General features: G+C 38.3%; 1 protein-coding gene across 1 annotated transcript; it reads left to right on the plus strand.

The window, feature by feature from the left end:
* The first annotated feature begins 58,564 nt into the window (after window positions 1-58,564).
* ACTR3 (actin related protein 3) lies at window positions 58,565-118,183 on the plus strand. Its single transcript, XM_032411843.1, has 12 exons — window positions 58,565-58,916; window positions 83,783-83,838; window positions 87,381-87,505; window positions 90,070-90,180; window positions 93,338-93,433; window positions 95,126-95,233; window positions 100,030-100,173; window positions 101,940-102,113; window positions 111,245-111,337; window positions 111,540-111,665; window positions 115,554-115,637; window positions 116,956-118,183. Exons 1-12 carry the CDS (start codon window positions 58,873-58,875, stop codon window positions 117,049-117,051), a joined length of 1,257 nt encoding a protein of 418 aa, XP_032267734.1. The 5' UTR covers window positions 58,565-58,872; the 3' UTR covers window positions 117,052-118,183.
* The last annotated feature ends 25,996 nt before the right edge of the window (window positions 118,184-144,179 follow it).

Raw genomic sequence — 144,179 nt, forward strand, 5'->3', positions numbered from 1 at the left:
CTAGCAAAACATGTTGGTAAGTGTGGCCTCTATCTCCATGGACAGTGTAGCTGAATAGCTTTTTTAGCAGGGAAGTGGCATGATTGGATTTGTTTCTGGAGGTCACTCTGATTGCTATGTTGACTATGGATTGGGAGAGATAAAGTCTGAAGATAAGAGATGGAAAGACTGGGGCAGAGGTTATGTAGATACCTGGGTAAGAGATTATAGTCATGCGCAAAGAATGAATCATGGAACACTACATCAAAAACTAATGATGTAATGTGTGGTGATTAACATAACATAATAATAAAAAAAAGAAAGAGATTATGGTCACTTGAGATTGTGTATTGGCTGTGGAAGGCACAGATGGGCAGATCTGAGAAAGTTTAAAAGGTAGAATTGACAGGATTTGGTGACAGACATGACATAGCCAGAACAGGAAAGAGAGGAATTTAGCGTGACACTGAGATTGCTTGGGTCTCTGGCTTGGACACTAGGTTGATGGTGGGATCATTTACTAAAACAAGGAACCCTGGAGGAAGAGCAGGCTTGGAGGTTAAGCCCTTGAATTCAGTTTGGGGGTGCGTTCATTTGAGGTGTATAGAGGACACTGTCAGTGACCTACTCGTGTCCCCTTAGCCTACCATTGAAGTGGTCTGCATATAGTTCCTCAACGTGAAGACAGCCTCTGCATCTTTCTGCCTGAGGTCATTCTTTGGCCACTTGAGTTAGCTTGGCTGCAGGACATATGCAGTCAGGTGTGAAATTCCAGGGAGAAGTCCCAGGAGTGACCATCAACAGTGAGGGATGGGAACTGATGAATGAATAGCTCAGCTTTCCTGTCCCTCTATGCATCAGGTCTGAGGTGTCTTCCAACCAGTGTCTCAGAGGGTCCCCAAGGAGACTGAGCCCCAATGGCCAACAGTGATAACCTGCTCATTAATACACTGCCTGTTGGGTCTCCTCCTTTCTCTGTCTTACTTCCCACTCCCTTAGAAGGCCTCCTGGGGTCACCTCCTTCCAAAATAAACTACTTGCACCCAAATCAGAGTGTCAGAGCCTAAGATAAGGGTGACTGTGAAACCACCACGTGCAGTTTCCCAAGGGCAAAATGGATGTGAAGGTCTAGAGCTCAGGAGCAAATGTTGTATGGGAGGCACACATTTGGGTGTCATCCGTATATGCTTTCTCATTGAAGTTTCAGATGTAGATGATTTTCAAAAGAGTATGTAGAAGAGGAGGAGGGTCTATCATAACAAATACCATTTAGGGAACAGCCAGCAAAACTGTTGGCCTCAGTAAGACTGGAAAGGAACAGCCAGAGGGGTGGGAGGAGAAGCAGCAGAATTTGGGACCACAGAAGTCAAACGTGGGTGTGAGTATCTCAGGACAATGGAGTTCTCAGGGGTCTATAAGAGACAAGCCAAAAAATGGTCACTGGACTTAGCTGCTGGGAGGTAACTGTTGACATGGGGGATACAATTTCAGTAGAACATGGAGGCAAAGTCAAGCATCATAGATTAAGTCATGAATGAGAAGTAAGAAAGTCCCAGCAGAGAACGCAGAAACCCTTTCAAGAAATTAAGCTATGAAAGGAGAGAGAACAGTGGAGCAGTTGTTCGAGATAGGTACAGAGAAGAGGAGGGGTTCTTTCTGCACAGCATCTTCAAATTCTTCCCGGACCTCCTCTTCTTCCTCCCTCCTCCACTTGAAGGAATTTTTGCTATTACGTGGGGCTCACCAGAGAATCCAGGACCATCGTCATATCTTAAAGTCAACTCATCAGAAACCTTAATCCTGTCTGCAACCTTAATTCCCCTTTGCCATGTACCCTAATACATTCATGGGTTCTGGGGACTTAAGAATTCTTTTTACATTCACAGCTCCATCTTAATATTGTGTTATCATTGTGTTGTGTCAAATTCTTCTAGGACTCACCTTTGCAATTTGTGTGATATTCTTGTACATAATACATTGTTGCATGATAATATACATTTGTCCTGAAAGCCATGGTGATGATTTTTATTTTTTATTCATAATTTATGTAAGAAACATAAAACTTAAACTTTCAAGCCAAATAGTAAATATATTACGGGGCAGAAAATAAATATTCATGGGACTTTTCCCCCAGTCTTCCTAAAATCAACAAAAGAACAGCTGAAAGATTAGGAGGAAGCAATAAATATTAAACACCAATGGAAGCAGTAGCTATCTAAAGGCTCCCAGAGCATGCAGTTGGTCTTTACTAATGGTTCTTCTCCAGACCAAGCCCAGCTCCTGAAGTTCTTTACTGGCACTACCCCATAAATTTTTAATGAGCCCTATTCCACTCTGATCTGGGAGGGAAGGGAGAGGAAAGGCAGGGAAGCAGAGATACGGGTGTCATGAACGTGCACAAGGACCCTGGAGTATGAAAAGGATGACTTCACCCACCCACCCAAGCAGCCACTAGTGTAAGGTGTCCACCTCCCACGGGGGGCACAACCCAGGCAGCAAGGCTGATCTGTGTGGGAAGAGATGTTACTTGAGGGCTGCTGAAGCCCCCAGCCTGGAGTACACTTCTTAGATCATCAGTTTCTAAGAAGTCAAAGTCACTAACATCTCCATGATGATTAGCTCACTGGATTGACTGGCAGATCAGCAAAGGCCATAAGGGAATGGGACACCAGCCAGGCAGGGAAGCAGGGGGAGTTGCCCTGGGAATGTTGTAGGTCACCCTAAGTAGAGTAAAGGAACTGAGCACCAAAAGGGATTTAAACGCCTTCCCAGGACCTCCCACCCCTCATGTTCACACACATGAAAATGATTTAGCATATGAAAATGGCTCACACCCCCTGAATATGCATTAAGCATCAGACTTAGTTCTAAGCGCATTACATGTATTTTCCCATTTAATCTTCTCACAGTTCAAGGAGTCTCTCTTAGTGCCTACAAGTAACAGGATCTAAGGCCACAGAATTTCAGTTACTAACTTAAAGTCCCATGGCTGATACATTTTAGAGTTAGGATTCAAATTCAAGACTTCTGACTCGAGAGAGCCCTCGCTTCAACCAAGAAGTTCCTTCTACAGCCTTCTCTTCAGGATCATTTCTTCCCCCATGGAAGGATAATTCAAACCATCAGCCCTTCTTGCCTGATACAAGTGGCTTTTTCTAGAGTTATTTGGGATGAAGTCTGACATAAGTGTGTGAAATAAGTAGGCCATGAAAGAATACCAGGGGAAATAAAAGAATGATAGGCAAGTATTTTGCTTTATCTACATCTCCAAGAAGATAGTTAATTTTTGATTGTTTGGGTGAGATGTGGGGACAATGTATAATAGTTCCTATCAACACATACTTACTTAGTATCATCACCAGGAACAAAAGATGGCCCTTGGTATTCATACTTTGTCTTCAAGAAGGCTTGTTTAACTTGATTTTCCTTGCAAAGCCGCTCTGGGGAAAGGAACCTGTGCTAGAATTGCTTTACTAAATCTGACACTCTCTGAGAATCCCTAGTTCTTTACCTGCATTGTGTCATCCTCGTATCAGCACCTAGGGTGTGCTGTGACACTGAATTGTGAAAGGGTATTACTGGGTGTGTTGTAACCATCCACCAGTGTCTGCTTAGCTGGCTCATTCACAGGAGAGGATAATTACTGGATGCAGCCACTGTGCTTCTGTAAACATAGGGCTGGAATGACTCCCTAACTCTTTCTGAGAGTCATGGAGAGGGTCAGGGTTATCATGTGGAAAGAGGACAGGACTATTATGGCCACAAAATCAAATCACCAGCAAAACCTCATTGACCTTTGGTACAGAAGGAAAATTTAAATTAAAAAATTATGAACTCTACTTTGGGACTATGCTCTTGCAAGAGCCCCCACACTTTAGAGTGTTTTTGTTTTCCAACATTTTAAAACTCTATTTAAGAAATGATTATACAGTAAAATATTTTATTTTTTTTCTTTTGATGTAAAGTTTTATGAATTTTATTTAACACATGTATAGATTTGTCCCACTACCACCATGATCCAAATAGAGAACAACTACATCATCCCCTGTAACTCCAACCTGTTATCCCTTTAGAGTCATTCATGCCTTGCCCTTGAAAACCACTGATCTGTTCTTCCTCCCTACAGTGGTATTTTTGAGAATGTCATGTAAATGGAATCTTACAGCATGTAACCTATTGAGACTGGCTTCTTTCGATTAGTACCATGTCTTTATGACTCATCCAAGTTCTTGTATGTATCAATACTTCCATTTTTATTGCTGAGTAGTATTCCATGGTATGGATGTGTCATCACCATTAAATTCTTGAAAGTTAATTTATTTTTTAATTGGGGTTTAATTCACATCCCAATAAAAAGCCACTTTAAGTTTTGCAAAAAAGAAGAAATGGGTTGTATGATAATCCTTGCCCCATACAAAGATAACCTTTAAGCTGGAAACAAATTTTTGAACATGCCATGTTTGTCCGACTTTCTCTGGTTTCCTGCTCCATTGTTCCTCTGCATTTGGGGGAAAAAAAGTACACTATTTCTATATTTGGAGTATTGTTCAGTACAAGATCCTTCTCCATCTGCTTGCACTCATGTTATTAACAAATGTTCACTCCTTTCAACTGATTTCAGATTGGCTCTCCAACACTCTAAATTGTCCTTTCTCTTTGATTTTTTGGATAGGTAATGCCTGAATATTGCACAAAACACAAAAGCACAAAATGGCATACCAACATCAATAAGTCTATCTCATTCTCTATCTCCGAACAATGTAGTCTCTCTGCAGCCAACAATTTTCTCAACTTTCTGAAGCATTATTGCAGAGCTTTTCTATGCATTTATAAATACATGCATGTATAAATATATTTAAAAATCTGTATATAAACACATGTAGAAGTATACAAATATATGTTTTATACACACATAATAGAAATAGAAGCATATAAAATCAATGCACATACATGCATACACTCATACATTTTCCCCACATGCAGGGGGCAGATTCTGCCCAATTTTCTAAACTTTATTCTCTCAATTTCCCTTCTCTTGAACTTCTTTCCAAAAAGTACATTTAGAACAGTCTATTATGTTCATTTTATTCTGTGGTATGAATATATCATAATTTGCGTAAGCATTCCATTACTGATAGGCATGTATGCTGTTTTTGAACTTTCCTCTTATAATTAATACCTACAATGAATATACCTCTTTATCTGAATCATTTCACACATATGGAACCATCTATGTAGGCTAATTATTTAGAAGTGGAATTTCTGGGTCAAAGGGTACATCCATTTCTGCGTTTGAAGGGTATTGCCAAATTATCCTTCAGAGAAGTCACATCAATTTATATGCTATTAGCAATGGATCACAGTGTTTCTACGTTACCTATATTTATTAACTAATTATTTTAACATAATTTCAGACTAATGAATATTTGATTCTCAATTATCAGAAAATTAGTATTAGTAGTTCTTGATCTTTCTTTGTTTTCATGACATTAACACTTTTGAGGAGTCTGAGCCAGGTATTTTGAAGAATGTCCTTCAATTTGGGATTATCTTTTCTTTACAACAAAGAAATAATTGCAAATAATGTCAGGCAAATAACAAGGAAAACTTTACAGGTATAAAAAAATAAGCAGGGGTGCCTGGGTGGCTCAGATGGTTAAGCGTCTGCCTTCGGCTCAGATCATGATCCTAGAGTCCCGGGATCGAGCCCTACATCGGGCTCCTGGCTCAGCGGGGAGCCTGCTTCTGCCTCTCGCCCTGTTCATGCACTCTCTCTCTCTCTGTATTTCTGTGTCTCAAATGAATTAAAAAAAAAATCTTTAAAAAAATAAGCAAAATAAATTTTAAAAACATAGTAAGAATACCTACCACAGTTTGGGTTTTTTGTCTTTTTTGACTACTCACCATATTTTGAACAATTACTACATGCCACATATTGCGTTAGGCACTGTGCCTAGTGATGATATCTAACATTTATTACATGCCAAATTTGTGCCACGCAAAGCCCTAATTGCCTCATATGCATTATTTCATCTATTCCTCAAAATAATGCTTCAAAAAATAATATAATCCACCCTGGATTATATTAGTCTTTATACCACACAGTCATAAAATATAATTTGTAAATTTTTTTTAATGGAGTAAGGGGCTCATGAGGACCAAAGGGCCTTAGGTCTCTGAAAGTCATAAAGCAGCCCTTGCCATAATCATCCCCACTTAACAGATGAAAATGAGGCTCAATAAAGTTAGGAAATAAAACTTGCCACACAGCGAGGAAGTGGCGGAGGTGATTTTTGGATATAAATCTGTGAAATTCCACCAATAACCCTTTTAATTGCCACATTATACACTATATAACATTGCATGGCAAGAAGCTCATGTGAAGTTAAGAAAACAAGTTTGTCATACATTAATCAGTTAGAAAATATTTCAAGGAAAGAATACAATTAAATGCCTAAATGCAGGGGAAGATCCAGATTACGTGGGACCCAAGGTTTTTACAACTTGGAGAATCTTCTTTAAGAGAAAAATACAAAATTCTAAATAAAAATTAGGTGCACAGTCCTGTAAGGGGCTGTCCAAGTAGGGGGCCTTCAAATGTAAGCTTTAATTAGCTTCACGGTAAATCACCTCACCCAAATGCCCTTGGGCCTAAAGAAGGCCAGAGGAGGAAGGAATCCGTGTAAGGCAGGTGTATCAGCAAAGTTTGAAGGAGGCAATGGGGCTTTGAAGAATGGCTCTCATCTGATCACCCTGTGTGCAATGCCTGGGGGGCAAGTATGAGCATAATCTGTTCAGGAGAGGGTAGAGAACTCCACCTGACTGAAACCCACGGCTATGGGGTTCAACTATGCCAGGAAGAGGGCAAGCATTGGGTTTGCTGATGAAAGTTGTTCCTGCTTTAAATGCCAGGATGGAAAGGCCACTGGGGATCTTTGTGTGCCCCTGGGTCTTATGTCATTACATAATGAAAAGCAACACCAGGATGAGGAATCTGGCTCCAGGGGCAGGTTTCTCAGGAGAGGTGGAAAGAGGCAAAGAGATCTAACTGAAGGGCTAATCTGGCTGTGTTTTAGCGAGCACCTGATAAATTATGGTTGGTAAGGAGGAGGTAAGAAAAAAAAAAAAAAACAGAAAAGGAAAGAGTCAGAGTCAAAAAGGATGAATCAAGTCGCTATGAAGAATAGAGGTGAACAAGAGTCAGCGATAATTTTTATAATCCGAGCTTGGGTAGTGGAAGGAATAGTTGTGGGATTCTCAGAAATTTAGAGGCTGGTTAGATTTGGCTCTAGAAAAGTTAAATACTACAACAGCAACAGCAACAATGATGATTGCGAACAACTGGGCTATATCCACCACCAGAGGAAGTTGAGCCCTTGGGACTGGGAAGCATCCTGAACACAGCCTGACCGGGCTCTGCTGTCATCATTATTAGCTTTTGCAGGGTTTTCCTTACACCAGCTCCCCTTCTGATCAACACATTCTTTCTCAATTATGTTAACAGCTTTAAGAACTTTGCAGCCAGGTCTCCCTCTTCCTGCTGACTAGGAAGCATTTTGCCTTTAACATGGCTGTTGTTAAACACTGCTATGGGATTCGTTGTAATTTAACTCGGAGTTTCAGTCTGTCCTGCCACCTCTGCAGGTAAGTGGTCAAGAGGGCTAGTTACAACAAAAATAGAAAGAGAACGGGTTTCAGAGGAAATTACAGTTATAAAATAATGAAAAGGATATGGAATTAGCAAGAGGGTGGAGTCTTCCAAGAATTCAGAAAATATTTACTGCATGCCTCTTACATGTCAGGCTCTGTGCTTGGATCATAAGTCATTACTATGAAAGAGATGCAAGTCCTGCCCCCAAAGGTATCTGACTTTTTAAGGACAGGTGTTTCAAGTGAGAGGTCGGGCAGAGGATTAAGAACAGCAGATTCTGGAGGGGGCGGGGTGGGGGGGAAGCAGGATGATGAATTTAGTTTTAACCATGTTAAACTTGGTATTCTCAAAATGTAAAGGGGAAATGTCCTGTACACAACTAGAAACATGGGAATGGAATTCGGGAGAGAAGCCAGGGCAGGGGATATAAATTCTAGAGTATACCAACCAGCACAAAGTTAATGCCTGAAGCAGGCATGCGGCACGAGAGTGTTGTTGTCAAGTATGTCCATCAGATTTGTTTGGTTAATTGTATTATCTACACAATAAAGAGACATCTTTATCCATATGACTATTTTGACTGCATAGAATCGATTTTTGAGAGAAGTTTGTTAAAAATCTCTCATTATGATTGTGGATTTATCAAAATCACACGTTGGCTATGTGGACAATAGTCTATAAGGAACATGAATAGAAATAGTTGGAAGGCTGGTTCAGGTGAGAAATTGTGGTAACCTGGCCTAAGATGGTAAGAATGTGGAGAGAAAGGAAAAGAGAGAAATTAATACTGATCCCTAGGTTTCCTGCTTGGATAACTGGATGGCTGGAAGTACCATTCACATACATGGATACACATGTATCCATACATGCATGTCATTGACCAGCATTTTTCTTTCAGCAAATTACATAACTCTCTAGACTCAGTTATCATATTTATAAAATTAGGTATATTGGGGCACCTGGGTGGCTCAGTCGGTTAAGTGTCTGCCTTCAGCTCAGGTCATGATCTCAGGGTCCTGGGATCCAGCCCAGCGTCGTGGTAGGGCTCCCTGCTTGGCGGGGAGTCGGCTTCTCCCTCTCCCACTGCAGCTAGCTCCCCCTGCTTGTGCGCTCTATTGTTCTCTCTGTCAAATAAATAATTTTTTTAAAAAATTGGGTATAATAATAATAGATTGTATTTCATCAGGTTATTATGATGGTAAAAAGAGTTAATGTATGTAAAGTACTTAGCACAATATCTAAATAACTGTTCAATAAAAGCTTTTACTATCACCAACTGGGATATGGTTAAAGAAGGGAAGGTTTAGGTTTGAGGTGGGATATCAAGATTTCCTATTAAGGCTCATGTTGTTTGAGTTGTTTTGTAAGTTATCTTTCAATAAAGAGGGTTGGAGTGTTCTTGGCAAATACTGCTTAGGGATGAAAGAGGATAGAAGTAAAAGAAAAAAAAAAAAAAGACCTCTGGAAGGTCAAAGGCAACTTTCAGGAGGTGGCAGAATCAAGGGAATATTTTCTTAAGATAGGGAGAGTAGATCATGGTTTCAGCCAGAGAATAGGGAAGCATTTCAGAGGGAGAAGGACTGTCTACATGTACTTTCCTGTTTATTTTTGTTGTACAGTGTTACAGTGCATTGTTGTCTGGCTTGGCTCTGGGTAAGGAGGCCAGTCATCCCCCAAGGGTTGCTGAAGAGCAGAGTTCTGGAAAAAATGACTGCAATTAACAGAGCAACATTTACTTACAGAACAACATTAACTTACCTTGTGTGTGATTTATCATATGATTAGTAAGCAGATTACTCTAGTGACAGGTTGTAAGGAAAGCTGTATTAAACTTTTGGTGCAGCAAGGAAAAGTGATTAACCTGACAAAGATTCATGAGCACATATGTTTCCAGCTTTGAGCTACTGTGTGGAATGAAACCTGAAATTATAAATTCCATAGTATGCACTGCCTTGGCAGATTTTAGTGTGAGATTATGCATGACTACACCTCTCCCACAGGTTTGCACAGGCTTAGGAATTTTTTTATTAAGGTTGTTATGCAATACGCATCTTAGCAAGGGCATACAAATGTGTGGAAAGAATATTCTCAGGCATATTAATCTTGATTCATAATTATGTGTCCCCCTTCACTGCGTTAGTGAATTATATTTTCTCTTCTGTTTTCTTAAGGAGGAGAACATTGGTTTAAGCTTATTGTAATTGGAGCCATCTTTCATAAACCAGTTTTTGATCTATCACAAATAAATGATAAGCTAGATTCAATTATGAAGCCATTAACACACTTCACATGAATAGAAAATGAGAACAAGTTCTGTAGGAAGATAGGAGATTTAACATGCACCTTGACTTTCTCACCTTCCTAAAACCCCACTAACACAACCAGTGAAGGGATTATTTTAAGGCTTAAACTCCATGAATGGAGAGAACTGGAGAAGAGATCCTTTTGGAAGCCGGGAAGCAGATGAATATGGAGTGATAGAATGAACAGAGCTAAGAAACTGAATTTAATCATGCAACAGAGAAAACTAACAACAAATCTGATTGATAGACTATCCAAAGATCTAGAACTAACAATAGGGGATGAAAGGAATGTATGCAGATTAGCTTCAGAGACAGAACAGGCCCCATCTGTCTTTCTCTGCTCTGAGCCCAAACATGGGAAGCTAGACCTTCACCCTTCCAGCAGGACACTGAAAAAGCCTTCTCCGGGAAACACAGCTAGCCCATGAGGAAAGACATGACATTGGAAAGATACTGACATTGGAAGTTTCCTCATTCAACAAACCCACCCTGATGCTCCTATAGTAAATCTCATATCAGACCAGCGCCCCCTATCATATCCTCAGACCTTCCAGCTGGTGTTTTTGCATCTCTCTTAAATATTATCAGGTACAAAAACTGTGAGATGTCCAAGGAACGCCTTTAACCTAGAAGCTAGAAAATAAAGAGAGAAAAGGGTTTTGGGGGGAAAAAAATCAAATAGGTATCAAAAACCTCACAAAGAGAAGCTACCATAACTCTGAAACAAGAAAGGAATTCTACCCCAAAATAAACAAATAGGTAAATAAATGGAATGTTCCAAAAACATAAGGAAGGCCTTAGAAATTAACTATGAGGAGAAATGAAAATTTTCAATAGAAAGATTGGAATATAAAGCTGAGGAATTTTACCAGAAAAAAAAGAACAGGAGATGGAAAATGGGAGATAAAAACTAAGACAATTAGGAAATTGATGAAGGAAGATTGGCATTAAAAAAAAAAAAAAAAAGCCAGAAAGAGAAAATGGAGAGGAGATAGTTAATGATCTGAGTTTCCAGACTGAAACATTCACCAAGTAAAAACAGATCAGTCTAGTGTAACGTTTTCAAATATTGAATGTGAAGAGAAGACCCTGCGCTACTATGAAGAGGAAAGAAAGTATCCAGATCATATACATAGGATGAGCAATTTGTGAGAATAAAAATGTTTCTAAAAACTTCAGTAAAGGCTATTGTTCTGTAGTCATGGTAACAAGTAGCCATTAAAACTGGTTTTAAACTCATTTAATGATGGAAGTCCCCTCTCTCTAGTAAACATGCCTTTGCCAGCCAATGAATCAGATGAATCCTTCACTTATGACCTTTGACCACTCAGGGATGGATTCGCTCCAGCAAACACACCCAAGGAAGTGTGAGAATCACTACAAATGATAGCAACCCATTTTGATGCCTTCAAAGTCCACCAGTCCCTGAACTTCATGCTTCCCCCAAATCCTAGACAAGTTTGTCAGTCGGCTCTGCTTGCAGAGACTGTGCCAGCTAGCGTAGCTCTTCCCTACTACAGTGAGCAGGAACATTAGCTTTGTCCTTTTATTTCAGATATTGAGTCTCATCAGCCTTTGACATAGATTGAATTTTAACTTCTGAACAGGAGCATTGGAAGCTATAAAGAGGAGAGCCTGGGTGGCTCAGTCAGTTTGGTTTTGGTTCAGGCCATGGTCTTGCATTCATGGAATCGAGCCCCACATTGGGCTCTGCGCTCATCGCAGAGTCTGCTTCAGATTCTCTCTTCCTCTGCTCCTTCCCCAGCTCATGCCTCTCTCTCTCAAATAAATAAATGAATAATCTTTAAAAAAAAAAGAGAAAGCTACAAAGCAATGAATAATGGCTTTGAAAATATGAGGAAAATAATTAATAACCTAGAATGATCTATCATTTAAATACAAGAATTTTTAAAAGGGCATGCAAGATCTTTTTTTAAAACTTATTTTATTAAATTCAATTAGTTCACATATAGTGTATCATTAGTTTCAGATGTAGAGTTCAGTTATTCATCCATTGCATGTAACACCCTGTGCTCACTACATCACGTGCCCTCCTTAATGTCCATCACCCAGTTACCCCATCCCCCCACCCACTTCCTCTCCTGCAACCCTCAGTTTGTTTCCTATAGTTAAGAGTCTCTTATAGTTTGTCTCCCTCTCTGATTTCATCTTATTTTACTTTTCCCTCCCTTCCCCTATAATCCTCTGTTTTGTTTCTTAAATTCTACATAAAAGTGAAACCATATAATTGTCTTTCTCTGATTGACTTATTTCACTCAGCATAATACCCTCCAGTTCCATTGACATCAATGTAAATGGTAAGATTTCATCCTTTTTGATGGCTGAGTAATATTCCATTATGTATATGCACACCACATCTTCTTTATCCATTCATCTGTTGATAGACATCTGGGCTCTTTCCATAGTTTGGCTATTATGGACATTGCTGCCATAAACATTGGGGTGCAGGTGCCCCTTCAGATCACTACATTTGTATCCTTTGGGTAAATACCTAGTAGTGCAATTGCTGTGTCATAGGGTAGCTCTATTTTCAACTTTCTGAGGAATCTCCATAATGTTTTCCAGAGTGGCTGCACCAACTTGCATTCCCACCAACAGTGTAAGAGGGTTCCCCTTTCTCCGCATCCTCGTCAACATTTGTTGTTTCCTGACTTGTTAATTTTAGCCATTCTGACCAGTGTGAGGTGGTATCTCACTGTGTTTTTGATTAGTATTTCCCTGATTCTGAGTGATGTTGAGCATTTTTTTCATGTGTCTTTTGGCCATTTGTATGTCTTCTTTGGAGAAATGTCTGTTCATGTCTTCTCCCCATTTCTTGACTCGATTTTTTGTTTTTTGGGTGTTGAGTTTGATAAGTTCTTTACAGATCTTGGATATTTGCCCTCTATCTGGTAAGACATTTGCAAATATCTTCTCCCATTCTGTTGGTTGTCTTTTGGTTTTGTCGACTGCTTCCTTTGCTGTGCAAAAGCTTTTTATCTTGATGAAGTCCCAATAGTTCATTTTTGCTTTTAATTCCCTTGCCTCTGGAGACGTGTCTAGCAAGAAGTTGCACAGCCAAGGTTGGAGAGGTTGCTGCCTGTGTTCTCCTCCAGGATTTGATGGATTCTTGTCTCACATTAGGTCTTTCATCCATTTTGAATTTATTTTTGTGTATGGTGTAAGGAAATGGTCCAGTTTCATTCTTCTGCATGTTGCTGACCAGTTTTCCCAACACCATTTTTTGAAGAGACTTTTTTCCATTGGATATTCTTTCCTGCTTTGTCAAAGATTAGTTGACCATAGAGTTGAGGGTCCATTTCTGGGTTCTTTCTTCTGTTGCATTGATCTATGTGTCAGTTTTTGTGCTAGTACCATACTGTCTTGATGATGACCGCTTTGTAATAGAGCTTGAAGTCCATAATTGTGATGCCACCACCTTTGGTTTTCTTTTTCAACATTCCTGTGGCTATTCGAGGTCTTTTCTGGTTCCGTACAAATTTTAGGATTATTTGCTCCAGCTCTGTGAAAAATGTCAGTGGTATTTTGATAGGGATTGCATCGAATGTATAGATTGCTCTGGGTAGCAAAGACATTTTAACAATATTTTTTCTTCCAATCCATGAACATGGAATGTTTTTCCATTTCTTTGTGTCTCCCTCAATTTCTTTCATATTTGTTCTATAGGTTTCAGAATACAGATCCTTTACCTCTTTGGTTAGGTTTATCCCTAGGTATCTTATGATTTTTGGTGCAATTTTAAATGGAATAAATTCCTTAATTCCTCTTTCTTCTGTCTCATTGTTAGTGTATAGAATGCAACTGACTTCTGTGCATTGATTTTATATCCTGCCACATTGCTGAATTCCTGTATGAGATCTTGCAATTTTTTAGTGAAGTCTTTTGGGTTTTCCACATCAAGTATCCTGTCGTCTACAAAGAGTGACAGTTTGACTTCTTTGCTGCCAATTTGGATGACTTTTATTTCTTTTTGTTCTCTGACTGCTGAGGCTAGGACTTCCAGTAGTATGTTGAACAACAGTGGTGAGTGTGTACATCGAATTGTGTTCCTGACCTTAGGGGAAAAGCTCTCAGTTTTTCCCCATTGAGAATGATATTCACTGTGGGCTTTTCGTAGATGGTTTTTATGATATTGAGGTATGTCCTCTCTATTCCTACACTGTGGAGAGTTTTAATCAAGAGAGGATGCCATATTTTGTCAAATGCTTTGTCTGCATCAATTGAGAGGATCATATGGTTCTTATCTTTTCTTTTATTAATGTGATGTATCATGTTGATTGATTTGCAGATGTTGAAGCACACTTGCAGCCCAGGAATAAATCCCACTTGGTCGTGGTGAATAATCCTTTTAATGTACTGTTGGATCCTATTGGCTAGTATCTTGGTGAGAATTTTGGCGTCCATGTTCATCAGAGATATTGGTCTCTAATTCTCCTTTTTGTTGGGTTCTTTGTCTGGTTTAGATCAAGGTAATGCTGGCCCCATAGAAAAAGTTTGGAAGTTTTCCTTCCTTTTCTATTTTTTGAAACAGCTTCAGAAGAATAGGTATTAATTCTTTGAATGTTTGGTAGAATTCTCCTGGGAAGCCATCAGGCCTGGACTCTTATGTGTTGAGAGGTTTTTGATTACTGCTTTAATTTCCTTGCTGTAAGTTATGGGTCTGTTCAGGTTTTCTATTTCTTCCTATTAATTTTGGGAATTTATATGTTTTATTAATTTATTTTTGGTAATTTATATGTTTCTAGGAATGCATCCTAGATGCATTGGTAATTTATTTTTGGTAATTTAATTAATTTTTGGTAATTTATATGTTTTGGTAATTTATATGTTTCTAGGAATTTTTGGTAATTTATATGTTTCTGGTAATTTTTGGTAATTTTTGGTATTTTATATGTTTCTAGGAATGCATCCATTTCTTCCAGATTGCCTAATTCGTTGGCATATAGTTACTTATAATATGTTCTTATAATTGTTTGTATTTCTTTGGTGTTGGTTGTGATCTCTCCTCTTTCATTCATGATTTTATTTATATGGGTCTTCTCTCTTTTCTTTGTGATAATTCTGGCTAGGAGTTTATAAACCTTATTAATTCTTTCAAAGAACCAGCTCCTAGTTTCATTCCTACTGTTCTTTTGGTTTCTATTTCACAGATTTCTGCTCTAAATTTTATTATTTCTAATCTTTCTTTATTTCTCTACTCCTGCAGGGTTTAGGTTTTATTTGCTATTCTTTTTCCAGCTCCTTTAGGTGTAAGGTTAGCTCGTGTATTTGAGACTTTTCTTGTTTCTTGATAAATGCTGGTATTGCCATATACTTCCCTCTTAAGACTACCTTTGCTGCATCCCAAAGGTTCTGAACTATTGTGTTTTCATTTTCATTTGCTTCCATGAATTTTTTTTAATTCTTCTTTAATTTCCTGGTTGACTGATTCATTCTTTAGTAGGATGCTCTTTAACCTCCAAGTATTTGAGTTTCTTCCAATTTTTCTCTTAGAATTGAGTCCATGTTTCAAAACATTGTGGTCTGAGAATATGCAGGGAATAATCCCAATATTTTGGTACTGGTTGAGACCTGATTTGTGACCCAGTATGTGATCTATTCTGGAGAATGTTCCATGTGCGCTCGAGAAGAATGTGTATTCTGTTGCTTTAGGATGAAATGCTCTGAATATATCTGTGAGGTCCATCTGCTCCAGTGTGTCATTCAAAGTCCTTGTTTCTTGGTTGATCTTCTGCTTAGATGATCTGTCCATTGCAGTGAGGTGGGTATTAAAGTCCCCTATTTTATTGTATTATTACCAATGTGTTTCTTTAATTTTGTTATCAATTGGTTTGTATAATTGTCTGCTCCCAAGTTAGGGGCATAAATATTTACAATTGTTAGATCTTCTTGTTGGATAGACCCTTTAAGTATGATATAGTGTCCCTTTTCATCTCTCATTACAGTCTTTGGTTTACAATCTAATTTGTCTGGTATAAGGATTGCTACCCCAGTTTTCCTTTGATGTCCATTAGCATGATAAATGGTTTTTCACCCCCTCACTTTCAATCTGGGGGTGTCTTTGGGTCTAAAATGAGTCTCTTGTAGACAGCATATTGATGGGTCTTACTTTTTTATCCAATCTGATAGCCTGTGTCTTTTGATAGGAGCATTTAGCCCATTTACATTCAGAATAACTATTGAAAGATAGGAATTTAGTGCCATTGTATTACCTGTAAAGTCACTGTTTCTGTAGACTGTCTCTGTTCCTTTCCGGTCTATGCTACTTTTGGGCTCTCTCTTTGCTTAAACAATCCCCTTTAATATTCTTGTAGGTTGGGTTTAGGGATCACAAATTCTCTTAGTTTCTGTTTGTTCTGGAAGCTTTTTATCTCTCCTTCCATTCTGAATGACAGCTTGCTGGATAAAGTATTTTTCTCATTTATCATCTTGAATGTATCATGCCAGTCCTTTCTGGCCTGCTAGGTCTCTGTGGACAGGTCTGCTGCCAACCTTATGTCTCTATACTTGTAGGTTAAGGACCTCTTGTCTCGAGCTGCTTACAGGATTTTCTCTTTATCTCTGAAATTTGCAAACTTCACTGTTATATGTTGGGGTGTTGATCTATTTTTATTGATTTTGAGGGGGGTTCTCTGTGCCTCCTGGACTTGAAAGCTTGTTTCTTTCCCCAGATTAGGGAATTTCTCAGCTATAATTTGTTCAAATAAACCTTCTATTCCTCTCTATTCCTCTCTCTCTTTCTTCATCTTCCAGGACCCCTATTACTATAATATTATTGCCCTGTATGGTATCACTGATTTCTTAAAGCCTCCCCTTGTGGTCCAGTAGTTGTTTTTCTCTTTTTCTCAGCTTCCTTACTTTCCATCATTTTGTCTTTATCACTCTCTCTTCTGCCTTGTTTGCCCTAGCAGTTAGAGCTTTCATTTTTGACTGCATGTCAGTAATAGCATTTTTAATTTCAGCCTGATTAGACTTTAATTCTTTTTATTTCTGCACTAAGGGATTCTCTAGTGTCTTTTATGCTTTTTTCAACCCCAGCTACTCTCTTTATAGTCATTGTTTTGAATTCTAGTTCCAACATTTTACTTATATCCATATGGATTATATCTATGGCAGAGAGTATTTCCTCTGGTTCTTTCCTTTTTTGTGAATTTCTCCTTCTAGTCCTTTTGTCCAGAAAAGAAAGGAGGAAAGAAAGAGAAAGAAAAAAAAAAGGCAGCAAAAACAGCAATAATATCAACAACAACAACAACAACAAAAACTTTAGCAAGTGTTTCTTGTATATGCTGTGTACATTCTGCTGTTGTGTTTTGGCTGCTCTTTCCCACTGGTTCTTCCTTCTACAGAGTTCCTCCTTGCTTGTAGTGGGGAGTGTCTGTTCCTTTAAGTAGGTATGCTTTGATTTGTTTGTGAAGTTAAGCCAGAAGCTGATGTTTTGGAGCTTTCTTTAATCAGTAGACTTGGTATATGCTGGGGTTTGTGTTGGTCTTCTGAGGGAGAGGCCTGCTGTGCTGGCTCACGAGCTAACTTGGGCATGCAAGATCTTAAACAATTTACTTCTCATATACCCTTTCTGTGGAAGTCACTGAAAGAAACCAACCAAGAGGAAGATGTGGGTTACTGGAAATAGGAAATCCAATTTAGAGGAAAAAAGCAAAAGACAATGATGAAGATGGTAAAGAGTCCAGGATGTTAATTATAATCCTGAGCAAACCAGTCCACACTGCAGATTGTACCAGTTATCTAGTACTTCATAACCAATCAACCCAACATGTAGTGGCTGAAGACAACCATCTTTGCTCACATTTTGCTGGGCAGTTCTTCTTACTGATCTTAGCTAGGTTGACTTATGCATCTGTGGTTAGTTGGCAGTTCAGCTGGAATTGATTGGTTCCAGATGGCCGTCCTCACATGTCTGACAGCTGACTGGGTGTTGGCTAGGGCCATCAGGGTGCATGGGCTATATTTCTCTCCTCTTCAATCGGGTGAGTCTTGCTCTTCACATGGCAGGAGGGTTCTAAGAGCCCAAAGCACAAGGACTTTTCAAACCTCTACTGTGTCACATTTGCTAACATTTCATTGGCCCAAGCAAATCTCATGGTCAAGTCAGAATCAAAGTGGAAATTGTACTCAGAATTATATAGAGCAAGGGAGCATGGATATAAGAAAGGGAATCTTTGTTGACCATTTTTGTTAGCAATCTACCACTGAGCTTAGCAAAAGATTCCAGGAGAAAATTCTTTAAGATGACAAAATTGGCAAAATGTTCTCAATGTGTCTGAACATGCTGAGAGAAGATTTAGACAATTGTCAAGGAGTTTGATGTTCAACTTATGAGAATCATAAAGATAACTAAGCAAGGGGGAAAAATAACAGGATATCTGAGGATATCAGAACATTGTTCAGCAAATAAAAATAACCATAGTTTGCAACAGACTTACTGGTAATTAGTGTTTAGTCATATGCCAGTCAACACTGAATATTGAACTAACCAAAATTACAGATTGACCATATTAGGAGAAAAAAATGGGGTGCAAAAAGTGGGTATAGATAGTGGGGCAGGAAAGATTAAAGAGTGGAGCCCTTCTCTCTGGTCCTCTTCCTGAAGGAAAATCAAGACATCATATTTACAACTAGAGAGTCCAGAAGTAATAATGCAAGAATGCTACCTACAGAAATGGGTACTAATACCAAAACAATCAGGTAAAAGAGGAGAAGCTGCTGCCTCTGGGAAGGAGGAAATGATAAGTGGGGGGAGGAGGACCTGCTGTGTTTCACAATCAGCTGTACAGAAATATTTGTATTCAACATGTGCATGTTAACTTAAATACAAATAAAAAAAGAAGAGACAGAAAATAAAATGATCAATGTCTTTAATACAGAATGATATGTAGTAGTCTCTAATATCAAGTGACAAAATGCAAGATGCAGAATAACTTGTATATTAAACAATTATTTATGTTTTAAAAATGGAGTGGCAGGGGCGCCTGGGTGGCTCAGTCGTTAAGCGTCTGCCTTCGGCTCGGGTCGTGATCCCAGGGTCCTGGGATTGAGCCCCGCATCGGGCTCTCTGCTCAGCGGGGAGCCTGCTTCTCCCTCTCCCACTCTGCCTGCTTGTGTTCCCTCTCTCGCTGTCTCTCTTTGTCAAATAAATAAATAAAATCTTTAATAAATAAATAAATAAATAAATAAAAATGGAGTGGCAGATATAAATATATATTTTGTGTGTGTCTATAATAATTCATCAGCAAGCTCTGTTGAGTCTACGTTCAAAATAAATCCCAATTCCAGCCATATCTCTCCCTGCATCGCTCTCATCCTTCAGAAAGCCATCATGTCATGCCTCTGCTAGGTTAGCAGCCTCTCATTGCTTGACTGGCCTCCCTGCTTCCATCCTTAGGTCTTGTCTCCACACAGCAGCCCAAGGAATCCAGTTAAAGGAGAAGTTAAATCACATAATCCCCTTGTTCAAAACCTTTAAAGTATTTTTTCAATCTGCCAAATAAAACCAGACTCCTCACCAGAGCTCCACAGCCTCATATGATCTGGTTCTGACCTCAGTTTTTCTTGTTCTACTTCATTCTTCCCTCAGAGTCTTTGCAACTCATAGCCCCTCTGCCTAGAGTGCTTTTCTCAGATACTGTGAGGCTGGCTTCTCACTCAGATCCGTGCTCAAATGTCATCTCCCCAGAGAGACCTTTCCTAGTTCCTCTCTCTGTACCCTCCCTCCCTACACACCACCTACCTATCATTGTCTATCACCCCACCCTCATTCATTTTTCTTCATAGCACTTAGCACCACTTGACATTTAATTATATATTTAATATTTAGTTGTTTATTAGCTATCTCTCCTAACAGAATGTAATTAGTGTCCCATGAAGAACCCTACAATCTATAGTCCCATGACAGAAGCCATATTTGTCTGTTTTGTTTATTGCCTTTATCCCCCAAGCACCTAGAACAGGGTCTAGTGCATAGCAGCTATTAATACATTTCTCTTGAATAAATTAATAAACAAAAATACACACACATACACACATACACACATACACACAAACCAACTATTTATAGTGGCTGCTTTGGGGAAGGAAATTGGGAACTTGGGTGTCAGGCATGAGAGAGCAAGAGAGACTTACTTTTCACTTCTCTATGTCCCACGACCTTCAAACTCCTCCAGCAGCCAGAGTCCGGGCAGTGGTCTCCATGGTACCACACACCACGGTGCACTAGGGTGAAAAGGGGAAAGGTGAGAACATTTATTTAGATTTACTTTATTCTTAAAAGAAAGAAGACATTATTCACATTGAATTCATAGATTTTTGAGTACGTGTAAATTATTTATAAATTACATTCTGAATTGCATGTTCAATATTTTTTTTTACTGACAAGGATATAAAATCAATAGAGTTTTGGTCTGTAAATTTGGTCACAAACTGACACGTTTGATTTGTCTCACACTGTTTTAAAATTGTTTGAATCAACATTCAAGTCCAAAATTTTCACCTAAGATTGCAGATATCTGGGGTTTTTTGAGACATCAGAGTTGCTCTCAATACCAGTTCTATGATTCATAGAGCCATGTGAGCACAGCCCTGTTTAGAAGGTATGTAATCCTGTGCACCATGGTTTTCTCCAATGGCTTTCTGTGGGTTCTCATGTTTAGCTCACCTCACTTCCTGCAGGCATTTCAGTTTACGACCCTTTTCTGACTGTTTCTCAACCTCAGCCAAATAATTTGTACCTCATAGCTCAGAAGATTGAGTTTAGAACTATCCCTGTCTCTGCACTGCACTTACTCATTCAATCCTGTTGAGCAAGAGTAATAGGGGACAGAACAGATGTTGACACAACCATGATTAATTGGAGAGTGTGAATCATAGTCCTGCAGTTGTGTCCTGGCTGAGAGCAGGCTGAGAACCACTGTTCTGCAATTTTGTGCCTTGATATCCTGATTATATGGAGTCCTTCTTTGTTATATTTGTATTTACAGCCTCATAGAAACTTCTTGTAAGGAGTGCTTTGTGTATAGCACTTCTCAGTTCCTTGGAGTAGTGAGTATCGAGATTTAATAGAGACTTGTTGGTTAAATGATTAACATAAAAAAGCATGGATACACTTGAAACTAATATAACATTCTATGTTAATTATACCTCAATTAAAAAAAAAAAGCATGTTTACTGCCAGTACTTATATCACCATCGTTTGTATAGCTAAATATATGGAGATAGTAAAAGACATGCACACACACACACACACACACACATATGTTCCTTTAGTAAAAGCAAGAAGAATGTCTTGATCATTTTTCTTTCCCTCTAGTGCCTAGGGAAGTGGCTTTGCTATAACAGGTGCACTATAATAACTGGATGAATAGATGAATAAATGAGTGAATAAAGTCCATGATATCCACCCAGATAATAATCATAGATACTATTTATTAAGCATTATCTGTGGACTGGCCACTGAGCTAAGTCCTTAATGTCATTTTCTCATTTAATCCTCACAATAATTATATACGGGCAGTGTTTTTTTTTTTTTCTTTTACTTTTACAAACAAGGAAATAAGACTTTGAAAAGTGAAATAAGTAGTCCACAACCACACAACTACTAAATGGCAGACCCAGATTCAAACCCAGGACTTCCCAAGGCTAGTAGTCTTTACTAAGAAAAACCAAAAACAAACCAACCAAACAAAAAACCCTCTGGATGAGAAGATGTTGAAATTTATCCAATATTTACATCCACTGGCTTAGTTGTCATGAAAAATAAGCTATAAAATCAGCATATTCTGCAAGAAGAGAACAGAAGTTAAGGATGTCTTTAGCCAAATTAATAGGGAGGGAAGAAAATTAATAGGGCATTCAGAATAAAACCCAGGACAGGTTTAAGTACATGGCCAATAGAAGTTACAACATTCACATTTTAAAAACTTGATCGGAAGTTAGAAATGACCTTGAAAAATAGTAGACAGTTGGAAATTACCTGTTATAAAAAGGGGAAGGGCGCCTGGGTGGCTCAGTTGGTTAAGCGACTGCCTTCGGCTCAGGTCATGATCCTGGAGTCCCTGGATCGAGTCCCGCATCGGGCTCCCTGCTCGGCAGGGGGTCTGCTTCTCCCTCTGACCCTAACCCCTCTCATGCTCTCTGTCTCTCATTCTCTCTCTCTCAAATAAATAAATAAAATCTTTAAAAAAATAAAAAATAAAAAAAAAAAATAAAAAGGGGAAGTTGCTCCCTGGGCCCAACTTCTATTTATTGTAGATAAAAAGTAGTGAGCAGACCAATTAAAAAAAAATACAAGATCAAAACTCCAGTTTCATTCATCCAACAGGAGCACTTCCTACATGACTAAGGGACTGCTGGGCAAAAGAGACATCAACAGGTTGCAGGCTTAGGCTCCACTCCCAAGGAATTCATCATCCGCTAGAGGAGTTGAGGAGTTTACACATGAGAGAAAGAGACGACTAGGTCAAGTGAGACCCAACCTGGGTGGTCCTGCCAGGAAATCAGAAAATTTTGGACTGATGGCTGTTAAATGCAGAACTTTGGGGCAGCAAAGGGTTAAGAGACCCCTCTCAGGGGCACCTGGGTGGCTCAGCCCTTTAAGCATCTGCCTTCAGCTCAGGTCGTGATCTCAGGATCCTGGGCTCAGGTCATGATCTTAAGGTCCTGGGATTGAGCCTGACATCAGGCTCCCCGCTCCACCAGGAGCCTGCTTCTTCCTCTCCCTCTTCCTGCCGCTCCCCCTGCTTGTGCTTTCTCTATCTCTCTCAAATAAATAAATAAAATCTTTAAAGAGAGAGAGAGAGAGAGACCACCCTCAGCCCAGTCTGCATACAATAGCACACACCACTGAGAGAGAGATGTTGTAACTGGAGTCCTTAAGATAAAAGACTTAAATAAATTAATCAGAATTGTTCTGAACATGATGATAAGGGGCACAGATGGCAGAGGGTGAGGCAACAGTTGAATAAGAAGAGCTAAACATATTTCTCCAGTAGAAGATGGGTTCAAAGCAATTTGTTTAATGAAAAGGAAAATATGTTAATTAGATGGAAAGCTGAGGGCCTGGTGTGTGTGTGTGTGTGTGTGTGTGTGTGACTATAAGTAAAAAATCCAAGAAGAACCCCTAAGCTGGTTGGCAGACCATTCATGGGGTGATGTGAGGGAGATTTTTAGTTTACTTTTAAATTTTTTCTACTTTTTTCCCTATTTGAACAAATAATACATGAACATATTTTCCCTTCCACAATTATAAAAGTTATAGGTCAAAATAAAGTCCCCTTTGGCCACATCTCAACTGTACCACATCCAAATCTCAATACCTCCTCAAATGATTTTTTCTGAAATGTGAGGTAAGACACATGTAGTATTTGAGCATGAGCCCCCAAAAAAGAGGGGGTTGGGGTAGCTTGCAGTAATAATAACACTAACTCCCCTTTAGTAAGCAGGTGCTGTGCTACTGTCTACATATAAATTATTAGCCCATTCAGCAAATGTTTTTTTGTGAACTCCCATGTGCCAAGAACTAGGAATACAACAGTGACCTCAAATAGTTTGGAAAGCTTGGCCTATTTTTCTCCGCATACTGTTAAGAAAAGCAAGACTCCGAGAGATGAAGGCACTCCCCCAAGGTTACTGCAGAGAGAAGTGGCAGTGCTGGGATTCAAACCTGGTCTACGTGTCTTCAAAGACTAGCATTCCTTCCTCCACTATTCCCCAGTTGTTTCCAAACCTTTCATTTTAAAAGCAGAAGTCTTTTTTAATGCAAATAAAATGGTCACCTCACAGCTCAATACAGGAAAAAAAAAAAGTTAAAGTAGAAGCACTTTGGTTTCCTTTCGGTGGCCTGCTTGTAAAAATAAGTGTGTTCTCAGCAAGAGGACCAGATGGAATTGCTTAAGGAGTAAAAACTCACAGGACCAAGTGTCCTGTTGTGAAAGAGCTTCAGGGACAACTAGCAAATGTTAATGTTGTTGGAGAGCATTAGGGCTAGTGAATTACAAACCTGAAGATGGCTGGGAATGGCAGATTCCTGTCTGTCTCCCAGTACACGTGACCCTGCATTGCTGATCCTAAACTCACTGGGATTCTGAGATCTGGTATTGTTAAAAGTTCCCCTTGGTGACTGGTGCTCACCCAATCAATCTTCCACCCGTTGTCCCAATCTGGAAATATTTGACTAGACCTGTACAATAGGGCCACTGTTTGGGATGCCGAGCATTTGTGGATTATCATCCTGAATGCCTTGTTCCCCTCCTTCTGCTTTGATTTTTCATTTCTACCTACCCCTCAGTCATGAGCCACATAATCCTTTCTAGAATGATGTAGGTCCAGTATTCCTTGCTTGGTCTAATATTTGCTTCCTAGTTACTGCTCTAATTTCTCATTCTTGTTGGTGAGTTAAAATGCTCTTCCAGATAGTGCCAAGCTCATTTGATTCAGCACCTCGGCTTCTCTTTCTGATGCTGTGTCCTGGAAAATCCCATATCCCCCTCCCTCTGCCCTACCAATTCCCCCAGGTCAATCCTGGCTTCATGGATTGGACCCAGGACACCATTCCTTATTATGGTGATCAGTTTTACCATTTCCCCTCTGAGCAATCATCCAATATTTGCTTCTTTCTTTTTTTTTTTTAAGATTTTATTTATTTGAAAGAGAGAATGAGAGAGAACATGAGCGGGGGACTAGAGGGAGAAGCAGGCCCCCTGCTGAGCAGGGAGCCTGATGCTGGACTCAATCATGACCTGAGCGGAAGGCAGAGGCTTAACCGACTAAGCCACCCAGGTGCTCTATCTGCTTATTTCTACTCATGGAAAGTTCCCTTCTTCACTAAAGAGCCTGTCCTTTGTTGGAGAGTAACAATGTCTTTAAGAAAAGATTCCTCTAAATCTTTGGCTAAAACTAGCTACTCTGTAGTTTCTGCCTATTTGTTCTCCCCTCCAGAACAGCGTTTCTCAGTGTGGCCCCCAGACCCAACTGGTAACTTGTTAGGAACGCAAATCCACAGGCCCCGCTACCGACCTGCTAAACAGAAACTCTGGGGAGGGGGCTCAGAAATCTATATTTTAATAAGCCTTCAGGTGATTCCGATGTACTCAAATTTGAGAACCACTGCATTAGAAAGCAAGACTCTTGGACCAACTTTCCTGGACACATTTAGCTTGATTTAGAGTTTTTAGTTTCATTGATACTACAACGTGTTGGTCCAACTCCCAAAAGACACTTCACTCTTACCAGTATAGTTTATCTCTTGGGCAAAGGGCATACCATTTGTTGTAGGTTTTTTTTGAGGGGTGGAAACAAATCTTATTTTTTTTTTTATTTCTAGCTATGCCTAGGGATAAAGGGTTCTTTAGGCTAAGTTTGATAAACACTGGTCAGTTACAGAAAATAGTCAATATGTTTCTAGCATAAACACGGAACATTAGTTCTTGATACTTAGTGTGTCCTGTAAATATTTAACTGACAGATGGTTTTGAAAACGTATGAGAGATGTGACGGTTAGTTGTGGTCAACATCAAGCTTGGTTAATCAAGAAGACTTTATGAAGGACATGAAAATGATGTTGGACGTGGACAGAACAAATGCAATTTTACAGGCAGAAATAGGGATAAGCACAATGTTGCAGGCAGAAGTCAAGCTAATAAAAGTGGCCTCATACACTGGTTTCAGTGGTTTGGGAATCCAAATGCCTGGAATTCTACAGTTCTGTCACTTACCAGCTGTGTGACTATGCTTTGCATCTGTAATCTGGAGTGTCACAGTGGTGGGCAGCATCTAAGACGGCCTCGAGATTTCTGCCCTGTGGTGTGCATGCCCTTCCCCTGCAAGTATTGGGTGGCACCAGTGAATATGATGAAATATCACTCCTGTGAGTAGATTATTAATCAGTTGCCTTAGAGTTAATCAAAGAGAGATAATCCTAGGTGAGCCTGACCTATCAGCTTTTAGAAGAAGGTAAAGCCTCAGAGAGACTCTCCTACTGCCATGGAAGAAATCAAACAACTCACGAGAAGAGAAGCCACATGGCAAGAATCTGAGGGTGGCCACTTGGAGCTGAAAGTAGTCCCCTGCTGGGAGCTAGCAAGAAAACCAGGACCTTGGTCACCTTGCTGCAAGGAATGAACTCTGCCAAAAACCAGTGAACTTGGAAAAGGACCAGAGCCCCAGATGAGTTCACAGCCCCAGCGGACACCTTGTTTAAGCCTGTGAGACCCGCAACAGAGGACCCAGCTAACTTGTACCTGGACTGCTGACCCACAGAAACTGTGAGAGAATAAATTAATGTCGTTTTAAGCCACTAGGTTTGTGATGACTTGTTACAGAATATTAGCAATAGAAAACCAATATACTATCTCAGAGGGTTGGAATGAAAAGATGCTTCTAGGGGCACCCCCAGTACCTCAGCGTCTGCCTTTGGCTCAGAGTCCTGGGATTGAGCCCCACATCGGGCTCCCCACTCTGCAGGAAGCCTGCTTCCCCCTCTCCCACTCCCCCTGCTTGTGTTCCCTCTCTTGCTGTGTCTCTCTGTCAAATAAATAAATAAAATCTTAAAAAAAAAAAAGATGCTTCTAAAGTATTTATCATAGTGCTTAACATTTAGTAAATGCTTAATAAACTTAAAAACATTAGAAATGATTTTGGATGACCAGATTTGAGAAAGAAAGGCCACAAGGAGCAAGGGTTCTGTTGGGAAAGAAGTTACATGTTGCTTGCAGAGGGAGCATGGTTAGTGAGGCAGATGTGGCCTGATGGGAAAAGGCCTCAAGCCCTCTGGTCTTTGGGGGCCATTTGCTGGGAGGGGAAGTGAGGCACCAGTAGAACAAGACTCCGGTGAGATAGAAACTGAGGATCTCTGAGAGGCCACACTCACTGGGCCATCTAGAAGGATGACATCTTATACATGTGTCATTGTTCCAACTGTGTGCCCTGTCAGTGAAGGGATTCTTGAGCACTTGAGCACTGAGACAGCATTTCTTTCTCAACACCCACCCCCCTCAGTGCTGTTCCTTTAGCAATGCTTTCTTCCTGTTTCACTAACAAAAGCCTGACTTGCAACTTGGGTATGTCCTTTGTTCCATACTCACCTTGCCAGTCAAATGGACCCCCATCACCCACCCTCTGACCACAGTCTTATTAAGGACCTCGTCCTGAACTGACCCCATCCAGACCTTACCAGTAATCTCAGTTGTTTTTGACCCCTATAGAATCAGCCTCAACCATGTTTCATCGCTGTCCTGTCCCACCTGATGGGGTTCTGGCTAATTTGGGCAAACAGGGCCCCTTCTCAAAGAAAACATATTTTTAGTTGACTGAAAATAATTAATTAATGACAAGCTTTAAGGTGGTTTGAATTTAGAAGAATCTAAAGTGGGAGAACATTGACTAAAATTGTCAAATTTACTTATTGAGAACAAATGACATGCAAAGTACTGGCCCTGATATCATGGTGATTCAGAGAGTGAGAGGTATGGTTCATCCTCATTTACCCTATTTAGGAAATAAAACATAAGAAATTACCAACACAAATCATACCTAATAACTTAATATGGCAAAACAAGAGATGTTACAAGAGAGCTCATGACTGATTACCAGATGGATGGTAGGGATAATAACTTCCACACAAGTTCTAGAAGGACCGTGTCACTGTGGGCTTTGGGGATCAGAAAACATCATGGAGGAGGAGAAAAATGTCGATCTGTATTTTAAAGAATAGGCACTGTTAAGGGCTGAATTATGTCCCCCCTCCCCCAAATTTTCATATGCTGAAGTGCTAACCCTCCAGTACCTCAGAATATTATAGTATTTGAAGATGGGGTCTTTAAAAGGGTAATTTCCAAATGAGGTCATTAGGGTGGGCCATAATCCCATATAACTGTTGTCCCTATAAAAAAAGGAAATTAGAACATAGACACACAGAGGGGAAGACCATGTGAGGACACAGGGAGAAGGAGGTCATCTACAAACCAGGGAGAGGTCTCAGAAGTTACCAATCTTATTATTGGATTTCTAACCCCCAGAACTATGAGAAAATAAATTTCTGTTGTTCAAGTCACCCAGTCATGGTACTTTATTATAGCAGCTCTAGAAAATTAATGCAGGCAATGTTTGGTATCACTTGCCCTTTGAATGCCAGGGAATTAACTGATTCCATAAGAGAAATAGGAGATAAAGGGGCAATAGAAGAGGCTAGATAAAAACAAGAAGATGAATTTCAGGAAATCGTGGAGATAAAATTAAACGAATAAGAAAAAGTGGACAGTGATTGCCAAGATGAACCTTTGCTGAGGAAAGAGCAGCAAGATTATGTACTCCAGCAGAGATACCTTTGTTTTGAGTCAATGGAGGAGAAAACTTTATGAGCTCAATGACAGAGGCAGGAAGAAGTAGGAGGAAAGGGGTTCCAGGGAAATCCATGGAGGTGAAGCCCAAAGGAGATAAGAAGCCCCATGGAGAGTGCCTAAGCTATTGAAGACAGGAGGATAGAGGAAGAGGAAGTAACATGAGTCCTGAGACTAAAGGAAGTAAAAAATTAAGAATCTAAGGAAGTAAAAGGAGTTCAAAGTAAGCCTAGAGGAGCTAAAAATAAACCATACACATATGGGCCAAGCATTATATAAACCAGAAACAGGTCATTGAAATAACAATAGATCCCTCAAATTTAGAGTTACTGGAGGTCAGAAAGGAAAGAAACAGGGAATAATTTTATTTTTTTAAAGATTTATTTATTTATTTTAGAGAGAGAGAAAGAATGCAAGCAGGTGAAGGGCAGAGGGAAAGAATCCCAAGACTCCGATGCTGAGCACGGAGCCCAATGTGGGGCTCTATCCCAGGACCCTGAGATCATGACCTGAGCTGAACTCAAGAGTCAGACACTTAACCAACTGAGCCACCCAGGTGCCCCCAGGGAATAATTTTAAAATAAGAAACAAAGTAATATAGGAAGAAAGATTGGGTTTGGGCATCTACTTTTTAATCCTTGACTGGATCCTCTGAGTTAAAAATTTCCCCATTTTATACCAAGTTGGAAACCAACCTAAATAATAAAATAACCAATGGAAAAGGGAAATTAATTACTTCCTTCAGATGGAAGGAAGATTCCTTTTTGGCTATGTTGAATAGATTAGATATAATTTACTCAAAGTATAGCTATGGACAAGCGAGTCACTACACAGCTCTTTGGGGGAACCACAAAGCCTGTGACTCCTACTGGGAAGGTAGGCATATTCCATACCACATAACTGATCCAACCCCTGCCTAATCCCTCAACCCCCACTTCTCCCACCTCAGTGTTAGCCCCCAAACAATTTTTAGATGTGTCAAAGGCCTATGAGATGTTTTGGCATAGAACATGTATGCAAAGAGGGATATCATCAGGTCAAGCAGACTGTCTCCTAGAAATTTGATACGGAACTGACAAGTTGCGAATAAGTTGAAGCTTTGCATTATTAGAAAAGGTGAGCAAGCACACTTAATGAACAAGCGAAAACCAGGGTAAGTTGAAATCAAAAGGTATTCACAGGGGAGTTGAGAAATTGGTGAGTAGGAATAGAAATGGAGTGGTGCAGATGGAGGGCTGCTGAGTCACGGTGGTTATGGGATCCCTGAGCTCACCAAGATGACCCAGGTCAGCGACTCTTCCCAGGATGCCTCTAGTGCCTGAATGACTGCCCATATCCATGAGGTCTAACCCCATCGCTTCCCCTGAATTCCTGGGAGGTTCTTAGAGCCCTTACTTCCATGAATATCCTCAAGATACCCCTGCTTCAAGGAAACAGTCAAAAAAACCAAAAGACAACCAACAGAATGGGAGATATTTGCAAATGACATATCAAATAAAGGGCTAGTATCCAAAATCTATAAAGAACTTATCAAACTCAACACCCAAAGAACAAATGATCCAATCAAGAAATGGGCAGAAGACATGAACAGACATTTTTCCAACGAAGACATCCAAATGGCCAAAAGACACATGAAAAAGTGCTCAACATCACTCAGCATCAGGGAAATCCAAATCAAAACCTCAATGAGATACCACCTCACACCAGTCAGAATGGCTAAAATTAACAAGTCAAGAAACGACAGATGTTGGCAGGGATGCAGAGAAAGGGAAACCCTCCTACACTATTGGTGGGAATGCAAGCTGGTTCAGCCACTCTGGAAAACAGTATGGAGGTTCTTCAAAAAGTTGAAAATAGAGTTACCCAATGACCCAGCAATTGCACTCCTGGGTATTTACCCCAAAGATACAAATGTAGTGATCCAAAGGGGTACACGCACCCCAATGTTTATAGCAGCAATGTCCACAATAGCCAAACTATGGAAAGAGCCAAGATGTCCATCAACAGATGAATGGATAAAGAAGATGTGGTATATATACACTGATGTTAATGATGTTACTTTAAAATATTTCTGAAATTTTGAAGGTTATATCACATTACTAAAGCTTAAGGGAAGTAAAAGAAAAAATACTCCCTACATATTGCATGACTATCATTCTAGTTTATGCCCTGGTAGTATTTTTTTCATAGGCATATTTTTTTGAGATATATTTCATGTACCATAAAATTAACTCCTGTAAAGTGTGCAATTCAGTCCTTTTAGTGTATTCGCAAAGACGTGCAACCATCACCACTAAGTCTGAAATATTTTTGTCACCCCACCCTTCTCAAAAGCCCATTAGCAGTTACTCTCTATCCCCATGCCTCCAGCTCTGGGTTCTACTTTCTACCTCTTTTGTGTTTGTCATAGGCATGTTTTAAGCCAGTTGAATTGGAGGCGACTTCCTTATTTCACTTAATAGTTTATCAGAAACAAGCTTTCCATAAATGGATAAATAGTTTTTAAATTTTTGTATAGAGAAACCATTGCTAAAATGTTTGCAGAGGGTACAAATTAAAAGAAAGAAAAGAAACAGAGAAAGAAAAACAAAGGATCATTCTAGGATACCAATTAAAGGATGAAGATGTAAATAATTTATCAGCAAGCAGGCAACATAGCTTAAGAAGTAAATACTAACTTGATCAGATGATTGAAGGGAGGGACATTTTCTTGGGTTCAATGATCTTAACATTGTGCTATCTTCTAAATCAAAGCAGTACAGGTGCACATTTAGAAAAAAATCAATGGTGCTGAAGAGCTTATTGCAAAAGGTCAGAATGCTTTGCAGCTACATCCCAGCCCTACCCCACCCCTTTGCTTTCCACCCAAACCCTAGACCCAGACTTGAGAAGCAACCAAGTTTAACTTTGTAACAATGTTCTTAATTCTTCTGCATGATTGCTTCCCTATCTCTCAGTAATGTGGTCAAATTGCCACTTCTTCATTTATCAGACAGACTTTATCTGTGGGCTTCCTTCCCATTCTGATAGAGGAGTGCTTAGTTCACTTACACCCTCCCCAATATGACTGCCTCACTGTTTTTAATTCCTCTAGTGTAATTATAGGTAATGCATTTACTTTACTTCCTCTTTGTACCTTTCTCAACATATGTAACTTTGTTTCCTGTTCCATTAACTATAACCTACATCTCTCAGCTCTCTATTTTGTATGGGTCCCCTCCTCTTCCAAAATTCTCTTACTGATGTTTTCTGTAACATATCAATAAAGAAGTGTAAATGACCAGCACAATGGAATAAAAAGTTTTAACAATGACATTTTTAAAATTGTGAAATATTTCATGCACGTAGGCAATAATAAAGACTAATGTGGGAACACACCCATAGATAAAGAGAATATAGATCCACTTTTCAGCTTTATCAGATCTTAACATTGTGACATAGTTTCTTCCACTTTTTAAAAAAAGAAAGTGTTACCAATCCATTGAGGGCCCCTATGCTAATGACTGCCCCTATTTCTCTTCCATGTCAGTGTTTATCATTATATCAAAATCTCTCTTGTTAATTCAGTGTGTATCATTCTAATGCATGATTTTATACTTTTGACACATACTTTGGCATCCATACATATTATATACATGTATAGATTGTATATTAACAATGACATTTGCAAAAGAAACATGGAAGCTACTGGGAATTGGGAAGTACGAGTAATTCTAAATTCCCAGATTTTTGGTCAAATCTTATCTCTAAGCAAGCAGAAAGTTCCCAGAGTATGACTCACAAGGGACAAAGTATACCGTAAAAGAGTAAAAAGTAATAATAGCTTGATGACTTAAGGGGAATTATGGGATAGGCCAAAGGAACGAATCAGGAAAGTGATTTTTAATTTTGCACCAATACAGATTTAAGATTGGGCCACCCATTAAAGAAATGAAGGGCTGAGATTAAAGAGGACATTCCCTAGCAGAGTCTCCTCACTGCACACACAGGGTGGGTAGCAAGAGAGTGTCAGAGAACATGAGGCAAGGTTGATCTTTGTGGTGCGTAACAGTATGGATCACACTTCAGAGAAATGAAATTTAAGGAAGGGCCAGAGATCTGTGTACTGACCCCATTTTCAGCTTACGCAAAAGAAGCCATCCAGTAGAGCTAGAATGTGTAACAGAAGAAGCCTACCATCTAGCCTTTGAACATTGAGCACATGCCAGAGAAGCAGAAGTGACTGTCACAAAAGGAAGTTCAAAGTTAAAAGAAGAGGAGGCAAAGGAAAACTCAATGCCATAAAGATATAAATGTAAGGACATTCGTTTTTCTTTATTACTAAACAGACTTAAAATTGTTACAAGGAATTTTTTTTAAAGATTTATTTATTTATGTTGGGGGGAGGGGCAGAGGGAGAGGGAGAGAGAATCTCAAGCAGACTTCCTGCTGTCTGTTTGGCTGGCGAGGAGTCCAACAAGAGCCTCAGTGCAGGGCTCCACGGGGGGCTCAATCTCAGGGCTCTGAGATCATGACCCTGAGATCATGACCTGAGCCAAAATCAAGAGTCAGATGCTTAACCAACTGAGCCATCCAGGTGCCCCTACAGAGACTTTTTTAAAGCCACCCATAATTGCCATATTACTATACAGTAATCTTTTGTTTCTTCAGATTCCTTCATAATTTTATACAACCCCCTCTACACACACACACACACACACACACACACACACACACACACACACAGTATGTATACAATATTTACCTGGTTTTAATCATAGCATAATATACAATTCAGTATGCCACTATTAAAATTTCATGTTTACATTAACACAGTTTGTTATTAGATTTACTCTTCTTTTTTAACATTTATTTAATATTTAATATTTTATTTTATTCTGTTTTATTTTTTTTAAGTAGGCTCTAGGCCCAGCGTGGGGCTTGAGTTCACGACCCTGAGATTAAGAGTCACATGTTCCAATGACTGAGCCAGCCAGGCACCCCAGCTTAGTTTTTTTAATGTCTGCATCTAGTACCTTTTCAGTTGTCTGTTATAAATATGCTCCTGTAAGCACGGTGGGTATTCTCACCATAAATAGAGGAGGAGATACTAAGAAAAATTAGGAAAGGAGCATTTTTAGAAGGAAAAAGGTAAATGTGGGAGAGTTAGAAGCCAGTTGATTCAGCGGAATTGGGTCCCTGCTTCTTGGACATTAATTGTGTATGTTTTAGCACATATGCAGTTCTGCTTGGGGGTATTTTTAATTTTCTTTTAATTTGAAGATATTTTTAGTGCAGAAAAAAATCCCCACAGATGATAGGAAAACAATGTATCAAAAATTAAAGTTCATCATTTTTTTTTTTAGATAAAGAAATACCCCTGAAAAGTCGAAGTCTCCTTTGGATCCTCTGCAGTCACATGGGTAGCCTCTTAAGGACTCCAAGGAACAACAAGGCAACTTAGTTCAAGACAGTTCACGTAAATGGTGATAAAGGAATGAGGGGTGGGTGTGATCTACGAAGGAAGACTTGTCTTTAATGCGCTGCTGTTTCTAACATAATTGCAACAATACTCTACATTTGTGCAATGCATTAGAGTTTGCAAAGTGCTTTTGTGGCCTATAGAATAGTGAGATGTGAGGTGAGCTTCAACCCAGGCTGCCCCACTCCCCAGGGGTGCATATGGAATGAAGTAGCAGCAGCTACAGAGGGGGCTTCCTGAGCTGCACAGAAAGTAGTCTTCGTCCTTCCTGAGCTGCACAGAAAGTAGTCTTCGTCCTTCCTGAGCTGCACAGAAAGTAGTCTTCGTCCTTCCTGAGCTGCACAGAAAGTAGTCTTTGGTTCTTCCTGAGCTGCACAGAAAGTAGTCTTTGGTCCAGTTAAGGAATATTTATCAGGTCCCACTACTTCAGGCTCTCTTCCTATGAAAATGTGAATGTGAGAAATGCCTTCTCTTTAGATCAGTGTGACTCAGGAACAGCTTTCAACAGGTCAAAGCTGAGAGCTCCAGCAAATCTACTGTTAACAGAAAACACTCTTGGAGCTATCAGGAGAGCAATGCGGGACATAGGGCTTCTCCTCACAATAAAGACAGCAGCGCTTTCCAAAGTGCACACCTATCTGGAAGTTGCAGTGTCTGTGGAGGTGTGAAAGCAGGAACAGAGGCTGCATGCTAAGCCCACAATGCTGAGCTTCTCCAGGTGTTTCTTTTAAGGAATCCTGAGGTATGTTGCTGAATTACAGGCTGTTTGATGCTGACAACAAACATGGTGAAGAAAACACAGAAAAGACAACAAAGATGCAAGTTTTAGAAAGAAAGAGAAAGAGAGAGAGAAAGAGAAAGAGAGAAAGAGAAAGGAAGGAAGGAAGGAAGGAAGAAAAGAGAAAAAGAAAGAAAGAAAGAAAGAAAAAAGAAAGAAAGAAGGTAGGTATTTTGGGGGGATTAGTGTTAATAGGGGTACATGTACATATATATATGCATACTGACTCCAATTTCAACTTATTTAGAAGAAATTACCATTAGTATCTACAATGGAGAAACATAGCTTCAAGCATATTTAAACACTTTTAACATAGGCTAGAGAAACAGAACCAAGAGTCATAAAAGAAAGCACAATATTTCTAATATATCTATGTACAAACACATACATACATATCCATACAAACACACACATGTATATAATGCACACACATACACACATATATATTTATAAAATATAAATTTATGGATAAAGTGAAAAGATCATTAAGAAAAGATACAAGAATTAGGACAGACCAGAAATGTCAGTAAGCTGTAATTTTTCTCGTTTTCACAAAAATAACTGCTGGCTAGAACCAACATGGTGATTCTAATTAGTATCAGGACTACCCTTTGTGTGAGGTGTCCTGTTCCACCCTCTTCCCTCCCCCCATCACAGTTGACTGCTCCCCTCTATGACCCAGAATACTTACACTTTGAGTCTTTCTTAGCATCCATCGCAATCATGATGTGTTGTCCTATGTGCTTCATTTGTCCTCCTCCACTAGGCTTTGAAGTCCTTACGATGAGGGCTGTGTTCCATTCATCTTCATCTCTCTGGCAGCTAGTGCAGTATTTGGCCAATAGACGTACCCTGTGTCCTCACGGAAACCTAGCCACCGTCTGTCTCAGACATCAGTTGTACTGTCGAAGCACCTTCTTCCTACCTTCCAGTCCAGTTCTCCCAGTGTGGCTCTCTTTTTTATGCAGAGAATCAACATCTGTCCTGTTATGTTCACAGGGGCTTTCTTTTACTTTCTTCTATAGGGGAAGAAAGGCCAAGTCTTTGCCACAAAGGCTGATGCTAATTTTTCTTATGTGCTGTTTAAGAAATAATAATAATAATAATAATAAGACTATTAGAGACCTAAGATTAAGTGCTGAAGTGGAAAAGCAGGGAACTTGATCTAGACAGGAGGCAGAGGTCTAGGAGCCCCTCATAGATGAGATTTAGGAAAGGAGAATGGGGGTAGGTCTTTTTTTTTTGTAAGATGTTATTTATTTATTTGAGAGAGAGAGAGAGAGAGAGCACGAGCAGGGTGAGGGGCAGAGAGAGAAGCCGACTCCTCGCTGAGCAGGGATCCCGATGCAGGGCTTGATCCCAGAACTCCTAACTGACTGAGCCACCCAGATGCCCCAGGGGGTAGGTCTTTTAAAGCCAAAACTCTTAAACCTTGTCTGTCCCATATTAACAAATTAAAAGGTTTGAGTCATGTTGTTTGGCTGGTGACATCTGCATTTGTTGTTGTGTAATTACAGGGCTAATTAGGATGGTCTTCTTTGGAATACAGTATGCATTTGGGCTATTTTGGGATTATGGGATGCAGGTGCCTCATGACCTGCCCGAGGGAGATTATGTCATCCACTTGGGTGTCAGCAGATGCCCTGGTTTCGGCAGGCTTGGTGGATTGGTCAGAGTTCAGCAGCACACACAATCACCCTGGGGTTTGAGGGTAGAGTTTCCACCTCTATTTCTGGCAGGGAGATCAAGCCCCAGCCCTTGTCACGTAAACTGTGTGTGACTCAGCACTTCAACAGTCCTTCTATGAGGTAAGGGAGAGGAATGAATATTCATTCAATGTCTATTATGTGGCAGGAACTGTAGTGCACTTAGAAACTTTATAAATGAGGGGCACCTGGGTGGCTCAGTCGGTTAAGTGTCTGCCTTCAGCTCAGGTCATGATCCTGGGGTCCGGGGATCAAGCCCTGCATCGGGATCCCTGCTGGGTGGGGAGCCTGCTTCTCCCTCTCCTTCTGCCTCTGCCTGCCACTCCCCCTGCATGTACTCTCTCTCTCTCTCTCTCTCTCTGTCAAATGAAAAATAAAAAAATCTTAAAAAAAAAAAGAAACTTGGGGCGCCTGGGTGGCTCAGTTGGTTAAGCAACTGCCTTCAACTCAGGTCATGATCCTGGAGTCCCGGGATCTAGTCCCACATCGGGCTCCCTGCTCAGCGGGGAGTCTGCTTCTCCCTCTGACCCCGCCCCCATGCTCTCTCTCTCATTCTCTCTCTCAAATAAATAAATAAAATCTTAAAAAAAAAGAAAGAAACTTTATAAATGGTAGCAAGTTGATATCACCACTTTACGTAGGATGCCATATAGCTATTGAGTGGTAAATCCAGGGTTAAAAGTCGGGTCTAGCCTGGCTTTAAAACTTTGGTTGATAGCCCCTGATGCCCTTTGACTACCTCAAATGGCCGCAGTGGCTCTCACGATACCAATGAAGGGCTGGGCAGTTGACTATAATATTAGGGTCCAGATATTTATCCCATTGTGAACTTTTTCTAGGTCTTCTAGGTTTTGTGTTACTTTGCCAAGTGAAAGACTAGAAATTTAGAGCATAAACAGAACTGACCAGGGGCATAAGAACTCTCTAATCAGATGGAAAGAAAAAGGCAAAACTGAGTGAAAACAAAGAAAGGTTGAGAGTATTTAGGGTATAAGAAATTAATGAATTAACCAGGTCTAATGTTTTATTGTTTTTTTTTTTTAAAGATTTTTTTATTTATTTGACAGAGAGAGACACAGCAAGAGAGGGAACACAAGCACGGGGAGTGCGAGAGGGAGAAGCAGGCTTCCCGTGGAGCAGGGAGCCCGATGCTGGGCTCGATCCCAGGACCCTGGGATCATGGCCTGAGCCGAAGGCAGACGCTTAATGACTGAGCCACCCAGGCACCCCTGTTTTATTGGTTTTGATAGTGGAAAAGCAGTATGTAAAAACACATGATATGGAAAATGCCCTTTATGATAGAATTCGCCAAAATTCCAATGAAGTAAGTCATCTGAAAGTGCTCTAAGAGCATAAAACACCCCACAATTGTGAGAGATCCTTTGTGCAAGGAGAAACCTTTATTTATATATTTTTTAAAGATTTTATTTATTTGAGAGAGAGAGCGTGCAAGTGCATGAGAGAACAAGCACGAGCGGGGTGAAAGGCAGAGGGAGAAGCAGGCTCCCCCTGAGCAGGGAGCCCCACGTGGGGCTCCATCCCAGGACTCAGGGATCATGACCAGAGCCAAAGGCAGATGCTTAACCAACTGAGCCACCCAGGTGCCCCAAGGGGAAACCTTTATCAGAGAAACTTGAAACATCCTTATGTTTGCCTCTCCTTCAAGAACTAGAGCAGGTTTAACAGTTGCTCCTTGATGAAGAAACAGCTCATGCTTCTTTTCTCAGTTTGGCAGGTAGAGAACAAAATTAACCTTGAGGAGAAGAAACTCTCTGGGACTATATGAGGCTCCATTACTGTATTCTGAATTGTGGCCAAGAAGGTTGGGTAGCACTTTTCAAACTATTTTTAGAAAAATACATAACGAGCGCGATAAAGTTGTATAATCTAAATTAAACATTAATGGCATGCCTGGGGACTTTGTACCATGAAAATATTTTTACTTAAAAAAATCAATTTTTATTTTATCTCTTATAAATATTCACTCTCCTTCCACTAAATTTCTTAGTGCCCTATCAAACCCTCCCCTGACACTTCTCATTCTTTTCCTCTCCAATCTTAACATCTCTCACCGTACTTAGGAGAAACGGTTTTTTTGCTGTTCCTTCTCTGATTCTTTGAGGTGTCTGATCAAATACTTTTCTGAGTCTGAGTGCACATTGTGCCTTCTTCTTTTTATTCTACCCTTCTCCTTGTTCCTTTATTCCTATCCCTACCTCCTTAGAACTTCAAGTTCCCACTACAATTTCAAATATAGTATATTTTGCTGTTCCTTCTACAAGAGAGTTTAAATGCCTCTAATTACACCGTTTTCCCCATTCTTCCTCTCTTTTGCAATTTAGATGAAGCCTAGCAGTACCATTTACTTGATTCTGTTCTCTGATTTGTCATGTCATGTTGATGGATTTCATTTTACATGAGTCTTGCTTAAATGGTGTCCCAGCACCCCATCTGTGTCTGAAAGAACTGCTTCACAGGCAAAGCAAAAGGGCCACAGAGCTGTAGCCACAATGGGCTTTCCTATTCAAACAGTGCCAGGTTGCTATTCAACTCTTGGTTGGAAAATAAGTTTCAGTTTCATTTGCCTGAAAAGATCCCTTCTATTTAGTCAGATTGGCAAGGTCTTGTTTTAATCTGGACATGGTCACAAATGAAAATTACTATAACTATATTTCCATGGGTCTAGACTAGTATTCTTGAAATAAAGTGGGGTCTGTGCAACTTCCTTGGACAATTCTTGGACATCCTCATTCATTCCTTCCTTCCTTCCTTCCTTCATTTATTTAGAGAGTGAGCCAGGGGGAGGGGCAGAAGGCAAGGGAGAGAGAGAATCTTGAGTAGGCTCCATGCCCAGCACAGAGCCCAGTGCAGGGCTTGATCTCAGGACTGAGATCACAACCTGAGCTGAAATCAAGAGTTGGATGCTTAACCGACTGAGCCACCCAGGTGCCCCTTCTCCTTATGCTTGACAACTACCTGAGAAGTTGTGTTGAGAGAAGAATAACACATGTATGTGGCAGGACAGTATTTTGAACATTAACTTACGTTTTCCTCTTTTCCCATCCATTCTTTCCATCTTTCCTGTTAGCCCTATCCCTTCCCTGACACTCACCCTTTAGGCTACTAATTCTTTTTTTTTTTTTTTTAAGATTATTTATTTATTTATTTGACAGAGACAGAGAGAGAGCACAGATAGGCAGAGCGGCAGGCAGAGGGAGAGGGAGAAGCAGGCTCTCTGTGGAGCAGGGAGCCTGCTGCAGGGCTCAATCCCAGCACCCGGGGATCCTGACCTGAGCCGAAGGCAGATGCTTAACGACTGAGCCACCCAGGAGCCCTAGGCTACTAATTCTTTTGCCTTTATTGCGTCAAGAAAAGAATGGAAGCAAACACAGATTTTTGGGTTGTTTTTGTTTCTTGGGTTTTTTTAGTTAGAAAAGTAGACTTTGAAACTCTAAGCAGGAAAGAGTTTGAGTCTGTGAAGGTAGAAGATTAAGCTTTTGAAATTTCAAAGCCAATGCCTTAAAGGACTCAAGGCTTGGACTGTGTATAATATGTCAGAGCCAGACTTTTCTGCCTTTTGAGACTAGCAAGGGTCTGGATCCAGGAGAGCCAGTGAGGAAGCCAGTGGTGGTTTCAGAGATGTACACTTTCTGCCCGAGAGCAGAGGGAACATGAGCCTCCCAGGCTAAGGTAAAAGCAGTGGGATCCCAGAGTTCCGTTCCCCCGCCAATAAGGAGCAGAAAGCAGAAGGAATGACTGGGAGAGCACCAGGGCTCCTGAGCCTGAGGCACCTCCCTAGCACAATTCTAGGGAGTGAGTGGGAAGTGGTGAGAGGAGAAAATCCTGACTTAGCTGATGCCACATCTCTACCACTTGGTGGCATTTAAGGTCACATATAGGAAAAGAAAGTTAAACAGTTCTTGTACATTTATTTTCATGGCCTGAAATTCACACACACTACTCAGTGGGAACAGATCTGAGTTCAGGTCAGGAGTCTCTTGAAGCCCTGTGTGCCACTGGGCAGTTACTCGGCTTTTGGGAACCGTGGGTTCCTCATCATTAAAACGAGGATGTTAATATTAGTTGAATGTAAGCAACAGGCATTTTTGCAGGTCAAAATTGTTAAAAATCAGCAATTTCCTATGATACAACCTAATAACTACTTCACAGACATAAGAAAAAAATTAAATAGAATAATGTTCTAGTACTGTCCCTTGTGTTTAGTAAGTGCTTAATAAATATGTGATTTATAAAAAGATATGTAAATAAAACCCTGTGATCTAATGGTCATAGCGTAATCTGAGCTTAAAATATCTGCTCCATACTACACAGAATATGAAATGCCTATTAGGAGTTCTCTTTCTTCTCCTTCGATCCTCTTGCCCTTCTTCCTCCTCCTCCTCCCCTCCTCCCCCTTCTCCTGTTGCTTCTTCTCCTCCTCTTCCCCCTCCTCCTCCTTTTTCTCCTCTTCCTTCTCCTTCTCCTCCTTCTCTTCTTCTTCCTCCTTTTCCCCTTCCTTCTTCTAAAAGTCTAATTCTTAATCTCTTTCTTCTTTATGCAGTTTAATTTTTTAAAGAGTTAATATGTTTTCATGGTTCAAACACCAAAAGAAATACAGTGAAACATCTCCCATCACATCACCGCCCTCCATCTATCTAGGGTATTATTTCTTGTGTATTTTCCTGATGGTAAACACATGTAAAAAAGTGAGCATTGTTGTGTGTGTTAGAATTCTAAGATAGCTTTAAAAGTATCTGTATTTATATGTATATGAACGTATGTATGTATATACGTACACATGTTTTAGCTGTAGTCCAAGCCTATCATCTAATGAATAAGAAGCTGAGGCCCACAGAAATCCTGCCTTTTTGCCCGAAGTCACTCAGAGAATCAGTAGTAGGGCTCGAACATTAATTATACTTATACACCACTCTACAAGGTCTCACATTACAAATATGAACCTTAAATGTAAATAACCTATTTTGTTAGACAAATAGAGCCTTTTTTTTTCTTTTGACTTATGGGTCATGGAAGCCAGATTAAAGTACCTCACTATTCTTGACTTCCATGTTTGGAAATTCTCCTACTCAATAAAAATTTTTTTGTAACCCCAAAATCAATACCCATGACACTTTCATGCTCATTCCCAGACATGAACAGAGTGGCAAAATTTGAGTTGCTGACTATGCATGTTCCCAGCTAAGGTCCAACAAGGGGATTCTTTGCCTTCTGATTCTGTAAATAAACATCCCTTTTGTGGTCTATCTACTGCTAATTTTTTGCATTTTTGTGCTTTTTGCGGTTGATTTTGCTGTTTAAAATGGCCCCCAAGCAGAGTGCTGATGTGCTGCCGGCTGGTCCTAAGTGCAAGAAATCTGTGATGTGCCTGAAGGAGAAAAGAGTTAGACAAGCTTCATTCAGGCAGGAGTTGCAGTGTTGCTGGCCATGAGTTTAATATTCATGAATCAGCAATGTATATTAAGGAATGTGCCTTTAAACAGAAGCACATATAAAATAAGATTATGTATTTGGTTGACAAAAATATTGTGAGCAGAGCCTCATAGGAACCTAACCCTGTATTTCCCTTAGGAGCAATGGCTCAGTACTTGCTAATTCCATGGTGGCAGAGACTATACAATATAGATCCTGTGACTATTAAGAATCAGCTGTGTATTAGAGCACAACACATAAAGCTTTCCTATCTTACTTTTTAGTTCTTAGTGTCAGTTTAAGTTTTTCTTAAATATGATAGCTGTGCCATCATATCCCACAATTTTGAGCCTAAAAAAGATAAATTTTCTATTGCAGTGCAAACATGGCTTTTAAATGGTAGGGGTAGAGGCATTATAGGAGGGCACAGACTTAAAAGAAAGCCACTGCTGCTTCGAGTGGTTCAAATATCTTGCCAATTTCATAGATCTTGTACCATTTATGAAATAAATAATGTGGCAGTAGCTACCAAGTTTACAGTTCCGTCAGCAGTGTTTATGTTTTTTGTTAGTGTTAAAGAAGTTTACAGTAATCTTCAGTAAGAAATTATGAGTGCATATCATTCTCTCAATAACATGTAATCTAACCTTATTTTGCCAATAATAGAAAATGCAGTTCTTTTATTAATTACAATGAAAACCAAGGGCTGCTTAGCAAGTTTTTACTTATAACCCCAAGTGTTGCTACCATTCACATTACAGTGAGGAATGGGTATATCCTTGTGATTTGATAAAAGGTACATATTTCCAGAAGGGACAGCATATTAAACTTTATTGCTCTCTTATTGCTGCTTCATATCCTTTTGGACTGTTATACTTTATAAATAGACAAAGACAATTCTACTGAATTATACTTCAATATGAATGAGTTTTACCAAATGGGCTCCCGACCTAAATTCTACCAGAAGACTGTGGTGGAAAGAAATGGGTAGGTGGGCATGGGAAGAAAGGTTCAGCAAGAGACAATGAGCTAATCTGTGTAAATGACCAGTTAGAGGTTGAGCTGTGTCCCTCTCAACAAGATTTGCTGAAGTCTTAACCCCTAGTACCTCAGAATGTGACTTTATTTATAGATAGGGTCTGTGCCGAGGTGATTGAGTTAAAATGAGATCATCAGGGTAAGCACTAATCCAAAATGACTGCTGTCCTGACGAGAGAGAAATTGGGGTGGAGAGAGACACACACACACAAGGAGAATGCTAGGAAGAGATCAGGATGATGCTTCTGCAAGCCAAGGAACATGGAAGATCGCCAGCAAACCACCAGAAGTGAGGAGAGAGGCCTGGTACACATTCTTCCCCCCAGCCCTCAGAAGGGAGCCACCCTGCCCACAGCTTGGTCTTGGACTTCCAGCCTCCAGAGCTGTGAGACAGTAAATTTCTGTTGTTTAAGTACATCCACCCCTCCCCCTGGTTTGTGTACTTTGCTACAGCAGTCCCAGGAAACTAACACATGGCCCATCACTCCTTGGAGAATAAAACTAGTCCCTTATGGGGCTTCCAGTTTGGCTTCATCTCAACAAAACCAGAAACAGATTTGCTTGGGAGCTAGACCTGATGAACCGAATCCTGCTCAAGATCATGAAACCACAGCCTCAACCTTGCATGGAGCACAAAATCTGATTTCAAAACCTATCTCAAAGGATGGCTCACCCCCAGGCCCTTTAGGTCACTGACAACTGTCTTAGACTCTCGCATCCAATGAAGCTTGACGGCCTTTGTGTCATGGGAAGTTCAAATTAATGCAGAGAGAGAAAGAGTGTCTGGGAAGAGCTGCAGGGGACTTTAGCAAGGTCTTCATTGTTATTTAACGGTAACAGTGTAAATGCGTCTTGATTCCTACCCTGGGTGCTGATTACTTCTTTCTTTCTTTTGTGCAGGCAACTCTACTTGGAACTATTTCGGGCTCAGAGTGGGCATGATTCTTTGTTCACTCTGCTCCATTCCCCGAGGTTTCCCTATTGATGGGAGATTACTAATGAATGAAGATAAGAACTAAGTCAAAGTGGCTTTAAAAAAATTAAATAACTGTTTCCATTGTGTTATATATTTCAACAACACATTTGTTAGTTATTTTATATCTCTGCTGGACATTTTGGGATGTGAGCCTTGCAGTACCTACATAAATTCTTCTGTGATGATAATTATTTTGTTCTTTGCCTAACCACTTTCCAGGTATTGTGTCCTCAGGGTATGAGATGGGGTCCAACCAGAAATCAGAGCCCAAATGAGGTAGTTCAGTTGAGGGAATTTAACACCAGGAACTAGTTACAAAGGTGTTGGAAGGATTGGAAAACCAAATTGGGGAAGGATGGGCACCCCAGCGAGTAGCCATAGCAGGAAGCCTCTCCTATCCATCCCTAGGGTCAACAGAGTCCTGGAGCCATTGATGCTGGCTGGACCTGGAATGGGAATCATAGAGAGGCAGCCACTGTGGGAGAAGCTCCCTGAATCAGAGAGGAGAAATACCTTGGTTTCTCCTCTTCTTCTGCCAGTGCTCCTACTTCGTCTTTTTATCTTTCATTGTCCTAATTTCTTTGTGGCATAGGCAGTGAGCCTAGCAAATGGAGTTGGCAGGAACCAACTTCCTTCAATATAGCTAGAACAAGAGAAGAGCAAGGATCTAGCACACTCATACCGAAAATGGTAAGTTGAGAAGCATAAAACAACCTCCTGGAGATCAGGGGAAACAGGAAGTTACAGATTTTCACAATAATGAGGCTCTATAAAGTACATTTACACACACTGGGAAATAATAAAGGGTTAATAGGCTTAGAGAGGTACAATTCGGTCTGTAAAAATTTAGTACAAATACCCAGTTTGAAATGTAGGCATTAGAATCCAAAAAATACTTTTTTTTTTTTTTTTAAGATTTTATTTATTCATATGAGAGAGAGAAAGACAGAGAGAGAGTACGAGTAGTGGGGAGAGACAGAGAGAGAGGAAGAAGCAGACTCCCCAGCAAGCTGGGTACCCAACGTGGGGCTTGATCCCAGGACCTGGAGATCATGACCTGAGCTGAAGGTGGATGCCATCCAGGCGCCCCCCAAAAACACTTTTCTTAATTTTTGCTGATATCTTTGCTATTTTAGATTTTTTGGTTATCTGAAGTTAATTCCCACATCTGCTTGGAAATTGCACTTTGAAATTGCTGATATTAACTTGCTTACTTGTCATTGCTTTTTCTCATGACAGTAGATTATAAAGAAAAGTAACTATTTGAGTTTCCTGTCTATTTGAAACTCTGTAAGTAAGATGTTCCTGTTTAGGGGCGCCTGGGTGGCTCAGTCATTAAGCGTCTGCCTTCAGCTCAGGTCATGATCCCGGGGTCCTGGGGTCGAGCCCCATGTCCGGCTCCCTGCTCAGCGGGAGGCCTGCTTCTTCCTCTCCCACTCCCCCTGCTTGTGGTCCCTCTCTCACTGTCTCTCTCTCTGTCAAAAGATAGATAAAATCTGTTCCTGTTTAGTACTCAGTGGGCACTTATCTGCAATAAGGAAGGCAAAAATAATAGGGAATAAACAAAAAAGGAATGATCTAATCAATGAACAGAATGAAAGCATATACTTTCAAGTTAGCCTTACATTTTCTGTCCTATTATTTATTTTGCATGGCAGTGACTCCTTGGGGACTCTTATTTATTTATTTATTATCTTATTTATTCCATGTAGCACCATATGAGAAAAAGATTGATACCTTAAAGTGATCTACTTAAAAATAATCTCTGTAGATCCATATGCACTTAAATTGAATTGAAAATTACTCCTTGTCTTTAATTAATTAGCTTAAAAGTTTCAAAAAGTAATTTTTTTTATTAATCAAGCTCTTTTTGGTAGAATTTAAATATCTGTGGCAGATGCCTGGTTCACTAATTACACATGCATCTTGCAATAATTAATGTTTGGAAGAAAGCACTGTATCTGGCATACTCTTATTCATCATAAAAATGTGCATTTTGGAAAGTAATAAAGGAAGCATGTAAAATTATAGAAACATAAGTTTCTATAACCACACACACACACACACACACACACACACACACACACACACGAGGCCCTAAGACTATACAGATAAAATGAGGCTGCTGTAGCTGTAATTACCTAGGTAATTAATAAAGTTCATTCACCTAGAAACACGAACATCAAGTATGTGCGGACACTAGGGTAGGCTCTGAGAACATACAGTCACATAATCCCTGGCTTCAGTTTATAAACGAGAGAGAAAGCCTAAGTAGCTACTAGAGGGGCTGTGAGAAATGACTACTGGCAGGGACCCCACGTAGCATAAAGAAAGGAGGTATCCCCCGGTGGAGATCATTAGCAAGTTTTCAAACTCAGATCCGAGCCTCTGGATCGTGGACAGCCCAATGCCAAGCCTTGGCTTCCTGCCCGTGCCAAGCTCCAGCCTGGTCTCCCACCTTGAGCTAACATCCCCTTGCTGTACACACAGCTGCGCCTCCTTGCTAGCCTCTTACTTCCAGTTCTCAAGGGCACCCCTCATAAATTAGATTCCACCCCCATCCGCCCACACACACCGCTTCCCACATCAAACAGATCGTTAGGCCCATGCGTTACATTTCTCGGAAATATCTCTGAGTTGTACCTCCTTTGCACCCCCACGGCCTCGGCTGTAGTGTGGGTGCTAGCCATTTCTTAATTTGTTCATTCACAACGATCTCCTATCTGGTCTCTCCATCTCCTGTTTTGACCTGCTGTACTGCAACTTTCCACTGGCAAGGAACTATCTTTCCAAAACATGTTCTCTTTCCCAGTACCCTCTGGAGGATCCCCGTTGTCTACATACAGTAGTTCTCAAACTTGCACGTGTTCCAGAATCACACAGGGAACTTGCTTAAAACACAGATTCTTCCTTAACCCAAACTTCCAGAAGTGGTGCCTGGGCAATCTGTCTTTTTAACAAGCTCTCCAGATGGCTCTTTGCTGTCAGCTGGGTCCTAGTTTGGGAACCAGGGTTTTGGAACTGCAAGATCAGGTCCAAACTTAGCACACGAAGTCATTCACCTTGACCCTGACCCTGTACACAGCTTATACCACAGCCGCAATTCTATCCCGTTTCTTAAACTCCCACAGTTCCTTTAAGCTTTTGTGTCGCTGCACATGTCATTCTCTCCAGAATTGCCTGTCACCTGCTTTACCCTGGCAAGAATGCCCGACACCTTCTTTTTTGAAGCATTGCCTGGTCTCTCAGTGAGTTATGGGTCCTCCTCTGCTTCTAAAGTCCTGTACAAATCCCTTTTCACGGTGTACTTTAACGTTTATTTGTCTGTTTCCCTACCTGCACCTTGACTTCTTCAAGGGGTGAGGCTGCGAATTACTCATCTCTTTAATCTTATGTCCAGCCCTGTTCCTGGTTCGTAACTGGCCCATAAGTAAATGAACGAATGGATAAATGAATGAGCAGAGTTCTAGTTACACTGTGATAAAAATTAGCTATGTATGAGGCCATTACTCTTTATGAACTGAATAATTATATGCCTTCCACTGGAATACGATTAAGTGAAGTTAGCACAAGCTCATCAGCATTAGAGATGAAATGGAAACCAAAATAAACAAATGCTACTGCAAAACCATAATGATTGCTTTCCCAGTGCAAGATTGAGGGAATAATTAAGCATTTAAATTAATATAATGTTTGGCACATGTCTGACATCTTAATTTTTCATTTGCCTTTGTGTTCATTTGTGGACTGACAATATAGACATATACATGCCATACATTTTTTTTTTTTTTTTTGCAAAATAAGTATTTTTCAGTGTATTTCCGTTTTTGTTTTTGTTTTTGTTTTTTTTCTGGTCTTGCAATATCCTCTTCTAGAGGGCTGGTAGTATTTTTTTTTTTTTTTAATGAAAATACTATGAGCCCCCAATGACTAAGCAAGAAATTAGCACTTAATTGCATCAGTTTACAATTAAATTCAGTTACAAATTTAATAGACTTTGTTTTTGCTTGCCTTATATTTATTACTTCTCTTTGGGTAATAAACACTTTTTCCCCTGTGTGACTACCTCTCCTCCACTTCCTATCCACATGCTTCTTTTTGGTGGGGTTGGTAGGGAAGAGGTAGAGTATGTGACCCAGGCTTAGCCAACTAGTCACCAGGAAGGGGCCAGGAAGGACACCCAATCCAAGCCAGCCAATGAGTGTTACTCCCCATTTCTTTGTTGGGGCCATTGAGAAAGATGTACTCTCTGTCCTGCTGTTGATAAACTGTTAGAACATAGGCCATTTTTGCCACTGTGTGAGTAATGCTGCCTGAGAATGAAGCCAACACAGTGGCAGGCAAAGCCTAAATGAAGCAAAGGCAGATTCTGATATTTTTGAGCTTTGCATCCAGAGATGCCTGAACCCATATGCCTCTCGGAATTTACACTTATTTGAAATCCACTCATTCTAAAGAAAAAAATCCCTTTTTATTTTTGAGCTGACTTGAGTTTGGCTTCTCTTATTTACTACCGTTAAGTGTCTTGACCCACTGGAAATTATGCCAAGATTTTATAGCATCATCGAATTTGTTATATTTCACAAGAATTGTTTGGATTTTCTTTCTTTCTTTTTTTTTTTTTTTTTTAAGATTTTATTTATTTATTTGACAGAAGGAGAGAAAGCAGGGGGAGAGGGAGGAGCAGGCTCCCTGCTGAGCAGAGGGCCAGAGATGGGGCTCAATCTCAGGACTCTGGGATCAGAACCCGAGCCGAAGGCAGACACTTAACCAACTGAGCCACCCAGGTGCCCCAATTGTTTAGATTTTTCTATATAGCTTTTATCCTCTATGAATCTCTAGAGATATATTTAAGTAGAGGTACACTCTACTAGTTTGTTGTGAGATCTTAAATAAGTCACTTAATTCTGTGTTCCAGTTCCCTCATTTGCTAAAGTGGGGAGGTATACCAAGCCTCTCATGTAAAATTATTATTCTATGAGAGAAACATCAACTCGATGTTAGAGCAATTGACTACTATTTAAGGATCATAATTCCCTAGGCATAAATGCTGCGGTGGTACATGGTGTATGTCAGGGAGGGTTGGGGTTAGGGGGAGAAAGCACAAGGAGAAAGTTTGATAACTTCATTTTGGATAAACCCCAAACAGTTAAGTAATTTATTATTTTTCAGGTTGTCATTATTAGGTTCTTCTATAATTAGTGGACTTGTTCCAGAAATGTGAGAACTGTCACAGGTTGTCAAATTTACCAAAGGATGAATATAAATGTGTCTGAAAAAATGTATTCACAATTTAGTTTCTTCTCCTCAAACTGGAACCAAATGCAGTTTTAGATTGGAATAAGAAGCCCAGACATTTTTCAAATATGTGTTTTCAAGAGCATTGTAATGACTGAGAGGCAAGCAGAAAAAAAAAGCAATAAATATTTAAAAATCTGAGTTGCTCAAAAACTAGAATCAGTTTTAATAAAATAGCATAATATGTTAAGCTAAATGCAATGTACACATTGGCCACATTGTAATTTTAGAGAACTAAGAACATACTTGTTTTTATCTTTCATTGAAAAAATAATCAAGGTACCATTTCCTGGAACATTTTTTTCTCTAATTGGCAAGCATATATATGTGACCTCCAGTTCATCTACACCTAACAAAAGTCACTGTGACCTACAACGTGTGTATGTTTTCCCTCTCAAATCTATATTTTTTAGTTTTAGGTATTAATACTTAAATTAATGACTTGCTCCTAAGACAAATCGAACTTCCTCTGATTGGGTTATCCTAAAAGCTTTCTATGATTATGTTGTGACATTTGCATTGGAGTTTCAGTCTGGCTAACTTCAGCAATTTTCCTCTTATCTTATTAGACCTTTTTAAATTACAAAATTAATGTGTATTCATTGTAACAAGACAGAAAATACAGAGTTAAAGGAAAAAGTTAATAACCTCCCCCTTCAATCTCATCCCTTTTAGGTTTCCATTGTTTTCTATGCAACCTTCCGTAACGTCTCTATGTTTATACCACATATAAGTATGTACAGTGGTCCCTCTCGATCCTTGGGTGATACGTTCCAAGACTCCCAGTGGATTCCTGAAACCGTGGATAGTACTGATCCCTATATATGTTTGTCCTGTACGTACATGCCTATGATCAGGTTTAATTTATAAATTAGGCACAGTCAGAGGTTAACAATAACTAACAATAAAATAGAACAATTATAACAACATACTGTAATAAAAGTTATATGATTGTGGTCTCTCTTTCTCAAGATATCTTTTTTTTTTTAAAGATTTTTTATTTATTTTTTGACAGAGAGAGACAGCAAGAGAGGGAACACAAGCAGGGGGAGTGGGAGAGGGAGAAGCAGGCCTCCTGCAGAGCAGGGAGCCCGATGCGGGGCTTGACCCCAGGACCCCGGGATCATGATCTGAGCCGAAGGCAGACACCCAATGACTGAGCCACCCAGGCGCCCCCCTCTCTCAAGATATCTTATTGCCCTTGTTGTGATGCTGTGAGGTTATAAAATGCCTACATGATGAGGTAAGTAGGGGAATGAAACAGGTGTTGTGATGTAGTGTTAGGCTACCATTGACCTTTGAAGCTACCTCAGGTGCTTCATCTGCTTGCAGACCATGGCTGTCCCTGGGTAACTGAAACCATGGAAAGCAAGACAGAAAGGGGGGACTAAAGTGCATATACAGTAATGAGAGAAAAACTCTCTAAAGGCCTGATATACAAGGGAAGCCATTTTAGCTTTCATTCTAAGTCAACATGACTGTCCATAAACTTCGTTCAAACCCAAAGCCTGATTTATGGCCCGCCGCGCATGGATAGTACATCTGCTTTGTGAATGAGCAGCCCAATGGAAAACCGTCTTGTCCTTGAGATGTCCATCAGCGCTCCCACTGCCTGCATTCCTTTACGATAAAATTCATGATTCCTCCCTGTATGTGAATCTATCGTATGTTGAGCTTTGACAAGATGTAAAACGTATTTAATTCTGGGGGCGCCTGGGTGTCTCACATGGTTAACCGCCTGCCTTCAGCTCAGGTAATGATCCCAGGGTCCTGGGATCGAGCCCCAAATCAGGCTCCCTGCTTGGTGGGGAGCCTGCTTCTCCTTTTCTCTGCTACTCCTCCTGCTTGTGCTCTCTTGTTCTGTCAAATGAATAAATAAAATCTTTAAAAAAAAAGTATTTAACTGTGTTAAAAACTGTTCATTCTCCGGAGCACTTTCTTCCCTGTGAAGAGCGTGTTTCCTGGGCAGCTGTCCTAACTTGGGCTCAAATTAAACTCTCCTTCTTACTTTTAGAGATTCTTAAAGGTTTGTTCATTTTGCATCAATAGAGCTTGCCTTCCTTTCTCCCTCTCTTATTCCTCTCCTTTTTTTATTTTTCCAAATATTAGATCACACTACAGATCAAAGGTCACAAACTGGTGGCCTACAGCCTAGATAGAGCAAAGAAAATGTTTTGTTCGCAAAACATTGTGGAATATTTAATATGAAAAACTGGAAGATCTGGCTCCACATGCCTACATGGCAATGATATTACTGATGCTGCATGGGCTTTCCAATTTAACGTGGTCCTCTCCATTCCCTATTGCTCACCCACTAATCACCTGTAAGCATTTGAGTTTATATCCTTCTGATATTAAGCCATACCAGTTGCTCAGTAACAATTTGCTTTTTGTATTTAGCATTGTATCATGGCATTATCAATCAGGATTAGATTCAGCTGCATATAAAAGAAATACCAAATTATGGTGGCTTAACCACTAAGGGTTTATTTTTCTCTTACGTAAAATAAGTCTGAAGGTGGGTGGTCAAGGGCTAATATGGCACTTCAGGGCAATATGGGACCTGAGCTCCTTCCATTTTTTTCTGCTCCATTTTCCTTAGGACATGGCTTCTAGTCTCAAGGTCAGTTAATTATCCATAGTGGCTGAAGAGCTCCATGTACTTTATCCATGTTGTAGGCAGAAGAAAAGTAAAGGGAAAAAAATTGGTATTCTGAGTAAACCCTTTTTAAAGTTATTTTCTAGAAACTCCACTCAACTACTTCTACTTATATCTCACTGGCCACAACTTGATGGCACTGCCACAACCTGGTGCAAATGAGATTGAGAAATGTCGCCTTTTGGCGGGCACATAGGTACCCGAGTAAAATCCAGGTATTGTTATCAAGGAGAAAACAAAAATATCAATCTCTGCTACATTTCCCTGCAGGTTATTACTGACATATGAAAGAAATTGTGAATGCCTCTCAAGACCCAAGCTCCCCTTCTTCTATGTTAAAAGAAACCTGAGATTTATCTGGTCAGAGAGGCACTTGAAGAATGTATTTCTAAATCTCCAAATTTTAAAATAAATCTTTTTTTTTTTTTAGATTTTATTTATTTATTTGAGAGAGAGAGACAGTGAGAGAGGGAACACAAGCAGGGGGAGTGGGAGAGGGAGAAGCAGGCTCCCCGCTGAGCCAGGAGTCCGATGCAGGGCTCGATCCCAGGTCCCTGGGATCATGACCTGATCATGATCAGACACTTAACTGACTGAGCCACCCAGGTGCCCCTAAAATAGTTCTTCATGATCATAATCTTCTCTCTCTTCTGTTACAGTACTTTTATTTTTTTAGGATTTGCCAAAATGGGATTCCTAAGACTAATATGTACTAATACATAGAAATAAATGAATTGGTATCGATAGCTAACTTTGTAGGAGGTAGGGCAATTCACATTCTCAGGAACAGTGTACAGTGCATGTACATTTCTATACACTTATCAGCACTGGATATTTTTTTCTCATTTTATTTTTTAAAAGGTTTTATTTATTTATCTGAGAGAGAGAGAGAGAGAGAGAGAGAGAGCACTTGCACATGCGCACAAGTGTGAGGGAAGGGGCAAAAGGAGAGGGAGAAGCAGACTCCCCGCTGAGCAGGGAGCCCGGGTTCAGGGTTCATCCCAGGACCCTGAGATCATGACCTGAGCCGAAGGCACCCGCCTAACTGAGGGAGCCACCCAGGTGCCCCTTTTATCTCATTGTAAATGTTGTGAATGATGGGTTAAAAATGGTATCATTGTTTAATTTGTATTTCCCTTACTACCAGCAATGAAAAGCTTCTTTTTCTATGTCAATTGCCCATTTTAATGATCCTACTCCTCTGTAGGGAGTTTGTGTTAATGGTCTTTGCCAATGTTTCTGTTGGATTATTTGCACTTCTTAAAATTCTTTTTAACTCTTAGAATACTAACTTTTGTTATATTTAATATAAATATTTTTTAATCTATAATTTCTAAAAAAAACTTTAGTCAATGAAAATCCAATTGTTTATGTAACCAAATCTTTCTCTTTTTTTTTTAAAGATTTTATTTATTTATTTGACAGAGAGAGAGACACAGCGAGAGAGGGAACACAAGCAGGGGGAGTGGGAGAGGGAGAAGCAGGCTTCCCGCGGAGCAGGGAGCCCGATGCGGGGCTTGATCCCAGGGCCCTGGGATCATGACCTGAGCAGAAGGCAGACGCTTAACGACTGAGCCACCCAGATGGCCCCCAAATCTTTCCATTAATGGCTATGGGTCTCTAATTAAGAAAGTCTCCCCCACTTTGAGATTATACAAATATTTTCCCCAATTTTCTTCCAATATATTTAAGGTCTTATTTTTGCTATTCAACTCATTCATTCAATTGATATTTGTTGTGCACTTATTATGAGCCAGTTCCTTTTCAAATTTTAGAGGGCACGTTTTCTAGTTGGGAGAGATAATAAGCAAATAAATCAATATATAAGTAAGGCATTTCACTAGAAAATTAAAACATGGTGACATGCGGGAGTGAGACAGGCTCCTTCAGAATAGGTGGTCAGGAAAGGCTGTCCTGAGCAAGTAAGATTTAAATGGATTCTGCAATAACTAATGATTAGGGCAGAAGTCCAAGGAAAAGATGCAGGTAGAGATGGCCTCGGTGTGTGTGAAGAAGAGCAAGAAGGCTGATGTGGCTAACTCATGAGGGACAGCAGAAGTTGGAAAGGGAGGCAGGCACCAGAATACGACGGGCTTAGCAGACTACCACGAGGAATATGGATTTTACTCTATACTGCAGATTTGTAGTCCATCTGGAACTTGTGTTTATATGTAATATGATGTGTGTGGGTGGGCGGCGGTTGGGAATCTAACCTGTATTTTCTTTCATATTGATTTACATGTTAAATAAATTATTCATTTTTTGTAGTAGTGAGGGAAACGAGACAGTGATAGATCCCACAGCATCTCACCTCATTTCAAACACTGTACAGATATTATTATTATATGAAATATATTTTCAATTGAAATCAAGCATATAATGAGTATAACATTTTTTATCCCAGGGATGTGGCCATTGAGTAAAATCCTTCCAGAACTTCTTTTTAGAAGTTCACGGGCAGCAGCGGCTGGTAAGTCACTTATGAAAACCAGTTTTATTACTTTATAGTCACACAAAGCTGTTGATCAAAAAACATAGCTCTTGTTAATCAGCCATTTTATTCACTGGACGTGGGCTCTGAAAAAAGTGACTTTAGACCAATTCCAAAAATCAAATCTACCCACAAAAGGCCAAGATTTGCCACCAACGGAGACATTTAAGAGAATGTGCCATGGGCTCTGAAGGCAAGTCTGTAAGAGACCTTCTAAAAATATTCTGCACAATGGTAGTACTAAAAGGGTAAACACATAGGCCCCAAGATAACTTCTGTGATGAGGAGGACACATTTTTGGATGTTTAAGTCTGTATGTTTAGGTAATAAGTAAAAGAGTCATTACTTTATAATTAAACCACAGTCCTCTTGATCTGTCCATAAGATCATTCTGTAACTTATGCTTCCTTAAAATTCAAGCTTTACAACAACCCCATAGGTTAGTTATTTCTGCAAATTTACAGATGACAATAGATTAATTTAAAGAATTCACACTCAAGGCTCTCTCTTTTTTTAAGATTTTATTTATTTATTTATTTGAGAGAGCGAGCGAGCGCATGAGCAGGAGGGTCAGAGGGAGAGGGAGAGAGAATCTCAAGCAGACTCCATGTTGAACGTTGAGCTGGACAAAGGCTTGATCTCATGACCCTGAGATCACGACCTGAGCCAAAACCAAGAGTCAGACGCTTAACCAACTGAGCTACCCAGGCTCCCCAACCCTCAAGTCTCTTGATTCTAAGTTCAGTGCTGTCTCTACACACTAAGTTAGTTGACTAAGATCACACAACTGGAGTAGGGAGAAGCCAAGGTTCACAGCCATTCCCTCTAACCACTAGGCTGCATGGACAGCTTGATCATTTATCTATCTGCCCTTAATCAATACTCTCTGTGGATCTGATTGGTCTGCTAATTTGCAAATAGTCATTCTTGTAGAAATTATGTTGATTTAAAAATAATAACATTTCCCATTTTAAAATAATGGAGATTGAGGGATATATGAATTTCTTGGACATTTAAAATCCAGAGACATTTGCTAAGTTGGCCTTAAAGCACAAATAACCTAGGAAATCTCACAGTAACTGGTAACTAGCATATCAGTCAAAATTAAACAATGCTGTGGCATTACAACTAAAGAGCCCTGAAAAGAGCTGGGCTTTGGTCTGGGTCCTGTTCCCTAGTTTCTCTAAGATACTGGAAAGTCACTTGCATTCTCTGGGCTTCTGTATCACTTAGTATTCTTAAATTTGATGTAAGTAATGAAAGCTGATTACTACCAACTTAAGCAAAAGGGGCTTTTTTGGGAGAATATTACAAGACTCACAAATGTTTGAAATGTTGGGGACCAGGCTTAGAAAGTGACAAGCACCTGGTTGATCTGAACTAAAAGGAAATCGGGGTGCTATTAGGGAAGAATGGATATGGGGCAGTCAAGCAAACCCCACCCATCCACCACTGCTTTCCTTTTCATGTCTAACAAGATCATCTTTGTGAGCTCTTCTAGCTCCGACATCCTCTGCTTCTCTGTATTTGGAGGAAGGGTACATATGCAAACAGGGTGGTGAGACATGCTCCGGCTAGATGTGCATCTGAAGGCTGCATGCTACTGAGGAAGGCTGAACCACAGCAGCACTACAGAGGTTCACCAATTTTGGCACTAGCAAGTAGGAAGTAGGAGGGGTCTTAAGAAAGCAAAGTGTTTGGGTAGACAAATTATGAGGAATAAGCACAAGTCATTTTTCTGAGTGTTAGAAGCTTCCAAAGGTTTCTAACAGTCACATTCTTTACAAAGGGCAGACTTGACTACATGAAAGAGACTATCCTAGAAGGTTTCCTCATGCCAATGAGATATAGTATCTAGCACTGACCTGAGCTGCATATTGGAATGCAATATACATGTAAATGTTAAACAGCTTCCCAAATCAAAAGTTGAAAACTGGTAGCCCGCAGGTCAGATATAGCCTGCAGAGAATTAGTTACCAACAGATAAAAATACAGATTTTCAATTTTTCTGGAACAAAGGGAAGCTCAGGCAACACTGGGTCTACATCTCTGCATAGCAAGAGTTTTCTACTGCCTTTGCTGGGGAGTGGACTCTCCATATTGCCAAAATTCCTCAGGGTTCCCTTCAGTCATAATGGCACTTGCTTGGACCCTGGGAGCATCCCAGTTCTTGACCGTTGATGTAACTACTTCTGTGACAACCAACACAAGGCCTGTGTGTGAGCAGCCATCTTGAGGATCCACCAGTGTGAGTTTCCCTGAGCGACCTGTTCAAGTTCCTAACCTCTGTTCTTGGGACCCCTTTGGTAAGATCCTTTCACTCCTGACTTACTACCGGTAATGCTGGAAACAACTATTTACCCCAACCAACCCACATGTCCCTTTTCTGTCACAGCTGATCTTCAGGCATCTTTTCTCCCAAATGACCATAAATATCTGATGTTGTAAAAGGCAGCAAAGAATCCCCATTTAGTATTTTCTAAAATGTAGGGAAAAAAACAACTATGCATCTGAACAGAGAACCACTTCTGCATGACTTCTTGTTAGACAGTCACTGAGAAAAGCCTCCCTGGAGGATTTTTATCTATTTTCTGTGAGTAGCTGTGGATGTGCTGGGCTCTAGTTGGTAATGATGATTCCCCTAAGTTGTCTGTTCTGCACATATTTGATCCCATCTGGATGTTACTGCTCACATAATTCTATCCCTGATTTATAGCACACGATGTATTATAAGACCATTCACTTTACTCTTTACTTTGTGGGGTCCATTCCCTACAAAGTAGTCACATTTCCTTGCTTAAATCTCTTTGATGGCTTCCAGGCTGCTTTTAGGCTAAACTTTAAGATTCGTGGAGAAGTATACAGATCCTTGCAGTTTGATTCTTACTTATCTCCCCGGCTCCATCTCCTATTGCATCTTCCCCGGCTCACATCACTTTGACCATTTGGGTCTTCTTTGAATTTGTGAAAGAAGCCAAGCTCTTTCCCACCTCAGGTCCTTGACTCTTGCTGTTCCCTGTTCTGGAGGGCTCCCCTTCCTCCTCCCCCTTTCCTCTATCTCCCACCTCACCTTTAAAATGTCACTTTGTCAGAGAAGCCTTACCTATATTCCACTTCTCTCCCATTCTCCCACCCTTATTCCCCATTTCTCATAGCCCCCTGCTCTCTGCAACTGCTTTTAACACAATTTATGTTTTCCCACTAAACTGAGAACTCTTAAGAGCAAGGACCTAATCTGTTTTGTGCCCAGTGACTATTCTGGGGCAGTACGGTCCCTGCCATAACTGAGTAGGTGAGCAATACTTATGTCGAATGAAAAACCCACTTTCCATACCGCAGCCCAGTCTAACAACTTACTGTTATCTTCTGTTGTGAATAAGACATCCTTTCTTAGGGAAAATATTTTTTACTTCAGCCATATAAGCAAATTGATGATTTATCAGAAGATTAGCCTGGGGGAAAGCTGTTAAACTTCTAGATTCCCCAGGTGGGGTCCCACACCATCACCTGAGAAGTTGTTGTAAATGCAAATTACCAGGCCCTTCTCCGGACCACCTAAACAGAAAACACTGGGGATGTGGCCCAGCAATCTGTTTTAACAAGCCTTCCAGGTAATTCTGATGCACATTTAAGTTTGAAAACCATTGTTCTAGGCTCTCCAGTTTTTAGCCTTTTTTTCCTAATTAATTTTTTTTGTCCTTAATTCTTGGTATAATCCTGCTGGTAAAACAGTAGAATCTTAAACTACCGCAGATGGAATCTCTGTCATCATCCAAAAGCCTTGAATAACGGCCTATTTGTGTAGAGTACATTATGTAGAACGTACCCCCAGGAGGTTTGTTTTCCTCGTGGGTACAGGCCTGCCCCTGGGGGGCCTACAATCTAGACAATGTTTTAACACTTGTTATGTGCAATGTTGTAACAATGCACAGGTGTAAATGACTAAAAACTCCGCACGAAGGCAGAAGAGCTACGGTGCAAGCCTTTGTTCACCCATCCCTCCCGACTGCTCACCCTCGGTCTGATATCGCTCTTTTCCACTCAGAAAAGCAGACTCTCCAAGTTACAAGAGGGTTGTGTGCCGCTGAGAACGTTTTCTATTAGGCCAGTTTTCCCCGGGGCACTGGAGAAGATATTCACGGCTGCGGGAGGCAGTTCCATTCCTCTCTCAACCTAGCACAGAAGTAATTGAAACCAAAAAGCCCTACCAGCTTCCGGAGAACCGGAGGCTCGAGCCGATTTCCCCGCCCCTACCCTCTGGGAAAACCCGAAGTGGACTTCCTTAACGTCGGGACGCGAGCGGCGGCCGCCGGCAGCACGTCATTGCGCATGCTCTCTCGCCCCTCCCGCTCGGAGCCGGAAGGGGGAGCGCTCGCGGCCTGGGCCTGGCCTGGCCGGGGCGGCGGCACCGGCGGCCATCTTGGCTTCCCGGGGCAAGGCGGCGTGGGGGGAAGAAGTTGTAGGGTGGGGGCAGGAGGGAGGAGGAGGGGAGAGAGAGGGGGAGGAGGCCGCGGCGGGGCAGGGCGGGGACTGCCTGCCCGCCTGGGTTGCGGAAGTGGTAGCCGCTGACCGAGCCTGCTGCTTTCTCGCTACTGCTTCGGCTTCCCGGCTCCCCCCCGGACGGAGAGGGCGACCCGGCTGTGGATGGTCAGATAGCTCCGATCTCCCGCCGCTAATCCCTGGCCCCAATCAGCACGGAGCAGACGGCGGCAGCGGCAGTAGCAGGCGAGGAGGAAGATGGCGGGACGGCTGCCGGCCTGTGTGGTGGACTGTGGCACGGGGTAAGGGGGCTGACGGGCGGGGTGTGGGGTGGGGAAACTGAGGCGGAGGTGGGAAAATGGCGGGGGAGGGTGGAGGTCGGGAGATGTGTGTTGCGGCAAGGTGCTGCCGCCGGCCGTGTCAGTCTTAGCCGCTCTGTGTTGCCAGGGGTGGGGCCCGGAGCCAGGGCCTCCCTTGTTGCCTCGCTTCACCCGTTGGGACCGGGGCGGGGGCGCGGGGCCGAGAAACCCCCTGGGAGCGGCTTGCTCCGCGCAACCCCTCCCGGCCCTTCCCCCATCGCGGTGGGCAGCGCCGCCCAAGGGGACGTGGGGCCGGTCGCCCCACCGGGGCCCACGGTGCGGTCGGGGTGGTCGCCGACCCGGCGCACCCGGCTCTCCTTTTCCTCCACGTCCCTTCCTGCCCGTGGATTTGGGGACCGAGTGGATCGAGCGCGGGGACAGCCTGGCAGAGGAGCGAGAAAAGAGAAGCGCTCCTTGTAGGTTTTGCAAGATTGCTGTGACAACACTCTGCCCAGGGTGTGGGTGGGAAAAGGGAAGAATCGGACTCTGAAAATGGGAACCTAGTCGGGGCTTTTATTTGACCACCCACCTCTTCTTCCTTTCCGACTCCGGGTCTTTTCCACCTCCTACTGCGCTTTTACCGGTGAACCAAGTCACATTTTAATTTGAGAGAGAAAGATGTCATGTGTTACTTCTCTTGCCTCAAAAAAGTCCCCCAGTGAGCAAGCGCGCTGCAACTTCCTTAGTTTTGTCAAAGCCGCTTCCTGCTTTCAGCCTTTTATACCCTTATAAGGTAGTTTTTCGTTTCCAACCTGAACACATCTTATTAGAACTTTAAAAATTAAGCATATTTCAAATAGATTGAATTACTGGTGCTAGTTATCAGTTTATGTGAACTTAAAAATATATGTATTAGTGTTTCGCGGGGAAGGAGGAAGGGAAGCACCCAGGAGAATAATTTGTGTGTGTTCATTCTGTGAAGGTATCTCAGATTGAGAAGGAAGGTACAGAACTATAAAGGGACGTGGTTGCTTCTCAAGGAGTTACCAGATCTGTAGGGTAGCCTTTTAACATGTAGACTGGCGTTAAAGTGTATAAATAGGCATTTTAGAGTTTGACACACTTTGTCTTTTCATAGAAAATACTGTCTATATTTTAATGTGGAATGGCTTCTTTATGTTACGGTGTTAGGAGTGTGTGTGTGTGTGTGTGTGTGTGTCCTGTGGGTATATATTTTTACATTTCTAATTCCCAACATAATCCAATGGGGGGGGGGCGTGGGTTATGAGAGGTAGAGTATCAGCCTATTTTCCCTCCTTTTATTATTCAGCAAACTTTTGTTGCCTAAAGGATTGTGTATGCTCCTAATTCCATTTGCTCTCTGTAAAACAGCTCTAATCTTCATGCTCAGAACTTCTGTCAGTGTGACAGTTTCTAAAATCCCAGCCATGCATGTGGAAACAACTGATTTATTAACATTTTCCTTTGGGAAACACCAGCCTAAGTTAGCCTTAGAACTTCTAAATGTATTGTTTTGATGGACAGCTTATTAAAGTTACTATTTTTTTATGCTAATTTCCTTGAGCCAGTATTTTTTTCCCTCTCTCTCAGTCTCATTGGTGAGTAGTTTCATGCTTAGGGTCAGTTTTAAAATTAGATTTGGCCCCAGTGAGAAGGAATTTTCAAGTGCATTTTGTTAAAGTGAAAAATACTGCTACATAATTAATATTTTATGTTTTAGAAACTATTGGGTTGTTAATAAAATTAGTGTAGATAATTGTAATCCTAATAAGTAACAGGGTAACAAGTAGGATGTTACTTTTTCCTCATTCTATTTTTCCTCTTTTGAAATCAGTTCTGGTTATTTTTGAGTTAGTATACTAGGTATTTCATTGAGGTTAACTGTCCTTAAGTGACCTCCTTCTGATAGGGCCACCCTGAATTTGAAACACATGCTGAGTAACCAGGAGGTGCAGGAGGGGGTTCAATCTATACTTAGGATTATTTTTGTTTTAATATTTTCAGTTATTACTACATTATTACATTTTACTTTATTGCATTAGTTTTACCTCACAAAGGTGAGGTAGTTATCTGGACACTCATGATTTAAATGGAACTGATTAGGATTCCCCATTACCTCTCACCTTTTTTAACATCTGTCAGAGCTCCATTTATTTTGGTCTTCAAAAGTTTTTTCGTCTTTTGTGTTGCCTATTAATGCAACTCCTGGAAAGTCACACCTGCAGCTTTATTAGCACATAGAAGAAGATAGCTCATTGAGATTGGGCCTGCAATAAGCGTATTTAAGGAAGGCCTTCATAGGGAGTTTTATGTTGCAGAGTACTGTGATCCCCAGATGCAAATTGTGCGCCTATAATTTGTGTGTTTCTTTGTGCTTTAGAGAATGCATTCATCTATTTGGTCTATAATTACAATTACCCACTTAATATAAGTGAAAAGCTATAACCTGAACCTGGTTGCTCATTCCATTATATAAGTTAGGAAAAAGATGACTGAAAAAAGCGGCCATCTAGGAAACTTGATGTTCTCTGATAAGAAAAGCTGTAGGAGTTAGGAAACATGCGGCTTAATCCCCAGACTTAAAGTTAGAGATCCTCCAGCAAAGATCCTTTATCTCAACATAAGATAAATAATCACCTAAGCTCAGGGCATAAAAGAAAATAACTCCTTTGGAAAAGAATTTAGAAAGAACTATTTCTTTAATACTGAGTGATATCATATCTACACACTTTTTTGATTTGCATTAGAATAGTACTGTAGAAAAAAAATTTGGGTAGAGATTTTCATTGATAGAACTGGTTGCTTTAGAACTAAATTAAGGAACTCAAATCTGCTACCAGTGGTGAGGGAAACTTTTTTTTCAAAAGCTATTTTATAACATTGTTACACTTGCAAATTTTAAGAGGATCCTAAATTATTTTTTGCATGTTTTCACTCATTTCTTCAGCGTTCAGGCCAAATAAAGGAACTCCTTATATACATTTTATGCTATAGCTTGATTACAGAACTTTACATTGTTAAATTTCCTTTTCCCCTTTATGTCTTTCTTTTTTACCTGATCAATACTGCTTTGGTAAATTATTTCCATTATGATAGCAGAGGTTAATACGGCCTTATTGTAGAGCTATATATTGGTATCTAGATATATTCAGATTTAGAATGAATTCAGGAATTTCCGTAATCAACTTAAGCTTCCTAGCATAATTTTAAAATGTAAGCATAAATATTTTGTTGGAGTCAGTGGATGGGGAGCTTATATAATTCATACTGTGGTCACATTCTAGCAATTAGTATAGATAGGATGATCTTCTTTGAGAACCAATGGGGAAGGGCTGAGTGGGTGGGGGAAAACATAAATGGGAAGTTCATGTTTCCTATGTGAATTCTGAACATAATATTTAATAATAACACTATTTCTCCAGCCATCTCCAAGGGCAGAAACATTTATAGTATCTTGTTACCAAAAAACACTGCAATTCTTATTCCTTTAGGGGTCATGTTTTGCATGCCCTTTGAAGTAAGTGTAACAGGCTCCTTCCTGTTGAGAAGTCACTTTTTTTTAGCATCTTTTTTTTTTAAGTTTAAATTCAATAAGCCAAGGTACAGTACATCATTAGTTTTTGATATTATGTTCAGTTATTCATTAGTTTAATATAACACCCAGTGAGGGTTGCAGAAAGGGAGATGGGTCGGGGGGGATGGCATATCTGGGTGATGGGAATTAAAGTCACTTTCTTACTTAGACTTACCTAAAGTCTTTCTGCTTTCCTTTCCCACCAGTCTCTTTCCCTCCATGCACATTTTGTGTTGAAATATTGACTTTGGGTTGTGTATATATATGTAATCTAATGAACTTTACAGCCTAATTGTAAAACACAGTTGAGCACAGAATGGGAAGCTCCACTAGTGGAGGACTGCTGGTCAGGATTTTTATTTATCTTATTTAGTTTTGTGACTGTCATTTTTACCCCATTTTACAAGTGAGCAAACAGGATTAGAGAAATTTAAATTACCTTTTTAGTGGCATGTAGTTAGCAGGTGGTAAGAGTTGCTATTTGGACTTGAGCTTTTCTGTTTTGAAGCCCTGTGTTCTATTACACTGTGGGCATTCCTGAGCCCCTTATCAGAACTATGCACGTTTCTTTGTTTTTGTTAGTAAGGTTAATTCTCTTCTTGTTTAAAATATTGTTATAAATCCTAGCCTTATGCATTTGATTTAATGAAATAGAGAAACCATTCTTGTGGAAATCTTTCAGATTTGAGATACATACATACGTATATATACGTATGTATATGTACATATGTGTATATATACATATATGTGTGTGTATGTATATGTGGATATGTGAATTCCTAGCTTATTTCCTTGTCACTTTGCTTAAATTGAAATTCTGGAAGAAGTTTACTCTCTACATTTTGTTTAATCAGGAAATACTAACAGCTGATATTTATTAAGAATTACATGTCAGACCCAGTGCTAAATGCTTTATTATCTCATTTACTTTTCACATCAACCTGAGAATTATTTCTGTTTTAAAGAAAAATTTAGGGTTTAGAAGAAGTTAAACTATATGCCCAAGGTATTACAACAAATAAATGTGGTACAGCCCCTACTCTATATAATAGTCTCCTTACATAGAGGATGAGCCTTTGACAAATCATTTAGATATTTTTTTGAGAGAATTCATTTATGATGTTTTAAAGGCAGAAAGCAGTGTTAGTAATTTAAGAATTACTTGCACACATAGAAAAAGTGGTATTGCCAAATCAAGGCTTACTATATACTTGGCGGCCGGTCAGACACTCTTGGAATTATAATGAAAATGTATAATACAGTCTGCTCTCAAGAATCTTAATGAGATAAGAGCTAAAAATTATTTTAAAAAATTAGGATGATAAAAGACTGAACTTTATCAAATGTTAAGATATTTACTTGTGTTATAGTAATAGCTGCTCTGTAGGTTGTAAGAAAGATTATTGTGGTCAGGAAGAGTCAAGGAAGTTGCAGGGAAGGTAGGGTATGCGCTCTCCTTTTAAGGATTTGGATATATACAGGAGAAGGGAAAGCATATACAGCAGAAAGAGGAGAGTAGCTGCTTCTTGTGTTTAGCCCTGTTAGCATACATTGCACCACCCCCTTCCATTCGAATTGAGGACCATGTAATAATGCACATCTAGATTATGTGATGTGAAGGGGAACTAACATTTATTGAGCACTTACAGCAGAACTTTGATTCAAAATATTTTTACTTGATAGGAAATAAAAATCCTTTACAAGAGGAGTTAAATGTTGTAAATAGGGCTTTTAAAATATTTGCAGAATGGAATGCAGTTGGATCGGATGTAGAGGAGGTATTTGGGATGAAGTTATGGAACTTGACACATAATATGAACTCACATCTTTGTTGAATGAGCGAGCAAATGAATGACGGAACAGGAATTAGCGATATGGTTTAAAAAAAAACTGCCTGGGAAACACCCCATGCCCAGTGACTCAGAATCTCAAGGGTTGGGCCTAGGAATATAAATTTAGATGATCTTCCTAGATGATTTTTAAGCAGCCCTCTCAGCACCAGCTTTGCAGAAATTCTGAAATAGGATATTGGCAGTGGGAATAGAGCAGAAGAGATAAATTTGGGAAAGGTTGCTTCTTTTTTGTTTGTACTTCTGCAGTTGTTTTGTATTATGGTTAGCAAGGGCTTTGTAGTCATAGCTGTTTTTGAGTTCAAGCTTTTCTAGTTGTATGACTTTGTACACTTTAAACTCTGCAGGTCACATTTTTCCGTGTGTAATTTGGAGATCATTGTATCTACCTTGTGGGTGGGGTTTTTTGGTTTGTTTTTTGTTTTTTGAGATAATGCATGAAAATGGTTAGTCACACTGCTTGACACATAGTAAAAACTTGATACATCATAATTATTACAGTTATCGGTTAGTTCTCTTTTATTGAATTGACATTTTTTAAGGAACGGACACGGTGTCTTATGTTTGTTTATTTTTCTTCTGCAGTGCTTGGCTTAACACAGTGCACAGTCAGAATGTTTTGCTGATTTGAGAGATGGAGGTATTGCTAGGGCTTGGCAGTTGATTTTGGTAGATTGTAGTCATCAATGAAGATTTCAGAATTTTGAGTTTGAGTGGGACAATTAAGGGAGTTGGTTTTAAGAAGCTGAGTAAAATTATTATTTGAATTGGTTACTGAATTTGGATGATGATCATAATTGGAAATATTCTAGAGGAAGTTGAAAATACAGGAACTTCAAGAATGAAAGTGGAGATGTGGCAATCATCATTACAATTTATAAATTGAAGCTAATAAAATGATAAAGAAAAACAAAAAGATTGGATATTTTACTGTTCCTTTTAAAAATCTTGGATATGTAATCTGGCTTCTTGAGCATCACAGTGAGAAGAATGAGGGAGCACGCATGGCTTGGAAGTGATGAGTGATCAGGTATGCTGACAGCCAGTCTTCTGTTTCATCCCACTTTTTAAGAGGCAGAATCCATAGGAGGAGATTTTAGCTCAGCATAGGGCTAAATTTCCCTCCAAAGTTTTCCTCCTTGTCCAGTGTGCTTCCCCACCAAACAGGTGGAAACAGCTGAATGATCGGAGTAGGGGCAGGAGTGTGGAGTGGTTAAAATGTAGCTTCAAGCAGTATGTTTTCTGAAACCAAATTCCCCTATAATAAAGGCATTTGAATGCTTGTGTGTAATTCTATTGGAACTTGGAGGCTCTTTAATGACATTACTGATCTATAATAGCCACTGGCATAAAGAGGCAAGACCAAAGCAGTTAAGTAATAATAACACTACATTAACACGCTTTATAGTTTATCAAGCACTTATAAATTCATGTATTATTAAGTAACAGCACAAGATAAGGTGATGTTATTGGATTAATGTTTAAATTTGGTTCTCCAAAATAGGATAGTGACTAATACTACTTTGTGTGCTGGTGGTTTTATATATTTATATGGACTTTTATATCGTACAATAAATATATAAAAGATATCTCCATAATTGATTAATACCAGAACAAAAAAAAACAAATAATATCTTAATTTTTCCAGAGGACCATTCGTGTAATTTTATTTTCTTTCAAGATTTTTTTCAAAACCTTTCATAACTGTTGACTTAAACTCAAGTCATTCTTACATACTCCTTATAACCAGGAAAGGAACAGCCTTGAATTTGTGTGGTCTAATATATTTTCCTTTCTTAACTCCTCTCTACCCCTAACACATACTTCACAAAAATATTTTCTTCATCTGTTCTGATGCTGAACATTACATCTTTAAATATTCTCTCCTTTAAGTCTTCTTGCCCATTGTGGAAATGCAATTCCCTTGGGAAGGGTGTCTTTAAGACTTTTTTTTTTTTTTAAAGATTTTATTTATTTATTTGACAGAGAGACAGTGAGAGAGGGAACACAAGTAGGGGGAGTGAGAGAGGGAGAAGCCAGCTTCCCATGGAGCAGGGAGCCCAATGTGGGGCTTGATCCCAGGACCCTGGGATCATGACCTGAGCTGAAGGCAGACGCTTAACGACTGAGCCACCCAGGTGCCCTTGTCTTTAAGACTTTTTCAGTTACAGTAGTTAGTGTGAATGAGAGGTTGCTACAGGGAGATTGAAAGTCTTAAGATGGGGAATTAGGGTGCAGAATGCCTTACAGTTCACGGTTGGTTTTGGAACTGTGTAAAATTACAAACTGTGTCTTTAGTATTGGTCCATGATAAAACTATTGTTTGCTTGCTTAAAGTCTTAGAGCTTAGTATAATTAAATATGATGCGTTTTTCTTTAAGCGTTTTTAACTTCAGTTATTTCAAGACCACAAAAATAGCATTTAATGTGTATTTGTGAAACTTACTTTAGTGAATTAAGGGAAGTGCCTAATGACTTACATAGAATTATGGAGATGAAAAAGACTGAGAAATAATTTAACCCTCTTTATTTATAAATGAGACAGAGGTCCAGAGTTGAGAAATGTTTTTCAGGATTGCTCCTACTTATCAATTGATAGCATTGTTGAATTCTCTTAAATTTTCTTAGGAGCTCACATATATGAGTTACAGTCGTTGGAGTTTCTTTTTGCCAGTTGAAATAACAATATATGTTTTTTATAGTTAAAGTAGTTTGGTTGAGGCCTGGTTCAATACATGCTTCAGAAATCTTTAAGTGTTTTTGTTGTAATACAAATACAAATGCATACTAGATGGCACAGATGCAAAACTAATTTTGTTTCCCATTATACCATATTTTTTTTTAAAGATTTTATTTAATTGACAGAGAGACAGCGAGAGAGGGAACACAAGCAGGTGGAGTGGGAGAGGGAGAAGCAGGCTTCCCGCTGAGCAGAGAGCCTGACTTGGGGCTTGATCCTAGGACCCTGGGATCATGACCTGAGCCAAAGGCAGACGCTTAACTATCTGAGCCACCCAGGTGCCCCCCATCATAACATTTTAACACAAATTCAGAAACTATTTTCATAAAATGAATGCCTTTTTAAAGGAAATACGCTTTTTTATTGTTTCAGGCATTTAAATTTTAGAAGTACTTAATTTAGTTTTTGGATTTCAGTTATTTAAAATGTTACATGGGATGTGTACAAATCAGCCTTTCAGAGAGCCCTTTAGGAGTTATGTTTTTGAGATAATTATTTATAACCTTTTCAGAAACCCTATGAAGTGTAGGTACTGTGATATAATAACTATCTTAAAGGTGAGGAAACTGAGGTATAGAGAACTTAAGTAACTTGCTCAAGTAAATGTAGCTACAGTTAAGTAGTAGATCTAGCATCGAGCCCTCAGGCAGTCTGGTTCCAGAGCCCACTCTTAATACTAGGCAGTCTGGTTCCAGAGCCCACTGTTAATACTGCCTTCAGTTGGGGTATAGTCAGTATCGGTGGTTAAATTGTTAACCTAGTCTTTGAAGAGTATTAAAATTTAAACATACGTTTTTTAAAAAAATATATTTTTAGAACTGTTAATTTTTAGTACAAATATGAGATATATAGGGAAGTCTTAGTGACTAATTCATTGATTTGATTAACCCAAAACACAAGCAAGTTAATCGACATAGGATTATTTATTAACTGCAGGGACAGGCATTATATGAAACATGATAAAGCTGACAATTGCTGGTTAATTCAAGACAGCTTAATTAAGGAAGTCATGTTTAATTACATATAACTTCAGAATAAAGGTATACATATTTCTGAAGCTGCAGTTTGAATAATTGATGCCATACAAAAGTTATTTCTCTCATTAATGCCTGCATTAAAAAAACAAATAGTCGAACTTAAGAATATAGGATTATAAAAAAGAAACTTTTTATTAGACTCAGAGTACTTAATATTTGGTATTTGAATCTGAAAATAGTGAATATATAGTTTAAGAGAAACACATGGGTTACGAGAAAGTAACTTTTTTTTTCCTAAAATAGAATTAAAGAGATTGTTATCTTCTGGAGTTTAGGATGAATTTTGATGCATTTTATCTAAAAAGTACACAGTTTTAGTAGAAGCTTATGTTTCCTGTTTGAAAGTATGTATTTTAAAATTTTGCTTCATATTAATCAAAATGGTAGAGGTAATAGAGCAAAGGAAAGAGGCCTTTTTGGGCTTTTTTTCTTTTCTTGATTAACCTGTTATTCAGATAATGGACTAGTTGAGCATTTTATTGCTTCCAAAATGCATTTGGAAGGGGCCTGCTTTACTTGTTTCAAGTTGCCTTGTTGTCAGGAAAGTTATTTTAAAAGTAAAACAAAACTTTTTTTTTTTTTTTTAGTAGTGAAACAGGATTTAAATTGATAGGAAGTTTCTGAGAAGTAGAAATGAGAGAAGTGTAACGTGGTTATATCAGTGAGAAATCTTGGATGCAAACAACAAAATAACTAGTTAATGTAAGCCAAAAAAGTAATTATTGTGAAAGGGTATGGTGTAGATCACAAAATTGATGGGAAGGCTGGAGAACCAGGCTCAGAAAAGGAGAGACCAGGCAGCGAGAGTCTGCTATCAAAGTCATGTTGCGGGAATTCGGCAGGATGCTGGCAACTAGATACTAGCAATATAAATTATAAAACATCTCTTCATCTTGTAGTTATTCGGTCAAGATTCAAAGTTCTGACCTGAGCTCAGATTGGTTAGATATCGATCATGTGATGTGTAGTAGGTGGCAGGAGTAGAATATATCAGTATCGGGTCCGTCATTCTATAAAGGGATGTGAGGTTTTGTGACCTGCAAAGCCTTAATCTTTGGTGGATTCATCAGAATAGGAGTAGGGATTTAATGCTGGCAGAAAAAGTAAGTGTCTACTATTGGGAGAAAGATGAGGAGGGGAAGTTTGTTGTCCATTTTTCTTTATGTTGCCTTAAATTCCTCATTTCATTTTGATAACTGCATGATCCTTTTTAATAATTAGCAGTTTGAATTAACACATTCTTTTCCAAAAGTGCAAAAACCGTGTGAGTTTCACACAGTGTTCATTCTAAATGTGTGAAATCAAGAACAGTTTTTTAAAGGAATAATTAATGATGGTGTGAATAATATGGGATTTTTCATTAGAACAGAGGTGTAACAGTCTAGTAATTTTGGGATTATGGGATATTTTGGAAAGTAGGACCAACTTGATAAATGCAGTGATACGATAGGCCATTTATTTAAGCCTTTTTTTTTTTAGAATAGTAAACCTGAATTATAATTAAGAGAATTTGAACTGCACTATTTTTTTCTTCTTCAGAGATAATGGGCCGTATATATTTATTTATATACAACAAAAAAAACTAGGAAGTAGGAAATAGCTTTTGCATCTATTTTGTTGATAGTTGGAAGAATTGTTTTTCAGTAACGCTAGTGAGCATCTGTGCAAATGCATACTTTTGCAGTACTTGTGTTGTAGGGAATATAAGGATGATTAGGAAATGATGCCTGCTATTAGGAAGCTTACATGTACATAATAATAACAATGTGGTAAATGCTCTGCCAGGTATAAATGAAACTTTTTTGGAATCATAGGTGAAGGAAAATTTACTTTTTCCAGGGAAGATGTAAAAAGGCTTCCTGGTAGAGATAATAACTGAAGTAGGCCTTTAAGGATGAATAAAGTACTGATAGGCAGAAATAAGACTAGTGTACAAGGTAAGAGAACAGTGGTAGGAAACAAAGTGAGGTGGAAAAGTATAGGTTGAATTTGGGTATATTAGGTTTGGTATGGTACAAGGAAATAGTAATGTTTAATATGGTACAGAGAAGTAGTGAAATACTTGATATGGTACAGGAAAGTAGTGAAAGTCTCTAAGGTATGATAGGTGCTCAGTAAGTGCTTCTTGAGTTGAATTAAAAAGATATGTTGGAGCTGGATTATGGAGGTCTGAAAGTCCTTGAATTCTGCACTGCTTTGGTATTTATATTGTAGGTAGTATGAAGCCATAATCTATCATAAACCAAGTTTATGAGAATAGGAAGTATATTTGGTGACTTCATTATGGTGATTTATGGTGATAAAAATAATAACTAACAGTTATATAGTACATACTGTGTGCCAGGCACTGTTCTAATTGCTTTATATGTATTAATTCATTTGCTACCTAATCCTATAAGGTAGGTAGTTACTCTCTTTTAAAGATGAAACTGACACAGAAAGAGTAAGTGGGGAAGATCCCATAGTTAGCATGACAAACTATACTGTTAGTTCTTACTCTGGTTTTATTTTTTAAGTAACCACTCATATTTAAAGGAGACCGTACAAAAGACGTTGACTTTGGGAGCTGATAGGTATTTGAGTTCATTTCTAGCTTTAGTATTTTTTTTTTTTTTTTAAGATTATTTATTTATTTATTTGACAGAGAGATAGCGAGAGCAGGAACACAAGCAGGGGGAGTGGGAGAGGGAGAAGCAGGCTTCCCATGGAGCAGGGAGCCCAATGTGGGGCTCAATCCCAGGACCCTGGGACCATGACCTGAGCTGAAGGCAGATGCTTAACGGCTGAGCCACCCAGGCGCCCCTAGCTTTAGTATTTCTTTGCAGTGGTTTCTTCTTCTGTGAGGTGCAGTTTCCCCAATATGGAAACAGATCCATTTTGCATGGTTTTGATAGCGATTAGGGATACTATAAAGCACATAGCAAAATAATTGACATACAGTAACAACAGCAGCTATAGTTAAAATTGCTATAAAAAGGTATTGCAAATCAGATCATATGATAATTGTCTTTCTCTGATTGACTTATTTCGCTTAGCATAATACCCTCTAGTTCCATCCATGTCATTGCAAATAGCAAGATTTCATTTTTTTTGATGGCTGGGTAATATTTCATTTTGTGTATATATATACCACATTGATAGGCGGAATTTAAGAAACAAGGCTGAGGATCATAGGGGAAGAGAGGAAAAAATGAAACAAGATGAAACCAGAGAGGGAGACAAACCATAAGAACTCTTAATCTTAGGAAACAAACTGAGGGTTCCTGGAGGGGAGGAGGTGGGGACGGGGTGGCTGGGTGACAGACATGGGGAGAGTATGTGTTATGGTGAGTGCTGGGTGTTGTGTAAGACTGATGAATCACACACCTGTACCCCTGAACCAAATAATACATTATATGTTAATTAAAAAAAAACAAAACAACAACAAAACCCCAAATAAAGTCATTAGAAGGCTTAAAAACAACAACAACAACAAACTAGAAACAATCTAGATGTCCTTTAACTTGTTTAACAAACTGGTACATACACCATGGAATAATACTCAGCAATAAAAAGGAATGAACTATTGATATATGTGGGGAAAAAAAAAGGTATTGCAAGTAATCAACTACTTATTTCACCACTGGAATTCTCAGTTCTATGCTGAATACTATGGTACATACAGAAAGCCATGGTATGATTTTATTCTTTAGGCTTACAGTTTAGTTCCAGAGATGAAACTAAGGTATGTGAAATAACTAAAGATGGTATATTAGTAGTTAATTGGGGAGATTAATAAAGGCTGTAGTTTTTGGGAGGATGGTTTATGAAGGAGCTGAACTTGCTCAAATTCTTGGAAAAGACTAAGTAGGTTATGATAGATGGAAGGGAAGGAAAGCTTTGTTATTGGAAGCTAAATTGGAAGCTTTATGATGGTAGGATGCCTTTTTTGTTCACTCTCTCCAAGTTATGGCCTCGTGCATAGTATTTAATAATGCTCAGTAAATATTTTATTGATGAAGGCAAGTCAGTCAGGAGTTTCAAAATATTTGAGGGAGGGATCAGTTAGGAGATTGCCCTACTTGGAGTTGACCCTGTTTGGAGCTGTGGGACAGCAGGTAGTTAATTTTATTTATATCTTAACTTATTCGGAAGGATTTTAAATGGGAAACAATGGTTTAGAATTGATTTGATTGGCAGTAGATTGTGTAGATCATTAAGCAGAAGATTGATAAAAGTTAAACTTAACGCAGTATCAGTCTGAGTCTTGTATTCTATTTTTAATAGCTCTGTTGAGATATGACTCACGTACGTAAAATTTACTTTTTTAAAGTGTATAATTGAGTTATTCACAAGTTTGTGTAACCATCTCCACAGTCAACTTTAGAATATTTTCATCACCCCAGAAAGTACCTCATACGCATTAACAGTCAAACTCTCCATTCTCCTTTCCTTCAACCCTTGGGAGTTACTAATTTATTTCCTGTCTTTATGGATTTGCCTGTCGTGGTCATTTCATGTAAGTGGAAATCTACATCTTTAAGTGGTGGATAGTTGGACTGGTGTACTAGCAAAGAGGTTGGGAAAACATTGCTAAGTCTTAGAATAATTATAGGGATGGGTAGAGAAATAAAAGGAGGCTCATGGATAAAGGAAAATGATCTGGGATGGGAGAATTTACTGAATACTTAGTGCCATCTACTGTTACCTTTTTTAATCCTCATGGCAGTCTTGTGAATTCAGTTTTATTCCTTATGAATTAGGAATAAAGTCTATGATCATAGGATAGTAAATGGTGGAACAGACATTTCACTCATGACTTTTTGATTCTAAGGTCCATATTTTTTCTTCCCCACTAGTGAAAAGGAGTTAGATTTTAAGTTTTAGATCTAAAAGGACTGGGAGAATTCCATTTCTGTTAAACACAAAGGAGTCCACTTTCTTCCACTCAACAGTTTTATCAGTATTTTTGTGTGTCACGTTAAACATTGACTTTAATGTAATGAGAAGAACATTGGAGGGCATTGGAAATGCTTTTCAAATAATTGCTAATTATCTTTATAGCCAATATTCCCTGTGAATTAGCCACTGCATTCTTGTCCTAAAAGTTTCTAACACCTAGTAGTACAAAGAAGACTATAGCTAAGCTGAGAATTGAGGTATTACAGAAGTTAAGCAGTGGGTTTCATTTGTAGACCTCCATTTTCTTTTAAAATTTGATATTTATCCTTAGTATATACTTTATTTTTATGATACAGTAAAGGTGGAAGCTGGTCATATTGAGATAGAATTCTTTCAACTTTAAATTAGTGGTTAATACTCAGAAATTTTGGAAAATGGGTTGCACTATATCATTAATGTTCTTTCTATCCTAAAGTTTGAGGGTCTTATATTCATTTTGTTATATGGTTTAAGATTGTGGAAACATGGAAAGTTAAAATTCTAGTGCTCTTTCTGCCTTACATAGGCTGTAGATTATTAACTGGATTTAGTGTGGTAACCTCAATACATGTTTGTTCTTTTCTGGAATGATTTTTTATTGTAGCTTTTTTTTCTAGTTCATTTTGAACTGTATTTTTTTTTTTTTAAGATTTTGTTTCCGTTTAGTGGTTCAGTATCAGTAACATATTGGAATCTTCAAATAGCTTTTTGCTGTGAGATGATTTTCTAAGCAAAAAGAAATATGAACCATTTATTAAGTTAAAGTACTCTTTGTCAACCATATGCTTTTAATAAGTAAAATTTGAATTTGCAGAATTAAAAATAATATCTAACAATTAAAAATAATATCCATGCTAATATTTTTTAACAAGCATAACTGGTTTTACTACTTGAAAATATTTTTCTTAAATGGATTCTTTTCTTTTAGAAAAGTACAGTGAATAATAGGACAGATACTCCTGTTTATCAGAATTATTGCCTGCTAGCATTTTATTATATTTGTTTCATTTCTTTTTAAGAGTGAGAGTGCATTACTGATGACTATTACCATTCCCAAATCTACTTTCCCCTACCCCAGAGGCAGTTAGGACCATGATAGACCAACCATTTCTTACATAAAACTCGTTTGTTTTTTGCCATTCATTACTCCCAGTGCAGGTCATCCCTATTTTGTAACTTCGTTACATTGTAACTTCATTACATTTCCACTACTGTTCTTCTAGTCACTGAGCCTTTGATAACTTCAAAAGTGCTTTTTGAATTCTCTACTCTGTTTCTTGCTCTAAGCCATTTCCAATTCCTTTTCCCTCCTTGCTGGCCCAAATCAGCATCGGAGATTTTTTTCATTGTTGTATAGTTCAGGGAGAGTTTTTGTAAATTTAACTTGCTGCCTTGGGTCACAAAGGAAAATTTTGGTTCAGTTTTCCAAAATACTATATTGTGCTGGCTTCGCCTTTTTCATTTTATGGTCTCATTTTAAAAACCATTTAGAAAATGACACTTTCTTTTTAAATACAGGAAAGTGTAGAGAAGTAAAGTAGATTCATAATTTGACTGCCCAGATAACCCAGTGACGGGTTTTAAATCAAAGTAATACATATGCAAGTTCATGCATGAATTACTTCTGGGATATGTAAGTGATTTACTCTTGGAATGGCAACTGGGTGGCTAGGGGATATAGGCATGGTTGGAAACTTAACATTAATATTTTTTCAGTATTATTAAAATTTTAATAATGGGCAAATGTTATCAGTTTAAAAGTTCTTTTACTTAAAAAAAGTAATGTATGTGTATGGTTAGATCATTTAAGACAGAATAGTGTATATTTAGAAAACAAAATTCTCCCTTCTCTCCATCCTGCTGCCTGGAGACAATCACAATTTACGGTTTCTTTTGTAGAGTTCCAGAAGGAAAAAATGTATGCATATTCTAGCATTCTATAATAGAATTGTTCTTGATGTGTAATTGTATTTTTACTCTGCATGTAAATGTAAATTTCTGTTTACAATTGACATCAAAAAGAGATACCACATGAAAGTATCTTTGAGATTTCAGGGTATTCACGAAGTGTAATTTCCCTGTTTAGAATTGACATTAAAAAGGACTAGGTTTGAAGTATTCTTAAGATAGTGCAAGGTAACAAGTGCAAGGTAACAAAGTGTACTTTAAGCAATAATAAAAGTACACACACATGAACACACATAAGTACACACCATTTATTAAAGAATGGCAAGTTGGAAGGCATTAAGACTCTACTAATTTTGCTTAGGAATCATACTGTGAAAATTGAATGTATCCAAAAGGAATGATGAAAATGGAAGATTTGAAAAGGGCCTGCGAGGAAATGAAGGATTGGGGTGAAATAAAACAAAAACAATAATGGAAAGAAGGATGAGCATTTATTTTATGTAAGTGCTAGGATTTATGTGTTCTGTTTGTAACTATAATTACCAAGATTTATAAGAGTAATTCCATCTACTTTAGATATTACAGTGTGTTTTGCAGGGGTTGAGGGATATGAAAGTCAAGTGGGTATTTAGAGGAGTCTGGGGAGGTAAGTAGGCATCAGACCATAACATGTTGAGGAGTGGTCTTCAAACTAGTGAAATTAATTGAGATGTTCTAAAAAAGCAGGGGCTTGATTTTTCAACTGTTAAACCAAGCTTGGATTCTTAGGCTAAGGCTCACTTAGTTATGGTATATATATACCCTTTTTGCATATTGTATTCGTTTTGTTAAGGATTTTTGCATCTGTATTCATGATGGATATTGGCCTCCCATTTTCTTTATTTGAAATGTCTGTCTCTGATTTTGGTATTAGAATTATGCTATCCTCATGAAAGGGTTTGGGATGAGTTTTTTCTTCTTTCTTGAAAGAGCTTACGTAAAATGATTATTTCTTCCTTAAATGAGTGATAGAATTTACCAGTGAAACCTGGGCCTGCAGTTTCCTCTTTGGGAAGGTCACTGATAATTTAATAACTATGGGCTTATTCAAATAGATTTTTTGTTTCATCTTGTGTTGATTTTGGTAAATTGTATCTTTGAAGGAATTTGTTCATTACATCTTGAGTTTATTATGATGGCATGGTTGTTTATAATATTTTTTCTTACCATTTTCATGTCTATATGATCTGTAGTGTTAACCAGCTTCCCACTCCTTTTGTTGGCAATTTCCATATTATTTTTTCTTGATCAGCCTATCTTTTCATGGTACCATCTTTTTCTTGTTAATTTTCTCTATTTCCTATTAACTTGATTTCTGCCATCCTGTTTATTGTTTATTTCTATTTATTTTCGGTTTACTTTGCTTTCCTTTTTCTAACTTTTTAAGGTGGAATCTTAGGTCACTGATTTTAGACCTTTCAGTTTTTTCCAACATAAGCACTGAAACTTGGAATTTTCCTTTTAAGCACTATTTTAACTGCATCCCACACATTTTGATGTTAAAATTTTTATTTTCACTGTTAATCAGCTTGAAATAATTTCCCTTGTGGTTTTTTCTTTGAGTCATGGATTATAGTTAGAAGTGTTTAATTTTCAAATGTTTGGGGTTTATTTAGGTATCTTTTTATTGTTGGTTTCTAACTTAATTCCTTTTTAGTCAGAGAACATTGTATTTATGATTTTAGTCTTTTACATTTATTGAGATTTGTTTTATGGCTTAGCATATGGTCTAGGTCAGAGATTGGCAGACTTCTCTGTAAAAGACCAAATAGTAAGTATTCTAGGCTTTGTGGGCCACATATGGTCTTTGTTTTATGCTAGTGGGCCAGGCATGGTCTCTGCTGCTGCTTTCCTCTCCTTCCTTTTGTCTTCACTTCTCTTTCTTCTCCCAAAAACGCAAAAAAAAAAAAAAAAAAAAAAAAAAAAAGTAAAAGCCATTTTAAATTCACTGGTGATACCAAAACAGAGGCTTTTTGTTTTATTTTATTTTTGGGCCATAATTTGCCCATCCATGGTCCAAATGAAGGTACCATGTGTACTTAGTAAGAATTCATATTCTGCATTTCTTGAGTATATTCTGTAAGTATCAGTTAGGTCAAAATGGTTATTAACGTTGATCCTCTATGCTTTTACTGATTTTCGGTGTGTGTATTTATCATTTTATCCATTAACTGAGATACTGTAAGAGTTGAATTATCTCAGCATTTAATTATGATACATTTGAAGTATGTTGAAATTTACGTTAATAGGCACATACACATTTAAGACTGTTATGTCTTGATGAATTTATCCTTTATATTATTATAAAGTTACTCTATCTCTGGTATTTACTCTTTTTCTTACAGAGTAGTTTTGATATTAATACAGCCACTCCAGCATTCTTAGGCTTGCTTTTTGCTATCCATCCATCATTTTTCATTCTCCATCTTTATATTTAAAGTGCATATCATGCAGACAACATATAGTTGGCTTGGTTTATTATTATTTTTAAATCAATGCTTCCTTTGAATTGGAGAGTTTTGTCTCTTTTAATGTAATAATGGCTATGGTTGGACTTAGGTGTACTGTTTTGTTTATTTTTAAAAAATTGTTGTCCCTGTTTGTTGTTCTTTCCTCTTTCCTTCCTTCTTTTGAATTATTTGAATATTTTTTGGAATTCCATTTTAATTTACCTTTGGCTTTTTAACCATACCTCTTGGCATTTTTTAGTGATTGCTTTAGGGACTATAATACACATCTTTAAGAAAAGTTGCTACTCATGGTTTCTTTAGAGTTAATTTAAAACTTCATGCAAAGAGTAGAGACCTTGCATCTCAGGAAGTCTGTTAACTCCCCTGCCTGCTGCTTCCCATTCCAGTGCTTCCCACTGTCCTTTTATGTTGTAGTTGTCATAGATATTACTTCTACATACAGTATAACCCCACAAGATAATATGATTTTTGCTTTAGTTATAAGTATGTTCAAAAAACTAAATGTAAAAAAAGTCTTTTTACATTTATGTGTTTACTGTTTCTGATGTTCTTTATTAATGCCTCACTGTCCCACTGGTATCATTTTCCCTCAGCGTGAAGAACTTTAGTCCAGGTTTGATGGCAGTGAGTTTCTTTTGTTTGAAAATGTCTTTATTTCACTTCCATTTTTGAAGGATATATTGGTTCATATAGATTTTTGGGTTCACTGTTGTCCTACCCTCTTCAGACTTTAAAAATGTTTTTCCATTGTCTTCGGGGCTTCGTAGTTTCTCATAAGGTGGTAGTAATTTGAATTTTTGTTTCCTGTTAACGGACCTTTTTCCTCCGGCTGCTTTCAGTATTTTTTCTTTATCTTTGATTTTTAGTTTGACTATGATGTGCCTAAGTATGGTTTCTTTGTATTTATACTACTCTGGTTTTTTTTTCAGCCTTTTAGATCTATAAATTGCTGTCTTTCACTAAATTGGTAAAGTTTTCTGTCATTTATTCCTTCAAAAAGTGTTAACTGCCCTGTGTCTTCTCTGTCTGGGACTCCAGTATATCACCTTTTTCATATTGTCTCCCAAGTTTCTGCGGCTCTATTCTTTTTTCTTCATGTTTCTTCTTTTAACCACCCCCCCCCCCTTTTTCAGATTAGAAATTTCTGCTGATCTGCCTTCAGGTTCACTGATTATTTCCTCTGTTACCTATGTTCTGTTGTTCAGCTCATCTGGTGATTTTGTCTATCTGGTATTGCATTGTTCAGTTCTAGAATTCCATTTGTTCTTTATATAGTTTTAGAGTTTCTGGTGATGTTTACTATGTTATTAGTCATTACAAGTATACTTTTCTTTATTTCATTGTCATAGTTATAGCTTCTTTCCAGTCCTTATCTGATAATTCCAACATTTGGGTCATTTTGTCTTCTGTTGAATACTTTTCCTTGGAGAATGGGTTACATTTTTAAATTCTTCATGTGTGGAGTAATTTTGGTTTATATGAAGAAATCACCCTTGTTTATCTATTTTCTTGTTGATGAACATGTTTTGCTTACACGTTTGGGCCATTATGAATAATGCTGTTTTGAACAAATGTGTACACATTTTTGTGTGGACATGTGTTTTTATTTTGGGGGGGTATGTACTAGAAGTAGAATTGCTGGGTCATAGGGTAAGTGAATGTTCAAGTGTTCCAAAATAACCGTATCATTTTGTATTCCAACTATGAATGTATGAATGTTACCTCAGTGTACTTTTAATCTGCATTTTTTTAACCCCAAGGAGTTGAGTCCCTTTTCATTTATAGCCATTTCTACTTCTTTTTCTTCAAATGGATACTGTCTTTTACCTTTCCTTCTTCCTTCCCTCCTTTTCTCTTTATTTCTTTCTCTCCCTTATCATCACCTTCTGGGTATCCTATATATATTAAGGAGATTAATTCTTTGTCTTTGAGTACAATTTTTCTCTGTTGGTTATTTTTCTTTTGGCTACTTTTGGTATGTTTTGTGAAGAAGTTTTTAATTTTTGCATAGTTGAAATATCAATCTTTTTTAGTGTCTGGATTTTAAATTATAGTTAGAAAGCCTCTTCTACTCCAGGGTTACAAAGAAATTATCCTATATTTTAAAACTTATGGTTTAATTTTTCTTCCCTTTTAATCTTTGATGCATTTAGATTTATATTACTTCAGCATGTATGGTATAGTATGTACCCAATTTAATTTTTTTCCAGGTAGCTACAAAGTATAGGTTTTTAAAAAAAATTATGGTAAAATAACACAACATCAGAACATTGTTAAGTGTATAGTTTAGTGGCATTGAATATATTCACATTGTTGTGCAACTCTCACCTCCATCTTAAGAACTTTTTCATCTTCTCAAAGTGGAACTTCCAAACTGACTGGTATGTCCTACTTACTGTCTAAAAATTTGACTACTCTAGGTACCTTATATAAGTGGAATTATACAATATTTGACCTTTTGTGATTGGCTTATTTCATTTAGCATGATGTTCTCAAGGTTCATCCATATTGTAGCATGTGTCAGAATTTCCTTCCTTTATTAAGGCTAGTATTCTACTGTGTGTATTTACCACATTTTGTTTATCCTTTCACCTGACAATGGACACTTAAGTTGCTTCCTCCTTTTGGCTTATATGCATAATATTGCTGTGAACATTGGTCTTCAAGCCCCCTGCTTTTTCTTTTGGGTATATACCCAGAAATGGCATTGTTGGATCCCATGGTAATTCTGTGAAGAATTGTCATATTGTTTTCCACAGCAACTGTACCATTTACCTTACTACCAGGAATGTGCAAGGGTTCCAGTGTCTCCACAGTCTAACCAACATTTGTCCTTTTCTTTTCTTTTTCCTCCCTTTCCTTTCCTTTCCTTTCCTGTCCTTTCCTTTCCTTTCCTTAATAGCCAATCTAATGGGTATGAACTGGCATTTAATTTGGTTTTGATTTGTATTTCCTTAGTTATTAATGATGTTGAGCATCTTTTCGTGTGTATTGGCTTTTTGTATATCTCTTTTTTGGAGAAATATCTATTCAAGTGCTTTGCTCATTTTTTAATTGTATTTGTTTATTTTGTGGTTGAGTTGTAGAAGTACTTTATGTATTCTGGATATTAACTCTGTCAGATAAAGATCTTCACTTAAAAATGAGTTCTGATCTGGATAAACCCATTGTAAGTTGGAAGTATCCTATGTCAAAAATGTATTTAATACATCTAATCTAGCAAACATCATAGCTTAGCCTAGCCTACTTTAAATATGTTCAAAACCTTACATTAGTCTACATTTGAACAAAAGCATCTAACAGAAAGTCTGTTTTATAATAAGGTAATATGTAATTTATTGACTGCTTGTACTGCTAGTAAAAAACAGAATGGTTGTATGGGTACAGAGTGATTGTAAGTGTATTGGTTGTTTATTATGATCACGTGGCTGACTGGGAGCTGAGGCTCACTGCTGTTGCCCAGCATCACCAGATGTATCATACTGCATATTGCTAGCCCAAGAGAAGATGAAAATTAAAAATTCAAAGTACAGTTTCTCCTGAGTGCATATCACTTTTGCACCATTGTAAAGTCAAAAAATTTTGAGGTGAATCATTCTAAGTTGGGAACTGTGTGTATGTGATTTGCAGATGCTTTCTTACATTCCATGGGTGCCTTTGCGCTCTGCTGATGGTGTCCTCTGGTGCAGATTATGATGGTGTCTAATTTATTTTTTGGTTATTGCCTGTGCTTTTAGCATCACATTCAAGAAATCATTGCTAAATCCAGTGTCATGAAGTTATTTGTCTATGGTGTTATGAATGTAGTGAAACTGATTAAATGTTTCCATATAGTTGATATGCTATAGGTAGCTATTTTTGTCTTTTTGGAAAGAGCACATTTATTTTGACTTTGTATTGACTGTTTTGTATTATGTTCATTAGATTCTTCTTTTGGTGTTTTTCTGAAAGTAATTTATTGCTGAATATGCTCAGCCTAGGGAATTTGATTTTGACCAGGGATGGAATGTTGATTAATTTGGTGAACTTGATACATGAAGGTTTTCTTAAGGGAATTTCTTCTGTAATATGGTTTCTACTTCAAATATCTTACTGCCGTATTTGGGAGATGGTATTTATGCACATGAAAATAACAATATAGGCTTGTATAGTGAGTGGTTGTTGAAATAGAGTTTATTGAATGACTAATAGTTAAAATGATCAGGAAGGAATTCATGGAGGAGTCCTAAGTTGTGGTGGGAGCATTTTGAGAGGGTGCAATGTAAACACAGATAACATGTGATGGGAAATTGCAAGTTATGTAGGGGAAAATGAGTAACAAGTGCAGTGTATTTTGAGCTGAGTTCATGGAAGCAAATGATGGGAGACACTTAAAAACTTTAATTGTGGCTTATTGTGAAGTACTGTAATATTCAGCTGAAGGAATCAGAATCATGTAATTTTTTTTTTTTTTATCTGAAAGGGACTTTAGGAATTACAAGGAATTAATCATTTTAGAGAAATGGGAATAAGTTTGTACTTAATTTTGTGGGCAGTACAGCTTCATTTGAAGATTTTTGAATTAGGCAATGATTTTTAGGGTGATTATTCTTTGTAGGGGTCATAGAATTGGAAGTAAGGTATTCTGTTCTGTTAGGGCATTGCATATAATGACTTGAACTGCTTGGTGACTAATGGCAAAAAAAGTGGAGGGATTAGATGAAGGAATAATTAGGTATTAATCCTTTCACTACGTGTTAAGAGAGTAGACTTTTAGAGTGTTGTGGCTCAGACAGTTTTAGAGTGTCTTGTTTTGTATGTCTTTATTGTAGTAAGACGTAAGTCAGTTCCGTTTGTCTCCTGTGGGGGCAAAGTATACTGTTGGAAGGATAGAAAAGTTTTCATAGAGTGGCAGTGATACTTAACTTGAATTTTGTAGGATGGGTAAGAGTTTAGCAGCTACATTCAGTGTTGAAAGGGGAGCATCTCCTGTAGTTGGAACAGTGTTAATAGTGGTTCCGTGGCATGAAATGAGTTGGTCTGTCCAGAAACTGTTAGCAGTTTTATGGCTAGGGAGACTGGTATAGTGTGTCAGGGCTGCTGGGAAAGGTGGTCAAGAGCCAAATATTAAAGGAGCTCTTTTCTATGCCTTGCAAAGAAGTTTTGTTTGTTGGTTTTTTTAAACGTGGACAGTGGGGAATCTTGGAAGAGGTTTAGTCAGAGCATATCCTATTTGGATCAGTTTATGTTTTCTACTTATTTTTAGTGATTTAGCATATTTGGCACTCTAAGTTCTTGAACTTAGTTTTGGGACTAAAATATCCCCCAAAGAGAGCTTTTTTTTCCCTCCTCCTTATATTAGGGAAAAAAAAAAAGTTCTGCAGATATTATTAGAATCCAAGAATTTCACAGCAATTTACCTGCCTGCTCTTTAGCAGTGAGTTTGAATATGGAATAATATAAAATGTTACTTTCTCTTTAAAGCCTGCTCATAGTTAATAGGTTTTCATGCATAGCCACAGAAAAAGTCCAGCTGTCTCCTATGTAGCCCACAACATGCCGCTTATCAAAGCTCAGTTTTTATAGTTCCTAATCATCGTTACCATTATTTTCCTATTTTAAGATTATAGGCTGAATCCAGTGTGGCAAAACATTTAAAAATTACGGTTATTTTGAATAGTAATGCATTCAAATGGTATGAGAAATATTTAATAAAAAATCTCCTCATCACTCCTGCCTGTCACCTACCCAGTTCATTCCCTGGAGACAAGCAAAATTAGTGTTGCTTTATATTCTTCCAGAGATACTCTGTGCCTGTACAATCAAATATATTTCATATGTTCTTACTGCTCTTCCTTACTTTTGTACAGATATAGCATACTTAAAACATTGTTCTGTCTCTTGCTTTGTTCGATTAACAATACATTTTGGAGTTTGTTCCATATTAGTCCATAAAAAGCTTCTTCAACCTTTTTTAATAGCTGCATAACATTTTAGCATATTTAACTAGTTTCTCATTTCATGTTTATTTTTAGTCTCTTGCTGTTATAAGCAAGATTGTAGCAAATGGTCTTGTTATATGTTATTTCAGGTATGTATGAGTATCCCTGTAGGATCAGTTTGTAGAAGTAGAATTTCTTGTTAAAAGCTGTGGGTATAATTTTGGTATAACTTTGGAAAGTAGGGATGTTTAAATGCATTGAACCTATAGAATTTTGTATATTTACTCACAGTGGAATCTCACTTCATAACAAATGGAAATCTGAGAAATAAGGTCATAATCGCTAAGATATTAGTGAAATCCTCATAATTCTCCTTTTCGTTTTGCAGGTATACAAAACTAGGATATGCTGGAAACACAGAACCACAGTTTATCATTCCTTCCTGTAAGTATTCTTTTAAGTCACAAATAAGCTGATTTAAAGATCTTTTTCATAATAAAGTAAAAGGTAATTGTTTCTGACACTGTATAAGATTTAGTCCTTTAGAAACATGGTTTGCTAAGTGTGACCTCATTTCCACACCTCTCACCATTCATGTTAGCTCTTTAGTTCTTTGTTTACCAAATCTACCAAATGTCTCTTTTTAAAGACAAAAATAAATGAGCTGATAAGTAAACAATTTTTTGCTTTGAGGATATTGCTGTTAACAGTGCATGGATGTAAATACTAAGTAGTGCATCCTCCATCACATACATATGAAGACTCTTCTTTGGTGTGTGGACGTGATTACCATTTGCCAGGCTTAGGCTTATTGACATCCCTGATGAGAGTCCATGTTTCAAAAGGATGGCATCTCATTTTTAGAGATGTTGACTTTAGCTGTTTTTTAGTATCTTATAACCATACTTAAGTTGTTTTTGTTCTGTTCTCTTGTTAACTTCATTCTGGCCTGGCCATTGACTTTCAGTAGTTTGTCAGTAGTTTTTAGAAATACTCTCACACTTGGTTTGTTAGTGTTCTCATTTGTTAGCATGGATTATGTATCTGGTTTTTGATGGACATACTTTTGTACTTTTGACTTTCAGTTTACCTTTCATACATTATATAGTAATACCTCTGATCTACTTGTCCTACTGCCATATGAAGACTTGAAATTATCAGATGAAAAACGTTTGGAGCCATTGCTTGGTGATGCTGACTCCTAGAGTGTCACCAGTTTTACACAGGAGTTTATGTGACTGAATATTTTTGTGTATTGTATTCTTAATTTATGAAAATAAGGAAATGGAAGAATGAACATGTAGGGATGGTAGTGAAAACAGCTTAGGTTTCAAATCAGTGAAGTTGAGAGCAAGGTAGAAATTACTGGGCTTGTCAAAAACTGCATATCTTTAGTTTCAAATGGGCACTCATTGGACATGAATAGGTCAGTGGTTTTGTAATTAATATAGCAAGGACAAAATTAAACGTGAAATATAGGAAATGCATTGTCAAAATTGTATTTAAAAGGGGAGCTTATACACACACACACACACACACACACATACATACATGTATACACATGTGTATATGTATTTTATTTTTTTAATTTTAACTCTCCAGTAACAAACCTGTTTGGACTTTGTACTTGTGATATACTTTTAGATACTTAACTACGAATTGATTATGTAAGAACTTAGGCTACTACCAAGTGATACAAGCTTCCAGTTATAAAATAAGTAAGTCATGGAGATGAAAAGTGTACAACATAGAGAATATAGTCAATAATACTGTAGTAGTATTGTATGGTGACAGATGGTAACTACACTTAACCATGGTGAGTGTTGAGTAATGAATAGAATTGTTGAATGAGTGTGTTATATACCTGAAACTAGTATAACATTTTATGTTGATTATACTTCAATTAAAAACAGAACAAAAGAATTAAGGCTACTACCTAAATCTAATTCTTTAAAACATAGAATGGATTTTAGGTGACACTGATGAAATAGCTCATTCACTTGACTATAGTGGTCTTAGTTTAGTGGTACTATTGTATTTTCCTTATGTTTTATTTATGCATGTTTGTTGTCTACTTTGAAGACAGGTGTGTGTGTGTGTGTGTGTTTTAACTTTTCCTCCACATTTATGTATCAGTATATTGATTGTTCTTTATTTTAAGAATTTGATGACAAATACTAGCTTTTTTTCTGACTAATATGGAATACTTTTGTGGACCTGTACTTGGCTTCGGTTATATTTGAGTTTAGTGTTAGAATCTTAGGTATGTTTATATTAATTTCCTAAGGCCACCATAACAAAGTACCAAAAACTGGGTGGCTTAAAACATTAGAAACTTACAATTCTGGAGGCTAGAAGTCCAAAATCAGGGTGTCAGCAGGGCCATAATCTTGCTGACAGTTCTAGGGGGGAAACCCTCCTTGCCTCTTCTAGCTTCCCATGTTTGGTGACAATGCTCGGTGTTCCCTTGTGTATGCATCACTCCAGTCACATGACTGTCTTCTCCCTGTCTTCACATTGTCTTCTCTGTGTGGCTGAGTCCAAATTTCCTTTTTTGTAAGGACAGCAGTCATAATGGATTAGGGCCCACCCTAAAAATCTCATTTTAACTCAAAAGACCCTATTTCCAAATAAGGTCACATTCTGAGGTACTGGGGGTTTGGACTTCAGCATACCTTTTGGGAAGACAGTTCAACCCATAAAATGCCAATTTTGTTATTTCATAATTTATAATCTTTTATAAGGTGTTATGTTGTGATTAAACATTTATTTCATGAGATTACTGATGTTTTATGTTCTTAAGTGGCTGTGTTGTCTTTGTTGGAGACCCATATAATCTTGATCTTTTGAACCTTAGGATCTTATCACCATTGTATTCAGTCTCTATTTTCATCTCTTTGCTAAAATGTGCAATTTTAGTTTTCATTGTCTTTCTTATGAGAAGTTGCAGCATGTTAAAAATCCATTTTCCTGCTGAAAGAAGATTTTTGATTTTGGAGTTTTTTTCCACCAGTTTTAATACTGCAAGTCCAGTGTTTAACCAGCAGATACATACAGTTGATTGCCACTGATGAGCATGGATATTTGATCTGGAAAGCCTGTTTATATGGTTCAAGGTTATTTGCATACATCTTTGTTTTTCAGGAAACTTACAGTGAGCCATCTGGATGTCTATGTACATTATAAATAAATTACTAGAGAAGCTTTCTAAAATTTTGAAGGAGTAGACTGGATTTAGAATGTCATTCATTCAGTATTTTCTACCCATCTTACTGGGATATAATTGTTATTAAATGGAAGTGTATTTAAGTGCATGCAGATAATTATTTTGAATGAATGGCTGCTTAACTTGATGGATTCAGAAATTTATAACTTAATTAAAAATATATAACAAGTTTTAGGTCAAGAACTGTGTGCTGGATTTCTGAAATTATTTGAGGGGAGTATTGTGATTTTTACCTAAATGATTTGAAATTTCCCTTTGTATATGTGATTAAAGTTTAACAGAACCCTATGCCAGTGTTATTTTTAAATTACCAGTCCATAATAGTGCAAATAGAAGAAAGCTTTTTTAAAAAAAATTCTCCTTGCAGTTTTCCCATATTCATTTGTTAGTGTTTCCAGTTTTTTCTTTCTGATTGTCCATCAAGCATATATTGACTTGGTGGGATTATAATTTTACTCAAATTGAAATAGATCTTACATAGTTTTAAAAAATACAACTGAAACATTCCCACAGCAGTACTCTTTTTTGGCCTTGTGTACACTTGAGGCCTTGTCTGTGGATGGAAGTTGAGATTTCATTGTGTTAAATGAATTTTGTCATCAATTTTTTAAATGACCTCTGTGCTTTAACAGTTTTAAGTGTGTTATGTTAGATCATGTTTTGTTTAGTAATACTTTATAATGGAAGAAATAGAAGTTAAAATTCTGTCTCATTTGAAAAAAGCAAACTTTGACATGTATAAATAACTTTTATTTTTGAGGTATTGCTATTAAGGAGTCCGCAAAAGTGGGTGATCAAGCTCAAAGGAGGGTGATGAAAGGTGTTGATGACCTAGACTTCTTTATTGGTGATGAAGCAATAGAAAAACCTACGTATGCAACAAAGGTATATTTTTATGATTTGTAAAAATAATATTTTCTTTTAAAAATTAGTTTGTTTGGGATGCCTGGGTGGCTCAGTTGGTTAAACGTCTGCCTTCGGCTCAGGTCATGATCCCAGGGTTCTGGGATTGAGTCCTGCATCGGGCTCCTTGCTGGGCAGGGAGCCTGCTTCTTCCTCTGCCTGCTTCTCCCCCTGCTTGTGCTCACTCTCTCTCTCTCTCTCACAAATGAGTAAATACAATCTTTTAAAAAAATTATTTCAGTGATTGTGGCATCTGGAATTTTACTCCGTTACAGGCCTAATACCCTCAACCTCTTCACCAGAGAAATTTCTTTTTCCCTGTAGCTTTTCCCAATCTTGCTTTAACTCTTTTTTTTTTTTTTTTTAATCCTGAGAGGAAAATTTTCACTCACATGAGCAGTCTTTACTTTTCCATACTCACTAGATCTCAGAGCTGTCAATGTGAGTGGCTTTCTTTTACCTCCACATTGCCATATCTAGAGACATGTTTAGTTTTGAATGTTACGTTTGAGGTACCTGAAAGACATCTTATACATTGTTAGGCAGTCAAATAATGTGGCTTTTGGAGCTCTGAAACAGGACAGCTGGAGACAAATACTTGGAAGATATCAGTAAACTTCTAGAAAGGATGAGATTAGTTAGGGGAATGTACTTGGGAAGAGGCCCAAGAAGGGGCCTGTTCAATGTACCAGTTAGGTTTGGATAGAAAAGGAAAAGCCTACAAAGGAGACTGAGAAGCCGTGGTTAGAGAGCCTGGGCTAGGCAGGAAGGAATGTAAATAGTGTGGAATCTATCAAGTAAGCTAGAGCCCATATATTACTTACTGTCTTTAGCTGCAAGGATATCATTTGTAACCTTAATAAGAATAGTTTTAGAAGAGTGAGAACCCAATGAGGCTGGGTTCAGGTAGGTTGGATTGTGAATGTTAGGCCAGGAAAAAATGACAGTAATATTCAGTGAGGTTTGGCTGCAATTGGGAGGCAGAGATAGTTGAATAGACAAGTTGTGGGGTTAAGATGGAAGAGATGTTTAAATGCTAATGTGAAAGAGCCATTAGATTTAAGTAACAGGAAAGATGGAGTCCAGTCCAGGTCTCTGAGAAAGCTAGAGGAATGGGATCCAGAGCACAGATGATCTAATTGATATGTGGAGGGTCTCTTACATTATAAAGAAGTGAAATGGATAAGTATGGAATCAGTTTTATAGATTTGGTGGAGGAAGGTCGGATTCCTGACTTTTGGCCTCTGCTTTCTCTGTGAAATACATGGTGACATCATCTCTGCTGCCCAAGGAGTCAGGGGAGAAGGTGAAATATGAGTGATAGGACATTTAAAATTATCACTGTGAAGAGTGAAGATGAACAGAGTAGGGAAATAAAGACTTGCCACACAAAGTTAGGTTCATTTGAGAATAGCAATTAGAATTCTTAGTTTTATCCACCTAGTTATGTATGTGCCTTCAGTGTAATCAGCATTCTGGGTATAGGCAAATTTAGTGAAGTGTCATGCTAGGTTGGGTTTTGATAGGTGGAATGACAGAAGGAAATATGAATACTCAGAGTGATGGAGCATAAAATCTAAACTCTGTGTGTGTGTGTGTGTGTTTGGGCAGGTTTGATGGCTAGGGAATAAATAAAAGCCAGTGGACTGCAAGTCTAATTGTGATCAGGAGTATAGTGGGCTGCTAAGAGTATGGTAGGAGGAGAAAAGGTAGTAATCAGAGAGGGTTGTATTTGGATTTTAGGAATTTAGAGATGTAATAGTGATACTAAGATCTAAACTGCAGCCAAAATGGAAAAGAAATTTTTGAAGGTGATGAAGTCAGTGAGCTAAGAGGCCAGAGTTTTTCTTCACTGATTGTGTTCTCTTAAACACATTTTTAAGTCTTCCAAATGCTACAAACAAACCAAACCGTAAAACTTCTCTCAATCTTTATGTGTACTCTTTTTCCTCAGCCTTTTGGCTATTGTTTTTCTCTTTCTTTTAAAACCAAACTTCTTGGGGTACTTGGGTGGCTCAGTTGGTTAAGCATCCATTCTTTATTTCTGCTTAGTTCATGATCTCAGGGTCCTGAGGTTGGGTTCAGTGGGGAGTCTGCTTGAAATTCTCTTCTCTCTCTCCCACTCCCCCTGCTCACTTGAGTGCTCTCTCTCCCTCTCTCTCAAATAAATAAATAAAATCTTAAAAAAACCCCACCAAACTTCTTATTTAGTTTCAGATTCTTTGAGCACAGATTATTATTAAGCTCTTTGTTAATCCCATTGTGTATAATAATCTTCATCCTTCTTGATTTGTCTATCACAGGATTGCTGTGATGATTCTCTTCCTAATATTTACATTATGTATTTTAATTGAACCGTCTGAAAATATGTTGTGGGAATAATTTCATTGATCTCTAAATAGTAAAGTATGCGTCTCCTAAGGATGATCTACAGTGTCATTAAATCACACCTGAAAAATGCTGTCCTGATTTAATATTCTCCATTTTTTGGTAGTTTTATTTACTTTTGACATTAATAAGATTTCATTTGTGTTTTGTTTTAATAGTGGCCAATTCGCCATGGTATAGTTGAAGATTGGGACTTGATGGAAAGGTTTATGGAACAAGTGATCTTTAAATATTTAAGGGCAGAACCAGAAGACCATTATTTTCTTTTGGTAAGTACAAATTATAATTTCACCAAGGACATTTTTGAAGAAACAATGAGAACGTTTTCGTCACATCTGTACTCACTAGGGCATACTTTGTTGTTTATTATCCTGTGTCTAAAAGACTTTGTTATAATGCTGTATCGTCTTTAAGATCATCCTGTTCTGGGTTTTAGTAGAGTTGTAATATGTTGAAGCAACAAGGTTTAGGCACTTAGAAAGTTCTTTTCATAATTAATATGTAATCTTTATGATAGGAACAGTAAGGTTCAAAAAAAGTTGGAAATATGGCACTTCGCTTTTTTTATTGAACTGATGTGGTTATTATTTCACTAGTAATTCTTGGCAAGAAAAATACAATGTAATTTTTAAACTTTTCTTATTTTTATCAAAGCAATGAATGTTTATAGCTTACAAAAATCAAATGCTGTAAGATTTAAAACAAAAAAAAATAGCACTCTCCTTCCTCACCTTTCCCAGCCTTTGATTCATATTATCTAGAGACACTTTAGATTTTTAAAGAGCTTTTTGTGATAGTTATCTCACAAATTTAAACATCTTTTCTATTTCTTGTTTGTTTATTTAAATATTAGACACTACCTACTGACTTCCTAAGTAGGAAAAATGAGGCTTTTGTTTCTTTTACCCTCCTTCTCAACACAGAATCCTTATCTTCTCCCCCTCTCTACAGTATAGTTATATGAAATGTACATTCTATATTTTATTGTTATTTGTGAATATTGTTTATGGGTAGACCACATAAAGTTGAAAGAACTTTACAATAAATGTACACAACCTAGACTCAAGTATTAATTTTATTATAATTGCATAAGATATCAGGTTATCCATCACTTCATCTTATATTTTTAATTACTTCAGAATGAGTTTGCAGATGGAGTAGTTTCACCCCTAAATACATTAGCATGTGTATCATCAGCTAGAGATCATTATTTGTTTATAGTTCTTTTATGTATGTAAAATTCACATGCTATAAAATGTATAAATCTTAACTCTACCATTCTGTGGGTATTGACCAGTCATTGGCATACTTTCTCTGAAGGTCCAGATAGCAAATATTTTTGGCTTTGAGCGCCATCTGGTCTCTGCAGCTACTCAGCTCTGCTGTTGTAGCAGGAAAGCAACCTTAGATGATACCTGAATGTGTTCCAGTAAAATTGTATTTACAAAAACAAGTGGTGAGCTGGATTTGTCTTATAGGATGCATGATACAATTTGCCCATCTCCTGGTTTTAACAGATGTATACATCGGTGTAACCTAAACCCTTATCAAGATATAGAACATTACTATCAGCTTGGAAAGTTTTCTGATGCCCTTTCCTGATTAATTCCTGCCCCTGTGCCGAGAGGCAACCAGTGTTCTGATTTTTTCTAGCACAGATTGGTTTTGCCTATATTTGAGGTTTATATAAATGGAATTATACAAGATATGATCTTTGGTAAGACTTCAGCATAATTTTTGAGACTCATCCACATTGTTGCATATACCGGTAATTTGTTGCTAGATCATATTCTATTGTATGAATATGCCTCACTATCCATTTTCTTGTTGATGATTACCTGGGCTGTTTCTAGTTTTTGACTGTTAACGAATATTTTGGTTATTGTGAAAATTCTTATACAAGTCTTTTTGTGGACATGTTTTCATTTGTCTTATACAAATACCTAGATATCTAATTGCTGTGTCATAGGGTAGGTGCTTCCAGGACTTTTTCCAAGGGGTTGTACCTTTTTGCACACCCACCAACAATGTGTTAGCAATCTGGTTGCTCTACATTCTATCCAGCGTTTGGTGTGTCAGTCTTTTTAATTTTAGCCGTTCTGGTGGGTGTGTAAGATTTCTCATTTTGGTTTTAATTTGCATTTTCCTGATGACTAATGATGTTTTATTAGCATTTTTTTAATGTGTTATTAGCTATTATTATATTTTCTTTGGGAGGTCTTCTGATTATATTTTATTTTATATAGAACTTTTGTTTTTCTTAGAGTTTATAATTTAACTGCCTTAGTTTTTTCAGTTTGCTTAATTTTATATGTATCTATCACTAAATTATCTCCAAAGCCTTGAACATAGTTCCAAAACTCTTTCAAATAAGTTTAAAACACATCAGGTAGTTTAGCTATTAAAGATTTTACATAGGCACAAAGTCTACTCCTAGTTGACCATTTTCTTTAAAAACCTTATAGTATTTTAGTGCAAAAAAAACACAAAACACCTTATAGTATTTTTTTACATTAACAAAAAGATTTAATTTTCAGTGAATTCAGGTTTTATCCATGTTTCTCTGTAATTTGTGCTCTTGAAGTTTAAGGAATCATTCTTACCTCACGGTCAAAAACATCATTCTTCTGTTTTTATGAAATTTAAAAGTTTTTGCCTTTCATTTTAAATATTTGAGATAACAAAAAGAATGGTCAAATCAGATTCGTAAGAATCAGAGGTCTTACCCAGTTTCAAGCTTTAATAATTTAAATGATTTAAGTAATCATGAGGCATAAGGGAAACATGAAGTTCAGGATTGCAAGTACTGTTTCCTCAGTCCTCTCTCACCTCATTAGAATGTGTTCTGGCCCAGACTTAATCTGCAGGTTTCTAAATGATGTATGTGGTCATATAAACTGAAGAGAACTATGTAAATATCTCCAATTTAATACTCTTAACAGTTATATAACTTAAATAACAGTTTCCAAGAAGCATGGCATAAATTTGTAGAATCTTGGCTTATTTACTGTAGTTATAAACAGACCCGGTACATCCTGCTGAAAACATTACAATATATAGGTGAGAATTCTGCTACTAGAAACACCATTGGTATGTCTCCCTGAGGATCTGTCATTACCCTTTTATAAGATGATTTGACTAGGTCTCCTTTCTCTCTCTCTCTCATTCCTTTTATCAGTGTTTAATGATGTAATGTAGGAATTTGGTTTCTTTTTTTGTGTGAATAACTATACTATTTTCATATATGCATAGATCTGTTCGAGTTCTTTATATAGTTTTTCTTTGGTCTATTTGTCTATCTTTGTATCTCTAAATTTAAGATTTTTAAATAAAATTTTGACATAAATTATTTCTTATTTAAAAATTGCCTAAAAGTTGTCAAAATAATCTGGTCTTGTCGATTTAAAATGTTATTCAATTTAATAGACTGAACCTCCATTGAATACTCCAGAAAACAGGGAATATACTGCTGAAATAATGTTTGAGTCCTTCAATGTTCCAGGCTTGTACATTGCTGTGCAGGTAAGAAAGTTCACAAGTCAGGATAAGCTTGACTCTTGAATTTTTTTCTGGTTTAATTCACTCTTAAAAATATATTTTTTATCACCTCAAAGCATATAGTTCTCTCCTGAATCAGTAATTTAGAAATCATAGGAAATTGAGTTAGTCAGCAAAAGAAATGTTGAAGGAAGTAAGTTAATGATCTTTAGATAATTCAGAGCTTTTCATGGGACAGAAATAAGGGTATTAATATTTATTGAATGTTTATTCCACATCAAGAACTTTATATACATATTCGTTTATCCTTGAAACATTTGGTGTGTCCTTTTCTCATAGTTTGTTTTGACTGACTGATTTACTGCTAAGTATATTTGACCACCTTCTCCTTTGTGCCCCTCTGTATTCTGTGTATCATAAATCCCTGTAATATTTTATTGAACTTACTTTGTAAATGTATTTTCATGGAATGGCTTCTCTCCCACCTCTCAGGATCACAGCTCACCTCTTACTTGTTTTTTAACCCTGTAGTGAATGTGATGCCTAACATATCACAAATGCTTAATAAGTATGTAAACTATTGTATAGTTCTCTTAGGTAACAATGATTATGATGTGTGATCCTGTGTTAAAATAGGAGGATGGCCTAGATAACTTTCTAGGTCCCTTTCAGCTATTACATTGCAAGTAGGTAAAAGTTTAGCTCTGTTTTTAATTATTGGCCATGTATCTTGTTGGAGGCTTGGATTGTATGAAATTCAGTTTTTAAAAAATGAGTTAGCTGTGTTAATTTCTTAATTTGTAAACTTAAAAGAAAGAATTGTACTTTATTTCCCATGCCAGTCTTTTTCATAGAAAAATGTAATTTCATCAACTTTGTTTCCTATTAAATCATATTTAGAAGTGTATAATGGCTTTTTCTGTGGTTAAATAACTTGTTATATATTCCTAAATGCATGTTGCACTTAGAAAATTTGGAGCTAATCTTATGATAGAGATACTTGTTTATAGGCATCTGTGTGTGGAATAACTGGTGATTGGGTGTTTGTGTATTTCTTTACTTACACTTTGTGGTTTGTATACAGGTTAGCCCATATAAACATAATTTTAAGTCCTGGCAATTTTAGTACTGTGATACTTCATGTTGGTCTTCCCCATTTCGACCCTTGTAAAAACATGGAATATTTATAAATATGTCCCTAAAAGTAAATATAAGCCTGTAAGTTTGTCTTAAAATGTAGGATGTGAATAGTTTTATTGAATAATGTAAATGAGTTTTGTGTATTGTCTTGCCAGAGGTGACTGTAGTTGACCCTTGAACAACACAGGTTTGAACTGCCTAAGTCCACTTATATGCAGATTTTTTTCGATAAATAGAGTACGTAAATGTTTGGCTTCCTTACAGTTTTCTTAACATTTTTTTCCTCTAACTTATTTTACTGTGAGAATATAGTATATGATGTAACATACAAAATGTGTTAATCGACTGTTTATGTTCTGGTCAACAGCAGACTATTGGTAGTTCAGTTTTTGGAGAGTCAGAAGTTATACTTGGATTTTCAGCTGCTTGTGTTGGAGGGATCAGTGCCCCTAACCCTGGTGTTGTTCCAGAGTCAACTGTACATTTAAAATTGAAGTACTCTGTGAAATATTTTTTTCTATTAACTCTTTGTGCTTGTTTTTATTTTCTTGCCTGTCACATTTCTTTTTGTCTAAGGCTGTTCTTGCCTTAGCTGCATCTTGGACCTCAAGACAAGTAGGAGAACGGACATTGACCGGTACAGTAATAGACAGTGGAGATGGTGTCACCCATGTCATTCCTGTGGTAAGGATATTTTAAAATTACCAAATAGTCCTATCAGATAACAAATCTGGCAGAGTTAAATGATATGAATTAATGCTACTTTTAAAAAAATTTTAAATATTTAAAAAGTTTACTCTGATTTGGCCATTTGTTCAGCTAGGGCTGTATTTTGTTCATATTAATATTAAAATTCTATAAACAAATTCCAAAATCTTTCTTTTGTTATTAGGTTGGTACTGTAATTAGAATATGATTTAAAAATATTAGAAATTGTTTCTAATTCATAATTAGAAAGTGTTGGAGTAACCAGAATGGAAATATGCCTTTTTTTTTTTTAAGATTTTATTTATTTATTAGAGCACGAGCGAGAGCATGAGTGGTGGTCGGGGGGGGGAAGAGGCAGAGGGAGAGGGACAAGCAGACTCCTTGCTGAGCAGGGAGCCCGATGTGGGGGCAAGATCCCAGGACCCTGGGATCAGGACCTGAGCCGAAGGAAGACGCTTAACTGACTGAGCCACTCAGGCACCCCTATGCCTTTCTTTACATTTATGTATGTATGTATGTCTTGAAACAATTTTTTTTTCTTTTTTCTTTTCTTTTCTTTAATTAACATATAATGTATTATTTGTTGCAGGGGTACAGGTCTGTGATTCATCAGTCTTGCCTTTCTTAAACATGGAATTCTCTCTTCTGGTTTGGCTGTGTCTGTGTTGTATGGGTTAGCCAGTTGATAGTCTCTCTTATCCTTAATTAACAGATTTCAGTTTGGTGCATAGGTTAACTACATAACAGTTTGTTATAAGCACGTGGCCATTAATGACTTCTGGGAATTATTTTTATTTATTTATTTTATTTTAATTAAGCTCTACGCCCAATGTGGGGCTTGAACTCACAACCCTGAGATCAAGAGTCACATGCTCTAATGACTGAGCCAGCCGGGTGCCCCTGGAAATTATTTTTTTGAATAAAAAGCTCGAGTTATGATCGTACTTTATGGTTTGGATTTAGTAAAGCCTATTAAGAAAAATGCACCAGATTGGATTATTTGTTAGAGATAGCATTTTTTCTGCCAAGACCCTTGTGCTTCCAATTCTTAATGACAAATTAGGGTTTTTATTTTACCTAATACACTAAAAATGACTACTTGGAATCATACTGATAGTATTAGATATATAGAAAGGTTTATCTTTTAAAATTTTTATATTATATTGACTATCCTGTAAGAAATGAAATTATTTTGAACTTTTATTTCTTCATTACTAGTCATTCCTATTTTTAATGCATCAGGCAACCTCTTTTGAGAATTATATACTCAGGGTGACTACTTTTAGATTAGATGTCATAATCTACCCTCCCAATGTCACAATAGTTTTAGTAATAATTGCCCCTTTTTTAGTAACAGCTTTTTTGCGATATAATTTACACACCATGTGGTTCACCCATTTAGAGTGTATACTTAAGTGGGTTTTTTGTATATTCACAGAGTGCATCCATTACAACACAGTCAATTTTAGAACATTTTTATCACTCTAAAAAGAAACCCTGTATCTGTTAGCAGTCAGTCTCCCCCTGATAACCTTAGCCCCTGGCAACCACTCATATACTTTCTGTCTCAATAGATTTGCCTTTTCTGGACATTTCATGTAAATGGAAATCATACACTTTGTGGTTTTCTTTTGTGACTGGTTTCTGTCATGAGGCCTAAAGTTTTCAAGATTATCCAAGGTGTAGCATGTATAGTACTTCATTTCTTATTATTCCCAAATAATGTTTCATTCTATGGCTATACCAGATTTTATTTTGTCATTGGGGGATATTTTAGTATCTTGGATATTGGGATGTGTCCAATATTTCATGTTTTTTTTTTATAGTTTTCTTTATTAGGTACATAGAGATTCTTAAGATTTTCATTTAAACCTCAGAATCTATAATGTAGGTTATATTGAAGACCTCAGTTTATCCATTAAAAATGCAAATAAATGAATTGCTTCAGATCACCAAATAGTAGGTTTTGGAGCTAGGATTCAAACTGGTTCTGTCTGACCCCAGTCTTAATATCTGCACAACTAATCAGTAATATCAGTATCTTGATAATATTCAAATAGGTAATTTTCAAATATAAGTTATAACATGAAAAAGAATGAATTTTTATAAGGATATTAAGAATTGGATATTTCTGTGTTTTGTTCTTTTTTCCTTTTGCTTTCTTTTGAATTAATGGAGTATTCTTTCATAATTCCATTTTATCTTTATTGACTTACTAGCTGTGTTCTACTTCTTTGTTATTGTCATTTGCTTATTTTTTGGTGGTTGCTCTAGGGTTTATAATAAACATCTTTAATTTATAATCTAACTACAAATAATCTATTTTATAAATAGGAAGTGTACAACAATGTACTTCCCTTTTGCACTATAATGGTCACTCATTTTATTTCTACATGTTACAAACTTATAGTGCATTATTAATTTGTTTCATTGTAAGTAGTATATTAGTTTTGTTAGGGCTGCTATAACGAAGTACCACAGACTGAGTGGCTCAAACAATAGAAAATTAATTTTTTCACAGATGGAGGCAGTAAAGTCAGAGATCAAGATGTTGGCAGGGTTGATTTCTTCTGAGGCTTCTCTGTGTCTTCTCTCTAGGTGGCCTAATTTTCTCCATTCATCTGCACATGGTCTCCTTGTGTCTGTGTCCTAATCTCTTCTTTTAAGAACATAAATCATACCAGAACCAGATTAGGATCCACTCTAATCACCTCATTTTAACTTAATTACCTCTTTAAAGTGTGTACTATGGTGAGCGCTGTGAATTGTGTAAGACTGATGAATCACAGACCTGTACCCCTGAAACAGATAATACATTATATGTTTAAAAAAAAAAAAAAGTACCCGTCTCCAAATACAATCACATTGTGAGGTATTGGGAGATAGCACTTCAACATAAGAATTTTGGGAGGGGTAGGACATGTCAGCTGAGAACAAATCTCCTCTTTAAAAGAGATTTTGAAAAAGATAAATTTCTTTTATATTTACGCATTTAGCATTCCCAGTGCTTGTTTCTTGGTGAAGGTTCAGATTTCCATCTAGCATCATTTTCTCTCTACCAGAATGATGGCCTTTAACATTGCCTTTTTTTTTTTTTTTTTTAAGATTTTTTTTTTTTTTTTTTTTGAGGAGATGTGTTGTGCATGTGGGGGTAGGGGGGAGGAAGGGGCTTAGGGGGAGGAAGAGGGAGAGGGACCAGCACACTCACACTGAGCGGGGAGCCCTATGAGACCAATCCCACAACACTGAGACCATGACCTGAGCTGAAATCAAGAGTTGAATGCTCAACCAACTGAGCCACCCAGGCATCCCTGCCTTTAATATGTCTTATTGTGCTGGTCTACTGACTCTGAACTCTTTCAACTTATGTACATCCTTTGAAAAAGCATTTTGCCTGCATTTTTGAAAGATTTTTTACTTGGTGTAGAATTTTAGGTTGATAGTTTTTTCCTTTCAGTATTTTAAAGATGTAGTTCTAATGTCTTTTGGTTTACATTGTTTCTGAAAATAAGTCTGCTGTCATTCCTATGCTTGTTTCTTTGTGATATTTCTTACTTGTCTGGCTCCCTTCAAGATTGTGATGTACCTAAATGTGTTTGTGTGTGTTGTTTTTTTTTTTTTTTTTTTTTCTTCCCTTTCCCATTTCTTCTTGGGGTTTGGGTTTGTTGAGCTTCTTGAATCTATAGATTTGTATTTTTTTGTTGTTTTTTTTTTAAATCATACCTGAAAATGAGACTCTCTGACTCTGCTTGGGTTCTCCGACCCATTATTGCTGCCTGGGAACGCTTCCTAGGCAGTGAGATGGGATGTTTATAGCACTCATATTGTTTGTTTTCCCTTATCATTGGGAACACTGCCCTACTCTACCTGTTCAGTGTCTGAAAATGTTTATTTCATTTAATTTGTCCTGTTTCTTTTCTTTAAGGTGAGAGGATAAATCCAATCCCTAATACTCTGTCATGGCCAGATGATATTCTTTGATAATGAAATTTAATTTTTTTTTTTTAAAGATTTTATTTATTTATTTGACAGAGAAAGACACAGCAAGAGAGGGAACACAAGCAGGGGGAGTGGGAGAGGGAGAAGCAGGCTTTCCCGCTGAGCAGGGAGCCTGATGTGGGACTCGATCCCAGGAGCCTGGAATCATGACCTGAGCTGAAGGCAGACGCTTAATGACTGAGCCACCCAGGCGCCCCAATGAAATTTAATTTTGTTACATTATTTTTTGTACTTCCAACTCATATCAGTAAATTTATGAATTCATTGTGTAGAATTTAATTATTTGGCATTATTGATAATGCATATAATGCCTCAGCCTTGTGAAAGTGGTACCTACTTCATTAGGAAAAATGAGTTTGTGGATTAATGATCAAATTTCCTACAATGCTATCTAAATTATTTACTGAAATTATAAAAGATTTTAAAATAATTTCCTATCTGGTCTGCTATCAGAACATTTAAAACTTCTGAAATTCGTAATTTCTGTGTTGTTCAGTCATTTCAGCCTTGGTTATAAACTCTTACCAGTAAAAGAATAATCTAAGTTCTGGCCATTCTTGTTCATAATATCTGTACAGTATTATAAATTATATAATGTAGTATTGTGAGGAATACAGTTGAAGAATAAAGACTAGAAGAATTCTCCTAGGATAAAGCAATATTTGGGAATATAAACACACTAATTTGAGAAATTAATCTTTGATGGTTATTTAGGTTATATTAATTTTGAAATCATTGAAAGTAAATTTGCCACTTTTTTTTTTTTCATCTAGGCTGAAGGGTATGTGATTGGCAGCTGTATTAAGCACATTCCAATCGCAGGACGAGATATAACATATTTTATTCAGCAGTTGCTGAGAGACCGAGAAGTAGGAATCCCTCCAGAGCAATCCTTGGAAACTGCTAAGGCAGTAAAGGTAAAAAAGTAATGATGAGAGTGTGATTCAGTTAGAAATTAAAATCAGATTTACAATATTAACATGAGAAACTATCAGGTGAAGAACAGTACTTAAAAAAACCTTTTGTTTAGCCAGTTGTAATTATTACTCTTAATTATATATATGTTTTCTCTGTATTTCTTGTAAGGAAATTTTGCAGGATTATCAACTCTGTGCCTGTTGTCTCCACATTTCACATTTGAGTCAAGAACATTTGTACCAACTAACGTTAGCATACATTTTTGTGATTATTCCCTGTAGTAAAAATAATTAGTTCACTTCACAGTCCTTGTATCTCAGTTTCTTCACTGAATTCTTTATTTTAATCTGAACAATTTTCTGTTAAAAAAAAATTTTTTTTTATGTAATTGTTTCATTTCACTATAGAATAGAGGTGGTGTTTGGCTCAAGTGATATAGCAAACAGAAGAAAAATGTGAAGACTATTTAAGGTGTTTTAATAATTTGTATGTTATATAAGTCTTTGTTAGATTAGTGCTTCATGTAAACTGTCAAAATACTTAGCATTGCTTTTTAAATTTATCATTTGCCAACCTACAAAAATTTCAGTGGGTTTCTCATATGTTTTCAGTATGTGAAAGCAAAACTGCCCCAGCAAAAATAACTTTATTGCCTATCTTTGCCTGATTATAGGGTTTCTTTCACTCTTCAAAGGTTAGGAATGAAAAAGAATTTACTACTTCCTAGTAGTAAAGGAATTACGAAATGGCTGCCAAAACTTACCCAAAGGGTGGCATCAAAATTAAATATATGAAAAATTAACATGAATACTGCTTCAGCATCTTTGGGAAGCCTGTGGAGTTTAAAAAAATAACAAAAGCAACAAGGATTCAAATCTGTTGGAGAGAATACTGATGCTCAGTCTGAATGTCTTTTAAGAATTATCATTTCCATGTAATTCCTACTTCCAACGTTTGGAGAAAGAAGAGCTACAACAACATAATCAAATTGTCCTTTGTTTTCCATATTCTTTCCTTTTATGTCTTTCGATTATTAGTAATAATGTTTGCATCTGTCATGGAGTAGAATTCTTGATGTACAAAAATATGTGAAATGTGTATTTTTCTTTAAAAAAAAAAATGAGACTTGGATTCGGGAGTCCATAAATTGCAAATAGAATGTTATAACCCATAACATTTTTTAATTGCGTTTTTGATGAAAACTTTTACTTAGTACTTATAACCAGATATTCAACAATTTAGCATTGCAGGTGATACAGTAAAAAAGAATAGTTTTTATTTTCAGCATTTTTTCTCTTGCTCATTTACTTAGACCATATTCAGTTTTATTCCAGGAAGGTATTAAGGATTAAGGGTCTGTATTATATTGTGGGTTATATCAACTATTACTTATTCTCCAGTTCTGTATTTATTTTATGTTTTCTCCTCTTCATAATGCAAACTCCATTAATTATCGGAACTGTATAAAATGTTGAATGACATTAATGAATGTTTTCATGAGATAGTAGAGGTTCTCTCTTTAGTTGGTCAAATCTTATTCACTTTATATATGAAGCCAGGAATTACGTGTAGGAGATGAGAGATGAGTTGTTTATTTGTACTAAACATAAACTAATGTCCTAACATAAAATTTTCTTCAGCTTAATTTCTTAATTTTATTTTCTGAAGATATTTGTTCATTTGATTCTAGTTTGCTAAAAATATGTCATCCTTTTCTCCTGTTCCTAAAATGAAGAAATAATTACTCATTTCTTTGTTTTCTTAGGAGCGCTATAGTTATGTCTGCCCAGATTTAGTAAAAGAATTTAACAAGTATGACACAGATGGATCAAAGTGGATTAAGCAATATACTGGAATCAATGCTATCTCAAAGAAAGAATTTTCTATTGATGTTGGTTATGAGAGATTCTTGGGACCTGAAATCTTTTTTCATCCAGAGGTAAGTTTTTTTTTTCTTTAGATGGAATTGTTTTGAAATATTCAGAAATTATCAGTCAACCATAAGAAATTCAGGAAAGAGTTAATCTCAGGAACTTTCTTTTGTATACTAAAATGCTATAGTGAGTTATCTTCAAGAGGAAAAATTGCCTATGTGAAATAGGCTATAAACAAGTTACTATTTTTCACATATTTAGAAAACTAAAACATGTCTTTTTTAATATTTGTAGCTTATGTGGGGTCATGGAAAGAGGGGAGCCCTTAAAATTTATGACCATTTAAATGAAATATTTTTGGAAAAGTTCTAGAACTACCACTGGCCCCATATAAAATAACCATTAAACCAAGAATCATTAGTTGACTATCATAACAAAATATTAGCAAAATAGTTTTCTGTGTCTAGGAAATGTTAGCAACATGCAGGTTTTATTAAGTTAATGAAATGTGTGCTTTAAATGAAAAATTCTTCTAGTAACTTAGTATAAGAAATTTATTAATAGAATTACATTAAATGCATACTGTGCTTATTTGGCATTAAAAACGGTTATTTTTAAATATTGTTTATTCACTTAGCAAATAGTGAATATAATTTTCATGGTCTCAGTTTAAGTATGGGATATTTAAAGATGAAAAATTGTTTTATGTTGCTCTTACTGAGCTCAGAGAATAAGGGAGATGAATATCTAAACAGGTGTAGTTGCTTTAATATGCATGGATTTGGGGAGGGCATAGGAACAAAGAGCATCTAAGTCTGCTTGGGGGAACTAGGGAAACTTCTTAGAGGAGGTGACAGTTGAGGGTGAGTAAGTATTTGTCAGGCAGGTATGTTAGGGGAGTATCTTTCTGGCAGAGGAGATAGGCTGGGTAGAAGTCTGGGATAGGAGAGAGCTAGATAATAAAATTATAAAGGAAGGGATTGGTAGGAGATGGGTCCAGATGGGTGTTCATGAGGGACTAATATGCTATAGAAAAGCGTTTACTGGATTCTGTAGTTGTGCAGAAATCTTCAGTGCAAATGACACAGATTCATGTATGGTATTAGAAAGGTCACTCTGACTGCACTGGGTTGGATGGATTGAAACAGAGGAGTGAATTGTGTTGGAAACAGGTAATGATGAGAGTGTGATTCAGTTAGAAATTAAAATCAAATTTACAATATTAACATGAAAAACTGGAAACAGGTGATTTTATTGCAGTTTTCCGGATGAAGCCTTCCATCTATTCCCCCTCTTCTGACATTAGGGATCCCATCTGCCCCTGCTCTCAGGCCAAGTGGTTTGGGTGGGTCTTGGGAGGGATGCCCCTGGATCCAGCCAGTCTGAGCAGGACATTCCCCCAGCCATGGTGTTTGGTCCAGAGGTGGGCATGTGCCCTGAGCCCATCCAATCAGAGCGAATTCCAGGGCTGAGCAAGAGAAGCTCATCACCAAGTGGAGCCTTAGAATGAAGCCAACAGATGGGAGAAAGTAAGGTCAATAAGAATGAGAAAGAGGTAAGAGAAAAGCAATAGAATCAACATGACTTACTGATTACTTAGATGTGAGGGGAGTAAGAATATGAAGACTCTGTGATGATTCCCATATGTGTAACTTGAACAACTGGATGTGAAGGATATGAGCAGGGATTGGAGATCATGATGAATTGGCATATAGCTGTAAGTTGGGAGCAAAGGAGTGAGCACCTGGGATAAGGCATTGTGGTCGGACAAGTATATGGGTATTTTAAGGCTTAGCACATTTTCTTTGCAATCTTTAAAATAAAAATTCATAAAAGGATATATGTACATAGTTTTAAAAGTCACATAACACTGACAGGCTTAAACAAAAACAGTGGCTCCTCATCCTCCACCCCTACTCTCACTCTTTTTGTGTTCTGCAGAGCATTCACTAGCTCTCACTTAGCCAGCACTCTTGGTAATTACCTGCACATTTCCAGATATTTGTCCTCCTATTTCTTGACATAGCAATGTAAGTAATTATCTACCAACTTCCTTTTAGGTTAGTTGATATTTCCTTAGACCCTCTTCCCTCAGCCTGTCTGTATGTTATGTTATAGTTACTAGCTAAATCAGTAGTTTCACAGTATATGAATAGTATTATATTGTTAATGTTTTTTGCTTTTGAGGCAAAATTGTAATATTGTAAATTTTTTCTCTTAAAATTGAGCTTTTCCTAAATTTTTGCCTCATTTCTTCATTTGTGTCATTTTCTCTTTATTTATTTCATTTATTCATTGAGGTTGTAATTAACTGTTTTTACAAGATCTGGAAGGGATCCTGGGGGTCTCACTATTTCTATATAGAGAAATTTAACAGGTTTTTTAAAACCTTGTTTTACTTTTCCTTGTGGTTTCTTATCATTTCAATTTTGGGGACTTCAAGGTTCTACAGGGTGAATGGATTGACTTCTTAGCAGTATGCCCCTCTGGAAGCACTTAGGATGTAACATTCCTTTTTTGTAATTTTCTTTTGTCATTTTAGTAGTGATTTAAGAAGATAGATAACCACGTAGCTGGCAGTCAGGTCCCATTTTCCTCTGGGGTCATGTGTATGTGAACTGCTGAAGTCAAATGAATTAAAGGTCATGGGTTAAGGAACATCAGTTGAAGTTGAAATACTGGAGAGAGATACTAAACCTCCAAGTGGAGGACAGGAATTAGAGAATTATAGAAGATCCAGGACTAAAGTCCTAGATGAATAGGATCATTACCCCAAGATAGGTAATAGCGTGGGAGGTAAGAGATATCTTGGATTTTAAAGGAGGAAGCATTTGAGTGCAGTACTCTTGACAGACATCCTCAGCTAAGGTCTTGACAGTCTTAAAAAACCTTTGACATGTTAGATACGTAAATAAACTGTGTTGTTTTGGTTGTGCCGTGTTACTTAGGAAAGGGATAATTGTCTGGATGTCAGTTTACCTTGTTGCTAATGTTTCATATGTAATTTTTTTTCTATTAATCTTTATCATTTGATACACACCAAGCTTTCTTCATTAAGTTTTTTAAAACTTTGAAACACCTTTTACTCTGTAGCATTTTTTTCTTTGTAAATAATTTCTTCTGTGAGAAATCCATGTTTTTCTTTTCTTGAAAGTTGTTTTTTAAAATCAGTTATGTATATGCACATTGTTTACAAGTCCTAGTTATTGAAATTCTGACAAAAACTAGGAGTGTCCTGCATACTTCTCTCCCTAATTTTTTTCCTGGAGGTAAGCACTTCAACCTTTTTTAGTTGATTCTTTTGGTGATTGCCTCCATAGCTACAGTTTGCTTTGGTTGCATTGCAACTGCCAAGTTTTTTCAGTTTTAGGCATTTTCTATCAGTTTCCAGCTATGGAGGAAGAGGATTGCCTTTTCTCCCTTTTTTTGCCGTGACAAACAGTACCTTTCCATACCTTTTTGTCCCAATAATTACATTATAATTTCAGTTAGGTAAAAATTCAATGCTTACATTTTTGTGAACACAAATTTTAATCAGATCTGTGAACACAAATTCTAATTAGATCTGAGTCATGCAGTTTACCATGAAATATTTTCCTGTCCTATATTTTGTTTTCCATGGGAAACAATAACTTGTTTGCTTAGTTTTAAAATAATGATCCTTAATTCACCTCTAAACTCTATCCACCAGTTTTCTAACTGTCTTCTCAGGATATTCAGATGCAAAGGGTTTTAAAAGCAATTTATTTTTCCAGAGCATGTGTTCACATGTCCCAATCTGAACCTGCTTCCTTCTGCACCTGGCACAGAGTTGTCATATTCCTTCACCATCATTGTGGGGATCCCTGTTGCCTCTCACTTAAATCCCTCTTCCTTCCATCCCATACCTTTCCCTTTCTTTATTTTGGTGGAAATCATTTCCCATTGGGGTTCCTGATAAAAAGGGCACATGAGGGATGAAAATTTCAAGACCTTGCATGTCTGAAGATGTATTCATTTTATCTTCATACTTGTCTGATAATTTGGGTGTAGAATTCTAGATTGTAAATCATTTTTCTTCAGCATTTTGAAGCCTTAGCTCAGTTGCTTCCCATTATAACTTGAAGTAAAAAACTGTTCTGATTTCTAAACCTTGTACAGGGCCTGCTTTTTTTCTTTCCAGATACTTGTAGATTATCCCTTTGTTCCCCTGACATTCTCATGTGCTCTCTCTGTTTTTTCTTCTAGTTGTACTTTTTCTTTTTGTTCCCCTCTCTAGGTGATTTCTTCAGTTTACCTTCTGAACCTTCTGTTGAATTTATTTCTGGTAACATACCTAATTTTCAAGGGTTTCCCCTACATCTGCTCTTGAATATTTCTTTTTTATGATGCTGTGTTCTTGTTTCATGGTTGCATATCTTCTGGCTCTCTGAGGATGTTAGTCTAGGTTTTTTGAAGGTTTCTTCTTTCTGCATAGTCTCTTTGTTCCAGGTTGCTTTTTCTCTTTGTTTTGATTCCTGTATTTTTCATGCTAGAGATTTTTGGGGGCCACTCATTTAAGAAGGGGACACTAAAAACCTGATTGGAAATCTGAGCTTTGTGGGTAGGGCTTTTGACTATGGTCTTTACTTTGGAGGAATGCCCTATGTGTGTTTCCTTAGATCGTTTCAGATGGTTTGATTCCCAAAAAGATTACTGCCTGGAGGGTAGAGGTTGGCAGCCAAATGGGAAGAGGGTCAGCATTTGTGTGTTGGAGTGGGCTGCATACCTTCACTTAAAAGCCCCCAGCTTTCATTCCTTTCAGCCATGTATAAGAGTCTGGGGGCTCTCTAATTTATTCCCTTTAGAGAATAGATAAGCCACCTTTTTCCTTGGATGAGGAGGAGGTATTTCATAGACTTCTGTAGTTGGGATCTGTGACTTTGCTTTTCAGAGAGGCTTTCAACCATTGTTCCTTCCTGTCCTTCTTCTACCTCACTTTCAGTGCTGATAGGTACAGCCAGTTCTTTTTGGGGTGGTGGTGGTGGTGGTGATAGAAAACAGTCTTATTCTTGGCTTTCCCTACTGATGACTTACTGAGTGTTTTGGAGGGAGTGCATGGTCTTGTCCATCTGCTTTCCACATTGCAGTTTGCCAAATTTTTTGCTGTTTCTTCTCTTTCTGTTCTCTCCATACATTTGGGATTATTCCTTTTTTTAAAAAAATTTCTTTCGGGCGCCTGGGTGGCTCAGTCATTGGGTGTCTGCCTTCAGCTTGGGTCATGGTCCTGGGGTCCTGGGGTTGGGCCCCATGTCGGGCTCCCTGCTCGGCGGGGGCCTGCTTCTCCTTCTCCCACTCCCTCTGCTTGTGTACCCTCTCTCGCTGTGTCTGTCTCTGTCAAATAAATAAATAAAATCTTTTAAAAAAAAATTTCTTTATTGGTGCTTTTAGTAGGGAGAGCAAGTTGAGATATGTGTGCTTAGTTCACCATGTATTTCCAGAATAGACTTTTTTTTTTGTATACTATGAACTGTTGTCACTTCCCAAGTGAATTTTAAGATTCTGTCTTCTGTAGTTCTCGATATCCTCTGTCATTTGGAAAATTCACTCTGTTTTTTGTTTTGGCTAGATGAATGTGTAGGTATCTAAACTTGGACACTAAACATAAACTGTATGAAAGAGTAAGGATATTTATTTTTTGAATTGCTAAATTCATCACAAATGCTTGAAAGAACTGTTTTTAGATGGAACGGGGTTGGCACTCTGATTTTTTTTTTTTAAGGGAAATTTAAATTTTTTTGACAAAGCTATTTGGACTGCTTTGTTTACTTGGGTGTATTCTCTATAAATTTTTCAGAAGAGAGGTTAGATACTCCTCCCTTGATAGCCACTTGCAGTAGTATTAAGACCTGATCAGAGAGCATTTAGAGACAGGACTAATCCTTCTGCTGAAAGTGAAATCAAAAGGCCTAAAAATATTCTTAGTGGGGACCCTAGGTTGAGCATAGTCAAGTATTGAGTAACCTACAACAATTTATTGTTAATTCTTACTCTTTCCCTTTATTAAGTATCCATTGTTTGCTGCTTTACTACATATTATTCTACTCATTCTCACCTGGGATTCTATATAGCACAATGGTCCATGAGTTTTTTGTGAAGATGTATTCAAATCAGACTTCATTTCTTTCTTTGCAAATCAGAGTATCTGTGGGTTGATTATGAGTATGTGAATATATAAAGCTCGTATAAATTCTTTCCTTTGTATATTCTTGATTAAAAATTGCTGTGAGAAGGGCATAGCACAGGAATGAATGACCCTATTCCTGCCTTTTACTTGCTCATGTTATAGCAGATAAACTGTCTCAAAGGTTAAGGAAAGAATTATGGGAGGGTTAATCTGTCGAGCACACGCGCTCCTCTGTGTGTGTGTGTGTGTGTGTTGTTTAGGTAAATATTGAAGGAATATGGCTAACAAAGACAGTGTAGAGAATTTGTAAGTTCTGTATTAATAAGTTGATAAGATACTAAGATATTGTAGAACATATTTTCTATCGTTAATATTTTCTATTGTTAATGTTCTTTGTCCACATTTTGGGGATTAAATCTCATGACAAGGTCTCAGGTTGAAGTATCATTATGGGATCATAAAAGCATGTTTTGAGAACTTAAGTTGCCTTAGAAATTTCATAGTCTAAAACCTAGAGAACTTCTACAGGTCACAAAATAAAATTTTCAGGTTTCCAATTCTTTTGCTCATTCTAGTTAATTATGGACTGAGCCATTCTCTGCCTCTAAACTAAGCTTGTGTATACATGGCATACAGAGCCAGCCAAGTTGAGTTATATTCTCCCATTTTCACAGAATACAATATGGACAACTTCTGACAGATAGAACAAATAGTCTATAGGTTGCTTTCTCAAGGTTCAGTATGAGCCACATTTCTATACCCACTCTTAGGTATTCATTATCCCAAGGAATTCTATATCCCTGTTAAAGTTTCTTATGTACACTCATCAGCATGCTTCAGAAAGATAGATGTTGGCTGCCATTTTTTTCTCTTACTATGATAACAGAAGTCAGTAGAATCTTTGTTAGGGATATCTTACTTCATCTAAATTAAAATATCTTGTATCATTATGCTTCATCACTTAAGTAACATTAAATCTCTTTTCATTGTATGCCCAGACTCTAAATAACTTCAAACTAATTTTAATAACTGGAAAAAATTGACACATCTAATAGTTACCAGTCAAGTTATAGAATCCGTTTAATGAACAAAGGAATGTTGTTTCTCCCATTAGACAAGCTAATGGGAAAAATGAGAGGCCAAGAGAGGTGGTTGGCAACTCATTTTCTATACAGTTACTTTAAATTTTATTCATTTGAATAAAATAGACTTGTTTATTTTGACAAATTAGAGCTGAATTTTGACCTTAATACCTAGGAAAAAAGAAAAATCCCATGTAGCATTTCCTTTCCAATTTTAAAGAGTAATACATGGCCACTTACATATATTTTTGCAAATTAGGTCTTTGTTTCAGAATACAAGTTTAATTCTGAGATCTAACATTTCCAAATTATTTATATATATATGTGTGTGTATATATATATGTATGTATATGTTTGTATAGTTCCTCTTAGGAAATACACAGTATGATTTTGGAGGGTCATAGGCATGCATGTAAAAATAAATGATGGGGAAGAAAGGAAGCCTTCCTTAATCTTACTTCTCCTTGTATAAGACCTGATGTTGTATATAAAATTTTTAAAAAAATTTTTAACCTCATTCTGTTTCCATAATAATTGAAGTTGTCAAACTGCTTTACATCTCAAACCTACCTATCCAGTCTGTTAAAGAATTCTGAAAAGTTTTGTGTAATACGTGTACCTTCCATTCCAAATAAATACATAGTAATATTTTAATATTTATCATATTGAAATCTTATTTTAAGAAGTAAAATATTATAAAAAGAGTATCTTACCTTCCTCAGACCTTTTCCTTTTCCATTTGGTTTCCATCCTTTCTTTTTCCTCCTGAGGGCAGTTGCTGTCATAAATTTAGTGTATATCCAGTTCTTATGTTTAACTGTGCATGTATTTACAAAAACATATATTTTTAAAGGATTTACATATTTGGAATAACTCAAGTTTTTATGAAGTTATCTTTTTAAAAAATGAGTTTTGCTTTTGAGTGTCAGCTACTTGGAAATAGTTTAACTATGGTATATCATCATGTGAGTATACAGTTCTCATTATTCACAGTAGATACTCCTATAAAGTTGCTGTGAACGCTGAATTAGTGAATACCGAACCATTGCTCATAGCGGGAAACGGTTCGGTTCTGTGAGCTTTAGATTCCAACACTTTTGTCAGCTGAACATGAAACCTTGTTTTATTTGTGTTTCTGTTTAAAGACACACTATTTAATATATATCGTTGATTTATTAGCATTGATATCACAGCCAACAGCAAAACTGTGACTCATGCCTGAATGCACCTTATCCAAAACTGTATTTCCTCCATGACATATATCACAGCCTTAAGCTTAGGAACAGTAGATGGCACTTTGGCACTACTGTGGTTGAGGACCCTTTTTATTTTATTTTATTTTATTTTTATTTTAAGTTTATTTGAGAGGGAAAGAGCAAGCGAGAGCACAATAGCACTGGGAGGGAGAAAGCAGATTCCTGGCTGAGCAGGGAGCTCAACGCAGGGCTTGATCCCAGGACCCTGGGATCATGACCTGAGCTGGAGGTAGATACCCAACCGACTGAGCCACCCAGGTGCCCCGGGGACCCTTTTAAATAGCAAAATCACCCGCAAAAATGTGGAAACTGTGGCACTAAATAGATCATGAAAAGGACACTTACTTACAGCATAAAAGCTGAAATGAATAGACTGAGCATTTCCTTGTTTGACCTCAACTACAAATGTGTCGGTCAACTCATTTTCAGAGCTCTGCTCATGTGCATGCCCACAGATTTTTACCAGCTCATGCTATATGTGTGGTTTTACATTTTTGCTATTCTGATAGTTATGAAATGGTATATATCATCATTACTGTAATTTGATTTCTTCTGAAATCTCTGATTTCTGTGTCTTTAATTTTGAATTAGAGACCAGAATTTATGTTTGTAAAAAGTTATTTTTAAACTGAAAACTTTCTTAATTTTTTATTGTGATATATGTTAGTAGTGATCTAATCTCTATCATACATCCACCTTTACTTACTTTTCAGTTTGCTAATCCAGACTTTACTCAACCTATCTCAGAAGTTGTAGATGAAGTAATTCAGAATTGCCCTATTGATGTCAGACGTCCTCTCTACAAGGTCAGTATTTACAGCAAAATTGTTCAAGGTCTTCTTTTAAAAAACTTCTTTATATTTCTGTCCATTGTTGAATATTAAATTTAAAAATCCTCTCTTCAAAAGCCTATGATAGTATTTTAATACTATTTCTTATGTCTTTATTTTTCTCTTTCTCTCTAAATAAAAGTCATACTTACTTATTTATTTTTCTCCACTAATACAGAATATTGTCCTCTCTGGAGGTTCAACCATGTTCAGGGACTTTGGACGTCGCTTGCAAAGAGATTTGAAAAGAACTGTAGATGCCAGGCTGAAATTAAGTGAGGAATTGAGTGGTGGCAGATTGAAGGTTGGTTTTCTTAGTTATTAGGGGGAGGGTTGAGGGTGCCTTGATTATTGTAATAGGGATGGGAAATGTCAGCTAACTTTTGCTTTTATTTAGGAAAATAAGGATTTCTATCAGGCTTTCTAATGGAAAGTGGTTAATCATATTGAGATCTTATTTTAAGAAATAAAATACTAACAAAAAGAGTACCTTACCTTCCTCAGACCTTTTCCTTTCTCTCTTTGGTTTCAATTCTTTCTTTTTCCTCCTGAGGGTAGTTGCTGTCATGAATTTAGGTATATCCAGTTCATGTTTTTAACTATGCATGTATTCAGAAAAACATACGTTTTTAAAGGATTTACATATATGGAATCATTCAAGAATATCATATTTATGATATTCTTGGTCATTTGATTCCTCTAGGATATTATCAGCATTTCTGGAAAATATTCTTAGTCTGTGTGAGTGACATTATTTCCTATGTCCCTCACAGATAACGTATATAGAGAAGAATTCCTTGCATACTCTAGGGATAATATTCCTTAAGGATCCACACAATTTTAAATAGTACTATAGCAGTACAACAAAGCCGAGTTGAGAGAGAAGCTGATGTTGTGGGGTCAAGCCTGCTTGCACAGACTCGTTCTAGCGTCCCCCACAGCAGCCTCATAGTGTGAAATCGAATTGGTGGTTTAGCAGAAATAACTTTTCTTTTACATGTCCTGGACTTTGGGTTTGCTGTCAAAATCAAAATTAATTTTAAATTCTCAGATATCTGCTTTCTATATTTATGAGACAGTTTTTCAGTAAATGTTATGTTTCATCCTTGTTCAATGTAGAATATTGAAGCAAAACATTGATTTAGAGGATACATTGCTTAATAAAAACACGTTTTATTCAGCTTGGAAAATTATCAAGAATTAGGGCTTCATCTGAGACTACTAGTCATTCAAAATTACTTAAAAGTAAAATACAATCCTCTAGGGTTTGCTGCTGCTTTAGAAATTGCATGACCACTGACTGTTTTCAGCCCCTAAATTTTGATTATCTTAAATTTATCTCTTGGGGAGCAGTAAAAAAGTATGTTTAAGTAGTTGTTTAGTTTGTGGTTGGACTCATTATAGACATATGAAATGAAACATGCTGTTTTTGAGTGTAATATTTTAATAAAGTAAAAATTTAACATTTTTAGGCTTGTACATTTAAAAAACAAGAAATGAGGAATTTTTTTTTCCCTCCGTGAAATCAGCACGTACTGACATTAATGATACAGGAGAAATCCAGTTTACTGGAGGACTCTGCCTCCCTTTTTATTTTACTTGATATTCTTACTGATTTTCATATCATTTTAATATATCTGTATCTAAATCTGGCTTTATTGCCTTTCAATCTGTAATTTTTAATGGCAACTAAATAGCTTTTCTTAACAAAAAGATAAGCCATTTTTTATGACATGTAAATATTTTTAAACTTTTTATTTTGAAATAATTTCGTACTTACAGAAAAGACAAAACCTAAAGGAATTCCTTTATATTGTTCACCTAGATTCTCCAAATGTTAGCATTTTATATTTGCTATATTCTCTATCTATAAAGATACGTACCTATGCAAATATACACACATACAAATATTTTTTTCTGAACTATTTGAGAGTGAGTTGGAAATATAATGTCCCATCACCCCTAAATATTTTAGTGTGTATGTCCCAGAACAGGACATTGCAGTTGTCAAAATCACAAAACTAACTTTGATACAATAAAAAAATCTAGTTATAGACCTGATTCAGGTTTCACCACTTCCATTATTGTCCTTTATAGCAAAAGGGAGAAAAAAAATACTGGTCTAGAATCCAGTCTAGGACCACATGTTTGAATTAGTTATTATGTCCCTTTAATCTGGAGCAAGTACTAGTCTTTTTTTTGTATTTCTTTCTTTCTTTCTTTTTTTTTTTTTAAGAGTTTATTCATTTTGGAGAGAGAGTGAGCAAGAGAGCGCACGCAAGTGCTCTTGAGTGGTGAGGGTTAGAGGGGGAGGGAGAGGGAAGAAGAATCTGAAGCAGACTCCACACTGACTGAGCCACCCAGGTGCCTCTTTTTTGTCATTCTTATTTAACCTTATTGCTTTTGAAGAATACAGACCATTTATTTTACAGAATGTTTCTCAGTTTGGGATTGTCTGATACTTCCTCATGATTAGTTAGGTTCAGATTATGTACTTTTGGCAGTAATACCACAGAAATGATGATGTATCCTTTTTTAGTGGATTGTATCACTAGACACATGATATAATTTGTCCCAGATGTTAATTTTGATCAGTTGGTTAAAGTTGTGTCTGCTGGGTTTCTCTATGAAGTTATTATTTTTTCTTTATGTGTAATAAGAATCCTATGGGAAGATACTTTCAGACTATCCTGTTTCTTATCAAACTTTCAACCACTGGTTTTAACATCCATTTTTCTTTCCTAAAATAGTTACACTGTGTGGTAGTTGCCAACTGGTATTTTGCAAATTCCATCATTCCTTCTATGGTTTTTAGTCTCATTTTACTGTAAGGAAGAATTTTTCTTTCTCATTCATTCAGTAATACCTCTATAAAAACCTGATTTTTCATATTATTCTTTAGACTATATCATCAATATCATTGTGATAAAATAACCTATCATTAATACTATTAATATGTTTAATTTTGATGCTCAAATTTTTTTCAGATTTGGCCAGTGGGAGCCATTAAAGGTGGCTTTTTGTCCTTTTGATGTGGCCCTAGTATTCTTTAGGCTTTTTGCTACTCTTTGACCCAGCAAAATAATTCAGATTCATCTTGTACTTTCTGTTCTTCAATATTAGAATCAGCCTTTTTTTTTTTTTTTCCTGAGACACCCTTGTTCCTTTTAGTGGAAAATGCTATTAAGGAACCAAATTTTGGGGATGGGTGGCTCAGTCGGTTAAGTGTCTGCCTTCGGCTCAGGTCATGATCCTCGGGGTCCTGGGATCAAGTCTTGCATCAGGCTTCTTGCTTAGTAGGGAGCCTGCTTCTCCCTCTGCCTACCACTCCCCGTGCTTGTGCATGCTCTCTCTCTCTCTGACAAATAAATAAGATCTTTAAGAAAAAAAAAAAAAGGAACCAAATTTTGGACACTAGGTATATTCATTGTTACTGAGGGTCACTGCCTCGGGCCTTCTTGGGAGTCAGAACTAGGATGTGCTTATGTGCATGTATATACACACACATCTGTATCCAGTTTTGTATTTATATAAATTAAGAACTGTTAATTCATAGTGATACTACTAGCTCCAGAATACCAGAAGTTCATTGTAGCCTTCCACTTTTTCATATTTGTAATGCAGTTCTCTGACAGTGAGAAACTTGGCTTCCATTATCTACAGTGTATTGATGTTTTTGCTCGAACTGGAATACTTATTATAGTGCTTTCAGAATTGTTAATCCATACCACTGTGAGAAGTATACTAACTGGAGTTCAATATTTACTTAGTTTTTATCTTTTTTAAAAAAGATAAGGAGAGGGAGGGAGAGTCCTAAGCAGTCTCTTGACCCTGAGATCATGACCTGAGCTGAAACCCAAGAGTCAGAGGTTTAACCCACTGTGCCACCCAGGCCCCCTATTTAGTTTTTATCTTAAGACAGAGGGCTAGTCATAATACTGTGTTCATAAGTTACTTGGGTTAGTCCCTTTCCCCACTTCAGTGTGGTTGTTACTGTTTTGTTTTTTTTTTTAAATAAAATTAGCTTAATTTGTTTCTGTTGTATTCTGTTTTGCTTTATGTGCATCCTGCCTCTTTTAAAGTTTTATTTACTTTTGAATATACAGTTTTGTGTATATACATTAAAAATTAAATGATACAGAAATTGTTATTTGAATTTACTGTTGAACTGTTCTTACTATGTCATTTTTAGCCAAAACTTATTGATGTACAAGTCATTACACACCACATGCAGCGATACGCAGTTTGGTTTGGAGGATCTATGCTGGCTTCCACGGTGAGATAAAGCTTACATTTAAAATTTGAATTTTTTTTTTCCAGTTAGAAGAAATAGCCAGTACATATACAATATAGAATAACAAGGGAAATTTCTTTAAATTTATCTGCAATATATCTGTATATTACATGAGGAAGTTTTAGAATTGGTTACATATATATGTACATAGTATTCTAAAAAGTAGAAGTTATTTGGATTTTATTTTTTGCTTGTTAGTTTTTTAGAGTGAAAATTTAGTTTTAAAATTCATCTGTAGGGAAAGTTCTTTTAATCTTGTGATGATACAGATATCAGAAGGTTCATTGTTTTTTCTGTGCAAATATTTAAAAACACTAAGATCACTGCATAGGAAGTATGATGTTCAAAAGTTAGTAGAGGGAATTATTCTAAGGGCCCTTTCCCCAAACCAAAACATCTTAAAACCTCTTTAAAAGATAATTTAGCATCATTAGCCTATTAAATATCAGTGCTTTATCCTGTAGTACACATAATATTAAATAAAATGAAGAACCTTTTATCTGAATTATTGAAAATTACATAAACTTGGATTTTTAAAACCATTTAAAAATAAGAGGTAAAAGTTACTTTCTTCCTTAATTTTAGTTATCTTCTGTTTGTGCCATATAACCTGGTGAGTTTGTAAGTTTGCCCTTTGAAGAAGTTAACAGAGAGAGAGCCTCTGTCTATACCAGACCTTTAGTGAGGAAAGCAAGTTAATCTAGAAGTTTTTGTATATGACTAAGAGGAGTTTATATTTTATTTTAAAAATTTTATTTATTTTAGAGAGTGAGAAAGAGAGTGAGTGTTGGGGGTGGGGGAAGCAGAGGGAGAGGGAGAGAGAATCTGAAGCAGACTCCCCAGCGCTCAGCAGGGAGCTCAATGAGGGCTTGATCCCATGACCCTGAGATCATTGACCTGAGCTTAAAGAGTCGGACACTTAACCGACTGCACTGCTCAGGTGCCCCTTATTTATATTTTAGATTAATGCTGCTTTTTTGGAGTACTGATTTATTGTACAATGTGGGGAAATCTCATCAGAATAGTCTGAGCTTTTGAGAATCAGTCTTCCAGTCCTCAGAATTTCAGAATCATGCTGAGGTAGGGGGATATGTGTTAGGACATGTGTTAAATCCTACTTTTCATTTCTGATAAAGATTTATAGCTGATTTTAAGTCACGGTTTCTAGAATTTTTAAGCTTCATTCAAATATTGAGATGGACTAATAATAAACATTTTAGATTTAACAAATCTATTTTAAAGCATATTGAGAGGGTGGTACATTTTTGACCTTTGTAAAAATGCATGTTTTTATTTTCAGCCCGAGTTCTACCAAGTATGCCACACCAAAAAGGATTATGAAGAAATTGGACCTAGCATTTGTCGTCACAATCCAGTGTTTGGAGTCATGTCGTAAAATTGATTTCATAATTATTGGGGTTAGGGAGGTGGGGAAGAAATAATCTTTCTGATTACCTGTTTTGTCTGGATGGCTGGTTTTGAGGTTTTAAACTGACTTGAAGTAAGAAGACCAAACATAATTATACAGGAATATTTTAATAAGTATATCAACATGAGAATGTAGAGGAGAGCCAAAATGATTAAGTGTTTTTCTTTAGACTGGGTATTTGAATCTTATGTGTAACAAAAAGAAGTGGGTTTTAGTTCTTTCTGTGCCCTGATATTTTGTATATTATTGAATTATCCAAGATTTGATGGGATTTATCGGTATGTAGATAGCTCTATAATGCTTGAGTTGTACACTTCTAAGTGTGCAATGCAAGAGCTTGTTTATATTTCATACTTTTTATACTTTGAGGAAAAAAGTCAAAGAAAAACTAGTATTTGAGGAAAAACAAGTGACCAAGTAAAGGATAAATTAAGAAAAAAAAAAAGCCTCATGAGACTTGGCGTACACACACACTCATGGGATTCCAGTTATTACAAATGGCTTCCACCCCCTTGTACCCTACAGTGGTTTTCTTTGCAAGTGCTTTTGGAACTAAGAAGCTAGTATCTTGGATTAACTGATGCCCACTAGTGCTTTCTGATTACTCGAATCCTGTTTCTTGCTTTAAAGAAAAAGTAAAGATAAGACTGTTGGACCAGTACTGCAGTTCTGTAGTGTCATTTCTTATTAAAAATAAATAATTTGATTACCAAAATTGGTATATTTAAAGCCTAACACCATTCTAATAAAGGCACAAATTTCTTTTTAATACTTGTTTCAAGCTCTTTAATCTCTTTATAAGTTAACTAATCTATTTTCTTCAAACCTCTGCAATAGTTCTTTAAAATCACAACAGTTGGTTAGCAAGCTGACTTTTTTATGTGCTCTAAACAAATAATTGTGAAATTTTAATACATTGAGTGCTTTCATTTTGATAACTGGATCTCCATTTGATATTTTCATTTGTATAACTCATTTGCAGTCTGAAAATTTTTTTAGTGCCAGTCCCTGACATATCATGGAAAGTTAATTTTCTTTGCATTTTAAAATATCTGGACCATGAAGAAAAAGTGATGAAAATAAATTAAAACTGAATTACATTTTCTAATGTTTTTTTTTTTTTTTTTAGAAGCAGTGTCATTCTACTTTGTGTGTATGTATTTTATATGATTTCTGTTTCTGTTGGAATAGTGGAATTCATTGAAATCTCTATAATGTGTATGGTAGAAAATATCTGTGAACTTGAAATTTTACCAGTTATATTTATAGAAGAATAAAAATAGAAGATGTTTTTTAGGCTTTTTAGAACTTCAGCGTTAATGCCAGTGAACACTTGAACTTCATTATCCATGAAAATGCACATAGAATTAGTATATGTCTATCTAAAAGTTAAAAAACAATGAAAGGGTCTTTGTTGTTTGTATTTAATATAAAGATAGAATTGAGGAGTAAACTTTAGATTTCATTTAGAATGAAGCAGGATACTTAAAATTATATTAATCATTTCTGTGAAACTTTGAGTATGGGAGTAAAGAACAAGTGTATGTCCTCTGGTAGTGGTAGTATCAGAATCAAAGGTTTTTTTTTTTTTTTTTTTCCCTCACTTAAAAAAATATTTTTTAAAAATTTTAAAAAAAAAAAAAAAAAACTATTCAAACAGTACCAAAGAGTAGTGAAAGTAGGTTTCCTTTTCACTCTATCTTTTCTTATTTTCCCATTACAGTTAGAAATGTCTTTGTGTCCTTGTAATTTTCTGGGAATATAGAAAGAAGTATAGCTCCCTTATTTTAACACGAATTGGAGTTTGCTACATATACTGTTCTTCATTCTGCTTTTTCAAAGATCTTTTGATACAGAACTAAATGGATAAGCATTAAAGATTTCATCCTCTTGGTCCAATAAAGTATTATTAGCATTGCCTTAAATATGTCTTTTCCACCTAGTATTATTGAATAGTAAATGAGTAAGCTCAAAAGACATGTTTACAGAGCCACAGATTACAATCTCATGCATACTTTATAAAGATGTTAACTGATACAAAAATGTGAAGGTCAAAAATTTTCCTTTAAACTTACATGTATTTAGGGAAACAAGAAGACTCAAACGTTTCCTATATATTTCTTGATAACCCTTTTCCTCTGCCTTTATAGGACTTAGCTATAATATGATAGAAACAGTGCTCTTATTTCTTCACATCTTTCCTATCACTGTAGATCATTTTTCAACTTACAGCACCTTTGGTTGTATATGTATAGATGCTGGCCAAGATGAATTCAAATCTGCAACACTGATTCGATGTCAAGCTACATGAGCGTGGTACATTGGAAAAACACCAAACTGAGACCAGTGATTGAAATTTTTATTCTGGTTCTACAAATTGATGTTAGAACTCCTTCAACTTTAATTTTGTTGTTGTTGTTGTTGTTAAAACATGGAAGATAAATTTGTATAATCTTAGACAAATTCTTTGAACTTTCTGGACCTTAATTTAGTTTACATAGAAGGTGGTGTTATATGGATTGTATGGATTAACAATGCAGTTTTTATGATTTGTAAGAATTGATTCATTTGTGATAGTAAAGGTGTTTTCTGATGTCTCCATTTTAATAGGCAGGGCTTTGATCAATTGGGAAATATTAATGGACAGAAATAAAGTAGATGATGTTTCTCGAACTTGCCTACTCTTCAGTAAGCTGGTTTTCACAACTAAATCTTTACCCCTTAGTAAATGGCATATACCTTCTTCCGGTCTGCCTTCCTTTTTGTTAAAATATACAGCAGTTATCTGTTCAGGTCCACCAATATAATTTTTTGGTTTGCTTTCAAAGCTACTTGAACAAGTTGAAATAACTGTTCCTGCAGTTATTTGTAGGAGTATCTTCAGAAATAATAATATGAAGTATAGGGATAATAGGCTATTATATTATTTATTTACTTTCTCCAGAGAAGTCCTAGAGAATATATCTACAGAAATAGAAACTTTCTTCATTCAGATAACCATAATGGTGGTACCAGGGTACTTTGTAACATTGTTGATGAAATTATTTATAGTGTCAAAGGGTATTTGTGCTATTGTAAAGAGTGTTGTTATTCCTCTAAATACTGGACTAATCAGTCCGTGATAAAGTCCAGTGTATTTCTGCTTTTCTTACCAGCTCAGGTTTGACTCCTGTGACCTTCTACTCCTTTATCTGGTTCATATCACCATGCCTGGGTACCTCCAATAGCCTTCTGCAGTCTCTGTAGCTGTTAGCACCTAGATTCCCAGCTTAGGTTAATGTCACTAAATATATTACCTAAAGTACACAGAAATGAACATACTTAAAACTCTGAGTGAAACCTCCTACTCTGTGCCCTAGAGTGTATTTCAGTGTAATAGCATGTAGCCTATACTCTTGGCCATGGGCAGATTTGTCAGCAAGAAGTTATGGGGAACTTTTACAGCAAATCCTAAAAATAAGTACTTGGTTTTTATAGTTAGGCCCATATCACATCTAAGCTGACCTTAAGAATTTTTAGATCTGTAGGAGGGTCTGGAGACTTGAAAGGATTTCTGCTACTCTTTGTTGATGATTCCTCAATACTGTTCATTCCTCTTCCATAGTATTTGTTTATCAGCATACCAGCACTTTCATGATAATGTGCTTGGTCTTAATAGAATCTTAACAAAAATAAATTAAAATCTGGTTGTCTCTGGTACTTTCTATGCCATAACCCAGTTTAACTGATGGCACTTGGAACTTGGGAGCTGAATTAAATAACACCTATTCGATTTCAGAATTGTATTAATCTTGCTCCAAGTGAATGCAGCAGCAGTAAAAAAAGGGTACAAAAATACAAATGAATGATTTAGCAAAAATGGCAACTGAAAGAAAAAACTGAGAAAATTAAAAATTAGAAAAAAATTGTGTTATTTTGATTTAACAAATGATTGATCTTTACTGTTTTTCAGCATTCTATCACTTTTGGTGACTTTTATACATTACATTAAAACTAAGGTGCTGAATCAAAATGGTTTCACATTTATTCAAACACTACAACTCATTTATACTACCCATGTACTGCATCAGGTTTTGGGCCTCCAGTCCCAGAGGCATTTCTTAACCACATACAGTGTTTCAGTCACTGTGTCTGATGATGAATAAAACTTTCTGTCCTGAGCTCAGAGGCTAGTGTAGTGGTAAATACACAGAGGAGTGAGATTTCAGAGATGTCTTAATAAGCCTAGGATTTTTCTTCATAAAGATGATGGTGGTTGTGGTGGTGGTTTTGAGGGAAAAAAAACTCGGCTAAGTACGATAAAAGTTACAATGTGTGACTCTTGTTTAAAATTAGTCTTTTATGTGTTCCTGACATTCTTAAAACAATGAGAAATGTTAAATCCAACGATAGTTGAAGAAAGTAATTTCATAGTAGGGATCATTCTTACTCATTTGGTATTTCTAGTGCCTTACATATTACCTGGCACATAGTAGTGGTTCAGTAAATGTGTTTGATAGATGAATGGATGAGTGAATAAAATCCATCTTTAATTGTGAAATTAAAACTTTGAGTAATTTGTGTATATAGTTTTTGGTCCTTTAAAAAATACCCGTATTTATCGAGGAAGTAAAACTGAATTACTACATTTTTCTGTTCCTCTAGTTTTTAGCTTAAATAAAACAGTGATATTCTATATAAAACAGTGAAGGATTATTAAGTGATCATAAATTTTCTGAAGTGGGCCTTCAGTAGTTCTTTAGGTTTTGGTAATTTTTAAGTCTTTGTAGTATAAATGATTGTGCACTCTAAAGCTGAGCATTGTACAGTGCTAACTGAAATGCTTTGAAATATTTGGTACCATTCAACAGCAATAGTAGAAACTCTACTAATTTTTAGCTTTGCTTTTTTGTGGACCAGTTTTGATTCTCTCTTATCCAAATCCCATTTTTTTTTTTTTTTTTTTTTGTTTTTTTGTTTTTAAAGATTTTATTTATTTGACAGAGAGAGACACAGAGAGAGAGGGAACACAAGCAGGGGGAGTGGGAGAGGGAGAAGCAGGCTTCCCGCCGAGCAGAGAGCCCGATGTGGGGCTCAATCCCAGGACCCTGGGATCATGACCTGAGCCGAAGGCAGACACTTAACGACTGAGCCACCCAGGCGCCCCCCAAATCCCATTTTGAGATAATTTAGAGATAATGACTTAAATCAAAACTTCCACCATTTTCTTTTCTTTTTTCTTTATTTGAGAGAGCATGAGAAGGGGAAGGGGCAAAGGGAGAGGGAGAAGCAGGCTCCCCACTGAGCAGGGACCCTGATGCGGGGCTCTATCCCAGGATCCCGAGATCATGACCTGAGCCGAAAGCAGACGCTTAACCAACTGAGTCACCCAGGTGCCCCCAAATTTCCTCCATTTTCAATGAATGAGAATCATTGGTATGGTAGATTGTTCCTCTTTCTTGGAGGCTTATTAGAAAGTTGATATTGGAATTGAGAGTACATTCTTTATCTTATTAGGAGTACACAGTATCTTCTGCAAACAAATTAAGAATCTACTGTTCAGAGGGTTGTGCAGTAAGAAAATATGAGACTTGTGCTTTGGTGCAGTAATGCTTAGGGATCTCTTGTACCTTTTTTTTTTTTCTTTTTTTTTAAAGATTTTATTTATTTATTTGAGAGAGAGAATGAGAGAGAGAGAGCATGAGAAGGGGGAGGGTCAGAGGGAGAAGCAGACTCCCTGCTGAGCAGGGAGCCCGATGCGGGACTCAATCCCGGGACTCCAGGATCATGACCTGAGCCGAAGGCAGTCGCTTAACCAACTGAGCCACCCAGGCGCCCCTCTTGTACCTTTTTGAGATGACCAAAGTACAGAGCAGTTCTATTAGAATAGACTGATTTCTCTTTCCCAAGACGTTGAACGGTGAGTAAGAATTTGGTAGGTGGAGAGTAGGTAGAGAAGATATTTTAGGTATGGAAGAAGCAGCCTGAGTAACAGTTAGTGACTGTGGGCAGGGGTGAGTGTGTTATGACTATAAGCAAGTTGGAAATAGTGGTGGGTTGCATTGGGGATGTCTGCTGTCCTCATGCATGGACTGAAAAACTTAAAAATGGATGCAGTTAAGGTTGAGACCACTCATGCAAACAACTGACATCAGTAATCTGGAATTTTCAGTTTGGTCTGGTCCTAATCATATTTTACAGATGAGGGAACACACTGATATTATAAGTGACTTGGCAAAGGCCATATAAGTAGTTAGGGGCAGAATAAGACTCGGTAATGATTTTTTTTATGTTTTATTTATACTGAATAGCATATGGCTTATTAAATAGTTTTCTCAAAATTTACTTGGCAATGACCCATTGAGTTGGGAGAGCTGATACCATTATTGTTGTAGATGCTGCTGATGAGAGGGAGGCATTAAATGACCTTCAATATGTCTACCAAATCATGCGTGATGCCCATAGTTAGCAGGCTAAAGTGCTGAGCTAATAGCAAGAGCCTAAAACTCAGCAAGTCTGTTGGAGACTGAATTGGATGTTATGAGGAAATGATCTCTTTAAAAAAAGAGAAAGAAAAAAGAGACCGCTCTGTATACAGAACAGCCTTTGAAACATTGAACTGTTGTGATCTAGGCCAAGTAGTGTATTTGAGCTCTTACACATTTTGGCCATGTTTCTCCAAATTAGCTAGATTTATGTACCTATTAGCAGATCTCCTACTGAAAGTTAAACTTGTCACTGACATAACTGGATTTTTATGAATTAGAAAGTACCTGAACTGGTTTTAAAGACTGGGAGAGCATCTTTAGGCTACAGATAAAAGTGCACTTTGTGATAATGTTAGGAAATACAATTCTTGGCATGTGGCAAGTGCTCAAATATTTGTTGAATAAAGTTCTGGATAAAAAACACTTGTGAAAATGGTGTTTCTGATCCTATCACTGTTTTGATAGTAATTAAGAATACTTATGATGTAGGTAGGGTGATAATCTATTTTTAAAATAGATCACATGTTTGGGGCACCTGGGTGGCTTAGTTGGTTGAACATCTGACTCTTGATTTTGGCTTGGGTTATGATCTCAGGGTTGTGGGATGGAGCCCGACATCAGGCTCCACACTGGGCAGAGGAGCCTGCTTGGGATTCTCTCTCCCTCTCTAAAAAAAAAAAAAAATCACGTTTGGTACAAATTACAATACTACATATCCATTTATAGCTGTCTTTTAAAAATTCGTCCCTTTCAAGATGGTCCATTGAAAAAGTGTTTCAACCCTTGTACAAATGTATGTTTTAATAAACTCAAGATGAATGATCTGCTAATGAACTCATATTCGGATTACATTTGAATTGTATGTCTGTGGATTCACCTGCCTCTAATATATCTCAAAAGAAATAGGGTTATTTGATTTGAACAGTACTAAATTTTTCTATACAGAAAGTTGCAACTTTGTGGGCATTATTCTTTAGGGCACTTGAATTCAGCATGACTGAAATGGCTTTAAGTAACTGTTCCCCTCCCCCCCCCCCCCCCCCCAAGGAAGTGACTTCTTAAACTCCCAGGTAGAAGAATTTTCATTCAGGCATTAGCATTCTAGTAGTAGTCTTGAAATTGAAGTAACTACTTGTCTTTGACCTCTTTCACAAAGAAGACAGTGGTTTTTTCAGAGACATTTAGCAAGAGAAGAAAGGAGAGGCAGATGTGGCTTTTGAGTTTTGAATCTTTCAGTCCATCCACTAGATGTCTCTTTTTCTCCCCTCATCTGTGAATGAATATATTCCAATTAAATTTGCTGCTGTCAAAAGCAAGTTGGATCTAAGTTATGGAAATAACACATTTCATGTTCCCATTTAAAGTGTGCCATTTTCAGCAACATACCCATGATTTCAGTAAAAACAAAGATGTTCCTTAGGCTGTGACAGTAATTCAGTGGAATTTATTCAGCAGGATCAGTTTGGAACGTTTTATATGCTCAACACTGTTCAAGGTGTGTGGGGATATAATAGGCAAAACAGACATGTTTTTGCCTCCTGGAACTTTAAAAGAATGTTCAGGCCACAGCAAAATATATTAAAACTTCAGTCTGAGAACCATCATCATTTATATTCTCGTTTTAAGGAAAGCCAGAAAAGGTAAGGGTTTGGGTAATATTTTAAGCTTTTTTTCATGCTTAAAGTTCAGTTTTTAATAGTACTTCCTAGTATTCTCCACGTTTCTTTATAATTTTGTACAATTTCTCTTTAGTGATAAGGATCATTGAAAAGATGTATAGTTTGATTGCAGAGTCAACAAAGAAATGGAAGACAGATTTCCTTCCCTAACTATTAAGGTACATGGACATGATAATTGCCTTTAATTCATCATGCAGATATCAGGCAACCATCAGCTTAATGTCCCACATTTTCCTATTAATATATGTAGTGTAAATGAAGGTTCTTTTCTGGAAACAAAGTTCCAAAACTATTATTGTTTTGCAACATGTGATGTAGAACTCCATGAGTAGTTTGTTTTACATGATTGGTTTAGCCAGTTCTTACTGTTTTAGCATAGAACTAACCATAGGCAGCCTGGTCCTGAGATACTTGAACTTTGGGATGGGAGAGGATTGTGGTTTTGGTGGTAAATTCCAGAATATATTAAGTCCGGATATTCCCTCCTCTGTTCTATAGTCTAATAATTTATTGGTTAGTGATTTCCCATAGAAAATCTCAACTCTTTTTCCCTAACTGATGAGCGTCTTAACAGTTGTAACAAAAACTGAGACTTTATGGTGTTCTGAGACCTAATAATTGTGTTGTCTGGGTTGCTTGTGTTCTTGGGTAGATAATGGCCCATTCCCAAGAAGCTTTCCTGCTTGGGCCCATTATGGTCTCAAAAGTGAGCAACATAACAATAGCAGAAGGAAGTGATTAAAGGTTAAGTGGATGTGGGGCATTTTAGCGGAAGTAGTAAATAAACTGGTTCTACTTTATCAAACAAGCATTTTTCTCTTCTCTATGTGCTGCTGTGTTCTTCTAGAGCATCCTCATAAACCTCAAAATGAACTCAGCACAAGCCAAAGCTAACTCTTCAAAGAATCTCCCCCCATCTCTGTCCCATGGCTATTTGAGTTTGGGGGATGGTGATTCAGATTGAGATCAAAGCTCCCTGAGGCTAAATACAAATGTTTTGAAAAATGAAATAAGTGTCCCATGTATTGTTTTGACTTTGCATAAGTTAAATTTTAGGTGGCCTTGAGTTACTTTGCAGTGAGGGAACTTTCAGATTACACCAGGTGGGAGACCTCTGGCTCGAAGACACAGCTATAGTAATAACACATGTCATGTTGCTCCTTATCTCAAAAGGGGGCTCCACATGTTGAATGAAAACAAAGCAGTCTTTTTTAGGGAGAGGCATTGCTGACATTTGTCATCACTGCTGCCTCTGAACGTGTGTCTTATGTGCCCTGAGATGAATGCCCGTTGTCCCAGATGTGGCTGATCATCAGGACGTGGAAGAACGCTTGGTAAGGAATGTTCTTTAAGAATGGTTTTCATTTGGTAATCTCAATGTTGACGTGAACTCTTGCTTGCAGTTTGGTGCAAAGCAGAACTGCATTATGAGATGGGAATTCTGGCGTTCACCAAATCCTTGTAAGTTTACCCTAGAGTTATTCAATGCATAGAAAGAGTCTAGTGTCATTTCTTTAGGTCTTGTGAACAACAGCTTTTTGTACTGGTTGCTCTCTGGTTTTCACCCACCAGGCCAGTATACAAACAACTTGAAGTGTGTTAACATTTCATGATGAGAGGAAGTGGAAAGTGTTCCTCTGACACAAAAGCCCTTTACTTAAGGGGTACTTCGGGGTTAAGAACAGTTTTCCACTCCAAATGGTTTCATTATATTCTCTATAATGGGTGTGATTGTTTAATGATGGCATATTTGAACTGAGATGATCGAACAGACATTACTTGAAGAAATAAAAACTTGACAGGCTATGCCTTTTTAAGCAATTATGTATGCCTAGGGCAGGATAAGATAGAAAGTGCTGATTATTGTCACCATTCATAAGAGCAAAATCTGAATGATGCAGATTTGAAAGTATACTGCTATTGTAGAAGAAGGCTAACCCGTGTGCCTAGCTGCTTGCTTCTTTTGCAAGTTCCCTTTGTAGGTGCAACTTTGCTGAATGGATTCCTGTTGAAATCCTGTTAAATGTTTCTTCCAGCTGAGGAAGAATGGCCTGCCTTCAGTTTTGCAAGTGGGAGGTCTTTCTGTTGTTAGAAGAGCTTCCTAACCTGCCACTTGATGTCGCCTGATCTTAGTTTTGCTTGGGCCTGATATGCCGTCATTGATGAAGTTGAAATATTGCTATTTCTTGGTAATCAAGTTAAATCCAGAGGATATTTATGAGCACCCACCACATCGGAGACAACTGCTAGATCTTGATGGGGATACAGCACTTTGTATTTGTAGTCTAGCTTGGAGACAGCTCTGAACATTACTAACCAAAATGCAGGGCGTTGTGTTTTGAGTTGTCATGAGGTGAGAAAGTAAAAATTAGCTCAGACTAAGAAAATATAAATCTGCTTTGCCCTGCATCAGATACAGATAACACCAGCTGTAGTTAACAGGAAAAAATATTTTTCCCAAGGACATGCTGCAGCTGTAACCTGTCATAACAACTCCCTTCCAGTGTCTACTGCTTTCTCACTCAGAGGAACTTTGTTCTCTAAAACTATCAGAAATTTTGCTATTTGAAATGACATGGGTAAGAATGAAACATCCCACTTTTACATAATTTACTTTGATCCAGAGAAGTTGCCTCGGTTTCCAAACAAGGTGCAGAGCTTCAGATAAGGGGTTTTGGAACACAGCACTCCACATCTAAACTTTAGTTTCCAAGGATACGGGCCCCTCGTTCCACTTTGCAGTCCAGATTTGATGTCCAGCCCTCTACATTCAGTCCTGCTTTGCTCTGAGCATATCGCCATATTAATTTATTTAAATTTTTGTTTAAATGCCCAACCCCAAATCTTGTAATTTCCACCTTTCCTCCATGTGCTGTGTCCTTCATAGTAATGGGTCAATAAACGACTTTGTCAGACTATTGATTTGCTCCTGAGGTCTTAGGCTGATGGGCTAGGACAGAAGTGCATTAAAAGTGCAAAGCACAGTAGGATCCAGAAACTGATTTTGACTGAGTGTTCAGGAACACTTCAAGAAGGCAGTTGCATTAATGATTTATTAGGTGTCACTCTTTAACAGTTTGATATTACAGATTTGAGACCATGTAAACTTTCTCCTTTTTGACAATTACATTTTTTTGATTTTTTTTCATTTTGACAGTTCTCAATCTAGCATTAAATATATGTGTATGTGTAATGTATTTACATAAGATGTACATTACATACCAGTCCTGTGTCGAGTTTTTTTCACTTTTATGATTTTATATGTAGATACTTTACTTCCACAAAAGTAGCATCTCTTCTTGGACAGTAGAATCTGCCTGCTTAAAATTTCACCTGAGGTTTTTTCAATGTCTTGGCTGGTGTTGTGCAGTAGATGTTCAATAAATACTTTCCACATTGAATCAAGGAAGTTTTGTGTCTTAGCTATTTCTTTGATACTTTACCGAAGTTTGAAACCAGCAGATTGTGGTATCTTCATCACAATTCCACCTCTACCTTATAATGTACAGATTACCCTTAGGCAATGAGGCACTGAGCAATTGAAGCTTTTTATAGCTCCATTTGTCTGCAGTCACCTAAATGTCAATGGATAGATGTGTTTGTCGTAATGTGTGGTAAGTGCAAATAAGCCCCCTGTTAGCAGTATCATTAGAGATAAAATAGATGCACAGGAACTCAAAGAGGTGATCAGCTGTCAGATTCCACTCTAAGGAAATAACAGTGTCATTTGCAGTTGAAAATGTGCAGAAGTAAATGCACAATTCCTCACCTCAACCTGATTTGTTTTTCAAATCTTTGCGAATTTACTTTTGTTCATCCACCACTTCAGTTGAAGAAGAGTGAACTAAACCATCAATTAAAAATAGCTCAGGAAAATCACCGAAGACATTAATAGATTGGAATGTAGCAACATTGAAAGCACAGTCTCAATTTACTCAAGTGCCTTCACCCTGGGCCTTGCCCTTTATGTAGGGGACTGGTGGAGAAACGGAAATCTCTGCCTCTCAGAGCCTGGAAGGGGGACTGTGTCCTTGATCTACCGATATCAATACCTGTACCCCTAGCATTTCCCCCCATCTTTCTGCTGTGCCCTTCTTGGTGGAGAGGCTCTGTCCTCAGGGTGTCTCCTCCTGTGGTTGACAGATGATGTTGCTGTTTCGGGCTTCACATCCAGACATAATCAAATCCAGCAGCAGAAGAGACCTCTCCTGGGTGGTCATTTAATTTTAAGAGAGGAAAATTTACTGCAAGCTTCTCAGAAGAGCTCTCCTTATGTCTCAGTGATCAGAATTGCCACGTATGTCTGTCCTAAGTGGGACGGATTTCAGTGACTGGCTTAGTGGGAGACCAAGCGGAGGAATGTGACTTAGTGAAACCTGGCAGTTTGGAAGGGGTGTATGTGCCCGCGTGGTTGGTTGTTAGATAACATGTGCAACCATGTCTGCTGCACTCAGAGCAGAGCAGGGATTCAAGCCCAGTCTGTCTCATCCCGAAGCCCGCGTTTGTCTCACTCCCCAAGCTCACATGTGGATGAGGGTTTCCTGCATGTGGCTCCTGTAAAAACATGACTGGAACAAATCCCAGTTTTTGAGAGATTTGCACTTGTAATTATATTTGGGTTACATAAGTACTAAGATGTGTTCACTGGCTCTGAACATTAGCCAAGTGGTGCGTGGAACAACTGTGGTTTTGAGGGTGCCCCCCCAGCAAGGGGACGGCAGCATAAAACAATTCTTCTGACTGGTGTGAGTGTTTATAGTGTCCCTCTTGCTCCCTCCTTACTGAGAAGTGCTGGCTACTGAGTTTGGGAAGGTAGACAGATTAAGGAGTCCCTTGAATTTCAGGCTAAGGGATATAGACTTTTTTTCCTTCCTGCTCCAAGGAATATAGAGTCATTGAAGATTTTAGCCAGAGGAAGACATGACCCCGATTGCGATTTAGGGAGACTAAACTGTCGGAGTGGATAAGAATTGAGAGATTTATTAGAGGTTTTTACATTTGTGGGAGATCTGACTCTCAGTCCACCGAGTCTGGTGTGCCAGAAATGGCCATTTTTTCATTTTCTTCACATTTAGTTTTCAGTTTCATTCTGCTGGGCTGATAGGAAATTCAGTATCAGCCATTCTTTGGCACTCCTGCCTTCCCAAGAATGCTCTGGAATCTGGAAAGATTACTACATGCCCGGTAGGCCTGGGAAGAACCCCTGACCTTCATTCCATCATGGTCACACCGACATCCATGAAGTCTGGTGGCTTCCTATGGCTTAGAGTGTGCAAAGCTTTGTGAATTCTGGGACCCTGGGTAGCCCAAGGTCCAGGTTCCCTAAAGACACCAGACGGCAGTCTCTGAGTGGTGTTTCCTTCTCCGGGTGCTGCCATCAGTACCGCTGCCATCACCGTCCCCCAATCTCCGACCTCTTTTTAAACTTTGAATTCAGTGAAATTTATAGACCTTCTGTGTTGAGTTGGAAGCATTTGGATAAATGGAATACCCATATAACCACATCCCATTGAAGGTACAGGACATTTCTCTCACTCCAGAAAGTTCCTTCCTGCCCCTTTCCAAGCAGTCCTCTTCCTACCCTGAGGTAGCTACTCTTCTGAGTTCTATCCCCATAGATTAGTGTGCCTGTTCTAGAATTTCATATAAATAGAATCCTACTCCAGCTTCTTTCCCTCAACATTTTATCTGTGCGACTCATCATATTGTTGTGTATGACAATAGTCATTCCTTTTTGTTGCTTAGTATTTTTTTATTGTGGAATACTATTTCACTTTTTTTTTTCTTTCCCTTCTCTTTTCCTCTTTCCATAAAAACGTCTCCTCCTTCACCTTGTTGCTCTCAAAGGTATTAAGTATGTTTTCTCCAATAAAAGCCAGAAAGGACTTTGCTAGAGGCAAGGATGCACAAAGTATTCAGTGTCTTCATGGAATAGAGGGAAAGGCAACATGAAAACACACAAATTGATATCTCAACAAATTAGCCTGCCCTACGGTCATCCCGGGAAGAGGTGATGAGGGCCTGAGTTAGAGTGGAACATGGAAACAGGGTAGAGAAAGCTGGCGCAGGGTGGCACCCATGGAGGTTGGTACCTCACCAGGCCTGGAAGGACAAGGCTGAGCAGTTTAGCCTGGGTGGTGCCCGACATGATCAGGTTGGGAGTAAGGATGAGTGTTGGTGCCAATAGCAGAACTAGGAGTAGACCAGGTCTAGGATGGAAAATGATGAGTTAGTTTGGTACCTCTTGATTTTGAGGGGGGTATGGAAGGTAACACTGGAAATGCCCACTGGGTAGGTGAAAGTAGAGATCTCCAGCTCAGTAGCATCTTCAGAACTGAGGGTGAGGTCAAGAGTTATACACATAGGAGGTGAAAGTTGAAATCATGAAAAAGGAAAGTTAAAGGAGATAAATAGGCAAGGACAGAGCTTTGAAGAATGCCATGCAGAGGGCTCAAGGAAGAAGAAGAGTCAAAGGGGGAAGGAGGGGTGGCAACAGTCTCAGGATGAGAATAGCAGGGTATGGAGTGTCTTGGCAACTAGGAGAGCAAAGGATAGGGAAGTAGCTGGTAGAAATGCCAAAGCTGCAGGGAGCTGACCAAGAAGAAGAATGGCAGGTCATTAAATTTCCCAACTGTAAGCTCACTGCTGGCTTTTGAGGGATCAACTACAGAAGAGAAATGGGAGTTGAAGTAGATTGCATGGAGCTGAGGAGTAAAAGAGGGTACCAAGACACAGCCAGTAACTGTAAATAGCTTTTTTTAAGAACTGTGCACTTAGAGGAGTAAAAGAAGGGCTCAGGGGTAGCAGGAGAGTGGGAGGAAAGGCTGGAGGACAGGTTGCAAGGTTTGTGTCCTTGGGAAGCATTGAGCAAATGGCCTGGGCAAAGGAGGCAGGAGAGTATTTTTTTTTTTTCTTTTATTATGTTATGTTAATCACCATACATTACATCATTAGTTTTTGATGTAGTGATCATGATTCATTGTTTGTGTATAACACCCAGTGCTCCATTCAATACGTGCCCTCTTTAATACCCATCACCAGGCTAACCCATCCCCCTACCCCCATCCCCTCTAGAACCTACCTCAGTTTGTTTCTTGGAGTCCATAGTGTCTCATAGTTCCTCTCCCCCTCCGATTCCCCCCCTTCATTTTTTTTTTTTAAACATGAAATGTATTATTTGTTTCAGAGGTACAGGTCTGTGATTCAATGGGGAAGCCAGCTGCAAAGATGGAGCCGAGGAGTGGGCTCTCAGCTCGGGATTGCCATAAACTGTGATCCGGGGCACAGTCGGGCCACTGCTCTTCCAGCAGGGACCCAACAAGTGGCAGATCCGGGGAGGAGTGGCGTGGGAATGCACCGCAGGAATCTGCTGGGTTTGGAGACTCCAAACAGGGTTGTGTGCCAGAGATAGAAACGCTTGGTCACAGGCTGGGTGAGCATGGAGTGCGGCCGGAGACTGGGGAGACAGGAGTGATTGACTGCTTTTCTCTGGGGGCTCACTGAGGAGAGAGTGTTTCTGACTCAGTTTTCCAGAAGAGTTGTAAGAGACAGTGGGATGGAAAGTGCCAAGGGATGAGTGAATTAGAGGAGTCCGTCTTCTGTTGGAGGAGGAGGAGATGATGGGTGAGCCCTTCCTGGGTGAGAATGGAGCATTCCCGCTGCAGTCGCTTGTTGTCAGCATGACATGCTCCTTAAGAGATTTTTCTGTTCTATTTACTCTGAATATAAACTCTGAAGTTTATAAAATGACCCCTTTAGGGTTCAGGAGGTTGGATTTCAAAGCAGTGCATATAGGGGAGGCCTTTTCCAACTGCTCAGGCTAGATGGTAGAGATCACTCTCCCAGGAGACAATCTGTAATGTCTTATCATATTGTGGCAGATGGCAGCAAGCCCTAGGTTAGGAACCCAACTATGATGTATTAGCAAGAGATACTGGCCATGTGTCCTTCGATCAGATTAATCAGGGACGGAACTACCGCATAAACAGGTGAGATTAGCATTGGCTGGGAGGCTGGCAAGGCAAACCTGGGACATACTCGACTTTGAATTCAGAAGCACTGCTTATTTGCATTCATTTTCAGAATTATATCTGCAGCACAAAAGGAGCTCCCGGAAGATTGGATGGGCTTCACAGTGAATATGATGCTTGTGAGCATGCGGTTTGCGGAGACTAGGATGATTCTGTAACTCCTTGAGTGCATGCCAGTGTACAGCAAGACAGAAACACTGTGGCTTTTTACTTGATCACCAGGATCCTGGTTGTGTTCTGGAGGGTTGAAGTTGCCAGAAATCTGGCTACCTCTTAAAAAGGATGTTATATTTTTTGAAACCTATAGCAAGTATTCTCAGTATGGCTACTGTAAAAGGTCCAAATATACACAGGTTGAAACATATGCAAATATATTTGTTGACCTTCTAGGTGGAGGACACTGGTCCAAGGCTGCCGCACTCATTCACATTGTGGTGGCTTCTTCATCTGATACCACAGCTTTATTACTGATCCCTCAAGAAATAAAGGGCACCTCCCACCTCCCTTCTCACACCTGTGGATCTTGAGACGTTTTGTCATTTTCTTCTCTTACCATGGCCTAACCTCAAACTACTTATGGTTGGTGATATACATAGCAACATACAAAAGAATAAACAGTGTGTGTAGGAGGCCTTCTTTCTGGAATATTCCTGTATTCAAGGACACTCGTTTTTCTAAATGTTTAGAAATCATTTCCTAAATTCTACCAGTGCGCCCTGAGTGAGGGTAGTTCAGGAAGTGGAGGCCCTAACCGTATGTTGCCTTCCAGCTCCCACCTTCCTTCTTCCCTCCCACCACCATCCTGGGCTTCTTGCATGTAAACTCGCTCTGCCTGGAGTTGGATGCGGCACAGCACTAATCACCTGGAAGATGTGCTCCAGGCCTCTGGGAACACATACTCTATGACAGATGGCGGCAAATTAAACCAGCAATTGAAAAAGGACCTCTGTTAGAGGAGCCATTCCAGAGGGGGAGAGGCAGGGAAGACAAATCGCTGGAAAGTGGCCAGAACCATTTGGTGCTCGGCATCAATTTGATCAATAAACACTTCCTGAACACCTAGATAGAAGCTATTCCAGATTCCACAGGCACACACAAATATCAGAGAGACCAACATTCTGTCCTGTGTTTAGGAAGATGGACAGCACACGGAGAGGTGCATGGACAATTCTAGGCTGGCAGAAGTCTGAAGAAAGGCTTATGTAAGGTTGAGCTGAAAATTATAGCCACCACACAATAATATGATAATGCATGTTGATGGCTATGTCCTAGATGATATGCGGACAGTGGGAGAAACAAAATTGTGGGGTTTTGGAAGGGACACTGGACAGTCCCCTCAATTTAAAGATGAGGAAACTGAGGCCCCTTCTCCACGAGATGAAGTGGTTTGTTCAAGATCAAGGTCACTCAGTTGTTGGGAACCCTGTGATTAATAGTACTACGACCAGGAGTACCAATAATAGTACTAATGATAGTACTAACTGCTATTATTGGCTAAGATTATAGAGCACTTATGTGTGCCAGCCACTATCCTAAGTGCTTTAAGTATATTAACTAATCTAATACAGCAGGTTATGTTATTTTCACCCCTGAAATGGTATTCTCACACATGGGAAAACTGAGGCAGAAGAGTACCAGTACCTTGCCCAAAGTTCAGCCAGTAAGTGGTAGAACTGAGACTCACATGCCACAGTTGGGCTCCAGAGCTTGTGCTCTTAATTTCTCAGTTCCTCATGGCCCCTCAGGCCTCTGACTCCTGGTCCAGTGCTCCTTGTCCTTGGACTGGGCATTGTCAGTGAGGTCAGGTGGCACTGAATGAGGGATGACATGACAAAAGTGATGTTTAAGATTACCGGTATGGCTTCAGTAGTCTACAGTCTCCATACTGTAGACTAGAGAAGAAATGGAGAAGGGACAGCAGAGAGAAGAGTGTCTAAATACACTTATGATGAATGTTTGGACCACAGCAGGAATAGAGAAGATTACATTGGACAGGAATGGTTGCTTAGCAGTCATTCACTCCGTAGTATGAATCAGTCTGTCCTGTTGCTTATCCTTCTAGAAATCAGAACTCTATGACTGTAGAAGGAAGGAATGGAGAGAGGGTACAGCAAAGGGAAAGGGCAAAGGAACAAGAGTAGAAATGGGACAGATACTCATGACTTCCCTGTATTCCTCACAGAGGTCCTGATCTTTTGGGGGTGGTTCAGTGTACTTTAGGTAAATGTCCATTGCTCATTGAATGAGGTAAAGAAGGAAGAGAACAAAAAACAAAACAGAGAACAAGAAAGATGCCATCTCTTAGTGGGAAGGAGACCTTAGCTAGTGGGTAAAGATCACTTAAGAGCCCAGCATGGTTTTGCAGATTGGGGTCTCCCTCAGGGAAAGACCCATCTCACTGTCCTAGCAGACAGCCTTCAGCTGTAGAGAGCCTCCTTGTCCAAGGTCCTGGCCTTCCTCACGTGACCCACATCCAATGACTAGCTGATGCAAGGGCATAAAGGCCAGGACAGAGGTTCAGCAGAAGGGGCCATGGTAAGCCAGGGAGAGGACCCCACAAAGGGTCACTGGCTGTGCGAACATGTTCGTGGAATGAGGTGTGACTAGATTTCTCAAGATAAAACCCTCATCAATAAGTTTCTGTGATAAAGAGAAGCAAGAACTGTACTTTGAGAGGAAGAGAACAGACAACGAATAGCTGTTTGAATTCCTGGTAAACTGGACAGGAGGCCAGAAAACAGAGACTCTTCTGGATGCTTCTGATTGGTTCTGAGAATAACTGCCTGCACGTGGAGTCCAGCATTTAAGGGGTTCAGCCCATATTTGAATGCAGAGCTCTCCTTCCGTCTCAGAGTAGCATTTCCATTGGCATGCTGCTGCATGGGCTCAAATGCAGGACGTGAGCAGTTTCCCAACTATCCACCAGATGGTACCTTCCTACCAGAAATTAGGTTTCAGGTTGTGGCACTCCATAGTGTTTTTCCACCCCACAGACCAGCTACAGAATCAGACGCCTGCCCTGGCTACTGTTAAAGGAAAGGAAGCTGATGAGAACAAATCTCAGGGTGGGAGCGCTGAAGGACCAGGTGGGGGCGACTACAGTGTTTTTATTTTCACGAATATGGGACTGAAGCCAAAGTGTCCTTTTTGTGATGGGGAGAGCCATGTGCAGATATGTGGAATCGAGTCCTAGAGAAGTCTCCCAGGGAGGACAGGACTGTGAGTTCAGCTCCCGATAGGCCTGGTCATAAAAGTCCTCGGTGCCGCCTTGGTGGTGTTCCTCTGGAGTCTGCTCCGTGCTGCTGAGTGCTCTGAAATGTAGCCAGTTGTCCCATAAAAGAAAGCCTCTGTTGGAGACACTTGCTCATTGTTGAACAGTTTGGGTTCTGAGGCCTGAGCAGCAGCCTCCCCAGGTTGCTTAGTGTCCTTGGAATGGGAAGGCAACCGGTCTTTACTGCAGGGTGACCACCGTGTCCAGGTTTGTCTGGTACTTTCCTGCTCCTGGCACCGGGGTGGTTGGTCATCCTGCCTGCCTGGAACAGTACACACCAGGGACAAGGCTAGACCTTCACACACACACAGTGAGCTGGGGGTTTTGGGGCGGCGCAATAATATTTTCAAATTATGAATCATTTCATCGCTGTTGTTTTCCTCCCAGATTCCTGTGTCCCCTTTTGCCAGCGAGACTTATGTCAGGGAAGGCAACGTTCTGGAGGAAAAGGGTCTTGGTTTCTGAGTTTCAGAAGTTTAGGCCGTAGCCGATAGATTTGGGAGAAGATGTGGTAAATAAATGCAATTTCCTCAGGTTGGGGAGAGAGGAGAGAGTGGCTGGGGTGATGAGAGATTGGGCCTCTGAACAGGGAGACACGTTGACTCTCATCTGCTTTCTGCCAACTGCCCTGGCAAGGATGGTTATGTGTGCTCTTAGGGTGAGGGCCCTGAGCCCCCTTGGCTGGGGGGGAGCAGAGGAGGGGTGTACAGACCTCAGAGAGGAGAGGGTTGTGTTCTCGCCCCAAAGCAGAGGGCCAGAGAGCTCCAGGGGCCTCGGAGAGGCGCAGAGCCAGCAGGGGAAATCTGTGGGCTTGCAGGCACCTCTCAGAGAGTGGACTGCAGCACAGTGCCCCTCCAGACTCATGTCCACCTGGGGCTTCACCACACGGCCGGGTTTGGTGCAGATATTGTCAAGTTAAGATGAGGTCGTCCTGGATTAGGGTGGGCCCTAATGCAATGCTTTAGTGTCCTTATAAGAAAAGGGAAATGTGGACCCAGAGCTGCACACACATCTGTGAAGATGGTAGTGGGGCCAAGGAATGCCCAGGACTGCCAGGAGTGACAAAGAGGCCAGGAAGGATCCTGTCCCAGAGCCTTTGGAAGGAGCCCGGCCCTGCTGACACCTCAGTTTCAGACTTGCAGCCTCCACAACTGTGGGAGGATAAGTAAGTGTCTTGTCATTTTAAGCCAGCCAGGTTGTAGTGCTTTGTTCTGGCAGCCCCGGCCAACGATCCTGACAGGAGTGAGGATGATGGAGAGGCACTTAGCGTGGTCACAGCTGATGAGCAGGGAGGTGGGGAGGCCAGCACAGAGACCAGCATGAGCACCAGATGGGCCCACCGTGGCATGGGACACCTACAGCGGGAGCCCGGACTATGGGCAGTGACATCTCTGATGTCAGGAAGAAGGAGGCCTAACACAGAAATTACGTAAGAAAAGTAATGATTACTATTAAACTTGTCTTATTGCTTGGGTTTGTGGGCTAAGATTTGCTGCTCCAGGAGCTGAGGCTTAGGGCGTCGACCAGCGAGTCACCCACGGCCACCGAGCAGTCCACTGTGACAGTGGGATTCAGGCCTGCCCCTGCCGGCTTGCCAAGCCCTCCTGTCCTTCATTATCATCCCCGGTTTTCCCTGCTACCTGCCTGACATTATGACCAGATGGGACTGGGCCCTGTGCTCCAAGCACAAGCCTGTACTTCCTACGCCAGCCCTTAGATCAGCTGTACCTTTGCTGTGTCCTGTCTACATCCTCCCTGTTATGCCAGGCCTGGCACAGGAGGGCTTTCCGAGTCTCCCAAACACATTGTCATCTCCTTTTCAACTCTGACAATTGTTTTGGAGTATTTTTGATGGCAGCCCCCAGTGTGTCTCATACTCCTTTGTATCCCCCCATAACACTAGCATGGGGTATAATCATTGCCAAAAATGCTACTGTATTCCACAACACACTGTGGACCATACGTCTTGGTTTGTGACTGAAGCAGGCCCTTTATGAGTTGGGGCATGGCCTCTTGCCTGGGCTGCACTGGTCCAATGGACAGAAGACCCTGTCATCAGTACTGAAATATCATAAGCACTTACGGGTGTGATTTATGATTTTCCAAAAAGGTGAAGGAAGAATAAACATTTGGGGCCACTCTGTCTCAGGAACTGGTCCATGTGCATTGGGGGCGGCTCTTGTAGCCTCCCTAAAATAAAGAGTAGGATCTGCAAGTCCCTTGGGTGGCCTGATTTTATCACCTCACTGACTGCTTTTCACTCTCATATCTTCCTCTGCAGATGCCTGAAGTCCCCTGAACTGGCCACACACACCTGCATTCTGGAATCAGAGATAAGACATGAGAGGCAAGGTTTCTGGGAGGGAAAGGGAGCAATTTACATTCTCACTGAGGTCTGAGCGGCTGCTAGCAGATTCTTTCCCAAGAACAGGTTTCAACTTGGAGGAGGAAGTTGGGCAGGGAGAGAGCAGGGGTACCCTGAGCTGGCTCGCTGGCCAGGGTGGGGGTGAGCAGAAAAGAAGGAACAAGTGGCAGAAAGAGGGCCTGGGGACCCAAAGGTGAAGTTCATCTACTTCCTTTTTTTTCTGTTATGGGCCCTGTCTGATTCTGACATTCAACACTAAGGGATCTCCAGACTGTTGATTTCACAAACCTAAAAAGCCATTTACTGAAAACATTCTGAAACACCGGAAAGGTTGCCACTACTATTTGGTTAAATAAAGATGTAAAAAATAAAACAAAAACCCTATCACATAAAAGAAAGGATGTTTTAATGGTAAAAAATTGGGAAAGAAAATCTCAGAATAAGGAACAGTCCTTTTAAATTGGATGAATATAGCTTTAAAGGAAAAGAAAAAATGACTATCTCCCTCTTCTGTGGGCCCAGGAAAATGTTGGCAGAGACCAGCATCCCAGTAACCAACTGGTTTATAAGAATCACATCCACCCTGATTCTGAAGGCCCCACCAGTTTATAGTTCATGACACTATGCTGCCCCCTGGTGGGCAAAAGGAGTTGCTGTAGCAGCTAAAGGGGGTCTCAAAATACACTTAGGGCCTCCTCCCAGCAATTACTTGTATGTTCATTTAACACCCACCATGTGCCAAGCGGGGGCCATGTGGGGTGAGGACACATGGAAATGAGAGAACCCGGCCCTCGCTCTCAAGGAGGTTTCCTATAACACTGATGTGCCAAACAGAAGTTGACAACAATGTTTGGCTTTGGGTGTTGAAATGTCGGCTCCCCAGCACCATCCCCCCTGCCTGCCAGAGGCTGCATCATGGAACCCAGTCAGCCCCTCAGCGTCAGAGCAGGCCTGTCACTTGGGTCCAGGTGGCCACCTAGAGCTTTATCTCCAGCACTGCCCCGAAGCCAGGGCCCGCATGCACTGATGAAGCTGGAAGGTGGCTGGTCCCGCACAGGGCATTTCTGCTCTCAGCTAGCTCTTCAGCAGTCTCACTCCTACCTATTTGGCCACCCGTGGGGCAGGCAAGCCTACGTTTTCCATGAAGTCCTTTCACGCCTACTCCAAACCCACGAGAACCTCTATGACCTCAAGATTCCTCTCTACCATCGTTTCCTCTAATTTTATTTTTCAAGTAGACAAAAAAGTCCCTGATGGTTGAGGCTCTCTTTCAACAGTTCTCTAGCCATCTCCCCTTCTCAGAGTACATCCTGGAGCTCTCAGTTTTCTCCTTTAATATGCAGAGAAGCTCCCTACCTCCTTTCACATATTAGGGCTACACTTAACGCCTCATCAAAATATTTTTGTATCAAAAATGGGAAATCGTTAAGTCAGTTTAGGCTAAGTTGTTTGGCTGTGACAGACAATCCCCAAATCTCTACAGCTTAAAATAACAAAGGTTTATTTCTTCTTAATGCTACATGGCCCATGTGGATCACTTGGGGATAAGGCTGCCAGAATTAGCAAGGAAAAATACAGGACACCCTCAAATGATCAGTAATTTTTTTTGGATTAAGTATGTCCCCCAAAATGCACACTAACAATTATTATCATTTTCTGAACTTCAAACTTAACTGGAAATCCTATAATTTATCTGGCAGTGCTACTTGGGGGCTCTGCTGCTCGGCCCCATTCTGGACCCAGGCAAACATCACAGGAAGAAAGGGGATATGGCCATTTGCACACTGGCTTTTGAAGTTTCCTTCTGGAATATATAGCATTTCCAATCCCATCTTTTTTTTGTTTTGTTTTGTTTTGTTTTGGTCAAAGTGGGTCATTTGGTCATTCCTAACCTCAAAGGGGTTCTGCCATGTGCCCAGAATGAGAGAACACCGGGCTATTTGTGAAAAGCCCAAATCCCTGCCCTAGTTACATATTCTGGTAACAGCTGCTAAGAAAATACTACTTTCTCCATCTTATTACAATAAATTATATCAAGTGTAATCTTTATCCTTGTGATTTCTATCTAATGGCTTACTATTGATTTCTAGTAAGCAGAGAAAGCTTTCCTTACCCATTTAAATACATGGAGACAACTAAACGCTCCCTTTCAACTTTTTTTCTCTGCATTAAACACCTCCCCATGCCTCCCGTATTTCCTTTGATGTAGTTTCCAACCCTTTACCATCTGGTCACTGTCTACTTGGTTATATCTGACTGCTAAGTGAATGTAATGGGAGAAAAACAAAACAAAACAAGAAAAGGTGGTTTCTTGCAGGGATAAGCCAAAGATGACGTTTTGTGTAACCCTTTGTTTTTGTTCCCTGTATGGCCTACAGAAGATCAGCAGTTTTTCAACCCTCAGCAACAACAGAATCACCCAGAGAAACAAATAGGTGAGGTACACGCTTCTCCACCAGGGATTCTGATTCAGTTGGCCTGGCCTAGGCCTGGGTGTCTGGACTTTGTAGCAGTTTTGTTCCGCTTATCTATAGCTACATAACAGACCAACCCCAAACGGAGGAGCTTAAGGCAAAAATAGTCATTTTATTATTATCTTTCCTTGTCCTTGGGGCTGACTAGAATCAAACATATAAGAAACCAACTAATATTTTAAGAGAATTGTATGGGCAAAAATGCTACCAGCTTGGAGTAAAAGAGACTGCATCCATTTGATACTTAAAACAAACTTTGCCAACCCCCCAACATTTTATAGGTTGGGAGTGGGCTGAGAGCTCTGCTTAACCCCAAAGAGACCATAGTCCTTTTTAGATATAGCAAAGGAGAATAGTGAAAAAGGAAGGACCTCTCAGTGGACAGAGCCAAGGACCATGGAGAACAGTGGACTGGGGAGTTTCTCTGGGGGGAAAAGAATCAGTGGGAGCTAATCAAAGAATGTGCCCCTCCCCTCCCTTAGGACAAGGGGCTGCTTGTAATATCTGCTTGGAGGGACTGGAGGGACTGTTAATACTCCCCCGTTGCCACCTCCAAGTGGGAGTGTTTATTGTGTTCCTGCCCCTAATTGCATATTGAGTTTGTCTGTGGGAGCAAGTGACTTACTTAATTTCTGAAGCGTCCCCACCTAAAGGAGGCACATCCAAACTTGCTAGAGAGGTGCTTGTGCTTATGCATGGATCCTGGACTTTGAGCTCAGAATGGCACCTGGAGGGGAGTTTGACATTGTCTCTCTCGGGGAGGGTAAGTGTCCGCTTACGTGCGCAGGGAAAGGAACTGCATGTATGGGGTACAGCATACAGATGGTGGTGGATTATATTTTTATTCACCAAATATTGTGGTACCCTTCTCTGCAGGGCCTCTCCCTGTGGTGAGAGGGCTTTACATCCTGATCCTTTGGTATTCAGTGTGACCATTTAATTTGCTTTGACCAATGGCATGTGTGTGTCAGAGGTGACAGGAGCCACTTCTGAGCAGAAGGATTAAGAACCCCGGTGTTCACTTTTCCCTCTGCTATGACAACTGGCGATGTTCTCGATAGAAGCTGCTTTTCCAGTCTTGGTCCTGGAGTAAGGATGATGCAGAACAGAGCCACAGCTGACCCACAAAGAATGCAGCATATAAAAAATTAAACTTCTGTTGTTGTAAGACTCTGCATGCTAATACTAATGAAGAGGGGTTGGGCACCCTGACAACTCTGAGCAGCCTTGGGTCTCTCTTGCATGATGACTACCAACTGCAGAAGAACACAGCCTTTTGGCTGCCCAGTTTTACTGTCCTCTCTGAGGAAGACTGAGCCCCTTCACATTTCAGCATGCTTGCCATCAACAGTAGGTTTTGGAGAGCATCCTGGGAAGTGCCAGCCTCCAGAGAACCTCCTGTTGACAGTATTCATCTCTGTGGAGCAGAGACTGTGGGAAGACCTTTGGTATTCTAGGTTCTGAGCTAATAAAAGCTGGCTGGACACAGCCAGGTATTTCAAGATGGTGGCAAGTCAGAGGGTCCTTCCATTCTTACCTGCTGGGGATTTCTGTTGCCTTGGTGACATCTCAGTCTTGGCATTCTCATTACATGATGAAGACATTGGTGGTGACAATGGGAAGGATGAGAAGATGAAAGAGGTGGTACCCATAGCTGGTTCTAGGCAGCAGAACTGAGGCTCAGGTATTGAGGTAAATTAAAGATACTTGTCCCCTGAAATCTGGATCAGCCTCAATCATCCAACAGAACCAGCACACCAATAGAATGTGGCTGAAGCAATAGTGTATGCCTTCCAAAGCTAGGTCAGAAGAAGTCTTGTAGCTCCTGCCTTGGTCTCTTCGAATGCTACCTCAAGACTCCAACTTACTGTGTAAGAAGTTTGGCTACCCTGGCATCACCATGTTGGCATAGTTGTATTCAGGTGCTCCAGCTGACAGTCCAGCTGAGCCCAGACTTCCAGCCAGTCCTGCCCAGGTCCCCAAAATATGAGTGAAATTGTCTCGGGCCTTTAGTCCAGCCAACTCACCATCGAAATACCACAGACTGACCTCAGTTAATGCTGATATACTAATAACTGGCCTGCTAAATATGCTAAATTTGGCCTGAATTCCAGACCCACAAAATTATGAGATATAATAAAATGGTGTTTTCTTAAGACAGGAAAATAATGGAACAGATACACATGCACTTACTACTCACACCTTGGTGACTGGTTTTCCTTTTCTCTTAATGTGGATCCTTCATGTTGCATGCGTGGATGCTCTAACCAGATTTCACGAGTTCGGAGGTATGATTAGCCTGGGATCTCCACCTTCAACAGGGATTATCCAGATAAACTCTTCATTCAAACAGGGTTTGGGTTACCCTGAGGGCCCAACTTTGTTCTCAGCTTAAGTCTAACAAGTAATCAATCCAGTGTTTAGTGAGCACCTCCATGGGGAGGGAACTATGCTGGATGGTAATCTATGAGGTCTTGCTACAGAAGATGAAAGAGCTCACTGTGGTTTAACACTCACATGCTCAATTAATTTTGTTTCTTACAGTTACCTTGTGAGGTAGGCATTATTTTATTACATGAACAAGTAAGTTGAGGTCAGGCTGCAGAAATAGTAAGTGCCAGAGATGAGTTTTGAACATCTAGCAGGCTTATCCACCAAACAGGCTACCATGGATGTTAAAGCCTTATGAGACCATGAGATGTTAAAGCCTTCATTTTATAAATGAGAAGATTGAGGACCAGGAAGAGGGCATAATATCACTGCTGTGTTCTATCACTAACCACGAATTCTTTGGCCAGTACAACTCCAT

The sequence above is a fragment of the Phoca vitulina genome, unplaced genomic scaffold (assembly GCF_004348235.1).
Source record: "Phoca vitulina isolate PV1807 unplaced genomic scaffold, GSC_HSeal_1.0 scaffold1, whole genome shotgun sequence".
Lineage (NCBI taxonomy): Eukaryota > Metazoa > Chordata > Mammalia > Carnivora > Phocidae > Phoca > Phoca vitulina.

Bases quoted from the DNA above. Each gene is read 5' to 3' on its own strand.
- ACTR3 (XM_032411843.1), top strand. From the start codon at position 58,873: ATGGCGGGACGGCTGCCGGCCTGTGTGGTGGACTGTGGCACGGG. The intron at 95,234-100,029 runs GTAAGGATATTT...TTTTTCATCTAG, and splicing joins TCACCCATGTCATTCCTGTG to GCTGAAGGGTATGTGATTGG. The intron at 115,638-116,955 runs GTGAGATAAAGC...TTTTATTTTCAG, and splicing joins GATCTATGCTGGCTTCCACG to CCCGAGTTCTACCAAGTATG.